Below are 126,491 nucleotides of genomic sequence, written 5' to 3'. Positions count from 1 at the left end.
GTATCCAGGGGAGGAGGTGCAGGCAGCAGTATGTTAATGTGCCGGTGAGCCAGTGTCGCTGCAGGGCAGGAGGGGGGGGGGTGGCTGATGATGAGACGTGAGGGGGTCGGAGAACGGAAGGGAGTGTGTGTGTGTGTGTGTGTGTGTGTGTGTGTGTGTGTGTGTGTGTGTGTGTGTGTGTGTGTGTGTGAGACTATTCTCCAGACTCCAGGAAGTAGCCAAATTTATCTAACTGTTTTCCATTTCAGTCCGGCTGGAAGAGTGTCTGCATTTTAGTCTGCGCCAACGTGCAAGACAGGATTTTATTCAATATTTAGCAGCATGATGTTTGAGCCACAACGCTTGTGTCTTTACTAATTTCAAACTCCAACTTGCATTAAGTAAAACTGACTAATATTAAATGGTGCAAGCAGCTGCATGGGCCAATAATATGGCCTGGTGTTGAGGCCTATGGCTGAATCCCAGGGACTGTGGGATGTGAACATTATTGTTGCAGTGAGGGGAGCTGCACTTAATGGGCTACTCTGTAAAACAGGAAAGTCCTCAGCATGGTTATTAATGTTTTCTTTCAACCCACCTCTTGACTTTGACAAAAGCTGCAACACCCTCTATCCAGCAAGTAACACTTCAATTTTTATATCTTGTTTAATTATATGCCCCAGTTTAAACTGCAATGTCTTAATCGAACTTCTAATGTCACCAATGTATGTATTAATAAAACACGGGCATAGAGACAGAACTGTTGTCCTCTGCATATGGTGGGACGAAAGGAACAAATAAAATACACTCCCCCACTCTCCCAAAACAGTCAGACTACCCTACCTTCATCCAAAAGAAAAATTAAAATAGTCTCCCCCCCGCCCTACAAATAATTTTTGTATATAGTCCCAGCTGGGTGATATGACATTACATCCCTTAGGATAATATAAATTAGTCAATGGTTAGAGATTTTGTCTGAGTTTATATCGAGGTATCTCTACCTTTGATATATCTAGCTTTAGGACATTATGGACAATTGGCTTAATTGGCTTTTTGGCATTTTTGCATTGATGTGATGTAGTACCTTGATTTGTCAGATATTGTTTTGTTTGCTGGATTTGCAAAACAAATGTAATTCCTACCTGGTTATTTGATCCATTCGCTGTTTCACCATTTATCTTTCCAGAAAATGTACTATATCACGATCTATATCAAAATTATAATTCATTTATTTTCATAGACTACAAACTGTAGCCTTAGTATCTGCTTATATTGTGTATTACCAGGACTTTCTTTCCACACATTTTTTTCCCATTAAAAATACATAATCCCACAAGGTTTGATACACTTAAGTTCTATAACACTGAGTGAGAAATCCTCACTTTAGTCTGTCATGTGGTCCACACAGCTGATTCAACAGTGGGCGTGCAATGGGGTAAAACAGCATTATAGATAAAGACGGATGATTAATATTCTAGATAGCAGTCCTGGCCTTTACTATAATTTATTGACACAGTGACTGCTTCCAGACAAGGGGCCATGCATATGCAATTAAAGAGGCTTATTCTATTTGAACCACAGTGCTCAGAACAGGGTGAAGATGGCACACAGGGAGCTTGTCATTGCTAAGATAAGAACAATAAAAATAAGAAAACTTTAATTAAAAAGATAGGAGACTTTTTTCACCACTTGCACATCTGATAGCTTGTCAGGAAAGAGCAAAAACACCCACACTGGTAAATGTCACTGCATAATTAAAATATAAAAATTCCTGGGGGGGAAAGTGAGAAGCCTTACAATATTAGCCGTGGATTTACCTGTCTCACACTCGTTTTAGCCGGCTGGCCTTTCAGTGAATTATGACTAGAGGTCAGAGGTTTTCACTTTCACTTTTCTCTATTCTTTCTAAAAAGGAAATTAATGAGTTTTATTCCCGAGTCAGAATATTTACTCAAGATTTGTCTTGATAGTTTCCCCTGAAGGTGAAAGTGAGTATAATATAATCTGACCTGACAGCAAAAAGCTGCCACTGGCAGCTGGGGATGAAGCCCACAAAGGTCTAAAAGCTCATTTTGTGAGTTCACAAAGTTAAACAATACTGTAAGGTAGAACAGAGAAGCTCCAGAAAAGCAGTAGGGCTAACAAATACTTTCATCATCAATTGTTTGGACTGTAAAATCTCAGAAATCCCAGAAAATAGTAAAAAGCCCAACAATGTGGCTTTTTGCCTGACGTACACTTCAAACTCAAAAATATCCAGTTTATTATCACATAAGACAATAAAAGCAACAAATACCCCCAAGTGAGCTGCTGGAACTAAGGAATATTTGCCATTTACTTTTCTGTCCGTTGACCAGTTCACCATTCGACTGTTTTATCTTAAAAAAAGCAATAAAATGTGGTATCAAAATGAAATATATAGTAATATCCCCAGACTATAAAAACATTTCCATTTAAAAGCAAGGCCACATCTCATAGGAGCTCAGTGATTTTGTGACATGCTAAATTTAAAATGTACACTTGCTGAGCAGCTAATACCGCTTATGAATTATTAATCAAAAAAGAGCAAAACACACGATCAAAAAGTAATTCTAGAAGGTGCTGGATGCAAATAAACCCCAAACATTCAGTCAAATAAGCCTACACGCCAGCAGGTCCTGTTGTTAAGTGTTATTTAAACGCTGACAGCCTTAAAAACATGTACAGTCACAATCTCTACATGATTCATAGAAATACACAGCATTGGCAAATTGAATAATAAATCTATTACATGTGTTATCAAGTGTTACCTGTAAATACAATTCAAGTATGCCCTTATCTTCCAATATGACCGGAAACATGAAGCAAATTAGCAACATACTGTCATATGAAATCAAATGAAGGAATGCAAAGGTCTGTGTCCTAAGGCAGTTCCCTCCCAAAGGGTTTGCAAAAATAGATCTGAGATGATTAATAATGTAAAAGAAAAAAATGTTTCTGCTATGCAAATTCACTTTTCCCCAGTCTCCCTTTCTTCATTGTGAAGAAACCCTCTGCAGGCCTCGAAAAAACTTTTCAAATGAAACAACATGAGAGGGCAACATCACTCTCACTGAACCGCTCGCAGCTCATAGATGGCCTGTGACAAGGGCTTGTGGAGAGGCACCGCAAGGCACTGAAAGAAGTAATGGCACATTTATCCTCTTACAAATAAAGAGTTTAGTTCATAAAAAAAAAAAAACCTCACCCGTGCTTAGTTCAGTACATACAGGGTTTAGCTGTATGACCGGTAGCTTATACCTTATGTTGCAAACAGTAGATAGATACTGCTGTGGAACTGACATCAGACAGTAACCTTTGTGACTTTATGACTCTTCTCTGCTTGTGCTCATGTTACACAAAGTTTTGTTATTGCGACACAGCCAAAGTTAGCATTAACAGCTGTTTACTTACCGGTCTAGAAGAAATGTTGCAAGTTCAGCATCAGACTTCAGTCTTTCACTCTCCAAGAGCTGTCTCCAGAGGTGGAAGGCAACTGCGATGCTAATTCTTGTATCACTTCTTTTCTTCTACTGAAGTTAGCATGCTAACCAGCTAGCCCAGGTCCATGTAGTCACTTTTCGATAGCGAAAAACTGTAGCCTCCAGTCTGCCATGAAGATGTAGCGCTGCTCAGAGGGTGAATTATAACTTCTTTTATTATGGAGACACAATGAATCACAAAGTCAAACAAGTAATAAACACTGTAACTCTCCAGTAGACATGTTTGCTGTTTCCTTTTTGGAGCTTCAAACACTCTGGTGAAACGATTTAATCCAACAGCAATTTTTATTAATTTTGATTCTTTCACCAGTTCAGCCTCTTTCAAACAAGTCATTATGATTTACAAATTTTCATACTACAAACCTTACAGGGAACAGTTCAAACTTCAGCATCAACTGACAACAGTTCATTATGTTGTATGAGAGATGGAAGCTGGAATAGAAACATATCCCCAGCCCGCACACAGTAGCCAGTAAATAAAAAGAAACACCTTAATACAATATTAATTACTTCAATCTATCCGAACTTTTCAAATGGATCAAATTGAAACTGGTGTATTGTGATGCATCAATGGATGTTTTATATCCCTATGTACCCCCATCATACATTTACATAGTAGTTAAAAATTAATAGGTAGCCAACCATCACAAGTAATTATAACATACTGGGAAGTGGCTGGTTGAAACAGTCATGAATATACCAAGACTTTTAATTCATATCTTCCTCTCTGCAAGATCATTTCTTTACCGGGTCATCATATTTTGAATGTGTTTTCTCTTATTTAAGAGGTTTTGGTGAAAAGAAACCTTTTCAGTGTGGGATTCATGTCTAAAAGCTGTTGTTTGATAAAACTTTCCCCAGTGGAGGGTACAGAGAAGGTCATTTTACATTCACGTTTCTTTAGCCTGGTTTTGTGCAGGGATTCAATTTGTGACATTTTATCGAAGTAGCTGGAGGACTCAGTGACCCATTTCCCTTTATAGGCCATTAGAGTGAAACAATTTTGAAGATCTGCATACGTGTAAGTGGACTACATACAAGAGAGCCAAGGCCAAATGGTGATAGCAATGTCAGTCAGTCTCTTTGTCCATCCAACACTTTGGTCCAGAAAAAGATATCTCAAACCTAACGGTGAGACAAAAAGCATCACAATGCACTGGGCTTTGAAATGTAATAAGCACATTCATGCTCTCCAGAGGATACACTTTAACAAGCTAGGAGCTTTCTTCTTAGTTCAAATTTGGACAAAAATGTTAACTTTGAACAAAAAACATATTAAACAGCCCCATTACTGTTTAAAGGAGCTATTTCTAAGTTTTCCTATTGCTATATAGCCAGCGTTAGCATTAACAGCTGTTTACTTACCAGTCTAGAGGAAACGTTGCGAGTTCAGCATCAAACTTTATTCTTTTATTCTCCAAGAACTGTCTCCAACGGGGGACCAAGGTTTCATGGCAATCCATCCAATTTTCACTTAAAGCCAAGAACTGTATCCTGCTGATCGCATAAGAGGAAAAGGGGGATCACCAAAATTATCAGGATTCATCTTATGGGGACCATAAACGGCAAAATTCAATCTATCCAATAGTTGTTGAGACATTTCAGTCTGGACCAAAGTGGTGGACCAACAGACAAACCTTGCCATCCCTAGAGCTTACATTTTCTCTGTTTCTTTATTTCTCGTCTTGCACAGCTTCGATCTTGTGATGCGTCAATGTAAAAAGGTCAACAACTGATGACCTAGAAAGAATTTGAGCAAGGCAAAAATATTTCCTAAGGTGATTTGGCCAGAGATTGTTCACTTCCAGTGACCTGTGACTGCTGAACACAGACTTTCTTGCAGACATCAAGATCATGATAAGTCTGTCTGTCTCTTCTTTTATATCCGTCAGTGTGAAAATTTGGTTCTGTTTTTCCATTGATGGATCAGCTCATTGAAAGACTGTTTTCATTCCACTGGAGATTTGTAGGAAGGAATGACAGTGAGACTGAGCGTTATCTGTTTTGTCTGACAGTTTATTTTTATATTTATATCTTACTCTCAGTTCTGTTTTCATGCTGTGAGCTAGCTTCCCCCTTGCTGTGACCTCATCCTAAAACCACTGAGCCTAATGACCTTCCATCGTTACTGTAGTGATCTGTCATATTAATGAGTTTGGTGTCACTAGGGGCAACCAGTACTTAGTACAGAGCCACTTCAGCAAACTGGTCTCCAGCGCCCTACTTTCTACAACACTCAATAGACACTGATCTGGGTGTGACCTCTGCGTCTGGAGTCATGCTGCAATGCAATCTCACCTAGACCTTGAGGAAAACGTACCAGCCTCTAAATAAAATAAATAAACTACCCATCCCAGAATCCCCTGCTTCATCCATCTTCCTGCTGTCACCTGAAACGGGAGCCCATGGTAAGGTGATCCCGCACCATGAAGGAACAAGGAGGGCCATGTCACTTTGTGAAAACCTCCGCTCAACCATCTGGCACTGCTATAATAGAGCTGCAAGCAGGTGAGAGTCGGTGCAGAGAGACAGAGCGCCTCAGTCTCCTCGAGCGTGAAGACTCACTGTAACCTACCAACGACCTCATGTTGAAAATGGGCCATTCTTTACATCAAATTGCATCCATTATATTGTCCTTGAGAATAAGAGAATTTCAGGCATGAAAATCAATACAATAGAGACGAAAGGCATGAAATTCTCCCGGGAAGTGGGAGCTCCAGCGACACAGTGGGTGCCATTGTGCTGTTAAACCCCCCCCCTCCCTCCTAAGTGGTTTCATGCCTCTGTTACTGCTGCCTCTGCAGCTATGACCACAACAGGCAACAATAAGACATGAGATACTTTCAGTGCTAAAGTTTATTAATATTCTGTGATGCAGATATCAACAGTTTGGACAGTTGGGCCGATTTTTCTTTTGTGGTGTTTGCTGTACAGAGGTACACACACATTGTTGAAAGCACTGATGATGTCTAAAAAGAAAAAATTCTCAGCTATTGTATGTAAAAACTGTTGTAGTTATGGTGTCTCAATAAAGTTGACAGATCTCTCTCTGCCAATAGAAACCCATTTAATTTTTTTAACTTAACCTAAAAAAGTAAAATAAAGTCTTGGGTTTGCAAGATAAATCTGACTGGTCTTGAGATGATTAATGAGGTACGATAGAAGAAAAAACATATATTATAATTTAACAGTGAGGAGTTCCACTTCTTCAGACCTCTAAAAACTTTTCAAATCAAACTTATGCAGTGTGAGCCCATAAAAGATATTGCTTTGCTTTAAAGGAATAGTTTGACACTTTGGGAAATATGCTTCTTTGACTTCTTGATTTCTTGAAGAGTGAGACGAGAAGATTCATACCACTCGATATTAAGCTAAAGCTAGTAGCCGGGTAGCTTAGCTTAGCATAAACAGCGGTAACACGGGGAAACAGGTAGCCCGGGTCTATCCAAAAGGCAAAATACACTTACCAGCACCTCTAAAGCCCAGTAATGAATACACATTATATCATGCATCAACAAAGGCTGTGAAGAAAAAGTCTTAAAGCTAGAAGACATGGATGTAAACAATACAGGATTTTAACAGGTTAGAAAACATAAGCTTTGCAAATGTTTTATGAGGCAGGAAATGCACTTGACAAATTTGTTAGACCTGAAGAATGCACATGATGCGTTTTGGTGAGTAATTATGTAAACATCACTTTTGTTTGTTTACGAGAAAACTCCACAGAACACATTTAATCTGTACAAAAAAAAAAAAGAATAAAGAAGCAAGTGCAAAAACTGTGTCATTTTATAGTGCGTTATGTAGTTGGGCGATTTCTTGGCCGTGTTCTGTGAACACTCTGTAAAACCACAAATTGTTGTTTTTAAACTTGAGTTTTTGTGCGGATTAATCAAGTGAGATGTAAAGTGTAATTCAGAGCTTTAGAGTTGTTGGTGGGCAGATTTCTTTGGAACAAGCTAGGATAGCTGTTTTTCATGGCTGTTTCTTTTTCTTTTGCACTAACCTGAGCTGTCAGTGCTGTAATATTTCCATTCACTGACAGCTCCTGTGTTGCCTGCCTGACATAATCCACGAGTTAATGCAACAATTCGTATAAACCTAAAAAGATGACAAATCCAATATACTCCACTTTTAAGTCTACATTTTGCCTGAATGTTGGTGTTTCACTTTGCTTAATAACCATGTGACACTTTGGTTGCTTTGAATTATTATTTTTATTTAAACTCCTATGTTCAAAGTAATATTCGCCACAAAATGACAGCTGTTGTCATATAATATGTAATAATATAAAGCCAGTTTCCCACCTGGGAAGAATCAAAGTATAGTACCACCGTTTCGCTTTCAGAGTAGTAGTCATTTCAGTACTACTACAGTTTATATTTTGAGGGGCTGAATATATAAAAAAAACAATATACATGAAAATAAATAATTTCATACAAAGTCTCTAGTTAAACATGCAAATAAAGTGACAACTGTAATTATGCACAATAGGACAGAAGGGTTTAATGACTTGCCCCAGTTTGAGCACTTGCCTTAGGTTACCGTCAGGAAAAAAAATGAAAACGACAAAGACAGGGTAAAGTCAGATAAATGGGCTTGGAGCAACAATGAAATCACATGAATCAGAGTGACGTGGATTGCTAATATTATCCAGGGACTGAAATTAGGCATTAATTAAACTGCAATTCAGTGTGAGGGTATTGGAGGTGGCCACAGTGGTGGGCTCAAATCTGAAAATCCTGCATGTTGCAACACTACATAAGACCTTCTGCTGGACATCAGTTCTCTTTCTCCGACCAGTTTTGAACTTAATTTCACAAACACAAATCTTTTATACAAACCCACTGTATTCGGAGAACTGTGCATGGTTAAAATAAAACACTAATTTATGCGATAATCATACTTAAAATTCTGTATTTTAGAGGATATTTAATAAAATGAGTGCTGTGTCTTCGAAGACACATTGCCTGTCTTGAATATTAAGTCTGTACTACTTCTTAGCATTCAGTGCAGCAGTAGATGAATGTTCACCAGAGCAGTGTAACTTAGGTGCATATGTTTTAATTGACCTTTTCTTTGTAAGTAAGAAAAAAAATGTGGGATTACCCACCGCCAGTGTCCTGAGCTCCTCACAACAACAGAAGGTTTTACAGAAGAGATGTGACTCGGCATGTGCTATGGAACCGGGTGAAGCTGCTCAAATGTTAAATAGGTATTCACTACAGGACTGACTGTACATGAGTGGGCGCTACCGTGTGAACTGTTAACCAGTGCAGATGAAGCTTCACAGTGTAGAAGCAGAGGAATTATTAGGATATGAGGGGAAAAAAGAGGTGGTGCTGCAGAAAAAGAAAGAAAGAAACACCTTTCTGTACAAGGTCGAGGCACTTTCAAAGCAGCGTGCACATACTTATAAAGGGTAATGCACACACACCCACCCAAACACACACTCATACACTCACACACATGCTGTCAGTCTTCTTTTTTTTTTTTTTTCCTTTACTGAACGGAGATGGAGACACACACAGTCAGCTGCAGAAGGTGTTTCAGCCAGAGTCCATGCTGAACAGCTCGATGCCATGTGGGCTCCAGTTGAGGCCGACTCCAGAGTTAAACACCAGGGACCAGACGTAGGGGATGAAGAAATCCTCCGGCTGGTCTTCCTCCACGTACTTAAATTTGAGCTCCGGAAACTTCTGTTCACACAAAAAGAAAAACAGAGAAAGTTGTTAGGAAAAGACGAATGTTCAAATTCAAAAATGATGCCGTCACAATGTTAAACCTACATGCTGATATTTGCTATGTGAACACACTGACCTTTTTCACAGCAGACATTTTGATGAGTCATAGTAAGAACAACATATTATTAATGAACCGTGCCCTTTTCTGTGTTGCATTTCAGTGTTGTAGATAGCAGTCAAAACGCACCCTGATATCTAGTGGGGTGCACTTGAAAGCGATGTTGATTGACGATGCATTTTAGCCACAAATGTCTAAATGAAAGGCAAATAGCAGTGATTAAAAAACAGCTGGGTAAGTGAGTATGAGTTGCTTCAGATGTTGTCCATCCATAGTTTGAGGGCTTGTCAGATGACTTAACACTTCACAGCAGTTTGTAATACAATGAGGTTTAACAAATCATTTTATCATCTGCTGCAACGATCGCCAAGTAAACGGTAAAGTTAGCCCATTCACATACTTGCACATATTTGATTTGGCAACACAGTATAATGCCTGATGACGCTTCATGGTGCTGTGGAAAAAGGCCCCTGAAGTTAATGAGAGAGCAAAGTTTTTCCCCCAAAGTATTATTGGTCCTATAACGGCATGTGACACCAACACCACTGAGAAATTGCCTCCAACCACATTTGATACTTGTAAAGTGCCATGACCAGTGAAATGACGTCTGTCTTAGATGGATGGAGGTGCGGCTACACAGGTAGGTTAACTTGCTTAGGCCTCTCAGTAATCACTTTTCATCAGGTACAGTATTTTGCCGGCAGATGTAATTCCATCTGTCTGTGAGGTAAATTTGGTTACAGCTGCCTGCAGGACAGGTATCACTCTGTGGTCCAAACACTGACCTTTTAATGGGCTGGCTAATGTAGGAGTGTTGTTTTACAGAGCAGTCTGTCAGCCATTCTGACCTTACTGTTTATAAGTGCTGACGCTACATCCACACTAACAAAATTTAGTTTTAAAGCACATCACTTTTGCTATGTTTTTATGCCTGGCCCTCATTATCACTGTAAAGTAAACGGAAATAAATAAACCAAAAGAGGAATTTGGGAAAAAAAAGTAAAATCCAGGATTAGCAAAAACCTAAACAAAATCCTGCACATAAAATGAATTAATTTTAAGAGCTCAAAAATAATCCTGTTACATATACAGAGAGGAAAACAGCTACAAGTAAATTTTATTGACATTTGTTTCAGCACATTTAATTTTAACTTGAAAATTTAGCAATGAATTAATGTCTGCATTGCAAGTGCAATGTTTGAAACGAATGATTATTTTCATGATGATTCGATCTAAAGATGATTTTCTTGATTAAATTATTTTGTATATAAAATGTCAGAACATAGTGGAAAATGTTGTGTAATTTCAGACAGTCTCGTCAGACTTGTCTGGTTTTGTTCTACCAACAACTCTAAACCCAAGAATTTTCAATTTACAATGATGCAAAAGAGAAAAGCTGGATCCTCACATTTTGAGAAACCATAATCAGAGATTCTTGAAGAGCAACTAAAACATGATTATCATAATTGTTCATTTCCTGGTGATCAACTAGTTGATTAATCACTCATTTTGACACAATCCCCAAGTCTTTTTCCCAATTTGCCTGAAGCATACACGAGCCCACCAACCAGCCTAAACCAGGCTTCTGCCAGACCACCTAACAGCAGGTAGGTAGCAGAAGAAGAGCATCAATAATACAACGGTACCTCATTATATCCTCCTGTCTACACATGCATGTATATGCACACAGGCAGCCAGTAATCAGTCTGCGGTGAAAGACAGACGCTGAGGGCCTTTATGTGATGGTCCGAGTCCTGTCTATTGACTCCTGGCTGGCTCTATTCACAGCCACACTATCGGTATCATAATGACACAGACAGAGGGGCTACGGGGTCACAGGCCATATGCCAGGCTACTGAGGCTAGACCACACACACCACTGCCATTGTGACAGCTAGACACAATACAGGAACTCTATTATCTGGCTGGTATTTGTGTGTAGGTGACTGTCTCGTGGACAAGCTTACCAACTCATCAAATGTTCATATGACACTGATGGTGACAGTTACTCAAGCCTGACTCACTTTCACTTCTTAGCATAGTTTTTAGTCTTTCATTTTAAGATGGAAATTGATTTTCTAGCACAAAACTAAACAAAACAAAACAAAACAGAAGGCAGTTGAGCTGATTAATGTCCTGCCATAATCACCATGATATATGAAACATAACCAGTTATGCTAATTAGGTAATTAAGATAATTAAAGCATTAATCAGCAAATACTGCAATGTCAACATACTTTGCAACACATCTCCATCTTAAGGCAAAGTCAAATTCCCCCCTCATTAATGTAACAGTGCTCCAAAAACTAATCATCAGGAAGTTGGTGGTGTAAGCAGTATGTGTCATGTAATGTTTTGAAGTTATCGTTTTCATAAGAACACATTTATAGGCGACAAAAGCCACTGTGGAAGTGTTGCACATAACAAGTTTCCTAAGAGGCAGGACATTAAAAGAACAATATTGCAGCTCTTTCAAACCATGACTGGATTGTGAATATGAGGAGCACTTCATCGCGACCTCTGAACGCACTCACAGTTTACAGGAACCGGTGAGACAAATCAGAGCTCTTAAAGCACGCAAATGGTCTCTTCTCAGCCACTGCTGCATATATTTGAATGCTTTGTGCCTTTGTAAATGAAGGTATGATTGGCCTAACATCAAAAATGACTGCATAGAATTCCTTTCAACCCTTTACATAATTCAACATTTTCCACTAAGATCAAGTATGTTCCTTTCTTAGGCCTCTGGTTTATTGTGTCATGGAAAGGCTATTGATGGGAGATAAAGAAACTACATATGTACGACAGCTGGACTGGCTCTGTCCAAAGGTTAAAAAAAAATGTACCAACCAGCACCTATAAAGCTACTAATTAACACATTATCATCTTGTTTGTTTCATCTGTACAAAACCAAAGTATAAAAATGACAATTTGTGGTTTTTTTATGATGGTTTTTGTGATGGTCGATTTCTTGGCTCCTAGATTCAGTTTTACACTTCTTTTTTGTACAGACGTGCAGACATTTCCTGCCCTCAAGCTAAGCTAAAATAAGCTAAGCTAACCATCACCTCAAGCTTCATACCTAATATATAAGATAGATGGATAGATACTTTATTTATCCCCTAGCGGAAATTCAGGAATGTATGTACAGATATGAGAGTGGTATTGATCTTCTCATTTAATTCTCTGCAAGACAGCGAACAAGAGTATTCCCCAAAAAATGTAACTACCCCTTTAATGATAAAGGTTGTTAGTGTGGTTTTATATCAGTAAAGCAGGCACTATATAATCTCACAACTTGCCAAGAGACTGAAAAGTAAGTGAAAATGATGCAGCTAGAGCTGCTAAAACAAACATCTTTTATCCAAATGAGTGTTTCTCAAGACCTCAAGTGCCTACTGGAGGAGAAATTATGAACCTAAACAGCAGGAATATAAAGTCCCCTGTGCACCTTCGACCACTTTCACTAGATATTGAACACATAATGAGAAAAAAGAAAAATGATCCCTGAATCAAAATGGCCACCATTTTTCCTCTTACTTTTATATTGAACAAGGGTCGCCAGGGGATCTGGTGCTTTGGGAAGTCTTGGATATCACTACATGTAGTACGGCTCACAGCAAAAGTGTCCCCTTCAGGCTCCAGTGCTTTCTTGGAAAAATCGGAGCATCTAACACCCTAATATTATCCCTGTCCCTTATTCTGTCCATACTGCGGCTTCCTCTCTTTCCTCTGGCACTCTGTTGCCTCCTCCCCTCCTCTGTTTTGTTCTCAGTCTGGCAGCTGTCTGGGCCCAATTGGCCCAGGCTCATATCAGTTAGTTATGGGTCTTGGCGGGTCAGGCCCTCGCCCCTGAACACAGACTGACTGGCTGGTCTCATATCTTCACTCAGGACTCTGTGTTCCCTTCCCTCCTCTGCACGCTGCTGTGCTGTCAAAGCTCAGCCAGACAGAGAAGAATGCGGCTAGGGAGCAAATATGAACTCAATACACACACACAAATACACACACACACACACACACACACACACACACACACACACACACACACACACACACACACACACACACACTTAGATGCAGGTACACAAGCAGTGGAAGGTTATAGGAGTCATAAGTGCAACAAATTACTCTTTGATAAAAACTTGTAGTAAATGTTCAAATACTGGAATTTCATTGTGTATCACTGTAAAAGAAATGGCTTGCAATTAGTCATTCACTTCAATAATAACCACTGGTGATTTCAGGCCATGTTCACAGTGATGTGGACACAAAATATCCTGTGTAAGTATCCATCAGGCCCAATATTTTCAGATAGTTTGGTTGAAGTTCACCGTCTTCACTTCCTATCCATACTCTTTATTAGTGCAACTATTGGATGGATTGCTTTCAAATTTCATGCAGACGTTAATGACCCCCAGAGGCTCAATCCTAATGACTTTGGCTATCCACTGACCTTTCCTCTATTGTCACCATGAGCTAAAATTTTTTACTTTATCTAATAAAATACATCAACATCTTATGATGGATTGGCACAAAACTTTGTACAGACATTCATACGTAGCTCCCACATGAAAAATCTGAATGACTTTGCTGATCTCTTGACTTTTCCTCTGGTGCCACCATGAAGTTCACACTTGTGGTTTTGAGTGACATATCTCAACAACTTTTGGATAGATTGCTATGAAATTTGGTGCTCACATGCACGTTCCCCTCAAGGTGAATTATAACACCTTTGGTAAAATAACTTTTCATCATCTCCATGATCAGGTCAAAATTGTAATTAGTCCAGTACTGGGGATTATGACAGACATACCTGCAAAACTAATGACATTCCCATCAGCCTCAGCAGCATGTGCATACAGTGTAGCCTCATAGAGCTACTAGTGGTTGTAGACATTATATAGAAAAAACAATGTATCATGTTTTGAATGAAAATAGTTGCAATATATTCACTGATTTATTTGGTCAATTTATTAAATGTTAAAGCAACATGGTGAAATAATATTTAGGTATTGAAGATTGATAGGAGCAAAATTTAAGGTTAACTAGCTAAAAGGTATCACTAATTTCTACTACATGGTTACAATAATCTTAAAATAATTTATTTTCACACTCTGGTTTTATTGCACAAGCCTTGTTCACCCCAAATTTGAGTTGTTGTCAGATGTTTATTGAATCCAGGACTAAAGATCATTCGGTAAGACAGGTTGTGTTACACGGCACAATCTCAAACAGGATTTTCATAAGTTACTCCATTTGTCTGAGAGAGGCTTCAGAGTGAGAGACGTGTGGGAAAGTAGTACTGACCAGCCATCAGACTTAAGATCAAGGCCCAGGTACTGAGTAACAGCTGGTAAGCCCCACCCCCACCCAATCACCCCCCTCCGTCCTGTCCTGAGGAGCCAGAGAGTCTGTAGGCTATCGCTGCTCAATAAGGCAGATTTCAGCTGGTCAGGCTAAACAACACATTCCACAGGCACTGCCCATGAGAGCCTCTTAGCCTCACACACCCTGAAACAACACACACACACACATACACAAAGAATGAGAGAGAGACGGTTGAGTGGCGAGGCACTGAGGATCGTCCCTGGGGTATTTACCACCTTCTTTTAACCCTTTCTGTCAGTTGGAACCTAATTTACATGTCTACGTCTTTGTGTAACTGCTTTTAGGTCCTTTAAGTAAACAGGCTTTCTGTAGTCTTGTGTCTACAATTCTCCCTCCCCTAAAACGGCATAGTTGTGTTTTGTCAGTAAAATATAAACAAAATTATTTACTTTACAACTGTCACCTCCGCTCATCAAACAGATTTCCAGACACTAAGGTGCGTGTCCACACTAAGGCGGATCAATATAAAAATGCAGTTTTACATGAGAAAATGAATTGTGTCCACTTTCAGGTAGTTGGTAGGAAAATGGCATCCATTGACATACATTGTACTACTATTAAATGTGAATATTACCACAGGATACAGTGACTTCACCAATGAATGAAAAATGAAGTTGAATTACATGCTTGGACTCGACTTGTGTTTTTTTTTAGAGGATCAAAACATCCTTATGTCTCTTTCTTTTCAGCCCACACTGTGCATGCACAACTGACCGAGACACCAATACTCCTTCTAAGAGCTTTTACTGAGTAATTAACAACTTATCAATGAGTCCACACAACATTAATCCAACCTACGGATTTTCGCGTTGGAGGCTGAATAGCAGAATGAGCTCATAAGATGAAGAGAAGCGAGAGGTAGAGGGACAGCTGTTTGTTTGAGCGATGGTACCATCAAGCGGCGGGGACTTCTCCCAGAGGAGACATTGCCCAGATATTCTCTTCGCTTCACGGCACCCTGTGGAGCTGGAAAGCACTCAGATGTTGGAGAGTCAATGCGAGACTCAACAACACTTCTGCACAGAAACAAAGACTGGCACACATGGCTGCACACACAGTTACACATCTGAACACACCAACGCTCACACACAAATTAAAATGGTCATCTGCAAACGAGCGCGCACACACACACACGGAGAGGATGACAAACACATATGCACATATTCCAGCCACAGCCTAGTGCGCGAGTGTGTGCTACAGGTACAGCAACCTCGCTGAAGGACATGGCAGGGTTATCCACATGGCTCCATGTGTAATTCTACAGCTCTACGGTCGATCGCTACATTAGCGCTTCGAGGTGCTGACTGAGAGCGAGACAGACAGAGCACATGGACTCGTGGCCACGCACCATCCCTCTTCCACACTGGCTAGCGAGACAAATGCCTTGCAGCCAGCCGCCAAGTATAGAACATGAAACACATGATAAAACATGCAATTAAGAGCTTCTGTGCGGGTGTGGAGTGGAGTGGGGAGACCGCCGGTTACATATTTCCTCACTGATTAATGGAGGAGCACTGGGAGGGGCGGGGGTTAGCGAACCCGCCAGGAGTGTTGGGAGTGTTGGGTAACGAGGCGCGGTGGCAGATTTATTTCCCCCCACCACCCTCCTCCCAATCTTATGTGCCCATGACAAAGTGCCCCATAGCCCCCCATCCCATCTCCTTGAAATGTCATTACATGTTCGCATGTAGCAAGCTAGCAAAGATGGAATGAAGATGGGCATTAATGCTAATGAGAATTGGGGTTTGGCCTTTTGTCTCACGTCCCAATGGCTCTTTCCATCTTTCCCTCGCCTCAGTCCATATCCCTGAGCCATACCTCTCCCGCTCTCTCACCTGTCCAGACAAACTAATTCGTTTTTCTTCACCTCCCCAGCACCAATCCACCATAGCTCGCAGCCCTTAACAACACATTGTTCAATTCTACACATGAATCTTGATGTCCAATATGTCCCACTTCTTTTTTCCTCAGCCAGCTATTTTTCATTATTCCTCATCTCCGTGCACTGCGATCCCAATTGTCCTCCTGATGTGTGTGTGTGTGTGTGTGTAAGATTTACCTTCAGTCTGTCATTGGGCAGGGCCTGGGCTCCTTTCATGATGACCTCCTGAACCCTCTCAACTGACAGGTCACTTCCAGCCTGCTCCAGCCGCTGACTGAAGAAGCCAATCACCTAATGGTCACACAAGAGGAAACAGCCAATCATAACACAGAACCCAACTTTACCAAAAATACTTTTGGTCTGATGGAGATGATGATAATTCATTTTGGGAAATTCACGTGCACTAAATATGAAGCTACAGCCGGAAGCTGGTTAGCTTAGCATAAAGAAACTGGGGGAAACAACTAGTCCTAGTCCGTCTGTAGATAATACACCTATCAGCATCTCTAAACTTCCCGAATTAATGTCAATTAATACCTGAAGCAAGTCACTCCTGCCGGTGACGAAACAGCCCCGGACATAGATGCAAATTAAAACCACAACTCGTCATACTCTTTGTTTTTTGAACAACTGATAAAACCAACTAACACTGGGTTATAAAGTTTAAAGATATATCTGTATGAGTGCGTGTTGGCATATGTAAAAAAGAAATTGAAGAACAGTAAACTGCAGTCAACGTGTTTTGGTAGGACTCAAATGCTTATTTGACTTAAATTTCTCACGATTCAAATTTAATATAGTTTTTATGTGTAGTATTTAGATGAATTTCATTTAAAATTCGGTTTTATTGGTGTATCAAAGAAGTAGTCGTGTTTAGGTTTAAAAAAAAGAAAGAAAAGAATATCAGCAATATATTGTTATCATATTGTTGTATTGTTACTGCTCTGAAGTATCAATATCAGTATTGTTCTCAAAAATTCAGTATTGTTTGGTCTCTAAGCTAAATCTTTCACCAATAAATCCTGTTCCTGTTTCTAAATACACAGGATCTCATGTCATCTTGATCTCACTGAGGTTTAACACTCCACTCCCAGTTCTGTCATGAAGCTCTTTGACTCGTCTAATCCTACTGTTTGGAGCTGTCACACTGATATTGCAGCAGCCACACCCTATATGATGACACTGGGTGCAATATGAAAATCTGAGTTAGAACAAAGTGGCATCATGCTACATATAGAGGGTTTCAATCTCAAAATAACAACAGTGCTGTTGATGTTAAACCCTGTTAACAACATCAAGAGTCACATAAATTGCTGTTAAATCTATGCAGCTAGCTTGTTTTGATCGGTTTGAGTTGGAGTCGGCATTTTAATTACTTGCATCAAGAGCCAACAAGATGCATCCAATGGTTGTCATGTTTCCTAGCAGTAGCCCGCTGCTCAAGAAATGTAACTATAGTATGCAAGAATACAGAGTTATGTATATTGTAATTTAAATGGCAATTATATCACAATACTGATTGAGAATATTCGTAACTAAGCGGATAAAAGTTGACGAAATGGATACAACTTTATGAACTCTGCTTTTAGAGAGTGGAAACATGCTGTACAAACTCAAAATGCTACGAACACAGGCTTGGCTAATACAGTATGCCTGTAGGCTACATACTCAGTAAAGACATGCAGTATTTCAGATTACAAATTCACCATAGGGTTTGAGCGTGTTTCTTCCCACTTAAAATAAGCACTTCAGTGGAGCTCAAATTATTTGAGGCCTTCTGGGTTTAAGCCAAACAAGAGATCAAGGAAACTGTATTTTTCATTTCCACTGCTGTGCTAGGTTCTTCCCTGGAGAATTGTTTGATATTTGATCATTAAAAAACTCTAGGTATTACTGATTCTTTTTAATGCTCTTCTTTGTCAAACCAACAGTGAAAAATGCATCTACAGGCAATGTTTTCTCTGCTCATGCTCCGTGGTTGCTTAAGAGAATTCAAACACACCATAGCCCACAAGCACACTGTGTGCGTGTGTCTACATCTATCTAATACTAATCTCTTCATTAACTCTGAAGGCCTCCCATATGGGGTTAATTTAGAGGAGCAAAAAAGCAGCCCCTCATCTTGAATCTCATGCTCACACACATGGATTTGCAAGCACGGGTAAGGCTTCGGAGAATAGCCTTAGGGAGACTGACTTAACTGAGAGATTCTAGCTAGCATGCTTCCCTCATACTTATGGATAACAGCAAAACCCCTGGCAGTGTATGCAGCAACCCCCATCCCTCACACGTACACACCAAAGCTCGCTTTCCCCCTCTACATGACTAATACAGCGATGAAGGACAGCTTTCTCTCGCTCTGTCCCTTCCTCCCCCGTACACCAAACACTCTCAATGAATATTTGACACAGAGCCTCTTGACACAAGGGGGTTGATTAATTCATCAATAGTACTTAAGCTCACAGAGCTCAGCATGCCATACAGTCCAACGGCACACTATGTTAATGATGCAGTTCGCATGTGTTCCAGGGGTTTCTGGCTTTTTGAAACTTTCCCTGCAGATGAAGAGGACATTCAGGGAAAACCTGTATAACCTTGATCTATGGAGTAATTACCACAAATCAGCCAGCACCACGAGGTAAAGCTCTCCCAGGCCAAAGCTTCCCTCATATTACTTCTGCTATTTGCGTAACTACCACAGAAAGAAGAGGACTGACCGTGTCCAGGTTCTGCATGATGTCCTGGAAGGATGGGTGCATCCTGAACTGCTCAAAGAGCTCCCTCTTGTAGAGCAGCGCATACACCAAGTTGGGGTTGTGGTGTAGAGAGTTGCACAGGCAAGAGTTGATGATTTCCAGCATCATGCGGATGACCTCTTCAATCACATTCAGGTCCTGGGCCTGGGGGAGAGGGAGGATGTAAAGGTTAATTGGTTTCCCACTACACTGGTTTCACTTTTAATGGTGTTTTAAAATAATTGCCTCCTGATAGACTGATCAGCAGGGGGTAACAGAGAGGTGGAAGAGATGGGAGGAGGAGAGAGAGAGAATGATGAAAGGAGGGAAGGAGGAATAAACAGTGTTACTAAGTTGTCAGCCAAGGTCTTTGTGAGGGACAGAGAGGTGACCTTGTAAGTCACAGATCGGGACATGTCACAGTTTGTTTCCTCTTGGGGCAAAGACAACTGAAGTGACAAGTGACAGTATGAAGGAGAGATGTGTGGGATGGATGGAGAATGAGACTCAGGAGGTTGAGGTGACATGATGAGTTATTTACACAGTTCTTTTACACAAAGAAGGCTTGTCACAAATCAAAAAAACAAAGCAGAAAGGTTCATAAATCCAGATATCAAGCAGAGAACATGACACATTACAAACGTGTAAAAGGCAGCCTGAGTATGTCTTAGTTATGAGACATCAAGCTTACATCTGAAAGGTAAGTTTAAGGTGAAAGTAACTTTTTCAACATAAGAATTTTCATCTCTAACTCACCAGCATCCAAGCTGAAGTTGAACTAAGTCGCTCAGCAATGCACGTCATGTCTACTTGCATGAAAGGATTTGAAATGAATGACAGATATGGCTCCAGCTTATCAAAGTCACAGAACCTGTCTTCTAACTCTTGCCCAAGTCTATTTATGAGTTGAGAGTACTTTTCTGCAGACCTGTACAATGCCCTAGACGCAGAGGCATTGTCATTCAGCACTGACTGCAAAGAGGGAAAGTGCTGCAATTTCTTTCTTTGTAAACGCACAGAAAATGTTCATCTTGGCTTTAAATGCATTTGCAGCTCTGATCATGTGTGAGACTCTTAAATTTGCCTCGCAGTTCACAGTTCAAATGTTTCAGTTTCCCAGTGATGTCTGCTAGAAATGCAATATCTAGTATCCACTCAGTGTCCTGAAACAGCGAGGTGTCTTCCCCTCTGGATTCCATGAACTCTTTGATTTCACCCAAAAGTGATATTAAAAAAAAGCTGCAAAGCCTTTCCCCTGCTGAGCCGTTGGATTTCAGTGTGTAGTAACAGGTCACTAAATTCAGCTGACAGCTCCTCCAACAAGACCTTGAATGACCTGTGTTGTTTAGCTTTGGAGTGGATGCCGTTTCTATCTTCACTGACTAGAGTCATTATGTTATCGAAGGTCATCTCTTTTGCAGATAACGCCTGCTGGCGAACGATGCAGTGGTTCTGTGAAAATTTGGGGAAATCTGGGTCGCCTTTGCGTTACACGACGAGCCTGTGTAACAACCGGTCATCACAGACAGCAGCTTCTCTAACAGTACCTTTTTCTCCACGAAATACCCTTTCACGGTGTAGTGGATATCAACCCCCCTTGTTGTTATATGAAGGGGGAGTAGTGTCAGGAGTTCCTCTTTCATGGAGAAATCATGAAACAGCAAAAAGATGGCTGTTTGTCTTTAATTCACAGGCGTTTTCTACCCATAATGAGCCACCTGGTGGGTAGCTAGCATTGAGGGTCATGTCATATGTACTGATGTGCCTCTAGACGTGCTGCTTTGCTGTTGCCACAGTTGCCCCACACATGTGACAAACATTCTTTTCTTTCACTGTTGGGAAGAAAAACTCTTCCTCCTACTGCTTGTGAAAGTGGTATGTTTTCTTCTGCTTTTCTGCCATTGTTTACAGCGTAAACCGTTAATGGCCTCGTATGTTCATCACTGTAGCTACGCTAGCTAGCTGAGATCACGCATGAGTGAGAAGAGGGGATCTGACAAACCAAATTTTGACCCCAGTTGGGTCAAAGTTATATATTGTAAATAAACCAGTGATGTTTTTAAAATGTTATACACAATGTTAAACTGGTTATTTTTTACATTCATGCAAGTGTTAAAAAAAAAAAAAAAGGGAGAAAATTTAGGCTATTCTTAGACCGAGCTCTACTGGTGTCTTATGCTATTATTACAACGTTCCCTGCGGGTGACTCATTGCCTCACTGTGGGCGACCAGGTGCTCGTGGGCACCGTGTTGGCTACCCCTGCTCTACTTTGGGATTTTGTGTGTGGGTCTGTATGTGGTGTCCACCCAACCATGCTGCCCATTCTTAATGCATGTAGTAGTGGTAGTTTTAGTCAGTCAAGAGATGAGTAAACCACTCTCACTCCATTCAATAACGCTTCCTGTTATTCACCTCGGTGTGACTAATGTTGTCAGGTGTGGAGGTCTTCACGGACCTGTGGATGTGCAAAAATGAAATTTTAATTAAAGAAGACCCAATCCCAAGGGGACCAGAGGACTGTCAGACCTGGTCTGAAAAGACACGAGGACAATTAAGACTTGATCCAAGGCAGTCAAGCCGAAAAATACATGGGCACCGTCAGCAGCATGATCTTCCCCTACTTAAGAAGCACCCTACGGTCAAAAAGAGTTGTAAAAAATGTAATTTTTCTCTGCATTCCACAGCTCACACTAACTATCTTGTCTCAGAAAACACATTTTTCTCTTGTGACACTTCTGTTGAACCATCACAGCTGATAGTTAGTCTCCTTGGATCCACTTGGGTAATAGACTTATTGAAAATCAGGCATGACTCGGGTCTTGGTTACTGTGACCCAAGTGGACCTGTGAAGAGTGCTAGACAGATGAACGTTCTCTTCTAAGTTATCTGTCTGTTAAGTACACATGTACAATCTAAAGTAATAAAATACAACAGCCAGTCGATAAATCCTACATCTGTAAAACTTAAAATCTTCATTTTTCTAGATGCTGTCAGCTTGTTGGTACTAGGACACCATTAATCTTTGTACCACCAGTTGTAATACCACTTTCAGCCCTAAATTACTAAGAGTTTTGGTATTTCCAAGAAAATCACTCTTGTCATCAATATGGAAATCTAAGCAGCAAGGTATTGCAAAAATGAATCAGCCCATCAGCTCTACATGGGAAACCTGCAGTGAAGGAACAGATATTCTATCCTGCATTGTTCTATAGTTACGTTGTTTACAACAGTGGGTCGAGACAGACGGCCAGATAGACAGACAGACAGACGCCAGCCACCATGACAAGATAACATGTTTAGTGCTAGCACAAAAAGGAAACCGCAGAGTGACGGTGGGAAAATGAATAATCTTTAAAGAGATAAAAAACAGGCGGCAATGAATTGGCGAATACAGCTCAAGAGATGATGTCTGATTTCCTATGGTGTGACAACTGTGGGCAGAGCTCTGCAAAATCTATCATGCACTGATGGTATTATAGATAAGATCAATAGATGATGCAGTCAGTTTCCAAACCAATCTAAAAATACAAAACAATGCTTTGTCTCAACGAAAACAAGCACTGCCAGTAAAATGGGCTTGAGGCACAATGTCATGGTTTTCAGCGTTTTCGTGTTCATTTGCCAAAAGCGAAACAATTTTATGACTACCTTCCTGTCCAATTTAATGCAAGATCATTTGGAAAAGTGTACCGCTTGAAAGCTCATTAACCCTAAGATGTCTATAAAAAGTGTATCTATGTTGGGCTGAAAGGAGCCAAAAGACTTACCGGTCAACAGCTAAGAAGAAACGGAGACAAAAGGATGTAGGCTCGAGTCAACAACATTCAAAGCAACTTAGCTTAATGCAATGGAGTCATAATGGAATTAATCCAGTAGTATGGTATGTGCAGAGTATAGCCCGACTCATACTATTTTTGAGGTGATAACAATATTCTCTCTTTCTTTCTTTCTTTTTTTTGTTTTTTACATTAACAAGACAGAAACGATTTTGTTAAGAATCCTTTAAGTTTTTTTTTTTTTTTTTTTAATGATCTGAGACCAATATATGTTCGATATAAGCGACAGGTTCAATAGTTGAAAAACAAACTTCAAATAATGGCTGTACTGTTTCTAAATTTCCATTTTTGTGTACATACTGAAAAAACAAACCCACATGCAAGTTACTGAACCACTTATGGACATCAGAATACCTTGCAGATGCACTCTGTCACTTATTCTCTTAACATTGTTCTGGCAAACGTAGTGAGTGCTTTCACGAGAATGAATGGACTGACATGTTTGTATTCATCATCCACAGGCCTTTTTCATTTTGACTAGTCATAGCAGGAAAAGCACAGGTGTTACTAATAACATTAATTATAGCTGTGTCCCAGTAAGCCATGCTCAATACCAGGACACCGAAACTGAAGCTGCTAAATGGAATTTGTAAGAGAAATATATTGAAAGATTTAGTCTACAAAGATACTCTGCATAGCTGCCCTGCAGTGTGTGTCTGCATCAACTGGTTCATACAGACCACCACACTTCAGCTACTACTACTACAAAAATGCAAACTTTGACTATTGAATATGCAGTGACAACAGCTCAGAAAGGCACTGAATACCAGTCAAGGACAGTGACATTAACAAGATAGAAGCTGGAATCAAAACACTGTAAGTGCACATCTGCATCATTCTAACAACTGTTGGACTTTTAATTGACCAGTTCAGCCAGTTGGTCCCAAAGCTTTAATCATTATCTTTGCTTTACAGGAAGCCTCGCCTTAGACAGTACTCATCAGCAACTTCCTCTGGGGTTACATCCTGCTTCATCTCAGGCTTGAAATGAGGAAAGTGTATTCCCTGGAAGTATTGTAAGTCCTGTAAAATACATTAGAATAACATGCTGAGCAAGCCAGTTTAATCTTTAATGTGTGGATGTGTAAATCAGTAGATTTATGATTTAGAAAAAAAAAAAAAGCTTGCTTCCTTTGCACCGTGAGCCACATTTCAAACCGCAAAAAGTGAAATAAAGAACATCCAGAAAAATCTGTTTAGCCTCATGTTACCATAGGAAAACAAACATAAAATAACGTTCACAGGAGATAATATAAGTTTCTATGTTCTCCATGACAAAAATGATTGTTCTGACGATGTCCTGTTTTGAAACAAGAATTTGCTAATACCAGCTAACACCAGATTCAAAACAGCAGCCTGGTGAGACTGCAATGGCAAGCTGAGACTCTACCTCCAATCTGGGCGAACCATCTGTAACAGAACTGCACGTGGTAGCATTTTATATTCCATCGTCTGTGCCCTGCTTCAGAAACAAGTGCTTATCTTATAAATAACTATGCTTGCTGTGTGGCCTTTTTTTGTGTGCTGTAGCCACGCAAAAGCATATGCAGAATCTCATGCATGGGAACACACACACACACACACACACACACACACACACAACCAACCAAGGATGATTGTAAATAACTGTATTCTGTTGTATGTTGACCAAGAACCAGGCCTGCCACAGAGATACAATAATGCACTGCATTGATTTCCACAAGCTGGCGGATAAAGGTGTGTGGAGCTTTAACAGGCAGACATGAAGAGGCAAGTGGAAGGCAAGAGAGCCGGCGATAATGAGGATTGATTGTGCGTCTGGAAGCAGAGGTGGCTCTCTGGGCTCAAATCCACTGCCTAGCTAGACCTGCTCTATTCTCCTCTGCTGTGGCAGGCCATAATTAGAAAGGAAGCGGGGACAGATATGGGAGACAACTGAGTAGGAGGAAGAGGACGTAGAGGAAGGAGGACAGGAACAAAAATGGAAGCACGGAAGAAGAGAGTAGGGGGGAGTTGATGGAGAAAGTGAACGTGATGAAGAGGAGACAAAAGAAGGAGAGGAAGGCAGAGTAGGAGTGAGGGATGCCTTGTGTGTTTGTTCTCTAGCTCTGCACCCAGCTTAATGAGATTAGCCTGGCAGGAAAAAAAAATGCCACACTGGGGAATTCAGGTCACATGAAAATAGGCTAGCTAGACGTCTGCCTGGCCCTGTGTGTATGTTTGTCAAGTGGATAACATTAAGAGGTCCATGGTCTACTTGAAACCCAGACAGGATTTAAATATCTTGGCTCCTCCTCTTCTTCCACTTCCCCACTCTGTTCTTTACACTTGTTTTTTCCCCCAGAAATGTATCCACTAGACAACAAGAAAACACCTGACATGTTGTATGACTGCATGAAACCATTATTGCCTTTCTTTTTTTTCTCTCTCTCTCTCCCCTTCCTCATTGTTTCCTCCCCTCATCTCTGCTTTTCTGCTCCTTCTACTCCAGTCATGTGCTATTTTCCAGCCTCCTGCATTGTCATTTAGTCACAACCACTCATGCCGCTGCTTAATGTCCTCTCTCCACCCAAGAAAACATAGGCCTCAGACATGAGCTGTATCATTAGTCTCAATGATCCTGCCCCATTTTACTTGTTTCACCATTGACTCAAACCATGCGGGAAGGCTGTGAGTGTGTATATACCAGTGTGTGTGTTTGTAAGCTTTTCCATCTGTCTGATTCTGCTCCTAATTCTTCAGCATGCTGGGCACAAATGTGTTATGTCTGCAGGTATGTTTGACCTTTGGTATCGGTCTGACAAGGAAAATTATAGAGTTTGCAGATGCGATCTGTGACTGGGAAGGACACTGCACTATCTGTGTGTGTGTTTGTGTGTGTATGTCTAGCCGTCCTATCATACCCAAGCATGTTTTTATGCAAGGGTTTGTGTGTGTGGACAGGGTGTTTAGAGACACAGACATGTAAATCCCTGTAAAGTAGGAGCTGGCATCATTAAACCAATAGCTTAGTGATTCCCTGGCTGGCCCCGCTGCTCACTGCAGGCTGTTGCAGGGCAGACAAACCAGACCTATTAAGACAAGGGCATGGAGATAAACACAGACAGATACACAAAGAGACAAATAGAAAGAGACGAAAGCCACACCTAAACATGTCATCATGGGCAAAAAAAACAAAACAACAGAAGACAGTGAGAAGATAAATATTGAGGAGCAGTTTCTTGTGAAATGTACCAAAGAAAGGCAGTAATTTAAAAAGAGGGAATAAGAAAGACAGAAAAAGAAAAGCACGAGGAGAAGAAAAAACGGCATGCTAACAGACAGAGAGAGGGTCAGACTGGCTGAGTAGCAGCAGCCTGCCCTGTCTTTTGGGAGTTTTTTAAATAGGTCATTGTCTGACCTGCATTATGGTACCACGGCCATGTCATAATCACACCATTTTGTAGAGCATTGTGCCCAGGTCAGCCTCTTATTACCCCATAGCCTCACACATGCACAAAACATCCTTTGTTGTACACGCACGCACGCGCACGCGCACGCACACGCACACACACACACACACACAGAATGAGGCAAAAGACAGTGTTTGCCCCCCAGAACAATAGCACCAACAAATCAACAGTCTGCCAGTCTGAGTCCAGAATCTGTTTAGGAAAGACTGTGTTGGATGATCACTGCATCACTGTCTGTGTGGAGGGGAAGTCCAGCATATTTGCAGACAGACACTTTATTATCAGTTTAAATAAGCACTCTACTTCTCTGAGACCTGGCTAGCACTAACAGCAGGAGGCTAGGGGGCAAAACAGCAGTGATGTCGGTGAGTGATAATGATAAAAAAGATGACGCCAACAGCTGCAACAGCACTCTGGCAGATAGGTGGGCAGTGCTAATTGATCTGCTGTGAGCTGTTCGCTGTTTTGCTGTGCCTCGATCAGGAAAAGACCAGGGCACAGCAGGGCTGCCCCAATTACCATTTGGAAGCAGACAATCATTAGGACCCCAGAGCACCTGCTGCCTGCAGGGGTGGCACTCCTACTGCCCGAGAATAAACACAGAAAGAGACAGAGGAGAGAGGATAAGAGGCTGACAGATATATAGAGAGATGGTGTAACAAGTAAACTAACAACTAGACCTGACACCGTCTTCACTGTGCAGGTGAGGAAAAAAAAATTTGGGAGATGAGTGAATAAAAAAGCAAGGTCAGTGAGTAACCCATCTCTGCGCTCACAGTAGGATACCGCCTTAATGAGAAGAAGGCGAGGAGACAGACTTATGTTGAGACTGATATGATGCCATAACGAGCAAAATAAAAAGTAGCATAAGTCTAAGAGGTTAGTTATAATTTATAAAGCTTGACCTCATTATAGACCATTCTATTCAGTGTTAACTTTTATAAAGCCGACCAAAGACTTAAAACTACTTAAACTTTGAGTTTGGTTTATTTAGTGTAGGTGGAAACCACTGGATTATTAAAACGCATTTATAAAAGGCATGTTACTTTCAAAAGCTTAGTGAAAGATCAAACTGATAACAGCAATGTATGAAAAAGAAAAATCAAGGGGCTGCATTGAAAGTGATGTGCTGAGTGAGTGAGACAACAAAATGTGATTCAGGAAGCCCAGTTTGAGCAGCGGATTACTGAGTTTGAAGGTCTATTAGACACCAAAACCACAAGCAAGTATTTTGCTACTCTGGAAAGTTCTCACGGTTGCCATGTGGTCATTGTGGCATTCGAGAGGTAAACAGTATAAATATGTTTCAAAATAATCTACCACCAATGTTCTCTTACGCATATTTGATCGGTCAACATAGCCAAACAGTATGTGGAGCGCTCACATCCACAAAGATTTCACAGTTGGATGGATCAAAAACCAACTGGAGGCTCTTGCATTGGCACCCCACTGCGTCCATGGTCCGTTCCCATCCAAATGATGTGGAAGCTGCATTTTTTCATGCTGAGCTGATGTCTGACAAAACGTAGAAACTGCAAGGTTTATCTAATTTGCAAATGATAATAATGATAAAAAGAGTAATAATAATAATTTTCTTTTGACATCTCACTCCATAATAAGACAAGATCAGTTAAAAAGTGCCTGTTGTAATAAGCTAGTTAATACCCTCATGTTGCACTGCTTGACTGTGCCAAAATCTTCCACTGTAGGCAAATACATCAAAGGTTTGAAATTGGATGAAATAAAAGGTAAAATGTATAGGTGCCCTTTAACTTCCTCATTTTTCTCTCCATCTCTCCCCTCTGGGTATTTTCACATGGAATGACAGAAGCTTCACATGCAGAGTAACCTCTGATTTCAGGGGAAAGCAGTATGATAATGTACATCAGTCTTGTGGGGAGACTGGCTCTACATCAAACAACCGCATGAAATGTGATAGGATAATTCATTCTTCAATCAATCAATTCCTACTTTTCAGGTAAACCATGAATGAAGGGCACATACTGGCACATGATGTTTTCCCAGACTCTCCATCAGCACCATGGAATTAAATGAAATGGACATGGAAGAAGTCAGCATAAGTAATAATAAGAAAAAGTGTAAGTTGAAAACACATGAGATTCCAGTTTGTGATTGAGCCAAGTGGAGGCTACACTGAACACAGACCTATTCAAGTCATTTCACATGAAATATGCAGAGGGGAGAAAGATCAGGAGAAAAGGATGAGAAAGGAGATTGGAAGCGAGCAACACTATTTGAGATACATCAGTATATTTCCCACATCATTTTCCAGGAAGATACCCAGGTATCTTTTCATTACTTTCACACCGCTGGTGTTGAAAACATGATTATTATAAATCAGTCTTATCCCAGACTATAGCCTGTCTGAAACTGATATTGATGTTTCAGAGTTCAAAAAAATTCTGATGACGATGTATTGGATGATAGTAATACATATATCATAACACATAACATTAACAAAAAATAGTGATATGGATCCCTTAGATTTTTAAAATTATGACTAACATGCACATAAGTGCCAATATATCTCCAATAAGGTAATATCTGGCCAAACCAATTTTTTGGTCCAGCATTACATGTGACCTTGAAAACTACATGAATTTATTAGCACGTATGAGTCATCAACTGACAATTTAAAATATACACAAACTAATGAAAAACTGCAACCAAGCAAATAAAAATATTTGATGCAGGCTACTTCAAATAATCTAAATAATCTATTTCAGCATTTTGTATGCCACATGATTAAAAAAATAAGTGCTGTATGTTGACATTTTGTCTTTACCTACATACACATCAAACAGACTTCAAGAAAGCAATTTCTTGTCATGTATGAGCTATAGCAGCATTAATGGAAAACTGGATTTTACAAAACAATTTTGTAGCCTAATAACAAAGTGGTTAATTCCTGGAAGCCTAGATAATAAACAGAAGGCATAATGTTTATTATCTGTTGATATATCCTCAGGCTGTGCTTTTCCCCTAAACAAGAGGAATGGTGCTACAAAGTTAATGCATGTGTCTACTCTGGCTATTAAAAAGAGATCACAGATTGTGACTCAACCAGCGCACATAAACACATAGACAGGGTGGTCCAACATGCTTCTGGCTGTGTGTGTGTGTGTGTGTGTGTGTGTGTGTGTGTACACTTGTAGTCTCTTCCCAGAAATGTGCAACAGTAAACAGACGAAGAGGCAGAGAAGTAACATTACCACTACCACCGAATGGGAGCATAAACAGTGACACACAACGCAAAGCAATGCAACACTGCACAAACTTCCTCTCTTCTTATGTTTGTTAGTGTGTACGGGCACATACTGCATGTCAGCGCACATCTCAAAGGGCAAGGGGAAAAAAACCCATCTGCAATCAAAGGGGCAGAGGCTGCAGAGAGCAACTGTGAGGCCCCCTGAGAGCTGCCCTGCTTAGACTGGGAGCCTCTGGCAGTCCCCTGGGGGCTCAAGGGGCCCTAACCCTTCAGTCTTTCTTCCCTGACACTAACCAGACACAGCAGCACAGACACATTCAGGGATTGGGGAGTTGGTATATATATGAGAGAGAGAGAGGGAGAGAGACAGAGACCAATAGGCAGACATAAAGCAAGAAAGAGGGAGACATTAGCACATAAGCAAAATGGACCCAGCTTTAACCCACAGCTTAGAGCATTGGACGACAGTTTTTCATATCCTCCTCTCAGTCTCTCCCTTGTAAAGAGAGCAATTACATGTCCAGGACAATCCCACATTAAACAAACATTAGTTCTCTCTCCAGAGCCAGACTCAGCCAAATTACATTGTTTCCAGATGCCCGTCACAAAAACACGCTTACACTCACCCTCTCTCCAAATCCCCTTCATCTCCTCTCCTCCTGCCTGTTTCTCCTCTTTCTATTGTTTCTTTTTTCCCCTGGCATTTGGCTCCTCTTTATCTCTCCCTATAGCTCCCTAAACTTCCTCACTTCCCAAGTTAAGATGAGGGTTTGTGAATAACACCAGAACAGGCTGTTTCCAAGTTCACTGCCACATTCACTACAGATGGAAGAGAGGAGGGCCAGAGGAAACAAAGAAACGATGAGACAGCAGTCCTTCTTATAGATGTTACATCTTTAAAACCAATGACAAACCTTAGTCAGTGTGTGAGGTCATTATAACCGGCCAGATAAGAAATGCTATGCATGAGGTTTTATGTAAATTTCAGTTTAGGATTAATACTGATGGCGAGGGAGGGTAGAAATAAATGGCCGGTCAGCTAATGTTCAGCTTGTAGATAACGTTTGAAACTATTAACTTCTGTACTGAATAAACTTCCTTTCTCATTTGCTGCTGCAATAAATATTTAACTAGCTGTTTATTTTCCATCTACAATCTTACTCCACTGATATGAACAAATGAGGCAGATATTTGCTTAAAATTTTAGTCTATATGCAAAGAGAATTTAAGCACTCATCTCATAGTTGAATAGATTCAGTATTACCATCTATGACAAAACCTGACAGTCTTCTGTAAAAGTCACAGCAGCATGATAACTCGGTTCTGTTGTTTCAGTCGCACCTTTTATGAAATGATCTGATCACTAGAGCAGAAACGATCGTCAGGAAAAATAATGGGCTATTTTTGCAATTAAACAATCATTTAAATAATTTCTAAAACAAGAATACCAAACACTCTCTACTACCAGCTTCTACTACCATGATTTGATTTGAATAAACTTTATATTTTTAGGTTTGTGGACTGTTGCTTGAACAAAACAATGTATATGAAGGTATCACATCAGGCCCTGGGAAACTGTGGAAATAGTTTTCACTATTTTTTGACATTTTGGAAAATAATCAGCAGACTAACTCATGATGAAAATAATTGTTAGTAGAAGTCCTACTAATCATGGCTACATTTTAAACCCTCTATCTATGCCATACTTCCATTCAAATAAAAAACAAAACTTCTGCATCTGAACATGCTCACAATGACCATGCTAACATTTTAGTTAGATGTTAACCTGGTTCAACATCATAGTTTAGCATGTTAAGCATGTTAACATTTGTTAATTAGCACTCAGCAAAGAGTGCAGTTGAGGCTGATGGGAATGTCATTAGTTTTGCAGGTATTAAACAACAAATCTGTCATCACCACATAGTACAATTCATTCTGAAGTGAATGTGAATGCATGTACTAAATGTCCCCTTCTCTCTGAACAGCACAACACAACAGGCCTTATCAGACGCTCAAAAACAAGAACTAAGAACAAGACGTTTACTACCAGACAACTGGAAAAGCTGATTGTGCACTTCTGTGTGAGTGTACTTGAAGCTCAAGTCCTGTTCAAGACACAATTAAAGTGAATTTATATCGGGGGTGGGGATGGAGAGGTGGGGCGGTAAATAAAGCTAACATATGACTCCTAGCTGGATAGTAGACACGGAAACCTTTGTAGACATGGGAACCAATGTCACATTGACTTAGTATAGTCTAAGCTCAAGGATAACTACCAAAAATGTTGACCAGCTCTCTTAAAAGTCTATGACCCAGACTACATGTCAGACACTATTCTAGGAAAAAAAACTCTCAATGTAAAATAGTCATACTGGAAATCTGCCTTGTGCCCTTGAGCAACACATTCAGTCTCTTACAAAAAAGAGGGGGTGCTGCTGTGTAGGCGACCTTACACTTTGACCTCTCATGACATATTTGTTTTATTATGTTTGTCACTACAATTAAATGCACTCTGAATGCACTCTCTTGCAGCTGGCAGAACTGATACCTTTAACAGAGAAGATTTAATCTTGGCAAAGTAATCTCTCTTTCTGTTTTTCTTTTCCATTTTCAGTCATATATACAGTTTGCGTTTATGCATGTGTGTGTAAATAAAACACAGCATTAAAAGAAGCCCTGAAGGTTGGAAGCATCAAAATAAAGCTGGATAATTGCATTATATATGTTTTTATGGATGTGTGTGTTTATGTGTGTGCATAGATGTCTGTTTGTAGGGCCTCATCAGACAGTCGCTGCATGGTTGAAGGAGCACTCAAATACACTCTCGTTTCCCCAACACCTAGGGGCATCTGTGGGGACCTCCTAATACATCTCCAAGCCCCAGACACATGCACACACGCACACACAAATATGTTTACACACAAACAGCCATCTAGGACCATGCAAATCTAATGAGACAGCCAGACTGAGACGTAGACAGACAAACCTGAGGGCAGAGGTGCCTCAACACAAATAGAGACAATTATACATAGTCAATAGTTAACAGAGTGGACTGTATGGTCAGGTGTGGCTGTTACTAAGATCTACATATAGTTAATTGCATTGGGTCAATATCATCATTAATTTATTGGTTTAGGCTCCACCACTTATTTACTGCTGAGATGCTGTTAAGATTTCAATTTCCGATTAAAACTGATGTTTCAGAGAAATTTCAATATTACTCTGGTTCCACTCTGAATGACTGATTTTAACATTCAGTTTTATGAACGCTCAACAGTTTCATCAAATATTAGTCCACCAGTGGAAACTATTTCAATGCAAATGAAATGTTCGTGATACGGACTGGGAAAGTAATGAGAAAAAGACAAAGGACTGGTGTAGACAGAGTTGCAGACTGCTACTTGACAGATGGCCTGCAGCAACAGGCCTTAAATTTGGTGCTCTCCAACATCAAATTATACACCACATCCTCATATGAATCCTGAACTGGTTGATATAACTGGTCCCACCAGCAAAATGTGGAGTTGTTTATTTTACAGCAGACAAAACATTTCAAAATCAACAATGGAAAAAAATGCCTCAAAGTATTTTCTTGTTTACTCTTGTATCCTTGCAATATCAAACAGCATAGAAACAACACCTTATGAAGACACGGCTAATGAGCTGAACATTTTATCATAATTGATATTAATTATAATGTTGACGATCAATTTTTTGAGTGATCTATTCAATACAAATAGAGCATTTTGCTTGTGACGGCTTTAATAAATTCGTTGAATTTTATTATTATTGCTTGTTTAGTTAGGATTAGGGTTACTTTGAGATGTTAAAGGGACAATTCAACATTTTATTAAGTGTACTATTTGCCTTCTTGCTGTGAGTTATATGAGAAGACTGACACAGCTGTCATATCTGCACGCTAAATAAAAAAGCTTCAGCCAGCAGCTGGTTAGCTCGGCTTAGCTTAGCTTAAAGACTGAAAGCTGGGGGAAACAGGTAGCATGGCCCATGCTACTTATTAACATGTAATATCTTGTTTATTTGTACAAAAACTGAGTTTGAAAATGTAAGGTCTTACAGGGCATTATTTATCGAGACTATTTCTTTGTGGGATGCAATAACTTGCCACACAGAAACTAAATTAACCGGTAGCTTCATATTTAATGGACAGACATGAAAGAGGTGTCAATCTTCTTGTGTAACTCACAGCAAGAAAATAAGTGCATTTCTCAAAATATGGAACTATTTCTTGAAGACAGAAATTTTGGGCTATGGTTACTAATGATACATCACTAATTGAAAAAAATATAGTTTAATAAAAATTTAAAAATCACTAAACCCAACAATATAAAAGTTGTAATTCATGCAACTTCATGTGCAAATTCATGTAATCTCACACTCACCAAAATATGACAAACGCCCATGTCAACTACTGCTCCTAACCCAAGCACACATAATTTGCCAACCACTAATAAACTGAATGCAGAAGGAGAGAGCGACAGAGTGAGTGTGTGTGTTACTCACGTAGTCGGGCAAGGCTGTGTTGTCTCCCTGTCTGCCTCGCAGACTCTGTGTTGCCTGCTCCAAAACCTTGTTGTGCTTTTTGGAAAGCAAAGCAAATAAACTGCAGAAGAGACACAGAGAGAGTGAAAGGAGTCAGAGTAGCAATGACAGATGAATGATACACTTCTATGAAAACCAAATAACCCAAAACCCAAATACACAGTCGTCATACTGCACATGTTGACCTATAATTAATGTGCTGTAAATACTCAAACAGTGGCCTTTACTCAGCTTAACTGAAGAGTAAAGCCTCTATTTAAGACTGATTATTATTAGAGACCGGCCTGTTTTGCTTTCTAAATGAGGCCTTTAAAATAATTAATAATAATGAATCTTGGAATAATAAAATAATCATGAAACTGGCAGGAGACTGTTTTAGAAATGATGTTTAAAAATATGCTTAAATTTACCAATATTTTTTAAGCCTTCTTTTTATTTGCACAAACAGGTCACAGCTTTGGTTACTTTTTGAGAATTTCCAGCATTTGAACATGTATTTGTTTGTTCCCAACTGGAGGTGACAGCCTGTCGTTTGACCCATCAGTTAACCGACTTGCTTTACCCTTATTCTATGTGTTTGTGTGTGTACACTTGTCTAGATGGGATTGCATGATTGCATGTGATGGCAGGACACAGACAAACATCAACAGTCACATAGTCTGCTTGGGTGACCTTAGGCAGTAGCAATAGGAAGGGTCAATGCGCTCACACATTAATGGCACAGTGTTAACATCACAGTCAGCTGAATCACTCAACAAGCGTGTTCATGCAAGAAAAATAAAAGAAAAATACATTTTTCCAAGTATTTGCTTTGCTCTGTTCTTATATATTGGTTGACTTAAAAAGTGGCAACATTTGTTTTCTTTTTTGATCGTCCTATTTATCACAAAGTGTTCATTAGTGACCTTCTGTTTTAATTACAACTTTTTTAATACTCTCTCTACACCACCCAAGGGTGTTCAATCTTTAATTTGTGTGTTAATCAAGTTACAAAAAAATTGCAGAATAAATTAAATTCAATGACAGCCAAGGGCTAGGGAACCTCAGCATAAACAGATCTCCCTTAGAGCAACACCTGTCCATCTGTCAACACTGGGAAACTCACACACACAATCTATCAACATTCTCTATCCAGGCTAATTGGCAGAATGATAGCTGAATGGAGGTATCTGAGCAGCTATGTGGAGGTCTACTTGTTATCTATGGACCCAATGTCAAAGGAGCCATTAGCCACATCTACTTAACAGGGCCTGTTGTACTATCTAGTAAGTTTATTCTATTTCAAACGAAAGACCACCAACGCAGTTCCACCTGGGACCCTTGCCCACGATAACATGACTAGTTGCTCTATCATATCCCTCCTTTATGCCGACGCACTGACGGACACGGACAGGAAGCAGCAACACAGCAACACAGAGGGATTTCCACACTGCTGGCTTAATCCCAAAATAAGGCTGAGATAATGACATAGTCTACCCCAACACACTGAAGATGTAAAGGTGCTCTGTCTCTAGCAGGATAAAGAATTTTAACATTTTTTTTTTTATTTGGAAACACAGTTTGTGGTCACACGTTGGTGCTCCAAAATGTGTATTCGTACATTTTGTAAGTATATCTTTAATTCTGAACATTCATTTTACGGCTTGAATGAGTGATCTCTGTTAAAAAAAAAAAAAAAGCATTTCCATTAAAACGCTGCTCAAGTTTTAAGAGAATTTGGCAGGAAAATTTGGAATTGAAGAAGTAAAATGAGGATTAGCACATGACTCCATCGATCACCTTTATCGGAATATATTCAAGAAGACATGACGAGATTGTATAATTAATTAACGAACAGTAGCACCAATACATCGGGACATTTATTTGCTGCAGCCTGCAAAAACTAGTAATTTTGTTATGAAAATTAAACCAGTGACATCCCAGTAACATCCACGTGCATCGAGCCAGCTCTTCTTATTCTTACATTTTTTGGGGGGTTTCTGGTAGAGCACAAGCATGTAATGGTCAGCGGCAGCAGGTAAAAGCCAGTACAGGTATTTTCTCTTTTTTAAAGATTTCTTTTACACACAAGTTAAAAATGTGCATTAAAACTGGTGAATGTAAAGCAGATCGGTGATTTGACTGTGAACTAGAACAGAAATAATAAAACATTAGTAGGAAACTATTTTGATCACTAGTAGAAATTTAGCAATCTAGCAGTTTAAGCAGAAATTCCCATGTCTAAACTTCCCAAATGTCAACAGTTTCTGCTGTGATAGCAAACTGAATATTTTTGGGTTTTGGACTTGTGACTAGCATTTTTTGGAGACATTTTATAGACCAAACTATTAATAGAGAAAGTTATTGGTAGATTTGTTAGTAATAAAAATAACCATTAGTCGCAGCCCTTCTGTGAATAAAACTCTGTCTGTTGAGTTTGCAGGCAGAGTAACCAGTGAATGAAGGGACATGTGAACATGTGTGGTGACAAAGGACACTGGATATGGACGCAGATGCAAAAGAGGGAGGAACAATGCGGCCAAAAGGCAATATAGATAGGGAGAAAGGATGAATAGAAAATAATAAGGAAAGATGGCGGGCAGTAGTTGGGGCGAATCCACCCACTGCTCCCTGTAAATAAACAGCAGCAGCCTTGATTCTTATAGAGTCAATTGAGGAGCAGAGTTCAGCCGTGTCTGGCTGAGATGTGGAAATTCCTGGCAGGAAGTTTCCCTTTATCTAGCAGCCAGCCAACCAGTTTAGCCCAGCCCAGGCCATCATAGTCATCATCATTATCATTATCATCAGACATGGAGTCAGTTGCTCTACATCACTGCAGGACAGACGTGCACGTTCACAGACAGTGTTCCTCTCTGACTCAAAACACCAGAGAGTCACAGATATGGAGAGGGACACAGGCGGTGAGATAAGAGGATCCCGGAGTGCACGTGAATGTGTGCATGTCTTTGGGGAAGGAAACATTCCTTCCCGTGTGCCTGGAGTTAACAAACAGGCATGAATGACTTGATATGTCTGTGTGTGTGCACGTGTGTGTGTGTGTGGTTTGGACCCTGTCCTCTCAAGTCTTCCGTCTCCCTGTAGGCCAAACTGTTTCCCTCAATTCTCTCATGTTACATAATGTTTTTTTTCCAACACAGGCACTGCACCCTCTCAATATTTCATTTCTTAGTCATTTCTTCTGCTGCAGCCACTGTCACGTTACTATAGTGATAAATATTTTCTGCTGATTCAACAAGAATCATTAAAATGAATGAGCATGTTTGTGTGTGAATTAAGACTTTCCATTCCTTGTTTTTTGGCAATTTCTGTGTCTCCACTGGCTTCTCTGTCTCACACAGATGCTTTTATTAAAATCTGGTGCAGATAATTGTTCTGAGGGCCACAGCTTACACGAAGCTGCAATTAAGTTTGAACAGACACCAGCTAAGTGTGATACACAGTACCGATGCTGTTGGTTTCAGTGTATGAAACTTCAAAAATGTCAGATCGTCATCACATTTCCTGTGGTTTGGGCAGACTTTATTCACATTCATGCTCTGAGGAAGAGCCTCTGGCTGAAACATGAAACTCTGACTGCTTTGATGCTGTGGTACCTTTTTCTGCTTTAACTGATATAGATTTTTGAGGTTGAGCATCCAGGTTCTCTCTCTTGAATGCACACTCGTTTTCTTTTATTTAAACTGTCAGCCAGAAAAGAAGCATATTCAGCACAGTTAAGAGCTGGTAGACAATATATACTGAGAGCCAATTCCTCTGCTGTCAGAGGTTTTGCCATGCCATTCAAAAGGTGGTGGCTATTCCCTTTATATCTATGAGTGAATCATTGCAGGAAATGTTGAAAATCAATGCAGGGACTGTTTTGTGGTAATATTGGACTTTTATACATGTTTTGCATTAATGTATTGAAATATTTTCATTTGTCAGGCATTTCATTCACTGGATTAACCAAAAACAGACATTAGTTTCTGGTTATGTTATCAATTAACAGTTTCTCAATTTATTATATCACAATATTTATTGATATCATGATAAATCGTCCATATAAGAGGTTGTCAAAAATATAAAAATCAAGATCCAAATGCTAATTAAAACCACTAAATATAACACATTTTAATGCCAAACCCCAGTATTTGACACCTTGCCTTTTATTTTAAGCTAATTCTAATATTCTCCAAAATAATAAATAAAGATGGGAACTGGAATAGGCTGTATAGAAAATGAATGGATAGAAGAGATGGGGCAACCAGTTAATTTATCATCCTTTGTTCTATTCTCACCTGATAATGCGCTGGGCAGCGTACTGGTGCAGACATCGAAACTGGGCTGACATGTTGGCAAGCGCAGCGAGACAGTTGGTATGGAGGTATTTATCCTGAGGAGGGTGCACACAACAAAGTTACTGTTAAATTGCAAATTACTTTGTGTTTATTTCAATCTTTACAGTTCCATCATGACAAATGCTGTTGGTGAATGTTACTCCTTGATGTAATACATTGCTATTTGCACCGGTACATGCGGTTGCAGCTGATGGATTTCTCATTGCACGTTATGTTTGCAAGTGTGAGAGTGTGTGTGAATGTGTTCATCTTACCCTTGTACGGGTCATGTTAAACTGGATGGTGCGGATGACCACCAGGATGAGCAGACTGCCAAGTGAGATCTCTGTCAATGACCTCTCTGTGTACCATGAGATGTTCTTCAATACCTGAAACAAGAGGGAGAGACACAGAAATGAGTCACAAACGGGAATGAGGAAAAAATGTACGATTATCCCAGCAAGTGCAGGTAGTGGATGGTTTCAGTGGTAATTCCTGTGTGTGTTTAACCGAGTCTACCCACCACCTCATGGATGGAGCGATTGAAGGCATCGTCCTCTGTGAGAATGAGGAGAATAATGAGGGCCATGTAGACGTGATGAGAATTTCTATCCTCTACATGGTAAAGGATCTCAAGGATGGGCAACACCTGAGAGGAAGAGGAGGAGAGAGTAGGACGAAGGGTTGAGCATATGTCTCAGAAATTACATTCACTAAACCTGTTTTTTATATATATAAATAAATAAAATAGGACATTGGATGTAAAATGTAAACATCACTTTTGCACCTGATGCCACTGAACAGCTAAAAACCTGTTCTACATATCATAAGGTAAACACAGTGAAAAATGTATCAAAACATTTATTAAAATGTATAAAATCTAATTATTATCATTACTATGTTAAGTGGTGCTAACATAGCACCTAGTAAAAGAGACGAAAATGCAGTACTGTTAGTTGAGAAGACAAGATTTACATTATTTACTTCTTTTGAAAGTCATGGATTCAATCCTAGATGGTTGCTAAACTATAGAGATAGAAATGAGCAGAAAAGAGAGAAAAAAGTGATCGGCTAACTAAAGAGTGCAAAAAGATTCATACTGTCAGAGTTAAAGCAGTTAGTAGCTTGCATAGTGAGTGTTAGCTCATTATGCTGTTGTGCAGCAGTGCTTTATTGTTCAGCAGAGAAAGTGACTAGACTCATTAGTAGCCCCTCCACACACACACACACACACACACACACACACACACACACACACACACACACACACACACACACACACAGATATAATAGGCTCAAGCTAGATGTGCTAATGATGGCATTTTATCATAGCAGCCATAACTACAGAGTAACACAGAAAGGTCATGCTGATATCAAAAGTAAAGAAATTTAATAGACCTGCAGTTTCAAAATGTGACTGTAAATTAAGGTCATTGTCTGCACATGTTGGGCTATTATCATGGATGTGTGGTTTTCTGTTGCAATTAGTTTAGATGCTGTGACCTCACATCTCTTTTTAAACCGGTTACAAAGGCTTAACAAATACCAGTGAATGGGAAAGTGGTCTCATACTTCTGGACCCCACTGTATACTCTATTTTAACTCCTACTTCCTCTTCCTATCCAATAATACCAAATTATTTTTGGTTGCACTGTGTGAAGGAGCCTCATTTGTGACTGTCCACCAATTTCATACTGTATGTGATACCATCTGACATGCTGAGCTGCAGATTGATTTTCATTCACTAAATACCTCAGTACATTCATTCGGCTGTAAGGAATAACTGGCACAGTCCCACATGGACAGAATAGCACCAGCTGCCACTGCATACATCCTTGCTATTTACTGAGCCATAGCACTGGCCCTAGATGAAACGATTTCTTGGCCATATCCATGTGTGTAAGGAAGAACTGCATAATGTGCTTTGTTAAGGAGCACACTCTGACACATTTTTAAAAGACTTGTTTGAATCCATCTTGTTAAAAAATGACCCAAAAAAGTCAGATTTAGATAGGAATAATGAATGTGCATGGATCTGTGTACAACTTTCTGTAAAGTAACAACATTAAAGTGTCTTCAGTCCCATCCTACTCACCAGATTGTCCATGTCAGTTCTGGAGAGCATGTATGTCCTCATGTTGGCATTCTGGTGAAGCAATGTGTACAGTAGTAGTGTGGCCTGGTCAGAGCGCTGCTGCTCGCACAACGCTGTGTATAGACTGTTGAAATTGATCTGGAAAGTGTGAGGTTGCTCAACGGGCAGCGACGAAGTGTCTGCATGGACAGAGGTAAATATCATTAGGATTGTTATTACATTTCTTTATTAACCTCAGGTACACGTCATAGACAGTATATGAAAAACTGTCTACCGTAAATGTATCTACCTTGTGTGTTTCTGAAACAAGTAATAGCTTGGCGGTAGGGGTTGGGCCAGCCGGGTCCATCTGTCAGATTGGCGAGGACCAGCAGTAACAGAAGGCTCTGATTAGACAAAGGTAAAGGGTTGTGTTCCTGGTCTATCCCGGCTTTGCTGCCAGCTCCACCCAATGTGAAGACACTCCACAGCCCACCTGGAGATCGGAAAGACAGACAGGTCAACCCACACAGATAAAAATATACACTCAACTACACTTTTGTTCCTTTGCATCATTTTTCATTTTGGTCATTTTTCTAGCAATAAATTGGTTATATTAAGCTTTTGTATTTATATTTGTATTAAATTTTTTTAGTTCGCTAGAGGAAAATAATCGTCCTCTAACACACCTCTCCCGGTGTTCCCTAGGTTACACTTCAGCAAAGATAGTTTCAAGACTGGTCTGAGATTTCACCTGCAGCTCTCCATTTCAGTACAACAAAGGGGCAATCTTTGGAAAATCCAGTAGTGTGTAGTTGCAGTAGTGTGCTAAATCCAGTAGTGAAGAGCAGAGAGGTTCTGTATGTCAACCTTTTTATAGAAAGCACTAAAAGGTATTCTCACATCTCGCAGCGCCTCAATCTTAAAACTGATTTACGCTTCATAGGGAAATGAATGCAAAACAGAATGTGCAGTCAGACTGATGTAATCAGGGCCAAAATGCACAATGGAGTCGTGCATGATGGTTTGCAGCACCTGAAATTTGAAACAACATAGACGGCGCCAGAGAACAAAGAGAAACTGGAACTACTGGCCAACTGGAGCGGACTTCGTTTTTCTTGTTGGGGGATGAGAGGGAGAGAGAGCTGAATTTCCTGCGGAGTAACTGAAGTGCTGGTGCTCTCAGGCGTCATGAGAAGCACGAGAAGCACGAACACCAAGGTACACAGATGACAGCCTCTGGCTCCTCCACGTCTAGCCACACAGAATACATGGACACAAGCTCTAGTGGGAGGCAGTGTGAGTGTGTTGTAGGTCCTCACTGATCCAGCCACTGAATTTGAGAAGTAGCCAAGTAGATTTGTTGCCATCTAGTGGCAAAAGTTGGAGGAGCACAACAATTCTTTGGCTGCATTTACACGTTCCCTCCTTCATGTAAGAGTAATGTCATAAAAGTCATACTGATCCACCCAACTACGACGCACTAGCATCATCTGTTTATGTGGTTACTGAACCAGAAAAGATTTTAGTCAAGTGAACAAGGACACATTAGTTTAAAACATTAGAGGGGTGACATGCTTCATGTACAAAGACCTCCTACTCTATAGGAAAATTAACTCAAGGAGAAAATGGGAGGTCACATCCCATCGTCTTCTCCCTTTAGCGATGGGAAAGGAAGGAGACAGAACAAAGGAACAGCCTGTGACTGATGAAGATCCTGTGAGATTAAGAGTGGTTAAACTTTTAAAACAATTATGTATGACAAAATAAAGGCTTTTCATGTACTTTTTCTCCGTTCTCTGCCCTAGAGCTTCTTTTAATCAACTTGTGACTGTTTAAAATCTTAGTAACATTCATGATTTATATGTTGGATCGCCTCTAAATTCACTGATGACTAGTAAAAAGTTACTCCAACGCTGAACGTCAGTATAAATGTGTACACAATTCCTGTAAAGACAAGAAAGAATTTGTTTATATTTGAATGAAAGGACATCAACAAATTGCCTTGACAATAAAAAGAAAACCCCAAGAGAGAAATGACATCATGTGCACTGGTCAGTCTGTCTCTCTTGCTCCAAACATGATACTCTTCTTTCCTCCAATTGGCCAGAAAGAGACGTGAGTGTGAGAGAAAACAAGATCTAGAGAGAGAGAGAGAGGGCCAAGTTGTGACGGAGCCCTGTACATCTCATCACTGGCACCACAGTGACTAGCCCAACAGTGTCAGAGGGCCCGGTCTGGCAGCCACATTTCCTGCACTCTCGTGTATACACGCACACACACACACGCACACACTCTCTCTCTCACACACTCTCTCACACACACATTCACAGAGCTCTGTTTTACCTTAGTGGGTGCTGTTTGTTATCCGTCTGGCTCAGTTCCCTCTGCCTGTCTGCCTGCCCACCACATAAACCCAATAATGCTACACTGCTTAGGCTGCTCCGGCCCTGGCCGGCCGCCGAGTGGAAAAAGAGGAGGAGGACATGAAGAGGAGGAAAGGGAAGGGGAAAGTGAGGAAAAGAGAAGGTCACACACGGACACAGTGGCTGGCACGCTGAAATCAGAATCTGGGTTTCAGGACTCGGGGGCAGTGAAAGCATCCTACTGTGAGACAAGCAACACAACTGCAGCCACAAAGTCTTTACTTGAGTACGAGTCTGTATCCACAACAGCAGCCTGTGAAGATGATCTTTTCTTCTCTGAAAACACTTCATGACCTACGAATCTCTACAGGTCTTCTCAAAATATATACACACACAAACAGATGTTATGAAAATCGATCAAACAGGTACAAAAACAGCCCAAATTAAGAGTTTCTGCAACAGAACATGAGCTTTTGACGACTAACTAAGCCTTGGCTTTCGGATAGAAGGCTGTGTTGTCCAAATTACATTGGTCTTACATAATGACCACCACCATCACAGACATTACTGCTGGCACTAAGTCAATTTCTATATTCAAACCAAAATATAACACAGGCTGAAAATCTGGCTCTTCTAAATCCACATCTGCCCCTTGACATGTACTTCACAAGACCCTGACCCCTCAGCAAATATGAATTCACATCATGGGTATTATCAAACACACATAAGCTCTAGTGATGTACTTAAATACGTCGCTGTTAGTAGACTGCTGATTGCGGGAATATTATTGCTCAACTTTCCTTAAACAATGCTGCAGTAGTTCTTCATTTCAGTCTGAATTAACGTGGTGTCCCTCAATATTTGAGGAATGTAATTCGCTCCATCCAGCTGCTAAATGTAGCAAGACATTCAATGACTATCAGAAAACAGAAAAACTCTGTAACACGAAGATTGATTCCTTTGTGATTATACTATACGTCACTAAAATGTTAAGTATAGGCTAAGTTTAACTGGGCCTACTTCAAAATGACATCCAGAACACATAAAATCATTAATATAGCATAATTCTCTACTAACAGAAGCAGAGACTGCCTTTCTTTACTGGTTAATTTTAAACATCACACCTTGGAAAAAAGTCCATCAAGGGTAAAAAAAAAAACAAGATAAAAAGTCCACAGCAATGCTAACACCTCTGTGACTCTGGAAAGACAGTGCTTTGAGCTAAATGCTCGCAATAACAATGCTAACATGCTAATGCTAACCAAGTAATGCTTACCATGTTCACCATCTAACTTTAGTATTAGCATAGATTTGCTAAGTAGCCCGGGACAATGGAGGCTGATGGGAATGTCAGGGGATCACAAAGTAAGATTCATCCTCTGGGGACGTGAATGTCGGTACAAAATCCAGACAGACCAGGACTGTCAGCAATGCCCTGCGAAAGAGATTAAATCTCTGTGTACTAGTTTAAACATTTGCTTTTCCATTTCAGCTGTGCCACCTCTAACATTCACTTTAACATGTCAGGACCTCAGAGGCTTGTGGACACAATAGAGAAGGGAGCTGAGGTGGGAAATGATTCCAGCTGAGAATATACGCTTCAGTTCAGACAGAGATGTGGACGCCTAGTGAACAGAGACAGACAGAATGTGCTACTTACTTATTTACTTGCATAACAGAATGAAATATGACATCAGGGCTTCAGACCAATGCCTTAGCCAAGCACGCAGATACACACGCACGCGCGCACGCACACACGCGCGCATGCACGCGCGCACGCACGCACGCACACACACACACACACACACACACACACACACAAGTCCAAACTCGTGATGATTATCCAAAAATGCACATGGGGAAACATGCTGTACAGACAATAAATAAACACTCTTCTGATAATCTCACAAAAATCTAAATATATATTCTCAAAGCGCTTTTATCCAAACCCAATCCAAAACCCTTCTAACATAAACATATACAACATATGAGAACATTCCAGACTTAGGATGATTTTGTAACAACTATTATAATCATGATAAAAACGTTTCCCAAAAATCAAACCGCCACCACTAATATCCAAGTTATAGAAGTTCCCTATGCGAATGGGAAATGTGTGTCTGTAAGAGGAAGGCCTGCTCAACTATTACTATGTGCATGAGAGTTAAACATTTTCATTAGAGGCAATTTTGTGGGAAGGGGAGAGGAGAGGAGAGGAGAGGAGAGGAGAGGAGAGGAGAGGAGAGGAGAGGAGTCCAAAGTCCAAAGTTCTGAGTTGCCAGTCTGGGTGATAATCCCCCTGCAGATGCTCACTCAGACTCAGATAGCAGAGTGTGTAAAAACAAGACAGGAAGAGACATCCTATCTCCCCAGACATTAAAATGGCGACAGAAATCAAGCACTGCTTTGCTTTGCCAACAACCGGTGTTTGGTTCCGGGGAAAATCCAGCCCGTCTGTGAATGTGAATGTGTAGACATGAGTGATTTTAAATGCTACTAACATGAGAACCGGGTATTTCTCAACGAAAATGAAGGAATGTAAAGTAGTACCCTGTCTATTCGGAGCACTGTGTGTGATTTAAAGACTTCATAGAGTTAGTTTACAAGTTTAGTTTCCAGATCTACAAATTGTACATTTTTGCTGTTGATTTCTCAACGGAAGAACACTTTAGATTTTATGGTGTATTTTTCCTACAGCTCTGGGAACCCATTGGTTTCATCCATTTCTGTACAGCCTGAAAATAATTTAAAACAGTTAAGGCAGACTTCATGTATCACAGAACTAATTTTCATACTAAAGAGAAAATGGATGGAAACCAATGGATGCATAATAATTTGGGAGTGATTTGTTGTAAATGAGCTAAAACATGTTCCTTTAAAGTGGTATTCCAGTGATTTTGTTGGGAGACTCACAAGAGATAGGCTGTTCAAAATTAAAGCTGAAGTTGGTTGAGATATTCTGACCTTTATTCCCTGGTATGCATCAGGCTCCTTTTTGTTAAGACTTTCAGAGACGGCTAAATGCCCAGTTTGTAACACTGGCTTTTCTGCAAGGCTCTCTGCTGAGATAACCCTGATGAAATCAGGAGGATTATTTTTCAGACTTGACAAAGCTGCTCTTTCGCCACCAAGGACATTTAACAATTGTTTCTACAGGCTGAGTAGTATTAACCATGACAGGTAAACTGACCTTTATGTGAAAAACTGGTGGAATTCCCCTTTAACTACCTTAATATTTGCTCATGCTGCAAAGCTCAAGAAATTCAACTCATATTTACTGTTACTACAAAACAACACCCGTGCATACCCATGAAATGTACTTGTTTGTGTACTCTGTCAATCCCAAATGGCCGTGCACAAATGAGTGCACGAGACAGAGAAAGAAAACAAGTGTTGTTTCTGAGCTCTGAGTATAAGAGAGCTTGTGTCTTTGTTGGTCTGCGTGTGTGTGTATAAGGGAGGCGGCTGCAGACAGACAGGCTCTAGGGGATTACAGAACAGGACAGGGCACCATAACTCATCGGGCCGATCACTGACCACAGACAGACAGGCTGGGTTGAATGCTGATGGCTCACTGATAGGAATCTGCCACCAACAACCGACAAAGAGCATTTATCTGCAGGGGAAACCCAGCCCTATTCTCACACTCAAACAAACATGCATTCAACACACTCACACACTCTCACACACACACACACACACAGAGCATAGTGCCAGTCTAATACACATACACTGTGTTCTTTCTTGACTCATCACTTTCATCTACGCTGCCATTGGCTGTCAGCAGGCTCGCACTTTCATTTCTCAGTTTAAACATATTTCTCACTCTTTGGTTCCAAGGAAAAAGGAAAATAACTCACACTCTCAATTCTTTTTTTACAGCCTGGCTCTTATTTTTGTAATTTGATCTCAATCCTATTATTTATGAGAAACTTTTTTACACGACAGCTTAAAAGCACAATATGTAATTTGATGGTTTGGTAAGTTGTTGTCTTCACCACCATTGCCATCACTGCAATCAGCTTCTCCCAGCTAGTATTCCTTCAGTATCAATTGTTCAAGAAGTTTTTAGCGGGAGCCGAATTATCAACAGTTCTCCTTCTCTCCAAAACAAACGGAACAAGTGTTCAAAATCGGTAATAACCGTGACGTGCTGCCTACATGTGAAAAGTCAGTGAGCCAAGCTGCCACTAACGTTTGCTCAACTTGGTTCTTTGATAACTTAAGATCCAGACTAAAATCATTCATGCGATAAAAATATATAGTTAAAAACAACCAAGATCTAAAACATGTATCCTAAAAATGCAGCTTATAGCTGAATAAAAACACATTTTACATTTCAACCCTTCTGGCAGACACTCACAATACTGACACATGAACAAAGGGGAACTGATGCAGTTGACAGACAACCAGTTACCTTCATTAAAATTACAGATTTTTATAAGTTTGAAAATAGCTAGAAACATACATTTTTAATGCAAGTACACAACCCAACAAAACGTAAAAGGTAGGAGTAGTTATTGTTAGATACTTCAACGTGGAAAACTGGGGTTTTCTGTCTACTTGCATCCCAATAGCTCAGCAATGAAGTCAGTGAGTAAAATGTTCAGAATTGAAACAAATGATTGCCGAAATTATTATTATCATCATTATTGAGATTGTAAAAAAAACAACAACTGTGTTTTCAATTCGCGTCATTGTTGTTGTTTCATTGTGTTTAATTTGTGTGAGGATTTGTGTACTCGTACTTGCCACCCCTGATGCCAGGCCATAAAGCAGGCCCCCCTCTGCTTTCGGCTCAAAGATGTGGGTTGCTGGAGGTGGACACTTCTCCTGCCTGATGAAGTTATAGAGCAGGGTCTTCACCAGTCGACTGGTTAAACACAAACTGGAGAGGCAAAAGGAAAGGCAGGGATGGAATTTTAAAAAACGCCAACTCCAAACAAGTTTCAATATACTGTTATCAAAAAGATCCTTAGTCCACAGTCCACTCTAAGCTGTAATTGGTTGTGAACAACATCAAACATCACTGTTTTTGGACTCACATACAGCTTTTTGCTTACTTGACAGACCAAATGGTAAAATCATTTTAGATAGACTTCTAATCTGTTTTGCCAACATCAGCTACTTGGAAGCCTTTCTTCAGCTCAGTGGCAATTAATCCAAAGTGCTCTCATTTGGCTCTTATGATCTGAGAGCCATACAAGAAAATTACTTCCACCGTCTGCCCACCTCTTTAAACTGCACTACTACACTTCAAAATGCATTCAGTGGTACAGCATTTATCTCCATTTATTCATATTCAAGATAACAGTAAAGGTAAATTGGGTTCAAACTGGCTCAAAGTACAGGTCAGCATCAGAAGTTTAGCAACACTTTGCTTCTCCTTTTATTAGCATTCAGTAAGTTATCTTATCACCGCATTTTACTTTTGCATTCTGGAGTTTTAAGTTATTGTTATCATTTAAAAGCCAGACTCGCCCAGAATCACACACTACAAGGTCACAGTGGAGACAAATGTCTTGGTTGGCTAGACTTGATTCTTTTTCTCCTTTTAGTATCAATTGAATGAAACATGAAGACATTGTTTGGAACATGATGATATTGTCTGGAAGCACAGACCATCTAAAATTATCCGGGCCTGCATCCACAGACAATGGACAATACAGGTACTAGGGCATGGGAGAGTAACTTTCTTATACTTCCATCTTTATACAAACTTGGTTTTTGGGTTAAGGTTAGAGTTAAGATGGGTTGTAGGACTAAGCGAGTCATGTAGTTTCAATAGTTACTGTTACCATTTGGTGCATTATATTATTTCAGTGGTGGTCCTCAGTGGACTATGCACTTGTGTTTTCTTACCATCTCCCCTTCATGATGTGCTGGTAGATTATTCCATCTCGAAGGATGTCTTTATGGAAGAGCTGATAGGAGAAGAATACCAGCAGCGTGGTCACTGCTTCAAACAGGATGCTGTAGGTGATGTCACTGCAGGGACAGATAGATTCAAGTACAGTTACTGAATGAATGAATGAATGAATCATCTCTTATATCACTATTTCAAAGTTATCTATGCTATCAGGGGATAATCATGGATAAAAATGGCTACGGTCTAATATCAGAATATCACCTCTTTATGACTTTATTACATTTTGACAAGCAGATTATATGTAGCTGTGTTATCACCGCTATATCTCACCTTTAATGTTGTGTACACTGACATCATATTATAAAAGGGATACTAAGATAATGTGATTACCAAGTGGAAAGTGCCAGTGCTACGTAAGAATATCATTCCAGTGGGCACCTCAGATGCCCCCCCCCCCAAAATAAAATATATACATCATTCCAGTGATGCATGTTTGTTTAATTTAAAGATCTCCTTCAGATGTATTTTTAAAAAAGGTCTGCTTGGAAAAATGCTTCTACTACTACTCTTTTCTTTCTTTTTGTTCAGAAAAATCTCATTATGAATTCTTCAAATCACATCTGCTCCTCTTCCTTCCATGAGCAAGTACAGAATATATAATTATTCAAATATTTTCATTTAAAAAGTTTTAACAGCTGGACACAAGATGTCTTCCACTTCACTGAAAAATCTATTCTCAGTGTTTATGACCTGGAGGAATCATCGCACTTATATAAGTTACATACTGGACTACAATGAGTTTCCAAAATAGTTATGATGTCAGAAAATCATGCTCTTAAGTATGTATCATACACATATAACATAAAGGTCAGAATATGACTGTGAAAACAACTTGAACTTCTAATATCAAACTCTGTACTAACAGTGAACGCCAAACATCCGAGTGAAGTAACGATGAGAAAAACATATTTTCGAGTGGGGGAGGGGGACTTTAACTGTTACCTGCTTCCTGACACATAAACACGTACGCACACAGCTTTCACTGAGGTGACTGAAAGCGTGGGTCAAGAACAATTTCCTTTCGCCTTTAAACACAGAGTGCCAATTATGTCTTACTGAAGAATGGCGATTTACTATACAGATGAACATAAATTAAACATCAATGGCATCAATGAATAGTGTCAATGTTGCTTAATCTGCTGATTATCTTTGATTAATAATTTAGTTGATAAAATGTCAGATAAAAGTGAAAAATGCCTTTCATAATTTCCCGAAGCCCAGGTTGATCCAAAAACTGTTCAAAAATATTGTGTTTGCTATAACAGAAGCTGACGATAACCTGAAATTACTCCCACTTGAGAGGATGGCGAGTGAGCAGGTGAATCAAGTCAATTCATAAATTATTAGAAATGGTGATTCATTTTTCATTTGACTAATCAGTGAATTGACAAATTGTTTCAGCCCTTTTCTGTATAATTACCTGTGACAAAGATACAGCTAAAAACATAGACATATGTTGACATGGAAAGTAAATGTCTTCTATTAATCTGAACTAGACCGTAACTTAAATTTAACCAGTTAATAAGAGCTGCATGTCAAGGCTTTAAAAAAAACCCTCATACAGTAGCAAAGTCTTGAAAATAGGCTTACATTATATTGGCTAGACTTATGCAAATCTATGGTATTTCATTTATCCTTGCACAATATAAACAATGTTTTTAATTCATTAGAGAAACAGTTTCTCACAGTATGTGTGGAAAAAAAATATGGACCAACTGTGATTTGAGTATCAACATGCCCTGGGAAAAAAAAGTATAAAAAACTACTGACATCTATGTTTCTTGTAAAATTAAATCGCAAAAGGTGCAGAGGCCTGTTAGGGATTTGGGTAATCTATACTAAAAGAATGGTAAGATTCCCATCCAAACCAGGAGCACGTACAGAGGAAATGGGCCGACAGCCACAAAGTGGTGGAGGGAAGAAAAACAGGGAGAGTCTTGAAGCTTGGAACAATGAATAATGTTGGAATGCTGAATGCATTTACACAAGAGCCAGGGTTTGATGTCCGGAGACAACAGAAGAGAAGCAGGGAGGAAACGCGAGAAAGTAGAAGAGATTGGTAGACTAAGAGAGGAGGACGTCAAGAGGGACACAATAAAGACAAGGGAAAAGAGAGGAAAAGTGGAAGATGCTGCGTCAAGGAAATAGCAATTGTCAGTCATGTTTCTGTGAACTTGTCTTGACACTGCAGAGGAGGTTTTCTCCACAGAGACGTACATACTGTGTCTTTGTCTCCGTGTCAGACTGAGTGGCAGGCAGTGGATAATTCTCCCATTGATAAGTAAACACGCTGCAATATTCACTCAGACTGTGTTAGCGTGCACACCGTCCCATGAGAGTTAAGGCTGATACAATTTTTCAGACAGAACTGCATCTTCCCTCTTCTCCCACTCATTGGCAATGCTCCTAATCCAACTTTCACTTCAAGCCTTTTCTCTTCCGCTACACAACCGACACTTTATTTCTTTCTTTTAGTCTTATCCCTTCCTTTGTATTTTGCCCGTTGCTCCCCATATTGCCAGCTCAGAGTTTCAGCATGAGAGTCTGGCATGTTCCATAATGGATTTCATATTCTCTTGGTTAGTGAAGCGAGGAGCGAATGAGTGAGCAGAGCACGCAAAGGGAGAAGCGCATACAAACTTCTCACAAACTGCTTTTCATTAACTGTTCAGTGACTAACATCCTAGATGCATTAACAATGAACAAACATGAGTAAAAACAAGGGACTCAAACAAAAAAGATGGGCTGAGAAACTGCACGAACTTGATGTTTTCAATTATGTATTGTGCTCAGAGAATAATGTCAAACAAGGGAACAAGTAGCACTGAGATGTTATTAAATCACTGTGTGGACAGTGTGAACAGCCTGATCATGTAAATGTCTTGTCAGTGTTGCATCAGACTTGGTCACGACACTCATGCAGCATATATATATATATAAAAACTAAGAAGGATACTTACAGCAGGGGCACTTCAACGATCAGGTGAACAAGGTTGGACAACAGCTCCTCAAGGAGGTCCTCGCTACCTGTTTCTAGACAAGGGGGTGAGGGAGTTATTATATGAGATGTATGTGGCAGCTCCCTGTTTATCTCTATCCTTCCCATCAGCCCCCATTTCATGCTCACTGAACAGATGAAGGGCAATAAGAGAAACTGGCTAACTGGGATTACATGGTTTCTGAAACCGTACTCAGTGCTTGTTAAGATGTTTTGAGACTTGCAGATACCCTGGATTTTCTTCTCCTTACCACTTTCAGCAAGCTGTAACAAGCTTTGTGTCATTTTGCAGGTAAATCACAGAAAGATATGTTTATGTTGCAAAATGAGCGAACAACTTTGTTTCTTTGTGAAAATGTCACACTTCACATGTGCAAGTGAAGACTTGTAACAGGAATAAAACAAAGAAACAGCCATGGCAGAACGATAAACATGAAGAGGCTGAAAATCTTTATAATTTTTTTCCCCCACTTTCTTTTTGATGGTGTTTTCAATGTCTCGGTAAGTGAGCACCAAAAAAAAGAAAAGTTATGTTATTTACATTTGTCAAGGTCATCAAGAGGGCACACATTTGCAGAGGGTTTTATTTAGGGACTCAGCGCAGAAAGGACTAAAGTTTGAGGCCAAAAAATGATGTTCAGTAAGTGGATGCAGATTTAGACTTTTATTAACGGAGTCTCTCTGAGACAGCTGATCCAGGTCAGTAGCCAGGGGTATTTTTGCTCAATTAAAAAGTCAATTTCTTATCTCTCTTTAGGTATGAAGAGAAGTGTTACACATTTGACCCTTGTGAGTACATTTTAATAACTCACACCTTATGAGTCTGATGGGAGTCAAATACTTATTTTTACGTTCACAAGATTTCTCAGCAGATGTTGTGGATTTTGTTCAAAGTGTAGAGACACTCCTTAGAGCACTGCCTTAGAAATACCATGACCTAGATGACTGAGCACCTTCACAGACATGCTCTCCATCTGTTCAAAACAAGAGAAGTTCACCGTGAAACAGATTTCTTTATGCAATGTGTGGCCCCATTACAGTCTCCCTGTGACACACCTTCCTTTTCCAAATCAATCTGTGATGGAGCTCACCTCCACAGGAGCCTGGTGCCCTCTCCTGGTAGGAGAACTGCAGGTGCAGCTCTTCTTCGCTCATCTCCCTGATGAACACCTTGAGCAGGCAGCGAATCATGAACAGTGCGTTGTGGGCCTGCCAGATAAACAGCTGACTGCAGAAGAGAAAAAAAACAATAACATCACATTCAAGGTCAAACATGGAACTGTGACACAAATAAATTCTATGAAAAAGGGGCATTCTGCAAGATGAGCAGAGCTGGCTACATGCTATTCACTTATGCCCTTTCTTTCGAAGGAAAGCTTGGCTGACCATGTATTTTCTTTTGTAATATGTTGGTTCAAATGTAAACTGCTACACATATTCATATTCAAGAGTTGCTCATACTTTGGCAAGAAGAGACTGAAATTATGCCCTTGTGATTTTTACCTAATGAAACAGCAAACTGGCCTGAGGGGAGCAAGGAAATTGTTAATCTTCTCATGCCAATTAGTAAACCATCAGGATATCACACTGTAACCAGTGGAGTGTATTTGAATGAGAATCAAAAACACATTAGTTCAGGGAAGATTGTACTACAGCAAGCAACAATGAACTTCTCCATTATAATAATACACAAGTTGCTGTTTATTCACATAGGACAAAGATAAAATCAGGACAAAGTTGTTGAGAAAGAAATGTAGAGGAAAAAAAAAAGAAATGATTGGAACCATCTAGAGCAAGCTGTAATGTTTCATAACCACTAAACACCAACACAGGGGAGTCTAATCATTTCCACAAATTGACAATTTGCAAAATTTGCACATGGCAATTATGTTGCATTATGTTACACACAGAAAATGTAGGTTTGATTCTGGGACAAAACCTGTTATGAAACATGAGAAAAAAGGAGTGGATGTGGAACAATAACTCCAACCTGTAATGATGTTCACTACAGACTGAAGAGTTCCCTCCAGAAGTATTTGGTAACGTGGACAGGATCAATCCATGGAAATGGAGTTTGGCAGCAAGAGCAGAATAATGCTACATGTGTTGATGGTTATACCTCAGCAGTTTTCTCATGGGAAACTACAACCACTTCAGTGTTTCTCTGCTTTAGAAAAATAGGGATTCCCTGCCTGCCTGTGATCAAACATTAACTGCCATGCACAGGGTCTATCATAACCCACAGTCATCTGAATTCATTCTCTTCTGAAGGTTCCCATACTTACTCTTGGCATTCTGTGGAGATTTTCAGTTCTTTGGTTCTTCCCAGGAAAATTCTCACAAGAGCGCCAAAGTTCCCCGATCTGGGATTGTTTTCAACTTGGAAAAGAAAACAGGAGGAAAGAACTAATCAAGCACATTACGTGAGCTACAGAAACCTCATAATTTGATAGTTTGACATCAAAACAACTACATTTAAACTCCAGAAAAGCTGACATTCACTGGGACAAATCAACTAAGGTATTGATCAGTGAAAAAAAACAAAAACAAACAACACATACAGACACACACACACACATTCATATTATATAAGCAACATACTAAGGATCTTGGCCAAGGGGATGACGGCCTCTTCCAGCAACTTTGAGTCTCCACTGTTGACAAGAAAAACAAAAAGACAGGTAAAAAAAGGAGAACATACTTCCAAAATATGTTGCGCTAGTAAAAATGGATCAGAGGAGCTGGTTGCTTGTATCATCTGCCCTCTGCTGTCATGCTACAAAACTGCAATCTAATCAAACAATAATGGCACCCAAATTGCTGGTTATTTGCAAGTGTCACAGGTCAGCAGGGACAAGTCATGCAAATGCCTCTAAAAGTCAGAATGGGATGTACCGGGACATGTTAGTGTGTACTGCACAACTGTACAGTACTTTTTTTCAAATATTTTTTCTGGAGCATTAGATGTGTTAGAGACATTCATGGCAAACACAAACTAATAACATCTATACATTTTCATTAGGGTTTGATGTGGAATCTGTTTCCTTTCAGGTGGAAAGCTCTGTCAAGTGCAGTAGGCTACAGGGAATGCCTCTCATTTCTGATAGTGAGGCACATTAATCTCTCCCGATCGGCATTACTATTATCACTTTTTTATAAAAACATTAAAAACTTTTTTATAACTTCCGATGAGCTAAAATTAGCAGGACCAGCTGGGTCACATTAAGACCCTTAAATGAATAGTTTGACATTAGGGGAAATATACTTATTCGCTTTCTTGCCAAGAGTTACATGAGAACCTTGATAGCACTCTCATAAATAGCTGGTTAGCTCAGCCTAACACACAGACTGAAAACAGGGAAACAGCTGCCTGGCTCTGGCCAGTGACACAATGTTTGACGGGGGTTATGCACTGGACTATTTCTTGACCAGGAGCAATAACTTGCTGGAGTCAGATAAACTTGTAAGCATTGGAAGTTTGGTTGCCCTTGGATGGAGCCAGGCAAGCCATTCCCCCCATTTCCATTCTTTATGCTAAGCTAAGTTAACCCGCTGCTGGTTCAGCTACATATCTACCATACAGACATTAGAGGGGGTATCTTCTCATTAAATTCTCAGTATGAAAGCAAATAAGTGTATTTCCCAAAATGTTGATAGTATAATGTTACCTCGCCGAGGCACAGGGACAGACAACTACTACAGAATAGCTGGACGGAGATTGGACGGAAACTGTAATTTTTGACTCAGAGTGGTACTCTCTAGTGAATGTATTGTTTAACGTCCATCCCAACGTAAAGGACACATTGGTGTATGTGATCAGTGACGGTTATAATGTTTAAAACGTATGCAACTATTTTCAAACATAACGGAAGCATAAATGAGCCTTGACACTTTATTCAAAAGTTAATGTTTCCATTTAACATGAACAGATTCTGTATTGGAAGAGCTCCTCCACTTCCCTGTAGTTGTAGTGGCTCAGAAGTTGAATCAATCTAATTAATTTCATTCAATGTAATTTAATTGAATTGACTCAATTTAGTTTAATTAATTTCACGCAACCTAGTTAAATTTAAATGTTACATTAATAATAATTCATTAATAATAATACCAATAATTGAATAATTATTAGATTTTAATTTATATTTTATTTTCATTTGATTTCAATTATTGTTATTATTATAACAACAATAATTTAATAATTATTTTATTTTAATTCAATTAGATTTACTCAATTAAATTGTATTAAGTGTATTTTAAAAGGATCAAACAGTGTCAGAGGAACAATGATTTTGAAGGGTGGAACTGCTTTTCAACACCCGATAAAAACCTCCTGAACAAATAACACTGAAGAACAACTCCCATGATCCCTTGATGGGAAGGAGCCAAGGTTTGTTCAAAAAGTCACTAGATGTTTTTTTTCTCTGTTTCATGAAAACAACGTCACCAAAGAGTCAGAAAAATCACTAAATCTAGAGTCAAAGTTGTTTGACACTGGAAAGGCAAAGCAGCAGATCCATCGAATATAGAAATATCATCACTCATTCAGTCAGTCAGTCAGTCAGGGACATTCCAGATTATAGGGCTGGCCTTGCTGTTGCAGTCCAGCCAAACACATGCAGTGTTTAGAAAGTAAATAATTCCTTAATTTGTCACCTTTCTTTAACAGTTGGGTTTTATCATTAATCATCAGCACATAAAGTATAAAGTATATTCCTTACTTCTTCCTCCTAGAGCTGAAACAATTGGTTGATTATTGATTAAGGCATTCACAGAAAATTTATTGGCGACTAGATTGTTGAGTTGTTCAAAAATGCTATAAATTCTCTATGGACTGATGGTCAAAGACATGTAATATGAATACATCAACTGAATAATGAGAAGGTTGGTGTGTAAGTGCAAACAACTTTACAGAGGTGAATGATTTACAATCTCTTTTGAGATGAATATGTAACATTTCCTTCTCAACACTCTTGACAAAGGAACTAAATGTTAACTAGTCGATCCATTCTCAGCCAGTCAAGACAATAACCCTGTTAGATCATTAATCAGATGAGCTCTGAGAACATCCTGTCTAGTGTCCACACATAAATGTTGGATCCAGCTTGGAAATGTTGCAGGACTTTCTAAATGGAAAGGTTGTGTGTCTGTGGCTATAGCATACTATCACTCTTGAGTAGATGTTTGTTTTACACACATCAACTACACAACATTGAAGTGAAGAAACACCTCAAGTGGATATCTTTACCACCACGGCCCCTATGGACCACAATTAAGGAAATTTTCACAGAAAAAAGATTTGCTCATCTGTGAAACTGCAAGCAGAAAATGTTTGGTACTTAAACTTGATAAACTCCTAAAATTAATGATCATTATTTAAAATTGGATTCCACAAAATTAGACAACCAACTAATCAATTATATAGCTAAATTAATAAATCAATTGATTGAAATAAATAGAGGTGCAACAATTGTGACCCCACTAATTGCTAACTGCTCTTCAGCTGGACCCTCTCTGCAGTTCCTTTGCTGTAGACAGAAGGATGGCAAATAGTGGGGCAGTCTGAGAGCATTGTACTGCAACATTCTGGCAAATAATCTGACAAATATCTAACCTAATTTTTCCACATGTGTTTGATTACCTGCAGGTGGGACTGATGAAGGTGAAGGAGATGAGCTGGTTCCAGAAAGGGTCATTCTCCGATATGGACTCTGTGCCCACCAGGGCCTTGAGGCTTGGATTATCAGACAGGTCACTGACCTGGCTGGTGTTGGCTCCCATCTCGACTGGCTCCACTCAGCCAGACTCACCACTCTTCACTGCTTTTTCACCAGGCATATGCCAAATCCTGGAGCAGAGGAAAGGCTTTGATTTTTGGTGCCATCACACATAATGAACATCTATGCGATAAACTATGTATGTCTAATAAATAAGCTATTACGTTTCTCTGTCTGCACTCAAATTCAAATATACGTAGTAGGACATGCCCTGGTAGCCAAGGGATTTCAGGCACTGATGAAATAATCACAGCCTCCTTCGTTCGAGTCTGGTCGGGGAGGGACCTTTATTTGTTGCATGTCATTCCCCCATTTCTCTTCCCTCATTTCCTGTTTGTCTGCACTATCTGCTCTCTGATAAATGCATAAATCATTCCCCCACCAAATAAATGTTGGAATGCTGGGAAGTAATTTACATAACTTAATCTTATTTTTCTTTCATTTCAGATGTCCAGATTAATTATTAAGATATTCACACAAACACATAGCACATCTGCCAGTTGTTGCTTTCACAAACAATGTAAATACATGCACTCAAAATACCCAAGCCAATTTGATAACTATACTTCAACCATTATTGTCTTACATGATTTTTCATTTACCAAGTACACTGAGTTTGACTTCTCGCTTAAATACAGGTACTAAATACAGGTAAACATCACCTCTGAGTTTCTTACAATACAAGAAGCCATGCTACCACTGGACCTTATAACATGGATCTCTCCCTATCCATGTGCACTCAGTTAGGCTGTTTATTCGGTACCCCTAGCAACAACTAATGCAGTCTAATATTATAGCTCTACAATAAATCCTACTTTCATGAAGGTATAATGTTCTTTTTTTTTTTTTTTTTTTGAGGTGTTGTTTCAACATTATGTTCAATTATGAGGAAGTAATTTGCGGTGCTATTGAACTGTATTGCGTAATACTAATGAGTGTTTGAAATATTTTGTCCACCCTACTCATATCAGTATGGGTAGGTGAAATAAAAATAGATAGATAGAAAGATATCTCTGTATTATGCAGTGCAGTTCAACAGCACCTCGAACTACATCCTCCAAACTGACCATGAAGCTGTCTCAACACATCTCTATAACATACTAGCATAAGTTTTAGTTAGGCATAACCAATAAACTGCCATTTGAGTGAATGGTTTCAGCAATTATATGAGAGCAAACAAAGTCTGTCTTCATGAATTTCAATACATTCATTCATGAGAGAGGCCAACCTCACAACAGGATGACACATAAGGAACCAGGACTTGAGTTTTGTTTTCTTATAATGACACACCTTTGGTATACAGGTGTAGCCTGTGAGACAACATTTGCTAAAGTGAACTGGAACACATTAGAAACACGTAGACGTAGAGTTAAACCACAGAGGAGGATAGTTTCTGCCTCTCGTGTATTATATAATTATAACAATATTGATAATGGTTATACATGAAAGGCAGAAACCTGATCTATGAAGGGGTTACACTGTACATGACATATGCAAAAACATGCTATTTTCTTGTTATTTTTTTTATTTTCTTTGGCAAATAGTCCTTGCCAGACCAAACTTAAGTTGCCAGTGTGCTATCTCATTTGTCTTTAGCTGTATTTGCCGCTTCAGTCAACCAACTTGCATGACGTTAGCTAGCTCATCCTGTTCGAGTGCAGGAAATACTCTGTGCCCCGGCTATTTTGACAGTCAACGCGGTATACTCACAGACTGATATCAGCATGAAATAATAGCTACGTAAATGGCAGATTGAGATGCGTTTCCAGACAACCCGTGGTTAATAAGTCACTGTCCAAAAAGCAGCTAACGTTCAATGCTTGTTTGCAATCAGCTGACCGCTCGGCTTACCTGTCATAAATGCTTCTCGCAGTTTCCGTTGCTCTCTCGGCTCTCAGGACTGTTAAGAGGCGACTGTTTTTTTTACATCAATTAGCAGCTTTGTCCAGTTTGTTTATTGAGTGTAACTCACCAAGGCAAATACTTGAAATTGTGTGAAATTTGAGGCTGTTAAGTTAACTCTACATACTCCTTTCCTCCATGTTTTCCACGTTGCCAGCCATTGCGTAATGACGTATTTACGTTCGCGACGTTGCAGATAGAAATAGGGCTAATAGATTCTAAGCGCCTACTCTAGATGATCTAGATCTAAACTTTAATTTTCTATCTATACTTAGAAGTTCTATCTTAAAACTCCTAGAAGTCATTACAAATATTCTGCTACCGCCCTCAGGATGTACTCATTTTATTTTTCACAGACCCTGCTATTTATACTATACATTTATACTGTCTGAATATCATCAATATGAACATATATGCATTTTTAAAATGATCGGTCTGCAAACTAGTTGCGATGGATGCATTCGTCAGAATGGAAGTCAATATATTTTCCTTTATCTATTAATTAAACTCTAACTTAAACTTAGCAAAACGATTCCATAGGGAGTGAATACACTCAAGAATACATGTTCACATTGTATAAATTCGTGATAATAAAAAAGTGAAAACAATAATTAATTTGGGAAGCTTCTGAAACCCATTTAAAGGAGATTGATAAATTAATTTATGCAGGCAAGGTAAGTTTATTTCTACAGTATTTAAACAAGGCAATTCAAATAGATACACATTAAACATAAAGAAACACAAGGTGATATAAAAAAGATTAACATAAATATTTATTTTATATTTATCAAAAATTTTATAAAATTGATAAAAACAGGAGAATAAAAGTAATGGTACAGCTTCGGTATAGTCCAAGATATGAATGAATAATCCCATGTTTAATTCACTAAAGAGCAGTGGCAAACAAAAGTTTAACACCTCTATTCCAAAGAACAGAGACCTTGAGTTTGTCTGTGGTGGATAAAAACTGAATTCTTTCTGACAGTTAGCAGATGTCCCAGATGATTTAAGACGTCTGGACAGTACATAACATAGCAGCAGGTCAGAGATGTATTGTGGCCCTAAGTCATTCAGTGCTTTATAAACCAATTTTAGTGTAAAGATCTGAAAACCTTTTTCTTGGTCTTAGTGAGGACTCTAGTCTTCCAACATTAGCGACAGAGGCTGGGCACTGACTTTTAATCATTTGGTAAAAAATAATTTAATCTCTAGATATAATGTTCAGTAATCATGTGGACATATAAACCAAAACCATTAGTTAAAAGAGAGACCTCCCATATTCCAAATCAATCCTTTCAATATTTTACAAATACAGGTGTAAACAGAGATGTCACCTTTGCAGAAATGGCAGTTGAAGCCTTTTCTTGATGATTTTTCTTAAGATAATAGGTGACTAATGCGAAACCCATTACCCTTTATTGAAGACTTACTAGCATTCATAACTACAGACTTGATGAAGGGCTGGCAAAGCATCGTGCTGGAGGGGCATTTTCCATTACCTGGCAACCTAAAAGTGCTTATTGTCTTCTAACTGACCTGTAACACATTAGTAAACTATCTATTAACCATTAAAAAAGTAATTAATAACGGCTTATAAAAATTCTTTATAAGTGCTGCCTTATCAGAAAGAGCTACCATAAATTCTACACTAATGTCAAATATATTTTAGTAGGAAATGGTTAAAACAGATTTTCAGCAAAGATGTGAGAATCATTTTGTTGTTACAGCAGCAAACGAGCTTTACAGAGACATAATATTTATATCAAATTTATATTGTTCAGAATGTCATTAAATACAAACAAAATTGAGTTGTGAGTGACTACACGATGTGAAAGTGAGCGAGCTGGTTGAGGTGGAAGCACAGCGTGTATGGCAGTAATAAATGAGCATCTTTTTTTATTTGAAGGTTCCGTTTTATTCAGTTATTAAACTGCAAGTTTGACTTAGAAAAACTATTTCAATAAGACTGAATATCCAATAAAGTAAATGCATATATCGACATGATTAACAGGGAAAACGTAACAATAACCAATTCATTAAATTTACTGTAATATAAATGAAAAAATTAAAAATTCACATACAATTTTGGAAGGTTGTAAAAACCACTCCATTCAAAGAGAACTGATAAGTTATTTCATAGTTTATCTATATTATATTAATGGAATATTTACACAGTTTTATAAGCATTATAAACATTTAAAGCTGTCAGTCTGTCTTCTTATCTGCTGCTATAGTAGATCCATTGGCAGTGGCCTCACCATTGCTTTCCGGCTGAAACACATAAGAAAGAAAATTGTAGAAATGTTGATTTTGAAGAATTTATCTGAAATCCATGCACTAGACAAGGGCTGAAATTAATATCACAATATTAATAAGACTATTGGTATGATAGTGATATTCAGTATGCCATGGTATCACAAATGCATGCAAGATCATATATAAAATACTTAAAAGGATTCCAGAGTTATGTATCACATAAGACCACACCACCCATTTGAATAAAACAAAAACTAACGGACAATATAATTCTACAGCTATTCAAAATACAATGGTAAATTATCACCCAGCACTTCACAAATAAGTAAACAAAGTGAAAAAAATTAATTATTAGAATAACATGGTAAAAATAATTATTTTACCTTGTGAGTCCCATTACTCTTTTCACTAACTTTCTGGTCACTTGCGCCAGTCTCCTGGACTGCTTTTTTGGTCCAGAATGTATTAATAATTGGTGAAATGAAGGGATATAGGATAGGCTCCAGGAACCTCTTGTAGACCCACAATAGGACAGGAATCACAATACAGGGAATGCACACCATGACTGTGGCTGAGGTAAGCCGTCCGAAGTGAAGAACCTGTAACAAAGAAAATATACATATATTTTTTTATTTTTTATGAACAAGGTAGCCATTTAATTGATCGGGAATGCAACTCATTATTGTTTTCATTATTGAGTAATCTGCTAATTATTTGCTAGGTTAATAGACTGATTGTTTTGCCCAAAATAATGCTTGTTCTATCCAACTAATATCCCGAACCTGAAAATGATTAAAACAGAGGAGCTGTTGTGTTTTCAGCTCTCCTCGGTAACCGACGTCTGAGAGTATTTCGTAAGCTGTCAACATGTAACTGACTGGAGAAATACACTTTGCCAGCGTCGTCACGCTGCTAGCTAACGCTAGCTTCCTGCTGTCTCTCGATGGTTAACGCAACTACTGTGAAGATTTGTAATAAAGCTCCAGGCTAGACAACATTTTACTACCCAAGGGACTCTAAATGAGTAACAATCCTCACCTCTGTGGATCACAAAACACCAATGCTGTCACTTTGTGTCGGTGTAGACAGGATTTCTCTCATGTGTTTTGGACTCCGCTGAGAAATCTCTCGAATGTGATCACACATGCGCAAAGCCTATTTCCGTAAAAGAGGAGAGAGGCGGAAGTAACAGAGGCGCCTTTCTTCAAAACACAACTGTGTGGGTCGCTGAACTACAACTTTGTAAGTGACTCGCACATAAGCACAGCTGGACACTAGCATTGTTTTTTTAATCTTTTATTCACCGAAGACGCTAGATAGTACAGATCATCAACACTGAAGTTAGCAGCAGTTGGCTAATTGCATTCTTTTTAACTGTACGTGATCTGCTGTAGCATGTAGCCCAGCTAGAAATAGATCGCAGACAGTAAAATGACAGTTTAGTGCATTTGTTGTACAATTTACATTAATCCTTTTTCTGTGAATCGTTTAATCTTCAGTTAAATAATATTATATGTAATATTAATATATGAATATATGCTGCCCGAGAGGCTGAAGTCAGCTAAAAGTTTTAAAGCCACTTTCAGGTTTCACAAATCTCAGATTTGACAAGTCTAACTACAGTGGTTTGTTGAGTGAGACCATGGGGACGAAACAGTGAAATCGCAATTCTTTGTTTTCAGAACTACATTATAAGCAGTATCCAAATTTGACAGGCTCAGATTAAGTGGTTATTGACCTGATATGGTCTAGATGGGAAACCTTAAATTTTCTACTACATAGGTATGATGCTTAAATATCAAAATGGTATCCAAGTTAGTCTGTTAACTATCTGCTCTCGTTTTTACCCTCCTGAACTTGTGCTATCCAAACCATTCTTGCTGTGTGTTTCCATTTCAGTGCTACAATGCCTCTGTCCACCCAGTCTCAGGCTGACGATGAACAATACGTTTTAGTTGCCAGTTTGGACCATGCTCGCAACCTCTCCAATATACTGAAAGCAATCGCCTTCAAAGACCATGCCATCTTCAGCGCCACACCCAATGGCCTGAAGGTCACTGTGGAGGACTCTAAGTGTCTGCAAGCCAATGCATTCATCCAGGTGTGTTTGATTTGCATTTATAATAAACTTTAATCATGTTCATGGTGCGCAGACAGAGTTCTGGTTGGTCGAAACTGCACCGTTGTGTTAGAGGTATCTTGTTGTGATATTATAAATAGCAAACTTTGTTTATTACAGGCTGAGATCTTCCAAGAGTTCACCATAAGGGAAGATTTGGTTGGTTTTCAGGTCAACCTCACTGTTCTGTTGGACTGCCTAAATATTTTTGGAGGAAGCACGGTACCAGGTAAAGATAAAGGAAACCTGACTGTAAAGTGGGCAAAAAATGAGAGACATAATTCTATTTTAACTGTTGACTAAATTTTAATTTTCTTTATCCATAGTCGGATTAATACCCTTCTCAGACCTGACTCAACATTTTCATTATCTTCCTGATCTGACGTTGCAGGGGTGTCAACGGCCTTGCGCATGTGCTACAAGGGGTACGGTTACCCTCTGACCTTGTTCCTGGAGGAGGGTGGCGTTGTGACTGTTTGCAAGATCAACACACAAGAACCTGAAGAGCCAGTTGACTTTGAATTCTGCAGCACCAACGTCACAAACAAGGTGAACTTTAACTGTTTCATATAATGAAACTGGAATACTATATATCTACATAAATGTGCTTAGATTTACAAAAACAAGCCAATATTAACCCATTCCTTTAGATGCTATATATGAACAACAATACGCATTTCTGTTTATTGCAATAATTGACTTAACTTTACAGATCCATTAGGAATATATTAGACAGTATCAGCAGGTGAAAACAGTCATTGGATACATGGAATTGATGACTACTCATGAATCTCTGGGTCTTTTTCAAAGGTGATCCTGCAGTCAGAGAGTCTGAAAGAACCCTTCTCTGAACTGGATATGACCAGCGAGGTGCTACAGATCACCATGTCCCCTAGCCAGCCATACTTTAGGTGTGTTGTCAAAAGTATACAAACAGAGAAAAAAATATTTAGTCCACATAAGCTATGCTCTTTTACATCAAGTAAATATTTCAAGAGGGATACAACTACTACACCTAGTTCTACAGTTATAAGATTGCTAGTCTATTATTGGTCTGATTAATCTATACAGTGTGTGAGGTTCACATATTTCTACACTGATACTACCACTGCTGATTAATCCATTTCTTTCTGAAGCATCGTTACATATTGTTTAACCTTTTGTCAGTAATTAAAGTAACTACTTAGTGTTATAAGGAAGAAAAACTTGCATAAAGCCTTTTTCATTTGATCATGTTGACTCTGAAATGAATTTTCAACTAACTTTTTCTTTGATTTTATTCTTCTCTCCAGGTTATCCACGTTTGGGAACTCTGGAAATGCTCATTATGATTATCCCAAAGACTCAGACATGATGGAACTGTTTCGGTGCACCAAGACACAAACCAACAGGTAAGCACAGTCACAAACAGCACAGTAAAACTACAGAGAAATACATTACACTGTTATGACCCCAAAGTGGACTTCAGTCTTGGGATGGGATTGGGATGACTGCTGAGACCATGCTATTCATAAATAATTATATATAAATTGGATTAAATTAAACATACGTTAGCCCTGTGGGTTACCTTCAACTTTTGATTTCTCTCTTTAGCTTTCAAATCACTGCACACAACAGTTCAACCCCACAGGTGCTTTCACTTAATTTGCCTGATTAGACCTCTCCTCAGGACTGTGTGGGTGTGTGTACACTGTAATACCATAGCATAGCTCCACCCAGCCTAAGCAGAGGTCTAATCAACCAGAATGAGTGACACCTGTGTCGGTGTGTAGGGCCTTGTTAAAATATCTATAAAAAATGCCTGTTTAGTTGCTTTAGTGTTACAGTTGCATTACATGTATTATCACTCACTGAGAACTATCCCCTATGATTATACCTCCATATTCTGTGCCGTCCCCTCTGTTGACTGCTGACAGGTACAAGATGTCCCTGCTGAAGCCATCCACCAAAGCCCTGGCATTGTCCTGTAAAGTCTCTGTGAGGACGGACAGCAGGGGCTTCCTCTCTCTGCAGTACCTGGTCAGGAACGACGATGGACAGATCTGCTTTGTAGAATATTATTGTTGTCCTGACGAGGAGGTGGAGTGATTACAGTGCATTCATTAAATTCCCCTTTACATACGTACCTTAACTTCAGGAGTGGCCAGTGGCTTTGACTGAGTGCAAGGATAAGAGGACAAAGTCTGCCAGAGGAGGCAGTACAGTCAGTGCAGTGCACACAGGAAAACAATACAGGACTTATAGTGGGCATAATGGATAATGGACACAGCGATAAAAGTTGTTTTAACAAAACTAACTGGTTCCTCATTTTCCAAATACTCACATTTGAGTGGGCCATTGCCTCTGGACTTATGGAAAGATAATGTCACCTACCTGGTCTTGTTGTATACCTGTGTGTAGTCTGACCACTATCACAATGAGTTCATGATTTCATAGATTTGGAAAATGATTTGTATGTAGTTACTGTATGTTGTTTGTTACTATGGAGACCCAGCTATTTTGAGTCCAAAGCCCCTCAACATAAGAACACTGCCTGTAACTTCATGAGTCTGCATGGCTTGTAGTCCAGGATTTGTCTGCATACAGAATATCTCATCTTTCTGGAGCAGATATGGCACACTGGCACCGTTTTCTCCTGGTGACGTGTGTGTGTGTGTGTGTGTGCGTGTGTGTGCGTGTACAATAGGTGTACTCTACACAAACCATACATTCCTCTTCAGCTCTGCACATGTATCGCCACTTGGTTTTATGCGTCCCTGATGATGTTGTGTACGTTTACAGCTTTCATGACATTTGTGTGGAGTATACATCAGATGATGCTGAGAGTAAGTTTGAATCGTTTTATTTCCATGACATAGAAAACTGTGGTCAATCAAAATCAATAAACAAGTTTTTGTTTTGTTTTTTACACTGATGGAAAATGTTATTTTATCAAAAAGAATAGGCAACTTTTATGGTCAGCTACCACCTACACAATTCTTGATGAGGGAGCAACATATATATTGTATGAATTCAAAAATTATGGCAACAGACATTGAACACAACATGAGCATAATTAAGATTTATGTCTAAGACTGTCAAATCTGATACTTCAATGAGGAAGTTTTATTATAACCTTAAAAAAAAAAAAAAAAAAAAAACTGACTCATGGCAGCAGTAAGTCATTCAGTCAGCTTCATCCAGTCCATCCAGCTACCTGCGTGCCATCTGCATCCTTTGCCTTTTGAAAGGTTTTTGTTTTTTCTTTGACACTTTTGGCTCAGGTGCTTCTGTTTCAATGTGAACAGGCTTCTCCTCAGCTGGTGTCAGGAAGACGTCAGCTGTAACATCTCTGACCGAATCCACCTTCGTATCAGTCCTCTTCATTTTCTGCATCTCCTTCACCATCTGCTTCTCACGCACTTTGGCTGCTGCTGCAAGTCGGATCTCTCGCCGGTGCTGTAGGTGTGTGAAGAGAGAGGTGATTAAACCAATCAAAAAGTGTATAACTCTACACAGTAATGTCCCCATTCTGTAGCAACTGTGCCCATTATACATGTTAAAAAGACATTCAACATGGGTATGCAACCCAACACTATGTAGCATATTAATGTGTTAGGCATATTACACTCCCAAGATAAGCAAAGACAGAGAGAGTATGTCTACAGTTTCAACTGGCATGAACTGGGATTTACCATGTTAGGAGACTGGAACCCTGGGTTTTCATACAGCGTAGGCCCACCAAAGCTCCCCTGAAAGATCTTGATTAGGTTGAGAACAAATCGAGGACCAATCTCCACTAGAGAGGCATCTTCCTCGATGATCTGAACATGGAATGAAGGGACAGAGAAATTATTGCAAAAGGAAAGAAAATAAAAATTAACTTTCAGAACCTCCATATTGGAACATGCATTTTTCTTCTCAAGGCGATAAAGTATAAATTAATGCATTTTTATTACCCATTATCAAGTGTGATGAAAAATTACCTGGTAGTTTCTAAACCATATCCTGTTGTCTGCAATGGTGAATGTGAAGACGTGGTCCACAAAAGGCTGACTCTTAGGGTGGTAGCGTGGAGTGGAAAATGTCTATGACAAGAAAACATCATGAAAACTTCCTTGCATGTAAAAAGGTAGATCTACAACCTGCTCAGCTTTCAGGATTAATATATATATCTTCTGATATGCAGCTTGTATACAGACCTGGATGAAAAGCTCCTTCAGTAAAGCATACTGGGGCTCCTTGTCAAATTTCTGTGGGTGAAAAAACAATTAGTAGAGATGGGAACGATGGGAAATCATTTACCAAGAGTGGAGTGTGCAGGTTTTTGTTCAAATACCAAAAAGACATCAGTAAAAATGTCTTCTTAAGTTTTACATGCACTGAATGCTGAAAACAAGTGTTTATTATTTTAATGAGGCAATCAACAGGAAAATAATCAGCAACCATTTTGAATGTAGCAAACACCAAACATTTTCTTCTTCCAGCATTTCAAATATGAGGATTTCCCACTTTATTCCGATTTGTATCATTGCATACTGAATATATTTAGGTTTTGTGTTGACATCACATTTTTTCAGTTTTCTGACATGTTATAAATCAAACACTAAATCCAAATCAATAATTAAATTATAATTAGTTGCAACTCCAGTTGTGCTAATCAGTGAAATCATTTGGTGTCATTTTTGGTTGGAATTGTAAGACACAGCACACAGCTGCCCATTACCAACATACTGTATGTTTCCAATAAAAATAATACAAGTGGTAAATAACTGACGGCAGGTGTTACTCACCGGATCGAATGACAGCAGCGGCCTGGATCCTTTGAGGCAGTTTCCTGTCATTTTGAGTTCAGCCAGTGTATGAACTGTAGAAGAGACAACAATGTAACTCTGTTTTTCCTGTGGCACAAGGTAGATGTTGTCTACTGGACTTCAGGACTGTAAGAGAGATAACTCACTGTTCTGAACCAGGAACTTTGCAGAAGGTCCATGAGGGCTGTTTGAAACCCTGTAAAAACAAGAACATTATTGCATTTACTTTAAATTTGTTCTGCAACAAGTTAGAGGTTAATGTTTAAAGAATGTAACAAAGAAAAAATAACCTACCACATATAGAGGTCCTGCTTCTTCTTGGCCTCAAAAAAGAGGCATTTGTTGCAGTTTTTGATTTCACACACCTGCAAAACAATGCTGATCTTTAACTATGCTGTAATGCGTGCGATACTGTATGAGTGGGCACAGTTTAAACAGCAGACTCACCTCATTAACTACAAACAACTTGTCCTTTCTGTCCATTTTTGTATCTATCAGACAGAAAAAAACCATTGTTATTATGACAGTATATTCCCATATCTCTGGTAGAAATAATATTTTATATGAATGACCTATGATACTAACCTGCTTTTGAATGAGGCATCATGGTCCTCAGGTCTTGCATCAAGTGTCTTGTTCTGAAGTTGATGCCTCTTGAGGAGAAAATGAGAACTCTTTCCTTGTTGGTCCATTTGCCCTGTTTATGAGAGTTTATTTCAAAACTTAAGAACAAATTAAAATAATGTTATAAGTGAAAAGGATTTTACCCAGTACCCCGGCGACTTCTTCAGGTTTAATATCGTGTAGGAAATATCAGATTTTGTTTTGGCTTTCTGAGTTTTTTGGTGGTAAACTCACATACTCCTGGTCAAATTGTGTATTACCGACATACTCTCTGCCAATGTGTACACCAACGTTATATTTCACTTTTAGTAACAGTGTCTTTACTATATCTACAGGTTTGGTAGCCATTTTTGTGTAATGTTTTGTAACTTAAATACAACATACCCAGGTAGAGTGGTGAAATAAGCTAAGGAGCTAACCAACTTCAGTGGCTAATAACAAGTCTGAGCACTTACCGACGAAACCGGTGCTGGAACTGTGATTTCATTTTTCTCCTCCCGTTCGGTTTCCCTTGGTGCTTCACCTCTGTCTGCAACAATTTTTGCTTTCTTTGCCTTTTTATCGACGGGACCTCGTCCTCCACGTTTTCTCTTGAAAGCCGACATGTTTGGTTTCTGCACTGACACAAATCTCGCGTTGCTAGAGGCTACGTGTAGCACCGCACGTGTGGACTGAGGAGGAGGGAGGGCCCCCTGGTGGCGCGGAGGTGGTACTGCGGGTTATTCGTCTTCCTGTTCTTCTTTTTCTTCTTCTTTTTAATGGAAGTTGGCAACCAGCGTAATAGCTGTATTACCGCCACCTTCTGCCCCGGATTGCTCAGCCCCTGATACAGAGTCAAAAAAAAAATGTACGTATGTATGTGTTTGAGTGTCTTCAACGGCAGCTACAGCCACGAATGCAAGTCTTCCTGTCTTCACTAGAGAGCACTGTGGGATAATCAATCCCACTTTCTGTACTTGAGACCCACTTGTGCACTTGTCTATCAAACTACATCGGGAACAACACTGAAAACTGGGAAATAAAATAGAGAGTAGTAGTCAAAGTGCACTTATCGATATTTCATTAACGATTGTTAATTTACATTCTTATAGTTTAGGCTGGCTGTTGACACGAATAATAACAAGAATTATCGTATTATTCTTGACCATCAGTCAATCATTGACAATGTTGCAAAACAAATGCTAACAACATCAACAAAAGCTAACTGGAGTCAGGAGTTATCGAACATGGAGTCGAGTCAATGAAACCAGATTGGAAGTATGGGTTAGAGCTAGTGACTCGTAAAAACAACGCATTTTGAATTTGCTATTCACAACGGTAGAGGGCAGCAATCCGCGGTTATGGCGTCAAATCTGCCAAAATTATGAAAAGAAGAATTCTCGCGAGATTTAGCGATAGCAGCAAAGACTCTCCTGTTCGTGGTATATATATATATACATAGTCCCAACAAGTAACTTATAAGAAGCTGTTAAGTCAGTATAAAGAACGTCGCACAGATTTGAATATGTAATACCCAAAAATTACAATATTGTCGCTATTACCTGAGAAGTCTGGATTGTTTTAAAGATGAAGTAGAGATGCTGCCCGGTCGCTAATATGCTGCAGTTAGCTACATGCTAAAGTTAGCCTCGTCTGGGACAACAATTTTCCGAGTATTTATTGTAGTGTCAGGTTTCTATTCACAGTTATCTAACAATGAAGTGTCACTATGAAGTATTAGGTGTGAAACGAGACGCAGGAGATGATGATTTGAAGAAAGCCTATCGTAAACTAGCATTGAAATGGCATCCAGGTAAGTTGTGGTAGAAACAAGGAGTGTCTATGATGTTCAAGCGTCATTACTGCACTTGAATGAAGTCCTGAATTCACCCTTATACTAAAAGGTGTTATAATAATATTTCCAGAAAGTGAAGTTGCTTAAGGAAAATACCATCCACTGCAATTGTAGTTGTCTGTATAGGTGCAACGATCAGTTGATTGACAGAAAATTAACTGTTATGTTCAGAAGTTGGACAGGCAAAATTAGACATTTGAAGACATCAACATGGGCTGTGGAAAATTATAATGGGCATTTTTACTCTCTTCTGACAGACAAAACGATTAATCAACAGATTTATCTGTAATGAATGTAGCCCTACTCTGCAACAATTCTTCACATATCGATTGCATTGTGTGTCTTTAGTTATCCAATTTGGCTCCGCTGGGTCACTGAATGTACCTTTTGAAAACTTGCCCTGTCTCTAAAAGAAACTGCCTTGCATAAACATTAGGATGCTGTTAACACAAACCTTACAAAGTTATCAATACAACTTTAAGAAAGGTTATTAACTAACAATAGCTGTGGTTTCCTTCTAAATATTTCCAGATAAAAACTTGGACAATGCTGAGGATGCGGCGGAGCAGTTCAAGTTGATTCAGGCAGCTTATGAGGTCCTGAGTGATCCACAGGAGAGAGCTTGGTGCGTTCAAATTCATCTCAGTAATAGTTGTGAAAATAATCTCTCAACTTTAGCAGGACTTTGACTGCAAAGCTCTTTATGACTCATTAGAGCCTTACTGTTTTATGTGCAGACTGTGGCAGTGTGGGTTATGTGTGTCTCTGCAGGTATGACAATCATAGAGAGGCTCTGCTGAAAGGAGGACTGAGTGGAGACTACGAAGATGACAGCATTGACCTGCTGCAGTACTTCACAGTCACCTGTTATTCTGGCTATGGAGATGATGAGAAGGTTAGTGTTTGTGCTTGTATGTGAGGATCATGTTACAAAGTACAAACAAACGGTTGCATCAGACCTTCAACAAGGTCTTTAGGATGTTTTCAGACCTCTTCTTCATACCAGGAAAGTGACAACACAAGGAGGATTTCAATCTGCCAAAAATAAAACTTCTTTCAAACTCCCCGTGGAGGATACATCAGATATTTTACCATGTAATATTTGGTAAGGGAAAGTCCCATAAAACATCAAAGCTAGTGAATTTAATAATGTTTCCACCAAAAGGTTTCTTTTGATAAATACCCCTGTAATCCCTGAAATGTTAAGATGCAGAGAGATGAGATAAGTGTGACTGACCTATGAATGACCTAGAAATAGAATCTTAAATTCAAAACATATACAACACAACTTGATGGGATGTCTCCTGAATCCAAAAGCTCCAAGTGCCCCAGGACTCATGGCACCACACAACAAAATGATAGACATAGTCTGTCCTTGTCTGACGAGTGTACAAGTTCAGTGGCAAGAAAAAGCAAGTGAAGCCTTTGGAATTACCTCCTAGAGCCCAGACCTTAATCCAGTAGAGATGCTGTGGAATGACTCAGAGAGCCGGTCACACCAGACATCCTGAGTATATGTCTGAGCTGAAGCAGTTCTATAAGGAAGAATGGTTCATAATTCCTCCTGAACATTGTGCAGGTGTAATCAGCAGCTGCTTGAAGTGCTTGTTTGAGGTTATTGGTGCCAAAGGAGGTTTGAACAGTTATTAAATCCAAGGGGTTCACTTACTTTTTCCACTAGATCTGTGAATGTTTAATGGTTGTGTTCAATAAAGACAAAGTTTATAATTGTTAGTCTGACATTAGCTGAAGCACATTGTTTGTCTACACTTGTGACTCATATCACATTTTATGATCAATTAATGCAGAAATCCCGGTTGTTCCAAAGGGTTCACACACTTTTTCTTCTCACTGATGAGCGAGGAATGAGATTATCAAAAGACTGATAAAAAGCAATAACATTTATGTCAGCTGCAGGACTGTGGGGAATCTAGAAGTTATGCCTCACTTAAAAAAAGACATCCAGTCTTTTCAGTGTGCATGAACACACAGCCAGTTTACCTAAAGCACACAAGGAATAGTCCCAAGATTTCATGAAACCCAGGTAGAACTTTTTGGTCTAAATTCCATAAACCAAGTTTAGCACAGAACCTCTGGAGGCCACCGCATCAACGACAGCAATTGGTGTTCAGGTTGGTGGAGGCCGCTTCATTCTTCGGGATGACAGAAATTATCAGCATCTCAACATTATTTAATATTCTCTCTTTTTTTTTTTTTTAATCCACTTTCTCTCCTCAGGGTTTCTACACAGTTTACAGGAATCTTTTCGAGTCCATTGTTAAAGAGGAGATGGAGCAAGGCAGGGTGGAGGACGAGGAAGACGAGGAGGAGTTTCCTCCCTTTGGAGACTCTCAGAGTGATTATGATACCGTAAGCCAGCTCCACACTTAAGACACTTGTCTCCAGGTTGTTCCTTTATTTGATGATGTAAGAGTTCTTTATACAATTCAATTACATGACTAAATTAGTAAGCAAGTTTTTGTAAAAACAAAAACTAAAAAGTATCAACACTAAAATATTAATAGTGAACCAGTAAAAAAGGAACATAACTATCTACTTAAACAGCCTCTGTTTCCATATCACAGGTCGTACATGTGTTTTACGGCTACTGGCAGAGCTTCTGCACTCGTAAAAACTTTGCCTGGAAGGAGGAGTATGATACGAGACAGGCCTCCAACCGCTGGGAAAAAAGGGCCATGGAGAAGGAGAACAAGAAGACCAGAGACAAGGCTCGAAAGGAGCGCAACGAACTGGTGCGACAACTAGTGGCTTTTGTTCGCAAGCGTGACCGACGTGTGCAGGCCCACAGGAAGCTGGTGGAGGAGCAGAACGCTGAGAAGATCAAGAAGGTGGAGGAGCTGAGGCGGAAGCAGAAGCTCAGCCAGGCAAAGTGAGTAATGGATAGATACTTGCGTAAATGTGACATTTATTTCCCTCTATTGTTACTTCATACTCACAACACAGTTTTTTTTTATGTCCATCTAAGACTGGCAGAGGAATACAAAGAGCAGAGCTGGGCGGCCATGTCTGAACTCGAGAAGGAGCTGCAGCAGATAGAGGCTCAGTACGGAGAAGAGTTTGGAGATGCATCAGAGAGTGAGGAAGAAGAGCAGGATATGGACACACGGGAGAAGAACAGTGAAGAGGGAGGAGGTAAGTGAGACAGCGTGTAAGAGACGTGAGCTTCATTTATACTTCTGTGTTAAGGGGTTATGTTGTACTATCTTGTGGTTTTTCTTCCGGTCTGTTTCACTAAATAAAAAACCATTGAAGACACAGCAAAACAGGTGTAGTTTATGTGTGAGGTTACATTTTATTTTTTAATTTTTATTTATCTCAAGCAGGTAGTATTTGGCATACACCATTAGGCAAGACATTGATGTTTATAGCAGTCTCCACAGATTTGAATTGAAAAGTGATGTTTATGTGAAGTTGTTGTGTGAAGTTTTTGTGAGCCTTTTTTCCCCACTGTAAATATAAATATCCTTTCACAGATGCAGACCAGCCTGATGGAGATGAACTGACAATCGACTACTATGATGACCTGTACTGCCCAGCCTGTGACAAATCCTTCAAATCAGATAAAGCGTGAGTATCCTCCCACGCTACACGCTAATTCACCTCGCTAAGCTACGAATGATTTTAGTGACATTTAATCAGCACAGGGGCCAAAGTTTAAAGACTCCAAATGCAGTGATTAAGGGTTCACAACCTCAAATGTATTCACTTTGATTGATTTCAGCACCGCATTAGAAAATCACACTGTTTGGCACTGTTTGATGTAAATTATAGGAAAGATTTGAAGTAGTAAACAGACTGCCTAAAACCTTTTGGTAATTTTCACCACTCCATGATTGCCGCTGGTGTGGACGTTGCTGACTCTGTTTGCCTTTTTGCTGTGGGTGGGGAAGGGATTTTTGCTCCTTACAATGCATCTGAAAAAAGGAGAAGAGCCTGAATGACAAGACCTGCCTTTGCCGTTGTTTACACGTGTTGATGGAATTTTCAGATAGATTTGAGATTTCTTACTCATTACTAAGTGGCATGAATGGCATGTCAGTTTGAAATGATTCATTGCCATGGGTATAATTCCTTTAGCTAATTTAGCTTTTCCTTGAAGGACCATCAGTAATTATTTTTAATGATTCTGTTAATATTACAAATCTGTAAAGGGCTTTAATACAATTCACACACTTAAATCTGTGTTCCTAATGCATTTACACCGTCAGCATTGTTTTCCTTTCTTCTCCATAGTATGAAAAACCATGAAAAATCCAAAAAGCACCGGGAGATGGTGGCATTGCTGCGGCAACAGCTGAAGGAGGAAGAGGATTCGCTTGGTTTGAACCTCAACGAAAAGCAGGGAAGAAATGAGGAAGATGAGCAGGAAGAGGAGGAGGAGGAGGAGGAGGAAGTTGAAGAGGAGCAGGAAAAGCCAAGGCAAAAGTATGTAACTTACTTTTCACCTGGTTGTCAGGGTGGTCAGAATTGAGTCATTTTTTTAATGTAACTTTTTTTCTGTTCCCCCCTACACAGGCTGTCCAAAAAACAAAAGAGGAAAAAGAAACAGAAGGAAGCAGTAAATGTGAGTAATATCTTAATCTTTTTTTTTTTCTTTCAACAACTGCTTGGTTTGGTTTACTCTAAATGCCTGTCAAGTTAACCTTTCTTAAAAGCCTTCTCTGTTTTCTATTCATGCTCTCCTCTTCTGTAGCGGACTGCTCCAGAGGAAGAGGAGGAGAAACCAACACCAACACCCACCACCTGCGAGGAAGATGCCCCTGAGAAGTCAGCAGACCCTACAGAGCCTGAGAAGCAGGATGATCTCCCTCCCACAGAGGTCAAGAGGTAAGTCCAGGTTTTTGAGATGTCCACCTCTTTCTGACCAAGTGTTCTTCATGCTACCAGGTACAGTCACTCTGTATGTCACTCAGTTGGTTCTCTGGTTTTGCTCAGAAGTGACCATTTTGCTAGTGAACCTTAAGTGATGCTGCAAATTAAGTCTTATTCGACCAACCTACCAGCTATTAATGCTATCGGACAACAGTGGGACAACGGTATCTAATTACACACCATTATGCTCAGAGACAGAAAAAATGTCAGTTGGGTACAATTGTACATTGAGTCCTTATTTTGGCCACTTTGGGGCAGCAGAAGAAGCTGAAAACAAAATATCTGACATAATCACCTTGAATACCTAGCAGATATTGGCATTCATTAGGAGTTGTCTGGCCAGCCAATGAATCTGAGTCCTCTCTTTTTTATGAGGAAAGTGTCTAGCTGTCTAACTTGCTAGATTTTCCACTACACTATGTTCCCTAAGTTTGTGGGTCGTAAAACCAAAACAATGAGCTGAGAGACATTAAAATGCTCCATTGAGAATGTAGAGAACTGCACACTCGGTAATAATTCCCTGTGGATTCATCACAACACCTTTCGATTCCCATTGGTTCATATTTTGATCTATTGTTAATGTAAAAATTTGAACTAATGCAGCTTTACAAACTAAAAGAACTTAAAATTATGCCCCGTCATTAAACCTGTGAATACCAGTTAGCTTCTTGTTCCCGGAGTCCCTGCTTGCTTCAGATTAGGTTCCTGTTTTCAGATAAACAAAGAAAGATTTAAAAACAATTTTAGCCACTCTACATTTAAATAAACTTCAAACATTCTTATTTAGTTCTTGACATAACATTCAAAACAACGGAAACAAGCTTTTTGGAAAAACAGGAACGTCCATCAGATCAAAGATTTTAGAAACTTCTCATGAGCATGGAGCATGACAGAAATGCCAATCAGTCAGTGACAGTTTTGAGCAGGAGCACAGACAAGTGACTCCACTGTTTGAGAGTTAAAAAAAAAAGTGATAGTTTTTGCCTCGTAAAATCTTATTTTTATTTAATCGTCACCTAAATGTTGCCTGAGCAGCTCCGGGAAGACGAAGGGAAAGAAGGGAGGAGGAAAAGACAAACCGAAGAACGTCAAGTCAAACACAGGAGGAGAGCAGTTTCCTGAGGTTTGTATTTATCTTTTTCAGTGTCAATTTAATCATTTTTATTATTAAAAATCTCTTCTGCCTATACATGTCTCCACACTTGTCAGTTTAACATTTTTTTTTTTTGTGTTGGGTTTTTTTCCCCCCCACACATTTTTTTTTACATTACTTAATCACACATCTTCATTTCCACCCCCAGAAGGAAGTAAACCTCTGCTGTGTGACCTGTAACAACGAGTTCCCGACGAGAAACAAGTTGTTTGACCATCTGAAGACCAGCGGCCATGCCATTGCTGTCTCCTCAAATGCTTCTCACAGCTCCATGAGCAAGAGTAAAAAGGACAAGAAGAAAAACAGATAACACATCATTATCTGGGCAGATGATGAACCTGAGAGTTTATTTCAGTAAGGACACAAGAAACAGCACTCTGAGAAGTCTCTCAGGAGGGAGATGAACTATAAAAATAAAAAAATAAAAAAAAGCCTTTGAAGTGGACCTTAATGGACTGGATTGGCTGACCAGAGAGCAGATAGTTTTTTTCAATTACTCATTAAACATGTTCAGTGTGACAGCTGTGTATGCGAGAGATTGAATCTTCCACATTGGACTGACTAAAATGTTCTGAGCAGTTTTCCAGTATCTTTCACAGTAACTTATGAATGATAAAACAGATACACATTCATCCCCATTATCAAATACTTTACTGTTTTAAGACCCATCTCTCTTTGTTTGTCATGAAGAGCTCTGTAGTGGTATTACTGCATCGTAAAAAATAAAGGTGATACTGCACGTTGGTATTTATACAACAACACTTGAATGATTCTCATTAATGCCTCTGATCATTATGTTTAACAATAAACTATGTTGGATTTGTCTGTTCAAAACATGCAACTGTACATGTTATATGCTGTTTTTATTGAGAAACAAATTAGAAAACAAATTTTACATTTAAGCAAATATTTAAAAGCACAAATATTTTTTTCTTTTCAAACAAAAGATAATTATTACTTTTATTTATATATTTATATATAAATATATAGTTGGTAACAGTGTTCAGCTGCAGACTGACTATAAAATCATCCATTTGTGTTCATCACAATAGTGTTTGTTCAGTGTATTGAAGGATTGAGTCCTCACTAAAGGGGAAAAAAGCAATAAAGCAGGACCGACTGCTTCACGTGTGTCTTGATAATTATAACTTGCAGATTATTAAGTGTTAAAAGTTCCTTTTTTACAGAAGGAAATAGTTTTCCACAACAGCAAAGTCATTATCAATTACATTTTCTCAGTTGCAGTCACAGATTTAAACAAATGCAGGATTCATTGCTGAGCGGGTGTCCAGGTTTGGTCCTTGGCATTGAGTTACTCCACTGACCTTATTTTCTTGCCATGTAGCTGTGGATGGCTTTGTTAAAAACTGCCACAAAGAAATCTACATCCTCCTTTGTGATGCACATGGGGGGTTGGACGCGGAAGGTCTGAAGTGGTGAGAAAACAGAGGATAAGAGGGGAGATAATGTAGCACCACACAGACTGGTTACTAGGAAATGTGCGTAATCGGCCCAGCTGCTTTATTCTGTGTTACATACTTAGGGCACAGCACTCACTTCAGACATTTCTAGCACATGTTTCAAGGTTATATATAAGGTCAATATTTATTAGACCGATAAATGGTAAAGTAAATCACTGTAAAGAATAATAATGATGATGGTAATGATGAATAAGGGAGTTTAAGTTCAGGTTCTACACTTCCCTCATTAAACCTGAAATCTAACTGTACTGAAATAATAATCTAACACAAACTGATTCATGAAATATTGCAACTTTTTTCTGACTTTTTCTCATAAAATTACAACTTTATTCTGAAATTAATTGAAATCAACACATTTGTATTTATATAGCCAAAGATCACCTTCTATCCTTAAAGCCCAGGTTTTGAGGAGGAAAAATGCTATATTGTGACTTTTTTCTCAACAATTCAAATGTATTATTATAAGAATTTTTCCTAAATACTATGTTGTCTTATTCTTAAACCCTGCGAAACATAAACTGACAGAGGGACAGGCTACTTCAAGGTGAGTGCTGTTACCTGTCCGTATACTCCTCCTTTCCCTATCAGGACCCCCATGTCCTTTATGTCTTCAAAGAGTTCACTCATTACCTCCGGAGGCAGTGGGTCTCTGCTGGCCTGTGGATGATAGACAAGAGGTGAAAGTTTGGATGAGGCTAACTATCAATATGAACACTGTTCATCTGCCGGTGTCCAAGACATTAAGCACTTGCTGCCAATTGACCTGAGAGGCATTAAATCTGGATGTTGGCAGGACCAAATTCTGCACAAGCTCCAAGTACGGACCAACATTGGCACAGTCAAGTGTTTGTAGATGTTTGCAGGAAAAAGATTTCCACTATTAGTGAACTACATTTAAAATTTCCAGGCTAATAATAGCAGATTGGTAAAAAGCAGGTAGTTGAAGAGAGTAAGCAAAGTCAAGTCAAAATAAAGCAATTTAAACAGTTAGAGAGGCCAGAATGCTGCTGCCAAAATCACTGGTAATATGTAAGAATCTCACAAACCACAAGAAAAGCTGCAGCATCAAAGAGGAAGAGAGGGAAAAATTAGACCCTAACCAACACTGACTGAAAAGCACAGCATGATATTTACCTAATGGCACTGCTACACTCAGAAGAAAATTGTAACAAAATTGAACATTTCAAGCTTCACCGCATTATGTGCTGCAGACACACACAGCATGTGAAACGTGAGGAAAGGTGAGTGTAACTGCTGCTACAAACACAATACCTTGTCTTTGACCATCTCCACACCGATCTGCAGGCCTTTTCCACGGACATCACCGATGATCTCATACTTGTCTCTGAGTTTGGCCAGCTCTGTCATCAGATAGGTGCCCACATGCAGACTGTTCTGCTGTGTTCCATCCTCTTTGATAGTCTGTCAAGTAAAAGAGTCATATTCTAGTTTTTATTCAGTGTGCTGCAGAAATTACAAAGCTTCAGTTTTCCAATGTAGTTGCATTAATAATAGGCAGAAATAAGTTGGATTTGAACAAACTGAGCTCTCGTGCTAAAGAACAGCACTGATGTAGAAAGAGAAGATGGATTCTTACATCGAGCACTGATGAACCAACTGCACAAGCCATGGCATTTCCTCCAAAGGTGTTGAAGTGGAACGCCTTTACAAAGGAAGACGCAATTTCTGGAGAACACATGAATAAACACATTCATACCTCCACTCACTGCTGCCTCAAATTAAAACTATATTTACAAATGATTTGTGTAAATATCCAACTGTTTTCATGTTGGTTTATGAACCTTTGAATAAATGTCACTCAGTGACAGTGAAATAGAAAACAGTGGGATCTCTGAGTGAAGTAATTGTTAGTAGCCCACATCTAAAGGCTGATTATTAAGTGCTATGGCAACTAGCTACCTCAATAAATCACACAAAGAGGAACCTGTGATCACACACCCACTCACAGAAATAACACATTCAGCTGTATTTGTTTAAGGATCAAATGACAGAACTTGAAATCAGGTGTGACGGGATTACTGAAGCTCAATGCATCGAAGAGAGAGCAGATGTATGTATGTATGTAATGTCACCCAAATCTGAAGATCATCTTCGTTGCAGCGAGTATTTAAACCCATAAAAAACTCATACAAAACTTACTATATGTCCAAACAATTTTTCTTCATGGGACCATATCACCTATTGATCAATGAATTACATTCACCTGAGTCACATTGTGTATTTCATGCAATACTTTCCCCAGGGAAGACTGAAGAAGTCTGTCACGGAGTTGAAGGGCACCAGTGTTATGACATTGACTGATCATTATCTTTATCTTTTGGTTGCTGGGCAACTGATACTGGGGACTGGGCCATCTAGACTATAAGTATATTCACAGCTGTCTTTGAGACAATTAATTATTTCTTTTTGGAATAACTTTTAAGTAACCTGTGGAAACACTGTCTAATACTAAGAACTAAAGAAGGAAAAATTCTTTCACATCAGGTCGGTGCAAACGTGAAAAAAGAGGTGGAGAGCCAGTGCACTGTACAGTCAACTGAAGCGATCAACCCTATGATTATTCTGGTACATGTATTACAAAATGTACCACAGGTATTGGTGAGTGGCTTCCAGCTGTAAATGAACTATCAGTACATACAGAAAACATTTTACCAGACCAGATGGTGGAAATAATAAGGAAAAGATTGACCGCTCAGCCTCTTTTTTTAAGCGCATTTGATGTTTGAAGGAGACATTTGCAGGTTCTAAAAAAGGCTTTTTCTCTTTTACCTCTTACAGCAGTATCTCACCTGGTGTTGTAACAACAGCTCCTATTGGGAATCCATTACCAATCCCTTTCGCCATTGTAACCATATCAGGAACGATGCCATGACCTTGGAAACCCCAGAAGTGGCTTCCTGTTCGCCCAAATCCAGTCTGCACCTGTTAGGCACAAAATAGCTGATTATGTTTCTTTACATTATTAAATTCAAATTTCAAACCAGGCGCTGCTCAGTTACTCGCCAAAAGCATCACACATTTCAATCACATTCTTGCATTGTCTTTTACGTTTATGGCTAAACAATAGAAGCCAGTAGTTCTTATTATTGTTACATGGTGTTTGCTTCATGTCCTTTATTTTTGAACATAACATAATAACTTTCTGTGCATCTAACCTCATCAGCAATGCAGAGTCCTCCTCTCTCTCTCACAAGTTTATAAGCCTCCTTGAGGTAGTTCTTGGGGTACTGCACAGCTCCCCCCATTCCCTGTATAAAGCAAACACATTCACATCCTCATGGTCCTAAATAACACAAGCAGACACACTGAAGATGAGAACATGAGAAAACATTGAAGATGGATGGCATGATAAAAATGTACAGTTAAAGTACTCAATAAATAAAGTTCTTACTTGCAAATATCACATCGATGACGTACAGTAACTCAAGTCAATTTAATATTCCACAGCAGAATATGGTACCTGAATAGGCTCTGCAAAGAATGCAGCAATTCGACTCGGGACACTGGTAGCAAATGTCTCCTTGAGCTGTCTGAGGTATTGTTCATTTGCCATGCAATGACCTGTGAAATCAGAGAAAAAGTATTTTGGTGAAACTAATAATACACAAATTAGCAGTATTCCCAAAATAATGCCCATTATTCTCCAACAGCTAAGAGCTGAGCAGTTATTCAGTATATTGTTTAATGTCTTTCCATACAACAGTATGATGGAAAACGTCTCACATCATAAAACTGTTGTTTACAGTTTGATGTCTAAATGAATTACACATTCAATTTTAGGAAAATCAGCTACAGCATGAGACTTTAAATACACGAGAGCAGGCATTTTTCTAAATATGTAAATATGTAGGATTTTGTTCTTATAAAACCATTTCAAGCGATGAGGATGAATTTATGTGAATGTGAGTTTGGATATTTCTATTTCTATTTTCTATTTTGTCTTTTCCTAAACCAAGATAATGCTGCGATCATTACCATGATAGAAATTTTGGACATATGGCCTAACACTGAAACAGTCTAATTTTATTAAACCTGGTATGCCTTATATGATAATATATACTGATATTATATAACAGTCATGCTAACATACTGACCATTTCCATGCAGACAACATGTAATTTCACTAAAGTACACTATCCTTTCAGCTTATACAGAGGTCAATATAAAATTCTGTATACACTTTAAATGTCCTTTCACCTCAGACCAAGAACTTGTGTTTTCAAAGGTCAAATATTCTTGCTAACAGCACAGGCAGTTTCTTGTGGAAGTTGAACTTGTATGAATGTTGCAAAAGGGATTGTAGTGCTTACTCTCACAGATAATGGTGGTGTATTTCCTGTTTGTGAGAAACAAGAGAGCTAACCTGAGTCTGTTGAGCCATGGATGCATGTGTTTGTGTACCTTGGGAACAGCTACACTCTCTGGTGGTCTGCACAGGAGAGTCCCTGCAGTGGCTGCCTCCCCACGGACCTCTGAACACATCAGGACACATGGTCTGTTTGTTGGGCAGAAACATAATTAGCTGGGTCAATCACATTATTCCCCGTCACCAATCCATGCAAAATGATGAAAAGTCAGAAAGCTGTTATACTCATGTAGGACTCATGAAGGACAAACAGGTGGAAGGTCAGGAATATAAAATTCAATACAAAATTCCTGTAGTAAGCTAGCACATATCAAATAGTGCTTTTAAATGTTAAATTATGTTAAGCAATTGTGTGTAGTGTTAGTTAGCAAACATCTGGATGGCTGGAGTTTCATATGTATTTTACTCTTAGATTGTATGGCTTTCTTATAGTATGAAACTGCAATGCTTTCATATATACATACATTTGTGCAGCCTGAACCAGTGGGGACGGGATATTTATATGGTGAGTTGGAGGTCAGGCCCATGGTCTGTGAGCTGCCACCGTGGTATGATCCACTAGAAGAGACGGAGAAAAAAAAGCAGCACTTAGATGAGAGAGTTTGCATATCAATCAAGCTATCAAGCTTTGGTATGTTGAATGAATCAGGAGAATAATACAAAATCTATGACAATGACATCCATAGAGATTTTTTAGGATGGTCTCAGGGGCCTTCTTCTGTTTACTGAAGCTGTTTGCCTCCCCTGTCTATGGCCCATGAAAGGATCTATTTTTTTCTAAGTAGAATCTAGAATTAACATGAAGGACAAGCTATTGCAAAGCCAATGAAAACAAGTCATGTTATTAAAATCTTATGTAATGTCAAGAATTTCTATTAAATCTTACTTTTTCATATATTTTTTACATAATTACAAAGCACATTAGGATGTCTCTCCCCACTGACGGTTTATAAAAAGACTTGTACTTGAAAGTGATGATATCAAAGTTGCCTGTGTGGAGTCGAGCCATCAACATAGCCAGGTCGTTGGCCTCTGAGCCGCTGTTGGTCAGATATACCACCTGGACAGGGAAACACAGAGCAGCAAACATTTTGATTTTAACCTACATATTGATTCAGGCCCCAGCCCTCAGGTGATCATAATAAAAATCCACCACAGTACCTTAAGAGGATCCGGTAAGTAGGAAGCTAGTTTTTCACAATACTCATGGAGAGGAGGATAGACGTAGATGTTAGTAGTATGCCACAGTCTCTTCATCTGCTGCTCTGCGGCTGCTGTCACTTTCCTGTGCACACACACATGGGGATAGGAACAACAATGAGCAGTCATTTTTGACTGAAAACAGATCACAGTAAAACATACTATCACCACGTGACACAGGAAAGAAAAAGAAAAGATCTTACGGGTGGCAGTGGCCCACACCAACAGTAGCCACACCAGCAAACAGATCCAGATATCGCCTCCCATCCACATCCCACAGCCACTGCATGTGTCCCTGGTGGATGAACACTGGTTTCTTATAGTAGGTAATCTTCATGGTCATGGGGTTGCAGTTCTGCCTGCGAATCTCCATCATGCGCTCTTTGGACATACCCTGGATAGACATACAGTAAAGGTAGAAGTTTCAGTACAGGAAGAGATGTGTGTGTTTTTGGTTCTGGGTGAAATGTCTAACTACTGGATGGATTGCCATGAAGTGTAATCCAGCCAAGTTCTTTCTGCTTCTTCAGGTCAAAAGTTTTCTTAATGCTAGGTCACACCAGCATTTAAAATGGAAAACATCTTTTGCTGGCACTTAGGTGAATTTGACATTCAAATTGACCCATAGCAAACTGTCTGGCAGTGCTGAACTTTAAGCAAGTCCAAAATTGAGGAAGGTCCCTGCAGGGGGTACAAGCTGCTCCAAAGAACAGGCATAGAAAGTTATGAGTCAGGAGAACTTGGTACAACTGTCTCTTGAATAAACGATGTGGATTTACTGTCCCATTAAAAACCAAGCTAATAAGCTCGCTCCCTGAAAGTAGCAAGGTAGCTAAGATTTAAATTTGTCTTCAAGATGCCAGAACACAGCACAAATAATACAGGACCTGAAAACATTGCTCTGCCACTAGTGGCCAAAAGCTACACGGGGTACCTTTAATTACCTGCCACATATTGTGGTATGTGTACTGTAGACTACTGCTGATAATTCAATTTTTAGTGTAATGTCACATATGCATCACCTTTCTATGACATAACAACATTTTAGATTTACTATAGCCTCACAGAAAATAGTCTGAACAGTGCAGAATGGACTTTGTCTGGATGCTATAATACTCTCACCTTGTATTCCTCTGGCTTGAAATTGCATGGTGGCAACTCTGGGAGGTCTGTGGGACGGTATTTGAGGGCCGATTTCTGACATACTGCACCTGTGAAATGGTTATGATTGAAATTCAGAGAGAGGCCAAGGAAATTGTTATTTATTTAAAGATAGATGTGGCAGCAAGTCAATGATGGTTAATTATGGTTGTACCTGCTCTTGTTTTCATGACATTCTGAATTATCTGGTCAATATTTAATCAGATTAGAACCTGGTTGATGGTTTAACCACATTAACTTTACATTGTGCAACACAGGAAAAACTATGCTTCCTGTTTTTCCCAGTCTAACCATGGTTGGAAAATGTCAGTTACAACTGGTATGACTGGCAAATATACAATTTATCAAATAGCTGTTACCCCCTGGAGAAACATGTAATGTGATCACAGAAAACAGTTATGTACAGGTCTAAACAACATGTTCTTAATCCTCACCATTTTGCACTTCAATTTGATATTATCTGTTTTATAATCTGTGTTTTATAGTTTTATTTTGCTTTTTACTTCTATTTTTATGCTTCTTTTATTTGTGTTAAGCACATTTAATATATATGTATGATAATATGCTATACAAATAAATTTGCCTTGCCATGCACTTCCTATATAATAACTCACATTTCAAAATAAATATGACTAAAAGTATTTTACAATGTGTGCAGGATTATATCTTTCTCTGAAGTCATTTTATTTGATGTAATTGCCTTAATTTTGATGTCACTATATCAGGTCTTGTTTCCATAATGTACCTGAGACAATTTGTTTATGAACAGCAGTGAATACATTAAGCAGTGATTTATACTGTAGTCTGTATTAACACATACAAACTAATGTTTATTTCTGGTTCCTGGGTTTCACTCAGACATAAATTGTAAACTTTGTGGATTATCTGATAAAATTCACCTGAATTTCTACACTCAGTGACAAACAATAAGGCTAAATAAAATACTTCCTACACAGGATGTGTATCAACAAATTATGTTTTTTGATCATCTCCATGGTAACTTACCATTTCCCACGTGAAATTTGGCCAAACCAGGTGAACTGCAAATCTGTCCCGTGAGACCTGCAGAGCGGACACTTAGACAGGATACTACTTTGTACATGTTGAGTAGGTAAAGCGGGGACACTATCCTTCTCCCTTCGCTGTTTGACACTCAGCAGCAGATTTGTCTGCGGCTTTTTCTAAAAGGCCACAATGATGGGTGGACATAGCACAGCCAATGGTACCTTGACCTTACCAAACTACAATGATTTCTCTGCAACGTCACATAGATAAATATATAACTAGTGGCACCTGGTCATGAGATTTCCACTACATTCACAGAGTTTAGAGAAAAGACCAAATATGTTGGATGGTGCCGGTTCTTTCCTGGCTGCAGAAGACGCTTGCCTCACTCTGAAGTGAGTGGGAGTTTGATATGCCTTAAGTGTGACAACCCACCCTCCTCAATACTCATACTATGCCTGCTTTCCCTCTTACAGAAAGGAAAATAGGCAAGTGCTTTGATGACCAGAGCAGCTGGTTGTCAGAGCACCTGAGAGGTGGGGGTGGCAGTGGCTGTACATAAAAACCTGCACTCATCTATACATAACTTAACACACCGATTCCTTCCACATCTCCACCCTTTACCATATTCAATCCAAACTAGTGCCCACCAGTGTGAAGAACCACGCACTACTGAGGCAGTCATAAGGCTAACGGCAGTAAAAATTTGGACATGAAATCAGTTATGTAGTTGGTAAATATGATGAGGGGGATGTTGACTTGGGTTGGGTGTGTGTCACGTTTGTTAGATAAATTAGTTTCTTTAGGAAATTTTAACCCTGACAAACTCTGAATGGTCTACTTGGTTACACTGACTTGGATTTCAGGGTGATGTATATGTATGTATATATATGTATATATATATATATATATATATATATGTGCGTGTGTGTGTGTATTTGTGTTTGTGTGTTTGTATTATATATATCATCATGTTGTGGGGTTGTGTTCCCAAAACAGCTGTGTAGGCTGTAGCAAATTGAATTATTGATTGAATCCCTGAAGTCTAATGAGGGTTGCCTCTGTGTCACTCTCATTAATACAAGAAGAAAGATGGAGGGTTTATGTTATTTGTCATAAAGCCTGCAAAAGTACACTGACTAGATGACTGAAAAGATGAGAAAAGATCCCTTTCCTTTCCCAAGAATTGAGTCCTTATACTGTATCTGTGCAAGCTGACTACAAGCTACAGCCACACTAAGGCTCTGTGAAGCAGTCCTCAGACACAGCAGTACTTTGAGCTAAATGTTAATGTCAGCAGGCTAATATACATACAATGAGATGTTAACATACTGATGTTTAGCGGGCATGTTTACAATGTTTACCATCTTAGTTTAGCATGCTAGCATGCTAACCAATTAGTAATTAAATACACAGTACTGAGGCTGATGGGAAGGTCATTAGTTGTGCAGGCATTTGGTCATAGAAAAATATTTGGTAACAAAAAAATAGATCATATGGTGGCGCTTTATGAAAAGTTACAGTATCACCAAAGTTATAATTCATTCTGTGTGTTCCTTATCACAAGATAATGAAGTAATTAACATGTTATTTATGGGACATCTGGATTAAAAAGATCATTAAAGTCACTCTCAGCTTCCATACCACAAATAGCTATTACTATAGAAAAAATAATTGCAGGAGACAGTTGTTCCTCAAGCTCACAGATTCATTATTATTATATTCATCAAGAAAGCATGATTCAGTAGATCCAAAAAAGGCAACATGAACTTCAAGTGAGTTGTTAGAAATGCACTGTACAATATCTTTTCTTCATTAATGAGTTAATAAATTAGTCTCTGTAATTACAACATGATTAAATAGTTTAAAAAGTTCCCTTTTACAATGGCTATGCAAAGGTAATAACATAAGTACTCTTAATCAAAAGGTCAAAATGACTTTCATCTTCTTTCCATGTAGCTGTGGATGGCCTTGTTAAAAACTGCCAGGAAGAAATCTGCATCTTCCATTGTGATGCACATGGGGGGTTTAATACGGAAGGTCTGAAATGGTGAGAAAAACAGAAAATAAAAGGGGCGATCATGGCGTACCAGAGATACTGATTACTGATCAAGTGCCATGTACTTCAGTCTGGAACATATGATTCACAGTACAAATAGATAAAGATGGTAAAGGCAAAGTAATTTAAAAAAAAACAACCAGTGATTATAATTTGGAGTGATTGAAGTTAGGCTTTTTTGTGAAAACTGAAGCTCATGTCAGGTGTCTGAACTAGTCTTAATTCCAGGTACTGCAATTTAGAAAAAAAAAAACATATTGCTATCAATAACATAATGAAAATTGTGCTATAATTACAGCTGAAATTACAGAACATGCTCTCAACGCAAGACTGAGGTGATGATGAATCTTTAAATCTGAGAAACCTAAATTTAAAAGAGGAACCCAAAGAAACAGTTTTATATACAATTTTTTTGATTTTCATGTTCTGAAGATTTCTTCTTTTTCATTTAACAAGATAATGAGTAAATATTTGTGGCGATGCATTCTAACTGTAGCAGTTGATGTGTCTTTTCCTAGGAGTAATAATTACGATGCAGCTACAACTTGAAATACCTACAGTCATTTGTGTGTATTATCATACATTTATTATCAGAGTGAATCAAGCCTGTATCACTACAAAAAACAACGGACATGGATCTTTATTGATAAAGGGTGAAAAAGCTGTATTTGAAATGCTGTGCTTGTTTATTTATTTATTTATTTTTTTGTATTATTTATTTTGTTTTCAGCAAAACAAGAAGCTTACTGATGTAGGTGTGTGTTACCTGTCCGTATACTCCTCCTTTCCCTATCAGGACTCCCATGTCCTTGATGTTCTCAAAGATCTCATTCATTGCCTCTGGAGGCAGCAGGTCTCTGCTGGCCTGGGGATGATAGAGAAAAGGTGAAATGATGAATGAAGAAGGATGTGTTACAGTTACCACAGTAATTTAAGTAAATAGCTACACCAAGGAGCCAAAACATTATGACCACTCACAGATGATGCAAATAATCTTGAATTTCTCATAACAACGGCACATGTCATGGTCTGTGATACATTAACATTAGGTGAATGGTCGGTTCTCGTGGTCAACATGTTGGATGCAGGAGAAATGGGCAGGTATAAAGACCTGAACAACTTCGACAAGGGCCAAATTGTTAAAGCCAGACGATGGACGGATTTTACAGTGGTGAGTTCCTGCCGATAGTGGTCTAGGGAGGGACAAACCACGAACTGGCAACCTGGTGTTGGGGGATGTGCTGGAACTAGTCTGATCTGTGGCATCTTCACCTTGAAACTTAAAGGACATAAATGATCTGCTGGTAACATCTTGGCAGGAGATACCACAGGGCTACTTCCAATATCCTGCCAATCTGCCTTGGCAGGTCAGAAATGTTTTGGCTAATCGGTGTATATGAATGCTGTCCAACAGCTTGTGTCCAATAATTATTGTGACACAAGCACCTAACCTCTAATTGCTGACTGGCTTGAGAGGCTATACATTTGCATACTGGTAAGGATAACTTGTGTATAAGATTTCCAATATTAATCAGACACATATCTACAATTTTCAGGCTAATTACAACTGTTGGGTAAAAAGCAGGCAGTTCAAACACGGCAGTAGGGATAATACATTTCTAGTCATGTCCAACCAGTTACTAACTTTTTTGTTTTGTTAAATTTAGATTTTTGAGATTGTATAAATTGTTAGGTCAATCTGAAAGTTATTTTAGAGCCTGTAGTTTGTGTTAGGTTTACTTCCTTTCAGTGAGTCTTTGAGAAATTGCCCTGTTTTTCCTAAATATCATACATTTTGTGTTTCTTCTGCTTGCTACATTTTCTGACGGTGACTCCTGATACATGCAGGACGTCTAGCAGAGAATACTCCAGTGTTTTCAGGCTAAAATAGAACCAATTATGACGTTAAAGAGTCCAGAATCCTGCTACCTAAAATGCTGGCACAACTGTCACAGACACTGAAAAACTATGCAATGTAGCAAAGTTTGCCTCACAAATCATGTGATATCTAAAACTCAGGAAAACTGGATTAGCAAAGAGGAACAATGGTCAAAATAACATCCTTAGCAACGCTGATACAGCAAGATATTTGCTAAACAGTACTGCAGTCGACTCAAAAATAACATTTCACAAAATTTGCATTTACTTCCAGGAAACTGTGATCAGAAGGTTCTGTACTGTCTCTTCCCTTTACTGACTCTTTTCAAATACAATTTCTGCCAGTATTAATAGAATAGAAAAGAAGCATCATTACTTCAGTCAGTAGCACATGCAGTGCAGCTGAGATTGTTCTGTTCACAATTAGAGATGGTCACTGCTGCTCAGGCTAATGGTTAACTGGAGCGCCGCTGAACCATGCCCCTCGGGAGAAACAGCACAGACACACGTTGTACAAGCATGTGAGGAAAGGTGAGTGTCACGGCTGTTACAAAGACAATACCTTGTCTTTGACCATCTCCACACCGATCTGCAGGCCTTTTCCACGAACATCACCGATAATGTCATACTTGTCTCTGAGTTTGGCCAGCTCTGTCATCAGATAGGTGCCCACATCAAGACTGATCTGCTGCGTACCGTCCTCTTTGATAGTCTGTCAAGTAAAAGAGTTTGTTATGTTTTAGCTATAATTCAGTGTGCTTCCCTAATTATGGAGTTTTCCATTGCAGTTGCATCAATAATAAGCAGAAATGAATTGGATTGTGCTGATGAACAGGACTGATGTAGAAAGAGAAGATGAATTCTTACATCGAGCACTGAAGAAGCAACTGCACAAGCCACAGGATTTCCACCAAAGGTGTTGAAGTGAACCCCCTTGGCAAATGAGGCGGCAATTTCTGAAAGGAACAACATTTACCACCAGAAATAGATATACTTCTTTCAAGGGGGTTTCAAAGGCTTTATAGCAATTAACACATAAGGTTGGCTCTGACGTAGAAAAGATGCTGGAGAGCAACAGCAGCGAGCAATAGAGGTGAGGGTCAAGAGAGCGCATCCTGTCAGCATTGTGGTATTCTCTTTATTATTATACATTTTTAAAAGTACAATTCTAACAGGTCTCCAGTATTGATGCACACCTTCTGGCTATAAGTAGTCATCAATGTAACTAACATGCCCTCTCCATCCTCCCACCTCAGCAGAAAGCCTAGCTCCCTTGAGGGTGAAGTTTTGAGTCATAGACAGAGAATCTATAATTTAGTTCCCAAGTGATCAACCCTATAATTACTCTGTTGCAGTTCAATGTATAAAATGCAGATAAGATTGTGATGAATCACCTAAAACTAATGATTGAGGTGCTGAATGTGTAACTGTTACATTTTATTATATTTTTTAAAATGAAGCATCATTTCGGGTCTGGGCTAACACTGTGATTTGCTTAAAATAGTTCAAATATAGTTTGTTTGTTTTTTTAAATAAGAAGCTGCTACAGTAAATCATTCTTCATTATTCATAAATCTGCCCAGCTGTATACCAATTGTTGTTGTTTTGAGCTTGTTAATCGGTGTGGGCTCCAAATCTCAACTCACAAAGTAAAAGCTCAATGATTCATCACTACACGGGAAACCAAACTGAGGCTGTTCATCTCTTCCCATGCATCTTGTCAGTTTACACTACCAGTACACTATACACACTATAACTATTTAATCTTTAGAAGCAGAAGCAGATTTTTATGCCTCACAGTATTATCCCACCTGGTGTTGTAACAACAGCTCCCATTGGGAATCCATTACCAATGCCTTTTGCCATTGTAACCATATCGGGAATGACATCATGACCTTGGAAACCCCAGAAGTGGCTTCCTGTTCGCCCAAATCCAGTCTGCACCTGTCAGTCGCAGAGTAGACGATGAAATTTAGTTACATTTATGTATAGAAGTGCTTAACAGATGGAAACATACTTTAAGCCACCGAGGCAGTCATTTAGTACTTAACCTTTGAAAGCAATTCAATAGTGTTTGCTTTATATGGCTTTCTCTTGGGCATAACTTAGCAACTTTGTCATGGAACTGTAAGCTCAAATATGTAGAAATCCTTATCTTTCAAGATAAGTCATCCTGTCAAGATAAGTAATAACCCAACTCAACTAAATCATTGACTTGTTGTCCCATGAGCAATAAGTGTTTTGCTTTTCTTAAAGTTGCAGTGATCAATATTTTTATATTAACAATAGTTCAAATGATTGAAAAAAATGCAGAGAATTATCATCTTTGATGTTTAAGCATCTTCCAGCTCATTGTTTTTTTTGGTTTTTTTTGTTGGTGATAATATGTCAATGTTGTGTTTATAGCTCCAACATGTAGAAAAGACGATAGGGAGCCATAGCAACAAGCAATAGAGGTGACTGTCACTGTATTATCTATAATCGGATGCTACAATACCCTTGTGTGATAGGTATTCATAAATGCAAATTTTCATATTGTTCATATAAATACAGGCTCCAGTTTTTTTTTTAAATGTATGTAGCATTTCTTCTGTAGAGTTTAAGTTGTAAATAGAAAATTATGTATCTAACCTCATCAGCAATGCAGAGTCCTCCTCTCTCTCTCACAAGCTGATAAGCCTCCTTGAGGTAGTTCTTAGGGTACTGCACAGCTCCTCCAACTCCCTGTATAAACCAAACACATTCACAGTCCATAGTCCCAAGCACTTGGAGAAAACAATAAATATTGATGGTTTGATTACAGAGCGTCCTGTCCTGACATTATAATTTACAGTATCTATGACATACAGTAAATAATTATAATATTCAATGTGGCAACAGCTCAGCAATAGACATGGCTCTGAGCAACATTCACAATTTTAAGACTACGTTTCTTGAAATGCTCCACAACAGAATATGGTACCTGAATGGGCTCCCCAAAGAAAGCAGCAATTCGACTCGGGACACTAGTAGCAAATGTCTCTTTGAGCTGTCCGATGTATTGTTCATTTGCCATGCAATGACCTTAGGGATACACAAAGACAAGTCCTTTATATCAAACTACTACAGACATCAACATGTGTATGCTGTTCAGGTCAATAGAGGCAGCTTTCCTGCCACTATTGACCAGGTGAGCTTTCCTCCATTTTCTTTCAGCTGCCTGACAGATTCTCTTAATCTCATTAACACGGTTATTGTTTAACCACAGGGAGATTCTGTCAGTTGACCTCTTTTTAACCTTTAGTGGAGCAGCAGTATTTACTGTATTGTTAAAATTTTCAACCATGTCATTTAAAAAGCAGTCATAGCTGTGGCTCAAATTATCTCATAATAGTATAGAACTATGTTTCTGCCTCATCATCTATGAATCGCTTTTGAACCCAGAATCCCCTTTTGGGTTTTGTTAACATTAGGTCGGCATCTAAAACATTATCAATGTTTAACCCTGTTGTTATCACTAAGTCCAGGGTGTTATCATGCTGATGAGTGGCTTTATAAATGTTGAATGAGTTCAAAGCTGTCCGTTAAATTTACAAGCTCCATAGTTTTGGAGTCATTCTTTTTTATCAATAAAATATTCAAGTCTCCATTCAGTGTTGAATATCTGGGTAGCTGATAGAATGTAATGATGAGCCCTGATCAATCTGCTTTGCGCTCAACAGCAAGATATTCAAATTATGTGAATTCACCCAGCTCAATGCCATTACACACAAACTGTGTAGAGAAAATACTGTAATCCCTTCTCTTTTCCCGTTTTGTCTCACTGACTGATAAAATTAACAGTTTAGAGGAAAAGCCTCTATCAGTGTTGCTTCACCAGTAGTGCTGTTTAGCCAGGTCTTAACCAAAAACATACAATGTAAATTCTTTTCAATTATCAGATCATTAACCAAAAAGGAATTGTTAGCCAATGATCTAACAATAAAAAGAGCTCATTTTAGCTGTTGGGAGACTGGTTGAAGCTGAACATTGACACATTTTACAGAGACAGGTACCAGATGGTCTGTGATTACTATGATATGTTTGAGCATGCCACCGGCTGTTTCAGAGTAATAGTTTATCAATTTAAGTGACCTTCAGTGTGGCAGCTTTAACTAACTCCTTTATTGTTGAGAGTGGTAGAGCAGACGGTCAGGTGAGAGGGGAAAGAGATATAAGCTGTCTGCCTGTGTGTGCTCTCCTTCATGCTTATCCACACATTCATTATTTGGGTATGGCATCCCAAGAGCATGACACAGAATGGCACAGAGTGATCTGGATCCAGTGATGTTTGGATGAACCCTGTCAGGTTGAAAGCGGTCTTTCCTGAAAATAGTGAAATTGTCAATATACCATGGGTAAGGCATGTCGAGGTCAGTCATGCATTAAGGCCAAGGACCTAAAAGATATGATTCCTTCCCCCAGGGTCAGTTTCTCCAGCAGCAGGAAAAGGTTTTTTTCCAGAATCTCAGAGCAAGTTTTCCTTCACAGAATTTAAAAAGACCCAGTGCAGATAATAGTCCTCCTATTACTTGGATGTGTAGAGAGGATAACTAGCAACAGCTTTGTCATATGCAGCACCAGTAAGTACCGTCATAAGGGAAGGCTGTTTTGGGAGCATCCACAGCTAATTCAGTGGTGTTAGGACACATCCAGGGAAGTGTGTCAGCCAAGTCCGTGATGGGAGGAAGTAGCTGCTACAGAGTCAATTAATTGCTCATTCTCATGTATTTGATACAGCATTTGGATATGATGCAAAACTAGTCGCAATATGACATCCTAAACACTTGAGAACATAATTAGTTTAAAAAGAAATTTGATTCTTTTCATGTGCTCTCAAATGTTTTTATAATTATACTGTATTTTGTGAATTGAGATAAGTCTGTGATAAATATATAGATATTATTTTTTCCATATTGCCCACCACATTAATAACATTACTGTGTGTTAAATTATTATTAAATATATTATTATATTATAAAAGACACAGCAGCAGGGTTGTTATTGACTGATATTGATATATTGCAGCATAACAGCTGTTTGCTTTGCTTAAACAGATATTTAGATATGCTTACATACTGACCATTTTCAGGTAAACTTTCTAACTGACAGGCACATTATATGGCTAAAATTCCTGAAAATGGTAAAAGGTTAAAGTTAAAAAAGGTAAATGATCAACAGAAGGAGACTTTGAACTAAGAGTTACACTGACCTGTTTTACCCTCACGACTTCTGGGAATATTTTATAGAATAAAAAGAATATATTTTGGTTATTGCAGCTCCTGTAAAAACAGCAGATAACTTAAAACCTAAAATACACATTCCTTTAAGCAGTTATGGAGGTCCAAAATATAAAACTGGTCAAACACTTACACATAAACACATTTGGCTGAAGGGATTGAAATGCTTAAACTCACTGACAACTGTGGTATTTAACAGTGTGAGTGTGTTGAGCCATGTATGCCAGTGTTTGTGTACCTTGGGCACAGCTACATTCTCTGATGGTCTGAACAGGAGAGTCTCTGCAGTGGCTTCCTCCCCACGGACCTCTGAACACATCAGGACACATGGTCTGTTTATTGGGCAGAGACGTAATCAGCTGGGTCAACCTGGCAGCAACAGTCACTCATAATTAACACAGCACAAATAAATGATAATGAAATTTATTCAGCTGTAAATTTCAGATTAATCTATGTATTCAAATCAGAAATGTTTACAGCACTAAGTTTACTTAATTGAATTAGTTTTTAGTTTTTGTCTGTCTGTGTGTGTTCATTCTTTCTGCTTCTACGTGCAGGTATACACTCATTGTCTTCAGTGAAATGTTTATCATATGTTAGTTTATATGGCTCTATTATATATTCACCTTCACTAAAAACAAAATCATAATGTGCATTGTATGCTTTTCTGATAATATTGCTACAATATGTAATATATTAATGTATACATACATTAGTGCAGCCTAAACCATTGGCGATGGGATATTTATATGCTGCATTGGAAGTAAGACCCATGGTCTGTGGGCTGCCACCGTGGTATGATCCTCTGGAAGACAAAAATCATTTCAAAGACTGATATTCACAAATTCAAATTCACTGTTTACTCATACTTTGTGCTTCTCCTGCCTGTGCCATATAAAACTGTCTATTTTTGTCATGCTGGATCTAGAATTAATGGGTGGAAGGGAAAAACGGATCAAAAATGATTAACAGGCTGAGAAAAAAATTTAAAAACTGCCTTTGAATTTTAGTCTTTAGCCTAAAAAAGTCATTTAAATCTTATGTAATGAGAGGAATTACAATCAAATTTTACATTTTCATATGTACATATGTACATATTTCTTATGTATAAAAATACATAATTACAAAGCACACTAGGATGTCTCTCTCCACTGACGGTTTATAAAAAGACTTGTACCTGAAAGTGATGATATCAAAGTTGCCTGTGTGGAGTCGAGCCATCAACATAGCCAGGTCGTTGGCCTCTGAGCCGCTGTTGGTCAGATATACCACCTGGACAGGGAAACACAGAGCAGCAAACATTTCGATTTTAACCTACATATTGATTCAGGCCCCAGCCCTCAGGTGATCATAATAAAAATCCACCACAGTACCTTAAGAGGATCCGGTAAGTAGGAAGCTAGTTTCTCACAATACTCATGGAGAGGAGGATAGACGTAGATATTAGTAGTATGCCACAGTCTCTTCATCTGCTGCTCTGCGGCTGCTGTTACTTTCCTGTACACACAGATATAAGACAACAGATGCAATTAACACCAAATGTCACTTGTAGTGCAAACTGTATATTAGAAACGCACTATTACTGTGTGCCACAGCAGAGATAAAAAGATCTTACGGGTGGCAATGACCGACACTGACAGTAGCTACGCCGGCAAATAGATCCAGATATCGCCTCCCATCCACATCCCACAGCCACTGCATGTATCCCTGGTGGATGAACACTGGTTTCTTATAGTAGGTAACCTTCATGGTCATAGGGTTGCAGTTCAGTTTGCGGATCTCCATCATCCGCTCTTTGGACATACCCTGGACAGCAAATACACAGAATAGCAGTTACAGTATACAATGTTTATCTTTTTGTTTTTATTAAGGCTGAGCTTGTCAAAGACCTAAAGACACTGCACTGGAGAATGCTGCTTTTACCTTGTATTCCTCTGGTTTGAAATTGCATGGGGGCATCTCTGGGATGTCTGTTGGAGGGTATCTGATGGCTGATTTCTGACATAACGCACCTGTGAAACAATTGAAGTTCAGATAGTGAGGTAAAAGAGACAGTCATTCTCTGAGGAACTGACTGTGTTACTTGCGTGAGATGATCGAAGTTCTACTATGACATTTCTGTGGCATTTGGAAATCATTTGTGAAAGCACCGCTAAGTGACATTTTACCCAAAAGGTCTTACAACCTTCACCTTTCTTTCTGTACCATTATTATCTACAGATACATTCACATTAGAAGTATACGTTTTAATTTGTTTTGATGCTTTTGTTGTTTTCTTGCAAGCAGGTAATTAGATTAAAAGCTGGCTGACACTCTAACCACATTAACTTCACCTTAGACCTCACATTGTGCAACACAGGATAAAATGCTGCCTGTTTACTCTTGGTGAGGGAATGCGAGGGACAGTGAACTCTGGTTTGGCCGGCATTCATATTAACATGGCAAAACTGCATACTGTATTTCATCCCTGGATGTGCTTAACCATTCCCTTTTGCTTTGCTGCTTGGATTTAACCAGTCCCATTTTAAATGAGGTTTCATACTATGACTTAAAGTCTTGTATTGCAATTTCTATCTTTTTACTGCGCTGCAGTTTAATCTGATGTAGTCACTCCTACTTTAACCTCACCACCTTGTTTGAATCATGTTTTACATTGCAGTGGATGGTGCATTGCACAGATTTCTCCTGGCTACGCTCAGTTGCCAGTTTATTAGGTACACCTAACTAAAACTAATGCATTCTAATACAACAGCACTGCAGTAAATGCTATCTTCATGAATCATGTTTTTAACAAACTGTTTTAGAGAGGTGTTGCTTTAAGTATATGATAGTTTTGGAGGGTCTAGTTTTTGGTGCTGTTGGACTGTCTTGTTTTACTGAAAGATGTTTCTGTCATTTACCCTACACTCACTGATATAAAACGAGAGGGCAAAACAACATAAACACCTGATAATAAGACGCGATATAATTCCACAACACCTCAGACAAAACAGACATTAATTGTAGCTAAGTGTACCTAATAAACTGTCAACTGAGCGTAACGTTATGTTTAGCTAAACACGTTAACGTTAGATTTGTGGATTTATTCACGTTAATTTGGGCCACAATTGAGCAATATTACGTAACCACTTAAATCTTATAAACAACTTTGCCCTTTCTACATTACCATACAATCTTAAATAACATATACCTCCAGTACAGGTCATTTAAGCTGCACCAGAATGTATCATAACCAAACAAACAAGCTCGATACTGATTTGGTTCGTCTCCATGGTAACTCACCACTTGCCAAGTGGAATTTGGCCAAACCGAGGAGAAAGGGCTGTCCTGTTAAAACTGCGCAACGGCCACTTACACAGGACACAACTTTATACATGTTGTGCAGATACAGAGGGCACACAGTTGTCCTACTTCCTCAGAATAGCGGCAGCAGACTTACTTCAAGCTTTTGTCGCTGTAAAAAGTTTGTAGAATGGGCGGTCAGCAAGCAGCCAATGACCCCCGATCAATCACCGAAGCGCCCCGTGCAACGTCACAGGATGCGTGCGCACACACATATATATAAACATATCTATTTGAGAAATTCACAGGTCCTACACATTACCCCTGTAAAACGAATACTTTTCAAATTCACTGACATAGATAATAAATGCACGCTTCTTAAGACTGTACCACAGATATTCATGCATTTGCTTTGTTGTTCCCCTCTATTGTGCATGGATGCATGAACCCTCTATGGAACCCCAGGGAAAAAAAATTTCCTATATGGGTTCCCATATTCTCCCACTATACACCACAGTATTCTAAACCTGAAGTGATTAGTTAACTGATTTGTCTGCTACAACAAGCACGTACATATCAATACAGTACTTGTAATCATATAGAAACGGAATCAAAATCAAAATCCCATTACTGTATATTGTAAATTTATTACAAGCATGATTCTTACAGCAATCTGTCCAAAAAGATTTGAGTGCTGTTTCAAATTGCATTTTGTGTGTGGCTGGTTGACTGTTTACAAAACTATACATAGATACATATACACACACACAGCAATTTATCACTGTTCAACAACAGAGACGGAGTCACTTAAGGTTAGTGCTGTACATGGCTAACCAAGTATCATACTATTTTCCCATCCAAAAAAACCAAAACCTAAAAATTTTTGTAGAAATAACTTTTTTTTTTCAAATTTACCACTTAACCGATTAAAGTAGTAATAAATGTATACACAAAATAGTCTCTGAATGAAAAATTAAGCAATACATTCCAGTTCGGTTTTCTTCTTCTTGAAACAAAATCTCAAAATATATACATTTATATATATATATCTCTGTGTTGGATCCAGAAGCAGCTTTAAGACGTAGTGTTCCACAGGGAGCAGAGGAAATTTGCACATACAAAAACGGAAACAAAAATAAAAACATCTGTTTGAGCTTCCTGCAATTTTGATTTTACACAAATAATTTGAATAGATATGGACATTACACCAGTATACATCAGTAAATCTCATGAAATATATTAAAAAAGTTCATGACATGAGAAAAAGTGCCTGTGATTGAGTAAAAGATTTGTGACAAACATATAATTACTCATAATGACAGCATGTAGTACCACATAATTTTTTACAATCAATCATATTCTTTATAAAGTTGAATGACGATTATTATTCACATACTTTGGGATTCTCAAAAATAAGAGAGTCTCTAAACAAGTCATCTCTTACATGAGAGGAAAAATAAATAACAGTAATTCTGTGACAGTAAAATTTTGTGTTTGCAGCCATTTTTTGCAGGAGTCATTCATTGCCAGTGTTAGTGTTTTTGTTTTTGGTCTAAGTCCCTGCTTAAAACAGGTCCTGTAATGTCCTAGACCTGCCCGCTGGGCTTATGGAGCATCTAGTAAGTACGCAGTGTGAACACGGTGGCAGTGTCAACATAACCACTCGCTGCCAGGGCCATTTCGTCCTGGATCGGCGTGGCAGTGTGAAAGAGAGCTGTAGGCTTGTGGGTAGTGGTACTGATGGACGATGTGTAGCAGGTGTCTGTTGTTCCATTAGTCTCCCCGTCCTCACAAGGGCACCTGCACACCTCCTCTTTCATCACCTCTCTCTGGAGCAGCAGCATGTTGCCACTGTCCACCCCCTTCACCCTGCTGTAGTCCTCCTGCTGGCGCATCTGGCGGTAGCCTTCCCCATAGCCATGGTCCGACACAACGGGCTGGAGAAGCACCATGTCCTCCTCGTTGACCCTCTGGACTTCGACATAGCCAGTGGGCCGGAGAGCAGGCGATTCCAGACCAGCAGGTGCCTGTTTGCGGCCGATGCTGGAGATGTTGACATCACTGTGGGCCTGGAGCTGCCAGCAGGGTTGCATTTCGGGAAGTACTGAATGAGGTTGCTTGTTGCTAAAGGAGAACTCCCAGTAGCTCGGTCCGAGAGCCTCCTTGGTGCTCTGGCCAGGTTGGGTGAGGTAGGAGGAAGTGGAGCCTGGGGAGAACAGGCTGTCGGAGTGGCAGTGCTGTTTGGCAATCTCAAGTGAGCTCATTTGGTCTGGAAGGCTTGAGCTGTACTGAGGCAGTGGAGAAAACACAGAAGGCCAGGTCTTCACTCGTCCACTGGACTTGTCAGGGCTAACCATGTCTTCATGAGCATAGGTCAACGCGTCCTCGTCCCAGTCTCTCCGGTGCCTTTGTGACTTTGTTTCTGACGTACTGTCTTCCTGATCTGTTTGCCTCTCTTCTTCTTTTGCTTCGCCACATTTATCCATCAGCAGAGTGTGGCTGTCGCAGCTGACCCGGCCGGAGTCATTGTCAGATGTGGAGCCCTCAGATTTGAGACAACTATCGAGTAGGTCCTTGCTTTCTGCCAGCATCAGCTCCTGCTCTTGGGGTACATACACCTCTAAGTACTCCACCAGCAAGTCCTCATAATTGGATGACGTAGTTGGGGGGAAATCAGACACCATCAGTGCACTGAAGATCTCCTCAGACTTGCCATTCTACACACAGAGGAAATCCATCAGAAATAGTTTGTCTTTGTAAATATGGTTATTTGATTTAGATACTTAGTGTATGCATCAAAACATTTTTCAACATGTTGCTGCTTTACCTTGAGAAGCTGCTTATCAAATCCTTTGATTTTAGGACCAGGGACCGGTGGCAGAATACAGTGCTTCAGACTTATCACATGAAAAAAAAGGGTTTCAAAGTCAGGGCTTGTGAGCAGCAAATGAAAATCAATAAATAACAATAACATTTCACTTGTTGTATACCCTGAAAGCCCATAGTGGCAGCAGTTACATAAGGCCTTTTATTTTATGATGACTATTGAAATTATCTTAAGATATTAAACTGTTTCAGTGTAGGTTTTACTTCATCTTGCAATGACAAATTGACAATTCTTGAAAAATCTTGAAATAAAATACTTTATTTAAGTAAACACTTAAGTATCCCACCATCTCTAGACAGTAAGTTCACAATTTGCCCTGTGAACTTGCCCACAAAGTTGTAAACATATTGTTTTCCTTACAAACTAATGAAAATTCATGAATGTGAATGATGTCTTTCTGTGCTAAGAAAGAAATGACTGTTCTGAGCCTCTGTAGCATATAATATGACAACATCCCAGTATGCTACATTGGACCAAAAGAATTGCATAAGGAATTCATGATCCCTCTTTTACCTGTGGCTGTTCATGTGTAGCAACCATGTGAGGATGAGGAAGATGAAGGCAGAAAAGACTGCAATGAGGATCCACACTGATTTCTCTCGATGGAAATCTGTAAGACAGCATAACAACATAAGTGCTACAACACAGCATACAACCTCATTCCTATGGTGATTACTGTTATAGGATATTAAAGAAGTTTAATGCATAGTAACATAGTCATCCTGCTTATGTTCCTTCAACTTTTAGTTAAAGGAATAGTCCCCATTCGGGAAATATGATGGATGAGAAGATTAATATGACCCTCATATCTCTCTGTTTAGTGTGGGGCTGGAGTTAGGATATGGTTAGTGACTGGAAACATGGGGAAACAGCAAGCCTGCCTGCATCCTAAGGTCAAAAATACACCTACCAGCATATTTTAGGATTACTTATTAACATTTTATGTTTTGTTTGTTTACCCAGCATCAGTCATGCCACTACCACCTCCATGTTAAGGACAGACTATCAAACTGTGGCTTTACAACAGCCTGGTTCCATCTGTCTTGCTGTACAATTCAGAGACCTGGAAGGACATGTGGACGCCTTTGACGCCAACTGTCTGTGAAGGACAGGAGACCTGAGGTGGTACCTTAGGGGCGTCCAATGCCTGACTCCTGCAGCTCACTGCACAGCCACCAGTTTAAGCAATGACCATGCTGTTTTGACCACATAACCGCCATCTCTCGGAGGATTGCGGGGGGTTGGGACTCAGCTACAATCCAGCCCAGAGACTGGACCAGAACTGTACAGCGTGGCGGAAGCGCAGGTTGGAGCAGGAGTGAACGTGTGAGTGAGTATCTTTACCCACACAAAAAAGCAAATGTGAAAATGACACATTGCGGTTTCAGGGGTGAACTGTGGTATTACTTCTACCACAGTCTGGCACATAACCACAACCTTCGTAAAAACACAATGTGTCATTTTTACATTTTGTGTTCTGCACGGATTAAACATGAATAGTAGGCCTATTGATATTCTCATCTAACTCTTGGCAAGAAAGTGAAAAAGCATATTTCCCAAACTGTTGAACTACCCCTTCAATACATGAATTAATATACCTTATACAAAATACATGTTATAGCATAGGAGTGTAGTGTAGTGTACTGTAGATAATTATTGGTTGAAATCTTACAGTCAGGAACTTTGATTTCGGAGGTGGAACTCCATTCACTCCAAAAGCCATGATCAGGTTTACAGCGCACCTGGATGTGGTATCTACCACCTGACCGCAGACTGAAAACGTTAAACATCTTCTGTTGGCCTGCAAGGTGCATCTGAAAACACAACACGCACAAATGACAACGTCCAGTCAGTCCTTCAAGCTGTCAATATATACAGTGGATTGTAAATGCTGTGTGGTATGCAAATTAAGACTATCTGGTTTAAGAGGAAACTAATCAGACACTTCCCCTGGGCAAAATTTATTAAGTTTCCTGCACACTTCACCAACATGTGGCTTGAACTCAGGTTTCACATTTGAAAGACAAACGTTTTAAACCACCGGGCCACGAGCTGCGTACCTCCCAGTCATCTTCTCCCTCCAACTTGACACGGAGCTCGTAGATGAGAGTGATCCAACCGGAGCGGGTGTCAGCCTTATGTGGTGGTTCCCATGACACCCGGAGGAAGGGCCAGCCCCTGTCCTCCATTACAGTGACAGTCACCATCTCTGGGGGATTAGGTTTGACTGGAGAGACAGAGAGAGAGAGAGAGAGAGAGAGAGAGAGAGAGAGAGAGAGAGAGAGAGAAAATGTGAACGAGAGAGGATGTGTTTTGTGTGACTGAGAGGGAGGAGGGCAAAGAGACTTTTATTGGATGATAATGTTTAACACAGAAACACAAGAGAAGCCGACTTTAACCGCGTAAGGAATCAGGCTAGACTAGTTTTCTTGAGTTTGTTTATGTCTCTCCCTCTGTGTAATAGTAAACCAATGCACACCTCCAGCGACTGAACACTGTCATTGCAGGAGTGGCTGTCCAAATATTTATTGACACATGTGACATCGTGGTTCAGATAAATGTTAACATCATGGCTTTAAGTTATCTTCTTGGAGATACAAAGTTGACAATTGTGAGGACAAGGAAACAGATCATTCTTAGGACGGATAAACAAACCAGGTCAGTGCAACTGCGAGAGACAAAGGGGGAGAGGAACATTTTCAGATAAGCAGCTTCAAGGGCAAAGTGGATAATTTAAGTCTTTTAGTTCTTTAACTTTACATTCCTTTTTGGATATTTCATGAACCAAACAACATGGTTTTGTATTTAGCAGCATGACAGCACTGGACTTATTCCACACCTCATACAATATTCATATATTGTTACATAATGTGAAGTAGATCTGCCCAGTATGTATATTTAATCAGATGTCTCTGATTAAATATACAATTAAATTTACAATTTAATATATACTCCTCAAAGAGGAGAGAATGGTGCAGTTGTTGGGAACTATTTTCAGCTGTGGATTAAGTAAGGTCTAACCTTGGTGAGTATTTCTGGCAGCAGGATGGTATGGATATGTACGACTCAAAATAAACTGCAGTGTCTCTATGTCAGCCAGCGCAACACTCTGGCTTGACACTTTATTAATAGTTTTTGGACAATAACTGAGGTCTACGGCACACAGGAATAAGCTGTATAGAGGGAGGGTTAGTGCACTCAGAGCGCATTAGCTCCAGTGTAACTCAGTGTGCCACTAAGCAGCTGCGTGAGTGTGTTAAAATATATATTTTTTTAAACCTCATGGGGGAAAACTGTGTCTCGAACAGCACGTTAAAAACCATGACAACAAATTAAAAAAAAAAAAAAGAAGGTAGCACACATTCCCTCACCAATGTAGACCACGTCTATGTCCACGGGGTCGGAGAAGTTGCTGCCCAGTGCGTTGGTGGCCACCACAGTGATGTTGTAGTTGACCCAGATGGACGTGTCGTTCTTGTTAAAGAAGCAGGAGTTCTCCCCGGCTGTGTGGTAGTCGGGACACTCGTACACTGCCTCAGAGCTGCAACAGAGACAGGGGAACGGTATGAAACTTTATGTATGCATGTACTAAACTGTATTATTTCTAAAGAACAGCGTGTATTCTTCATGCCAGAGCTCCTGGTACTTTGTGCTTATGTGTGAGTGTGTGTGTGTGTATCTGTGTGTGTGTGTGTGTGTGTGTGTGTAGGAAAAGATGAGACACACAGAAAGAGAGATGAATGGCTATGTTTTTCTGAATTGCAGACAGGAATGGAAGGAAAAGTTCTGAGTCACAAACTACAACAAAAGAGTTGAGTGGGTAACTGCTATGTTTAAAGGATAATGATAATTTTTTTCCCCACTTTGTACACTCTCAAATAGCCTTTTTGTTAGCTGTACTCATTTTACACAGTCCTATTACATCTGCATCTTGTGTAATGTTGGGTTTGTATCTTCTTTTTCAGGTCAAATTTAGAAGCTCCCACACAACTGTGTCTCCGACTGCAGGTTTGCCTCGTCTCTAAGATGTTTTTTGACTCATGTAATGTATCATATCGAACAGCCCTTGTGCACAGTAAATTTACTGTATGGCTGCACATAGTAACGTTCTTCTTATGGGAATATAAAAGTAAACTAAAATCGAATGCAGAATGGAAAGCAGAAAAGGGAGCATGATGTAAAAGCAGATGTAAAAGTAGGAAAAAGAAGCAAGGATACTAATATCCAAGCAGGGTATCAAAGAAACAAAGAGTCAGACTGAGGAAAAAAAAAAAAAACATGATCAGGATCAAAACAGACAAGCAAAGAACAGAGCACTGTGAAGCTAAGGCACGTACCACAGAGACAATGTGGCAGAGAACAAGTGCAAATGGACCAGTATATATATACTGGGGAGCTAATAATGGGAAACAGGATGAGGCACAACTGCACTGAATGAATGAAAGGATGGATGGACGGATGGATGAGCAACTCAAGAAACTCAAACCCATGACACAATGAAGTGTTTATTTGATCTTTATTTTACTTCTTTCTTTATTTTTTAAGGATGTTTTTCTACACCTCACCTTTCAAGAGAATCTATAATAAAAACTAAGAATGTTTTCCGAGCCGTGGGCTCTGCTATCATCGTCTCCATTTACTATGACTCTGGAGAAGAACACACATTCCTTACAAATACTGAATAAAAAAAAAATGATATCGCTCTTCCAAATCATCTCTTTTGTAAACCTCCAATATATTTAAATAACCACTGCATGGTGATTTAATTACCTCTGTGCCTTTGCTACAGATGTTGGATATTAAGAGCCAAAGATTTATCTATACTGACATTTCAGACAAAGTTTCAGATCTTTCTGGTTTGGTCTGAGCAGTAATGGGATATTGATCATACTAGAATCAACTGAAGAGCTTCAAGATATTAGCTATATTTTAAAATTCACAGCCACGAACACAACTATGCTCTATTCTTCTTCCTCCGACATGTATATTGATGTGATGATGATACATGCAGAGCGCCTCATTCTTGACTGAGATCAAACCAGCTCCTCCACCCTAGACCTCTATCATGATGATGAAAGATTCATCCATGTCACTTATCGGTAAAGTAATACAAAATCCAGAATTAAACGAAATGAAGTGAATGAGTGAATTCTGCATGATACTGGGAGCCGCTCACTTTTCTTTGCGATAGTACAGGGCGTAAGTGGTGGACAGTCCCCCATCGGAGCCTGGCTTCCACCAGCAGGTGAAGGTCTCTTTTTCAGGTGAACGACATCTGGTCAGCTCGGGCTTCCCTGGCGGGCTGAAGCCTATAGAAAGACAGGAACGTGTAAAAAAAAAAAAGGAAGAGAAAGTAATTACTAGATTACACACTAAAGGGGGTGTGTTGTAACAACATATAACAAAATTTTGATTTGAATTGTGCAAATACCACAAAAACATCCACAAATAAATAACACTGTTACTTATCATCTGTTAATTGAGCAGCCAACCAACCACCACACACCTCTCAGATGTCTTAACTCAATGCCAGAAACTAGAAAGAAGACACTGAGGCTGTGTGTCAAGCCTCACTATGTGCAAACACTTACGCGTTCCCTTTGCATGTGGCGCGAAGAAAAGCAGCAACAACAACAGGATAGCTTCCACGACTTCCATCATCATGGCACCACAAAGCCTTGGCTGTTAGATTGAAGACAAAACAAACAACGAAAGGTGAAGGTAGGGAAACTGCCTGATCTGTTCTCTTCACATGGCCCACAGTGTTTGATGCTGTCCACCGCAACAGCAGAGCTGCACACCATGTATTGACTCACAACATGTTTGCCTACTGCAGCTGAGACATTGACACTGAAGTCAAAGCCCCTGAAGACAATATTAGGAAGAGACAATATAAAAGGAGGTCATCCAAAGGTGAACAGTTACAATTAGAAGAGAAACTAGAATTACTGCCTTGCGGTTGTATACCTCTCCCAACCAGTCAAGTTGCAGGAAATATAGTCACAATCCCCACTTCTGTTCCTGAGTTACAGCGTTGAATAATCACCAAACGCGTTTTTGCTTTCAACATTATAATGTCACAGTGACCTTTGACCTTTTTGATATAAAATATCCTCATTTCATCATTTTTTCCTATTAGTCCTATTTATCCTATTTTATCCTAAATAGTGTCACAATTAGTGTATGAATTCTTGATTTATGGCCAAAAACATGTTTTGAGAGATCACAATGACCTTTCACCTTTGACCTTTGACTACCAAAATCTAAGTTCATCAGTTCATCTCTGACTCCAAGTGAATGGTTGCGCAAAATCTGAAGAAATTCCCTCAAGGTGTTACTGAGGTTTACGTGACGGAAGAAATAGTGGATACCCCACTGCAGAGCTAAAGACTAATTGATGCTTAGAAAACATTTCAGCAGTGATACAGAATCAGTCTGAGGACATTACTGAATGAATCCTGTCATTCAACTTCAACAGAACACCCATGTCCTTAACAGACATGATGAGTACTAAAATGACACAAAGTCTGAATACAGGGCATAAATGTGATGAGCTGAAAGGAAAACAATCTTCTACAGAGAATGTATGCTATTTCACTAAGGATTAAAAAAACATCCTCTCCATTTCTGACTACCTCAACCAGCTGGCACATGCAGCATAACTGATTGCATAACCTGAGTTGGGGCTTTTGCCTCAACAACAGAGACACACACAGCAGGAAGCTGGTTTGCTGCCGGCCAGCCAGACTCCTGTTCGCATGACTTGGAAATCTGCTTTTCCCTAGCCATGTGCAGATGTTTAGAATTATTACTCGGCATGACCCTTCATCTCTAAACCCAGGGAAAAGACAAGCAGGGATGGAGAATATAGGAGGAGGGGGGATGTGATATAGAGGGTAAATAAAAGGGAGAATTGATGTTGCATCAGTGAAAACTGAAAGCTGGCAGGAAGCTCATGCTCCCTCACTTTTTCTGACATATTGAACAAAGAGAGACATCTTGACCTGCTGTAGTCCATCACTGCCAGGAAACAGGTGTATATTTGCGTTCAGGAATGTTTTTGAATGAAATACAGCTGAGTCTAAATTTATCTTATAATATGAAAAAGAAAAAGAATGTTTTGCAGAAAAAAGTCTGATAACACAGGAGCCAGGAAATGGAATATCAAATGCTTTTATGAACAGAAATATGAAGCCAGAGAATATGTGGAGGCTGCTTCTTATTTAAGCCAGTAAGCCATTCTTCCCTCGGAAAAAAAACAAAGCTTTTATAGTGCTCTTCTCCACCAGCATGATATTCTGTGACACAAGAGGGCCCGTGCTGTGTAAAACATAAGCCATGGACTTTGGTGGAAACATAGGTCCACTACAATGAAATCGAGGACAGGATGTGGTGTATTTCTAAGAATGTCAGTACAACACAACATGTCATTAAAGACATGTTCCAGCATACACAAACTACTGACTGCTTTTGAATTGCAGCTAAGTGTTTTTGTTTGTGAGCATTTCACAATATGAAATAAGCCCTCAGGTAATTTCCACATCAATAACATGCTGCAAGGCTGTTGAGGGGTGTGGCTGCCTGTGTGCGGTTATATCATGTCTACTGCTAAGCTAACTTAAACCGCATCCATGTCATACTCGTGTTGTGCCACCTGATGAAGGATCTGTGATGGCAGCTTGTTTTAAGGCTGTTACACTTCCTTAATATCACAAAGATTTTAAGCAAGTTCATTATGGTGCCTTAATTTCAATAACGTCACCATGATCTGATAATTGGCATTAAGGTCATTGCACTGGATTAGCTTCCTGCTGCATATAGCCTTCTTACGTAACCAGTAGCCCAAACTGAATAAGCTGCTAAGCTGGGAAAGTGCTGGCCAATAGTGCGAAGCTCTTCCCTCAAAGATAATAATTGTCTGAATGTTAAATTTAAACGATGTTATATGGATCCGCAGCAGGAGCACATACTCTACTTAAATAACAAACAAACAAATAAAAAAAAAAAAACTCAGTTTTACCTCTGTAGCACTCAGCCCGTGTCTTATTTGTTAATTATACCATTATCTCCCTTCACGTTTGTTTTCATCATAGAAATCAAATGTACTTTTAACTGCCTGTTTTCCGACCTACTGCTTCACAGGTGTACATAACATGGTGGCCTTATGTACTACGGATAAAATTACACATATGTGGTTTAAAAAAAATTATATACAGATTTCATGTCTCGAAATTGAGCACAAGCTTTTACAGCAGGTGAACGATGCCAAGAAGTGTACCTGCCTGATCTGTAAATAAATAGGTACATTTAATGGCCTATTTCCTCAGCTCTGAAAAATAAAGAGAGGATGTTTGGTTTTGAGGCGAATAAAAACCAGATGAATACAGTATATTGGTTGTGGCATTATTTCCAAGCGCAATGTACAGAGTGTGATGTATGTAAAAAAATGGGGTTAAGACCTAATTTCAGCATAGTGAAAATGAATCATTTATGGTTTGTGTTCATCAGTGGCCTCTCAATTTCAAAAGATGAGGAGAGAGGACGTGTCAAATGACCTTTGAGGTAAAATGTGTGCAGCGAAGCGAGATTATCCCCTCGAGCATGGTTGTACGGAACAGCCCACCTTTGCAAACGTGGTTAATAATGTTTCTTTCTCATTCCGGGTCACCGCATTCTTAAGAGAGCCGGCCGACAGAGATGAACACAGTGGCAGTGGAGCTACAGAGGACCAATTTTTAAGAGTTCTACCTTCTGGAAGGGTACAGAACAAAACAAAGGCACAAAGTTAACAATATATCCTTAATGATTTACTGCACAGTCATGAATTTCAGTTTTAAATTAACTTGCTCTTTATATGCAGCACACATAAAATGAGTTAATGGGACTGTTTACATGTTAGCTGTTGCTTCATTTAAAGGCAGAGCATAAAAACTCCCATCCATAAGGGTTTTACCACTCTGCTGTAGCCACTGCCATAACTCAAAGCCCACAAGCAGAATAGCAGGTTGTCATGGCATGACAGAAATGTGGTTCATTGACGTAACATTTACTAAACTGTCCTCTTATCAGAAAATATAGATACTGTATATTGCACTTTGTAAATTTGACCATGAGCTGTTGCACAGTTTGGGTGAACAATGTGTACAACAGATGCCAGGGATCACTTAAACTGCTTTCATATAAAAACCTTGACCTGTACTCCTGCTCAGACTGGAACAGTCTAAACACTTCCCAACAATGTAAAAAACCGGTTTGATCACCAGCACCAGCGCCTTTCTAAGAATTAATTTTCTGATAGGGGTAGACAAGGTAAGAGAGCAACAGTAAACAAGATCCAGAACTTCAAGTTAATGAGTAAATTTCATGGCAATGAAACTGCTCCAAAGGTGATAAACTCTTTTGTCTTTTCTCTATTGTCACCCTCAGGACAAACATTTTGTCACACTACTGTTATATTTCTCTATCTGTTGCACTTTAAGTTGTTTCTTTCTGTTTTATACATTTATATAGTGGGAGTAATGAACAGTACAGATTCTAGTGGCTTCTAGTGTGGATTTATACTAGATTTTACTTCATCATTAGTAAATACAACCCTAATATCAGAACATAAAGAATCAGTAGGATTAATATTTGTGCACTTAAAAACTGTAGTAGAATGATAACAATATAAGTATGAGTTTAACAGCAGTTGATATGTTCAGGTGTAGTTCTCTGATCTACTTAATTCTCCATCTTTTGCTCCATTAAATAAATTTTCTCCTTATAGGCAAGACTCAAAATCTAATTAACTCCACACACAGGGTTCAAAATGCACAGAAAGTAACCCATACAACAATGTGCACAGATTCTGCATACAAAACACACACACACACGCACGCACGCACGCACGCACGCACACACACACACACACACACACACACACAGTGTGCGAATATATTGGCGTTTACATGCATACATGATCAAACAGCATCCTGTTCCAGCTACAGTAAGCACATCACTTTCATTGTTGCCTGTGATTGTGTTGCCCATGAAATTGTACTTCCTCTGTTTTATTGGCCAACCTATATCCTGTGCCCTACTGTGTTTTTGAAACACTTGCGCAGTGGGGGAAAAAAAGGTGTCAAGGACAGAAAACGACACAACCTTAGCCACCTGCAATAATGAGCCCCCTGATCTTCGGCTGTATTGAAGTCAAGAAATAAGTTAGTCAGATAAGGGTCTCCACAGGAGGCCATTGCTCCTACTGTAATTCCTGTGTTTAGAAGAGAGAAGTAACAGTACAGATGTGATTTTGAGAGCAGCTTCCAGTAGTTTAAGTGACGCATTAGCCTGGTGAAGCAATAACTGTACATTTCTAAAGGTGCACTTGAACATCTGATTTCACCTGACACAACTCCGATGTATGAGATAGTTTTTATGTAGGTGGCTCTGTTGGTGGGTGTAATGACATCCCAACTCACCCCCACCTGCTTTGTCCTTATCAAGTGGAAATAGTGGGTTTAATAGTTGAACTGTGCATGTACGCATGAACAGGTAAGAGGGAAGAAAGAATACATCCTCTGTTGTTTTGTTGAAAAAACTGAGAAGAGTGCATTAGTAATTGATTTACAGAACAACAGTAGTCATAGTGTTTGATAAGAGAAATCATTACCATGAATCACAACTTATTTCGATGCCAATTAGCTCACTGTGTGCCTCGCTGCACCAAAGCACCAACCACTTAATTATAAATGTTAGCTTGCAGGTTCATTTCCAGCCAGTATTAACACAAATATGATACATCTGTCATGGGATATGGGCTGGAGTTTACGTGTAAATCTGTATAGAGAAATACCCATATTGAAGTGCACCTTCTGTTCTATTATGTCACATGAACCTTTGTTGTCTGCATTTTCAATAGGTTTAACAAAAGGCTAAAACCACCGCTGCCTTTCCGATCCGGAGATCTAATCAAACTTATCACTGATACACTTTTTAGAACTGTCCCCTTTAAATGTGAATAATCCATTATTATTCATAAACAAGCATTACTAAATATAAACACAAGAAATGTATTGCTCTAAATGACCTTTTAAATACTTCAAAATAGATTTAATGCTTGAATCAAGCTGTTTGACCTAATAATTACATCTGTAAGTCATGTGCAATGCCCAACCCTGTCTTGCCTATATAAAGCCCTGGTGCTGGACTAACAGTGGAAAGAGTCAGTAAGCTGCAGGCACCTAACAATTAATCCAGTATTGAGTTGATCAGCTTGGTGCTATAATGGCCAGTGGCTCCTTTCACCTCGTCCTGGCCGGGGTAAAGGTCAATAAGCATGCAGAGGAGGAGAAGATCACCATCATGAAAATCCCATTAAACTGCTGACACCCTAGCATCATCATCCTCCTAGGCCGAAGGAAATAACCCGCCAATCAGTCAGTGGTCAACAAGGGAATAGGTTATGTCTTAATCCCAGAGGAAAGCAAAGAGAAAATGATCATAGGAGTGGTCTCTCCCGGACCCCACTTTTGTTCCCGATTTTACATTATAGCCTTTCAAATTGTGGGAGTCATTAAAAGACCCTTCTTCTCTGTCACTGACCATGGAAGACATCACATTTAGGCTGTGTAAACAGTTGTTGTTGTTGTTGTTGCTGCAGTAAGTTGCGACCAAATCATCACAGCTGATATTTATTGGTATTTCCCTTTACAGTAATTGTATATGTTGTCAGTGAGACACAACAAGTATCAATATGTGCAAGTTTGATATAGATTTTAATACGGCTCTGTGCAAAATCACTCACATAACCTGGAATCTCTACGTCAAAGTTCATTAGCCGACTGCTTGGGCCTATAACAACAAGCATAAAGAGAGTGTTTTGGTCTCCTGTCATTCAAACTGGTCCTGACGGCAGGATACTATCTAGATGTAGAAAGTGAGTCTGTGACTTACCGGCAGCTGACAGGAGTTTCTAGTCTCTCCCTCCGTGCCTCAGCCGTTGTGACTCCGCTCCCGGCTACCAGAAGAGCGGACTTACCGACTTGTGTAACTGGTTTACTAGGATGATGACAGGAGACAAGGGCACATGCATTACCGACAGAGCCGTGCAGCTTAGCTTAGCCGTCCCGTCAGTGAAGAAATCGCAACATCCCACTCTGAGCGTCTATGAACCCGTGGAGGGCGGGGCAGAGGAGCCCAGCCTCAGAGTAAACCCCGCCCACGGTGTAGGTTGCCAGAGGCCTGGGTTTCTAGGAGAGACAGAGATGCTGGAGGAGGTAAACATCCAAATGAAATTCCTCAAAAGCGTAACAATTGAAAACAAATTGGGAGCTTAAAAGTTGCCTAATGTAAAGTCATGCAAATGGTTTTGTTTTGTTTCTGCTCTGTTTGCTTTAAATTACATAATACTCTATGTTTAGGGAGAGAGAGAGAGAAAGAGAGAGAGGGAGCAAATCAATCAAAAAATGTGCACACAAATATACACACACTGTGGTGGTTTTCTCTGTCAACTCTCACACATGGTGCTTGTTTGCTGCTACCTAAGCGATTGCTCCTCACTCTACATATTAACAAATATTGTGAAACACGATGTGACAATCAGAACACCGTGCCCTGCCAAATCAGTGTTTATTCTTTCACTGGTTCCTCTTACTGGGAGTTGTAAACATAGTAAGGTCTCCTAATATTTGACATCCCCTCTCTCCCTCCACTGCCCTCTCTGCACAGCCTGTTCCTTATTCACTGTTTTATTCATGCATGAATGTGAGTTTATCTCTACAACTGTTTGATATGAATATGTAAATGATTATTATGTGTGTATGTTTTAATTCTATAAAAGACAAAAGATATCACATCATACATACAGAGACACACAAATCCTGTGAAAGAAGGGTACACCCTGAGTTGCAGCATTTACAACAGGATGTAACTGTGAACATGATGTTCCCACTGGCTAAACTGTATGTATCTCCATGCGTATCTCTGTCTAAATGGCAAAATGGAGAAAGATCCCCATTTGCTGACGAAACCTGTGATAAAACATGAGGTGTACATTTTCTTTGTAAGATTCTAACACCAACTGTAGGTGTATGAAAAGCATGAGCTCACATTGACAATGTGTAGGCTGCAAGCTGTGGGAAATTCACAAAGGTGAATGAATTTCAAAGTGCACATAATTTCAAAGGAAACTCTGGGAGACAGCTGGGCGGGTACAGAAGGAGACAGAAACAGATTCCTTTAGGAATCTTTAGGGATCTGTCTCTGACCCGATCATTGTCTCCTAAACCGAACTTCCTTTTTGCTCATTGTGTTCACTTTCTGTGAGGCCACACCTGCAGAGATCTTACAGGGATGGACGTAAAAACACAAATATGCATTCATGTGAAAGATGAGGCCTGGAACTCCTGGAAATAGAAAATGAGATAGCAGTGTGTGATTGGCATTAAAATAGCCTATCATCATATTAAATCATGTGGGGAAATTTTGAAAATGAAGAAAAAATCTGATATTCAATAGACTATAACACTGTATAGGTATTATAGCCTACTGTATTATTTGTTAAAGTCACAATAGAAGCATGTATATGAAGAACAGGCAGGTACGAAGTCCTTTGTGTGTGAATAGTAAAAAAAAAATCTAATATATTTTATTAATGAAAAGCACCCATAATCGTATTTATGGTGGCTGGTTCCTTTATAAAGCTTGATGCATGCTGTCATCAATGTCTGTAATAAATGCAGCTATTTGTGGGGAAGCATAGAAAAATTAAAACAAGCTTTGGGGCGGAGTAAATGATGGCCTCGTATCAAGGGTGGCTTGGGAAATCTCTGGCCCTCCCCTTTTCAGCTCTACTTAGGAGCAATAATGTTATATAATATGGCCATCTGCTCTTCACATTGATTTAAAAGTCCCATTATGCGACATGGCCATGATGAATGCCAGTGAACATTTGAACAAGGACGTGCTAGATAGTTGAACTCAGTAATTATGCTCGAAACATTTATTACCGTTTTTCAAAAAATAAAAATAGAATAAAAAAAATAAAATAAAATCATCTTCTCTTCGATGCGTTGATGGATGGGTTTGAGACTTTTGGTATGTCAGCATACATGCCTGTGCCTGCTCGTTGATTCTGGCGTTGTTGCGTAAGAGGAGGACTGACTGGGGCACGACCAGGAGTCAGAGGTGAAGGACTGAGGCCCACCTCTTCCTCAACAAAACACAGCGTGCAACTTGGGTTTGTGTCCGTGTGACATCTGCTCGCTCTCTTTCTCTCTCTCTCTCTCTCTCTCTCTCTCTCTCTCTCTGTCTCTCTCTCTGTCTCTCTCTAAATAATCACTGGACATGTGGAATCAGCTGTGCAGGGACAAACCGGGACAAACGATGAGGTGATCATGACTGTGTATGTTGTGACATCTAGCGGCGCTTTTGGGAACTACTTTGACTAAGCAAGCAATCCACCAAACAAACCCAAAGCAGAACACACACAACCCAGCATCATCCCAAAGCCTACGTGCAGACAGGGGTAAGGTCTTGTAGCTGTGTGTTCGATTTTATGTTTACATGACACTGATTGGAAAGAAAGACCACTCTACACGACCACTGGTGGGACACAACAACACAACAACAGCAATCACTCAGCCATCACTGAAGATACTGAATTCATGTTCTCAAGGAGATAGACATCTCTATGCATTCATAGCATTTCACATTTACTGTACTGTTGTCTCTACATTTTTCTATTTTTTAGTTTTGCAAGGAGATGAAGATATTAATGAATTGTTCTGCATAGTAAATCTACAGCTGTAAATGTTAATGAGCAGTTCATAAATGGATTCCTGGATTCCAGATGCCTTGCAGCCCTTTTCCTGAAGGTGAGTGGTCAAAGACAAGCAAAGTGTCATGCAGGAGGAGAATCTTCCACGACCTTGGAACCCAAAAGGTTGTTCTTATTTATGGCTTATAAATGATCTATACAGCATTAGTAAATGATTTATTATGCAGTTATAAAGCCATTCATTTATTAACCATTGCAAATGATGCCTTATCATACCAAAAATCCGAACTAAATAAATAAAAACGTATAAAGATTTTAGTTTAACAGCAAAATCAATAATAATAATAATAATAATAATAACAGTAATAATAATAAACATTTATTGTGTAACATAATATTTACGTATCACTCATATTCATTCATTTGTATTGCTTATTCTTATAACTGTCATTGTACCTTTGTCATTAATTTATGTTTGTGTATTTTTACGTAGCTACAACCTCACACAATATAGGCCTATTTTAGTCCAGTGTGCTTATTTTTCACATAACAACTTTCTCGCTCGTTTTTATATTGTAGCATTAGGTGTAAATGCTGTGTTGAAAAAAACAAAGTTAATTAAATTTCCCTCGGTTAATCCACTAACTTTTGCCGCTACATCGACCGAAATTCGTGATACGGATCAGTTGGATCTTATCTGTTTCATTCTGTGTATCCTGTGATTGGCTGTCTGTCACAGGCCCCACCCCTTATATGAACTGGCTGAATGGTAATGACCAGAGCCAGAAATCACCTTCACGAGACTAGTAAGCTGGAAATGGTGATGTTACATATTGAATAGATACCTAAAAAATACTGACGTTGTTAAACTTAGTTGCTTTCCGAAATACAGCCTCTCACATCCTAAAAAAAAAGCAAACACACACATACACACACATTTCAGCTCCACGCCCTCTGCATATTTTATTGGCCCGTGAAGAGCTTCGGGGAATTCTCGACATACTTGATTGGTTTATACTGACATCAATCTCGTCTAACCGGCACACGATTGGCTGAGCTACTAGGAGGAAGTCAAATCTCGCAACGTTTCGGGGGATAAGCTCGGAGTTGACAAAAGCGATCTGTCTCAGTCGAAACATTTTGGATACAGTTTTTTTTTTTAATTTTCCCAGTTGTGTCCTGGACCGACCACGCTGGCGAGCTTTTACGTTATCCGGCTGAGAACCCACCCGCGAGGACTTGGTCTCACTGTGGACTTGACCACCACCGCACGGCTGAGATAAGAAAGTGGGACTTTATTGTTCAAGGCTAGCTAGCTAGCTTTGCTAAGCGGCTTGTTTTTGTGTGTGCAGCTTGGACCGCAGGCTATATGGCTACGAATTACGAGCCAATATATGGACTTTCAGAAGATGAGGTAAGCTTTAATCTCAACAAAGCTTTGGTATGTTGACTATAGTCATGAATAAGTGTCTCTCACACAGTAGGTTCAGTCGAAGATAGCTAACGCAACCGTTAGCCGACGCTAACAAGCCCTCACCCACGGTTACATTCCGTAGTAAGTGACTGGCGGCTGCCAATATCTTGGTCCGGTAGTTTACTTACCTTAGTTTAAGAAACGACTGCATCACGCTGTCAAGCAAGCGTGACAGCTCCACTACATCCTCTATTGGCGTCAAAGCATGAACGACTTGTACTCGACTAGTATCCCAGAGTGCTATTTCGGAGACCCGGAGATATTGGTTAATTTCTTGGGTGGGTTGGTGGGCTGGACTGCATTTCCACTCTATCAAACTTGAAAACACCAGCTCTTGTCAGTTTGATGGTACACTGACCACTAAACGAGTTTGAAGACCGAAGTAGAGGCATGTGCATCTTTCCCTGAGATCGATATCTACTTGTGTGGTGAACTCCGTGTCGCCTTTGACATCCAGACTTCAGTCACTACTGTGGCATGAAGTAATGCTGTAATGAAAATGTTGTTTTACATGGCAACACGATAGTCACGAATCAAACATGAGCATCACTGAATGACAAGCAAAATGATTTGCCAACCGAGCAGTCATACAAGCCACCTACCTAATTGCAGTCAGAAATAGTAAGTCTGCAGATTTTGTGGATGATCCGGATTGATGTCTAAAAATACATTTCATGTGTTCATTCAAGGAGGTAAATAGGGGCGTTCCCATGACTTTTGAGTTTGTCTCAGCTAACATCAGTAGGCTAAAATCGCTATTTCACCGGGATGCAGAGGAGACTTGCAAGTGGCCTTTTTATGTCAGTTTAGTGGGCATACTCTAAGCCTAAGACTAGGTCTTGTCAGATACACTCAACATTGAACTGGCCAATATCTTGATAGGTATTCATTTAAATGTGTATTTCTGCCATTTAACGTTTTACATTATTAAGACAAGAACAGGTCATGATAAAATCTAATGAGCAGTTCAACTAAAGCTGCAACAAATGAATCAATTAGTGGATCACCAAAATGAATCAGCATTTATTTGTAATTTGTTAATGTTTAAGTCCTTTTCAGCCAAAAATTCCCCAAAATATCTGATTAAAGCCTCTTAGATGTAACAATTTGCTGCTTTTCTGTCATATTTGATTGTAAATTTAATATCTGGAGATTTGAGATAGTTGGTCAAATGAAACAAGTAATCTGAATAGTGCTTTGGGAAATTGTGGAAGGGATCTTTCAGTATTTGCTCACGTTACAGAAATTTTTTTTTAATAGATTGTGAAATTAAGTGGCAGATTAATCCATGATGAAAATAATTAGTTGCAGCCTTAAATGTAACCCGGCCAGAGCTAGTGTTTTTCTACTGTCTTGTCTAGGTAACTGTTCACTTTCATAGCTTTGTGGTACCCTATCTCTCTCCTAGCCATTACTGGAGGGGACGCATGCATATAATAACATTACACTCAATGCAACATGTAAGACTTTAAAAAGGGTTGTCTCGATTTTTTATTAACATTCACCATATTACAGACATGACATTTGAGCATGTAATCTCCACAAGTAAAGATTTTAAGTCAGTTGTGGGTCTACATTCCATGAGACAATGCACTTCCTGTGACTATGAGGTAAACATTCAGTAACACTACACCCTTTTAACAAGGCCATGGCCTAAAGTAACAGCTGGGTTGGCCTGGGATCCGACCCCCACTACCTGCTTTGTTAAATTCTCTAGCACTTGTCATAACAAAAATTGTGACAGAATTTGATGTCAGGCTTGATGTAATTGTAAAACACAACCCACCAAGAAGCAGTGTGTCAGGGATTTTACTTTAGGCCCCATTTCATGTTGCAGTGAAGTAGAGAAGAGTGTGTACAGCCATAAACCAATTATGTTTTTGAGGTGGTTTAATTCGTCCTACAGCAAGCTTTTTTATGCAGGATGTGCATGAAGATGAATACATGCACACATTAACATAATGGTCAACACATGAATTGCCAAGACTGATGAGGGAATGCTCATCATTGCTGTGTTTTTCTCTGCAGTATTTCAGTATAGCTTATGTCATCTGTCAGGTTCTAAATATTGGAGTCAGACAGGACTGAAAACTTTCTGATACAACTCATTTCATTTCTAGGTCAGGGTTACTGACTAAAAAAAGACAGGTTAGAGCAGGAAGCAGCTTCAAATATTTGAATTAATAATTCTTAATTTTTTTCTTCTACAGCATGAAACAAGAGTGCTGCGGGTTAAGGTTATTGCAGGAATCGATCTGGCGAAGAAAGACATCATTGGAGCCAGGTGAGCATCAAAATGCTGTTTTCATCAGAGGTTTCTTAGTAGTTGTCCCGTTATACCACTTTCATGTCATCATTGTGAGAAGTGTGTTCTGGTCGGTGCATCTGCTTTGGACACTTGACTGCTTGAGTTCAGGTGCACTGGCCCTGCCTCCAACATTGCACATCTTCTTGCCAAACCAGGCTCATATTTTCTGCTTGTGTTTGGCACTCTAAAGGTGACATTTTTGTAATCTTATAACAACAATCAGGTCAGTCAACAATGTGGATTCGTCAGGGATATCTATATATTTAGCATCCTTCTTTTTAATTTAGAGGGTCTCCTGTAGCCTGTTCTTTCAACCTTGGAGCATACAGTGTTATGCAGTTTCATTACATTCCTTCTACTTACAAAGACCTTGAACTGCAAGTGTTAATCAATGATTACCTACCTGCCTCTGCTATCCTTTTCATAACCAACTTCTATTAGTTTTTCTAGATAAAGTGTTTGACTAAATATTATACATATTTTCTCATGTGGGAAGAGATAATAAACTTTTGATGGTTTTTGCATTACGTTTATCAAGTGGCCTTTGTCTCGTGCTGTCGGACCTCTCCTCTTGTGCGATTCAGTGTAACCCACTGTTATTACAGCTTTTATGTGACTTTGTATAATAGCCCTCATGGAGGTGTACTTGAAGTATCTGTTTAGTTATTTTTTGACTTCTGCTCTCCTAATTATAATTACCTACTTCTCTGATAAATTAATAACACAATGAGTGACCATCAGCCATTGCTGAGTCAGGCAGCATTTTGTTCATGTTTTAAAATGGAAAATGAAATAATTTTGATGACTAAACCCATTCATGTACATGCCAACAGTCAGAACCTCCTTTCTGCCGCAGATTCAGGAAGTCATAGGCAGCCATTGTTTTCAAAGACATAGCTTACAATGACACTGAGGCTTTAGGGTAGCTAATCAGGTGTACAGGACAAGAGTACAATAAATTTTTAGGCTTGTCAAAAAATACACAAAAGAATCCACATATGATTCAGTGCCAGAAGTTACCTTGCTCCCCCCCTTTGAAAAGCGAATTCTTAGAAGGCTGAATTGAGAGGTGAAGTGAAATACCTGAATAAGTCTGTACACAACAATGTAAATCAAACAAATGTTGAGGTATTTCAGTAATAACATCATAGGGACTGCTCAGAACAGGCTGGCAAGTTGTAGCAGGTTAGATGTTGGAAGATGGTGAGGGAGATGATGGTGGAGACCAGGCTTGGGGGAAGACTGATGAGATGGTGGAGGCTTGAGCTGCAGAGCAGGGAGAAGGAAACACAAGGGCGATGAGGGGAACCAGGGAGATAAAAATGAGGACCCAGGGGCTGGAGACAGAACTGCAGAGGAGAGGAGACGAGGGTCAGGATATAGGCAAAAGGTGACGGGCTTAAGCAGAATAGCAACTTGCAAAGTAACAGAAAAACTCAAAGCATAGGCTGACTGAAGCAGAGGCAATGATCTGGCAGGGTGGCAGTATTAGCAGAGCTGGGTACTTGTGGAGGGTTTGATTATGGCAATGAGGTGCAGCTGGTGCGGCTCTGCTCTGACTCCAGCACACCTGCTTCCACTCAGACACATAGACAGGGAGGTAGAGGGACACTGGGGAAGTGACAACAGGTTTAGGAGACACAATGAGATGTGGAGGAGGTGTCAAGGAAGGTTGCTGAGACGGATGTGACAATCACACAATTATTATCATTTTTTAACTGTATGCTCATCAGTAAGTTCTGCTGGTAAACAGCAAGCAAGGGCAGCTTCAAGGATAGATGTAGATGTTACTCCAACAATTTGGAGAAAAGCTTTACTGATACAATCAGAATTTAATTATTTTAATGCAGTTATGGAAAAACTGCATTTACAGGAATTTTTTTTTTGTTCTTTTCTGGCATGAAATGTTTCAAAATTGATTAAATCTCATCTAAATTTGAACACTGCTCCTACTGTTGCTTATGGTAATGCATTGTATCTGGGCAATGAAGAAGTAGACATTGTCAAAGAAAGAGCCTGGCATGTTTGTGCTGTGTGAGAGCTACTCACATGCCAGAGTGCATGTGTTAGCATCCTGATACCCTGCTGGCAGGACAGCTCAGCCTGGCTCAGGCGAAAACTGAACTGTAATGAAGAATCACTGAATGAGGTCTCGATGTGTGGCTACAGGAGACAGTGCTGACTTGGCAGTCTGTCCCCTCATAAGATGCTCAAACAGTGCTGGCTTGTTCTTTTCTGCTTTTTGCTCCAAAGCTGTTCCTGTTGCTGCTGTATTCTGTAATACAACAGCTTTGTTCTGTTGTGTTCTGCTCTATTATTTTGGACTAATTGAAACACCCTGAGGTTTTGTTTTTGTTGTGTTTGTGAGGTGTTGATGGAAGCCCAAGGAACGCTCATGCAAGCAAACAACAAGTGGATCGAGCCACCATTTAAATCTGACGTCCTATGCTAGCTTTCATCTCCCACTGTTGACCTGAAGTAGCCTGTCTGCCTCCCTGAGTAGGTTTTTTGTTGATAGAGGGAAGGAGACAAGAAGAAGTCTCGATGCGGCCGAGAAACAGTAGGCCCATTGTTTTTGTTTAGTCACAGCACATCACAGAACCATACAAACACACAATTAGAGGCTGTGGGGTTTCTGCAGATGTTAATTAGCAATCAAGCAACAGCAGTTTTTTTGGGGGGGTGTTTGCAGCTCATTTTTTGATATTTCCCAATTCTTCTGCCCCTTTCCTCCCTCTCAGCTGTCTCCTTAGAATTAATGTAAGGCTGCGCTCCAACTGGCAGGCCAAATCTAATTTTTGCTATATCCGTACTGGAATTAGATTACTGCTTATATCAAGTCTGGATGGCAAAAAAAATCCCATGGAAAATTGATTATGGCAAGTCAGATTTAAAACACATTCATAGTTTTTAGTTTGAAATGCGATTCAAATTGAATTTCTAGCCTTGTGTGTTAAGTCTAGCCACTGCAATCAAAATGTCATTTATGAAACACACAACACTGCTGTCTCACCAAGAGCATAGGGAAAAATTTCACTGCCTTGGTGTCATCTGGGAATATTGAAAGATGTGTTGGTGTGAAGAATTGGTGGATGTGTCTCTATTCTTCTTTTAGCGTGCAGCTTGCTGTTTTACATCCACAATGGAGAAACACCATGTGTTACATTATGTTTATACAGTACACTGATTAAAGTTATCTCAGGGCACAATGTAGATGAGCAGAAAAGGACAGAGAAATTAAGCTTTATGGGTAACCTTTGTCATTTCTGAAGAAGACAGTTGATTAGTCAGTTAATCAATTTGTTGATTGGCATATAATCATTTAAAGTCAAAATGCCAAATATTTGATGACTCAGGTTATCAATTGTGAGAATTTTGTGATTTTTCCTGGTCTATCATTATTGGGGGGAAAAAACGCAAGACTTTTCTGATAGACCAAATGATTAAAAATAATTCTTCCAGCAGTGAAAATTGTACATGATATGCACTGTGATACAGTGTGGTCAGATCAGACCAAACACGTTGTGTTTAGCTCTCAGCAGGAGTCGGGCAGATTAAACACCATGACTTCCCTTGGAGTTTGCTATCCACTTAGGCCTTAATTAGACTCCCATGCAGACACGCACATGGACACCTGTGGACACCGCAGATGTATAGCTGTTCTTATTATACTTGTCTCTAGCCTATTTTTAGGAGCACATGTGTAGTTGGTGCTCTTGTTGTCTAGTGGCCTTGTGGACCACCGATGACGGACATCTTCCTCAGAGCCTGATGTACACCCTCTGATGATGAAATTTACATCATGTGGACCAGAGTGGACCCTCATGTACTTGCAGATGTGTACAATATCACATTAGCTGTAGCTTTATTGAAGTACTTGAGCACAACCTGCTCTCTGTCGTCATCTCCCTTCCATTATTCATTCAGAGCATTCACTGTAATCATTTATTTTTCTGTGAAAAGTCTAAAAAATGTCCACTTCTCCTTGACTTCGATGGAAAACATCATGAGGTCAAGGAAAATTGTGAAGGAGAATTCATAAGGGCTCAGGAAAAGACAACCACAGTCCTAAGAGAATCCAACTGCACTTACACTGGGCTATGTAATTATGCAGCTATTGCAGTTATTGACCTGGAATTGGCATTGCTTTAAATGTTAATAAAGGATGGTCCAGTGTACCCTAAGATGAGATAAGAAAGGAAGCATTTAGAAATTTAGACTTGGATTCTTCTGAGTCATTTGAGTCAGTAAGGAACCCTCCTAAACAAATAAGTCTTTTTGACTTAATCTGGTATACTATGATGAACAAAAATGGCATTATTGAGCTCAGAATACAGACAATATAGATATACATATATATGATGTGTAACTGTAAAAATTATGAACAGAACAAGTAACATCACATTTGTAGAAGTGATAACTTTGATAACCAGGTTTGGTTTAATTGCAGAAGGTATTATGTTAGAATGTACCAAGTCAATGTTTTTCTTCAAAGGGAGTTTTTGGAAAGGCAATAACCTGACACTGTACCTCGTGTGGCCTGTTGGGACTGGGATCAGTGGGGTAATTGCTCAGCCTGGTGAATAGTGCAGCTCTGCGTCTCTATCCAGAACTTGCTGGTGATTTCTACCCTGTCAGCACCTTCAAATAAACCAATTGGCCATTTTAAAATAGCACAGTCACAAACACTCTGCTTACTATTTGCACGGTCACCTCAAAATGTTTTTCAGTTTCTATTTTTAGCACTTCACTTTGTCAATAAGACATTACAGCCTTATCTCACAATACCCAAATGCGAGCTTTTTTTTATCTGCTGGGGTGTTCGTCAGACTCAGATTTCAGGTCTGAAAACAAGCGGTGTGGTAAAGTGTAACCTGGCAATATGTGCTCTGGAACCTGTGGCCACAGTTAATATGATGTTAGACTAAATATAGGACTAAGTAAGGTTTGGCACACTAGGCTGTTTTGTTGTACAAAATGGGCATAAAGTGTGTCTTAATACAAAGTATTGAAAAAAAGAATGTGTGTGTGTGTGTGTGTGTGTATATATATATATACACACACACACACACACGAGAGAGAGAGAGAGAGAGAGAGAGAGAGAGAGAGAGAGAGAGAGAGACAGAGAGACAGAGAGACAGAGAGACAGAGAGACAGAGAGAGAGAGAGAATATAATAACCTTGTAACTGTTTTGGTATCAGTGCTGAAATATAGTACTGTCCACACCAAGGAAAATACCACCTGTATATATTTTGAAATGCACTTAGCTTGTGAGGAGCAGATTTGTAGCTTTACATTTTAAATTTTCACCACTGACTTTTGTTTTTTTATTCCTCTGTTTTGTTTCTACAGCGATCCTTATGTCAAACTTTCCCTCTATGTTGCGGATGAAAACAGAGAGCTTGCCTTAGTCCAAACAAAAACCATTAAAAAGGTAAGTCCTGAGGTAAATGGTCGCTTTGATCTAAGTTGCATATTGCTGCTCCCTCCTGTGTTCTGCACGGATCTTGTTGTTTCAAACATAACTCTATTGCGTTTGCACTGTATCATACTGGCCACTACTGCCACTGTAATCTCCTACCACACGTGCACCTCACATTTAGTGTACAGCCACCTAAATGGTGACTTTGTTCGCTCTCTGGTTTGAGATCACCAGATCATTCTAATCCCACCCCCATCACTACCACCACCTTTCCTTCAAATTAAGGCAATCATATCTTCTTGAAAGAGGGAAACCAAAGGAAGGCACCAGAAGGCAGTGCTTCCTGTTCCTGTTCCTGTTTAGGAGAATCTAGAAGGAGACATTGGGCAAGCTCTTTTCCCCCAGTGGCCTATTTTAGGGTGGAAAGCTGTTCACAGCAGGGGGAGCTATTACTTGCTATTACTGTGAACACTATGTGATTTTGAACAAAATGTCCATATTCATCGCCAACATTGTGGAATGCAAGAGGA

The 126,491-nt window shown here is 39.4% G+C and overlaps 9 protein-coding genes across 11 annotated transcripts in view; 3 read left to right on the top strand and 6 right to left on the bottom strand.

Annotated features, from left to right (window-relative positions):
* Window positions 1-6,338: 6,338 nt before the first annotated feature.
* Window positions 6,339-59,879, bottom strand: dym (dymeclin). 2 transcript variants are annotated; one of them, XM_023419580.2, is made up of 17 exons: window positions 59,678-59,879; window positions 57,691-57,897; window positions 54,654-54,706; window positions 54,338-54,431; window positions 53,144-53,280; window positions 52,015-52,087; window positions 48,988-49,113; window positions 47,874-48,013; window positions 41,070-41,255; window positions 40,781-40,959; window positions 39,209-39,334; window positions 38,961-39,074; window positions 38,647-38,741; window positions 34,331-34,430; window positions 19,292-19,474; window positions 16,752-16,865; window positions 6,339-9,199 (listed from the first exon to the last, which is right to left on the bottom strand). In XM_023419580.2, exons 2-17 carry the CDS (start codon window positions 57,828-57,830, stop codon window positions 9,050-9,052), a joined length of 2,010 nt encoding a protein of 669 aa, XP_023275348.1. In that variant the 5' UTR covers window positions 57,831-57,897; window positions 59,678-59,879; the 3' UTR covers window positions 6,339-9,049. The 2 variants fall into 2 exon arrangements, with proteins under 2 accessions (XP_023275348.1, XP_023275349.1); XM_023419581.2 differs by having other exon boundaries at window positions 52,015-52,081.
* A 600-nt stretch (window positions 59,880-60,479) lies between these two features.
* Window positions 60,480-63,148, bottom strand: c21h18orf32 (chromosome 21 C18orf32 homolog). Its single transcript, XM_023419608.2, has 3 exons — window positions 63,023-63,148; window positions 62,368-62,583; window positions 60,480-61,999 (listed from the first exon to the last, which is right to left on the bottom strand). Exons 2-3 carry the CDS (start codon window positions 62,545-62,547, stop codon window positions 61,934-61,936), a joined length of 246 nt encoding a protein of 81 aa, XP_023275376.1. The 5' UTR covers window positions 62,548-62,583; window positions 63,023-63,148; the 3' UTR covers window positions 60,480-61,933.
* On the top strand, window positions 63,139-67,011 carry rad1 (RAD1 homolog (S. pombe)). The gene is made up of 7 exons (XM_023419607.2): window positions 63,139-63,226; window positions 63,884-64,085; window positions 64,224-64,332; window positions 64,495-64,652; window positions 64,914-65,014; window positions 65,396-65,494; window positions 66,020-67,011. The coding sequence occupies exons 2-7, from the start codon at window positions 63,891-63,893 to the stop codon at window positions 66,189-66,191; spliced, it is 834 nt and encodes a 277-aa protein (XP_023275375.1). The 5' UTR covers window positions 63,139-63,226; window positions 63,884-63,890; the 3' UTR covers window positions 66,192-67,011.
* On the bottom strand, window positions 66,930-70,158 carry brix1 (biogenesis of ribosomes BRX1). The gene is made up of 10 exons (XM_023419606.1): window positions 69,976-70,158; window positions 69,482-69,593; window positions 69,344-69,387; window positions 69,191-69,261; window positions 69,043-69,092; window positions 68,876-68,949; window positions 68,285-68,335; window positions 68,069-68,170; window positions 67,778-67,906; window positions 66,930-67,541 (listed from the first exon to the last, which is right to left on the bottom strand). The coding sequence occupies exons 1-10, from the start codon at window positions 70,123-70,125 to the stop codon at window positions 67,296-67,298; spliced, it is 1,029 nt and encodes a 342-aa protein (XP_023275374.1). The 5' UTR covers window positions 70,126-70,158; the 3' UTR covers window positions 66,930-67,295.
* Window positions 70,159-70,900: 742 nt separating this feature from the next.
* dnajc21 (DnaJ heat shock protein family (Hsp40) member C21) lies at window positions 70,901-78,159 on the top strand. The gene is made up of 12 exons (XM_087177435.1): window positions 70,901-71,312; window positions 71,886-71,979; window positions 72,126-72,249; window positions 73,593-73,724; window positions 73,940-74,244; window positions 74,341-74,507; window positions 74,849-74,942; window positions 75,609-75,800; window positions 75,891-75,939; window positions 76,069-76,202; window positions 77,283-77,370; window positions 77,549-78,159. Exons 1-12 carry the CDS (start codon window positions 71,216-71,218, stop codon window positions 77,708-77,710), a joined length of 1,638 nt encoding a protein of 545 aa, XP_087033561.1. The 5' UTR covers window positions 70,901-71,215; the 3' UTR covers window positions 77,711-78,159.
* Window positions 78,160-78,246: 87 nt separating this feature from the next.
* Window positions 78,247-88,174, bottom strand: LOC111664750 (alanine--glyoxylate aminotransferase 2, mitochondrial-like). The gene is made up of 14 exons (XM_023419473.2): window positions 86,635-88,174; window positions 85,591-85,679; window positions 84,672-84,862; window positions 84,430-84,553; window positions 84,234-84,328; window positions 83,733-83,826; window positions 83,304-83,397; window positions 82,363-82,463; window positions 82,058-82,150; window positions 81,692-81,824; window positions 80,479-80,567; window positions 80,154-80,303; window positions 79,440-79,538; window positions 78,247-78,828 (listed from the first exon to the last, which is right to left on the bottom strand). Exons 1-14 carry the CDS (start codon window positions 86,729-86,731, stop codon window positions 78,727-78,729), a joined length of 1,551 nt encoding a protein of 516 aa, XP_023275241.1. The 5' UTR covers window positions 86,732-88,174; the 3' UTR covers window positions 78,247-78,726.
* Window positions 88,175-88,321: 147 nt separating this feature from the next.
* LOC111664751 (alanine--glyoxylate aminotransferase 2, mitochondrial) lies at window positions 88,322-99,302 on the bottom strand. Its single transcript, XM_023419474.2, has 14 exons — window positions 99,112-99,302; window positions 97,753-97,841; window positions 97,445-97,635; window positions 97,203-97,326; window positions 97,007-97,101; window positions 96,541-96,634; window positions 96,068-96,161; window positions 93,534-93,634; window positions 93,203-93,295; window positions 92,383-92,515; window positions 91,439-91,527; window positions 91,134-91,283; window positions 89,460-89,558; window positions 88,322-88,676 (listed from the first exon to the last, which is right to left on the bottom strand). The coding sequence occupies exons 1-14, from the start codon at window positions 99,203-99,205 to the stop codon at window positions 88,575-88,577; spliced, it is 1,548 nt and encodes a 515-aa protein (XP_023275242.1). The 5' UTR covers window positions 99,206-99,302; the 3' UTR covers window positions 88,322-88,574.
* A 436-nt stretch (window positions 99,303-99,738) lies between these two features.
* Window positions 99,739-114,138, bottom strand: prlra (prolactin receptor a). The gene is made up of 9 exons (XM_023419451.2): window positions 113,933-114,138; window positions 107,590-107,680; window positions 107,175-107,307; window positions 105,370-105,539; window positions 104,059-104,225; window positions 103,671-103,812; window positions 102,512-102,608; window positions 101,939-102,008; window positions 99,739-101,828 (listed from the first exon to the last, which is right to left on the bottom strand). Exons 2-9 carry the CDS (start codon window positions 107,660-107,662, stop codon window positions 100,728-100,730), a joined length of 1,953 nt encoding a protein of 650 aa, XP_023275219.1. The 5' UTR covers window positions 107,663-107,680; window positions 113,933-114,138; the 3' UTR covers window positions 99,739-100,727.
* A 6,317-nt stretch (window positions 114,139-120,455) lies between these two features.
* Window positions 120,456-126,491, top strand: part of nedd4l (NEDD4 like E3 ubiquitin protein ligase) — a 42,061-nt gene continuing 36,025 nt past the window's right edge. The window contains exons 1-2 of one of the 2 annotated variants that reach the window (XM_023419467.2): window positions 120,456-120,514; window positions 125,892-125,973. The gene's annotated coding sequence lies outside the window, so the exon portion shown is untranslated. The remainder of the gene's footprint in view (window positions 120,515-125,891; window positions 125,974-126,491) is intronic. The other variant, XM_087177429.1, reaches the window with a different exon arrangement.

Source organism: Seriola lalandi, unplaced genomic scaffold (assembly GCF_002814215.2).
Source record: "Seriola lalandi dorsalis isolate HSWRI2012SDOR001 ecotype SW California unplaced genomic scaffold, Sedor1 jcf7180002054606, whole genome shotgun sequence".
Lineage (NCBI taxonomy): Eukaryota > Metazoa > Chordata > Actinopteri > Carangiformes > Carangidae > Seriola > Seriola lalandi.
Note: the sequence above shows the minus strand (reverse complement) of the source record. Positions and strands in the feature narration are given on the sequence as shown.

Coding starts and splice junctions, on each gene's coding strand:
- c21h18orf32 (XM_023419608.2), bottom strand. CDS start 62,547: ATGGTGTGCATTCCCTGTATTGTGATTCCTGTCCTATTGTGGGTCTAC. Junction 62,000..62,367: donor AGAGTAATGGGACTCACAAG/GTAAAATAATTA, acceptor TATGTGTTTCAG/CCGGAAAGCAATGGTGAGGC.
- dnajc21 (XM_087177435.1), top strand. CDS start 71,216: ATGAAGTGTCACTATGAAGTATTAGGTGTGAAACGAGACGCAGGAGAT. Junction 71,313..71,885: donor AGCATTGAAATGGCATCCAG/GTAAGTTGTGGT, acceptor AAATATTTCCAG/ATAAAAACTTGGACAATGCT. Junction 74,245..74,340: donor CAGAAGCTCAGCCAGGCAAA/GTGAGTAATGGA, acceptor TGTCCATCTAAG/ACTGGCAGAGGAATACAAAG.
- LOC111664750 (XM_023419473.2), bottom strand. CDS start 86,731: ATGTACAAAGTAGTATCCTGTCTAAGTGTCCGCTCTGCAGGTCTCACG. Junction 84,554..84,671: donor GGTGTGGGCCACTGCCACCC/GTAAGATCTTTT, acceptor GTGTGTGCACAG/GAAAGTGACAGCAGCCGCAG. Junction 80,304..80,478: donor TTGGTTCATCAGTGCTCGAT/GTAAGAATCCAT, acceptor TTTACTTGACAG/ACTATCAAAGAGGATGGAAC.
- rad1 (XM_023419607.2), top strand. CDS start 63,891: ATGCCTCTGTCCACCCAGTCTCAGGCTGACGATGAACAATACGTTTTA. Junction 64,086..64,223: donor AAGCCAATGCATTCATCCAG/GTGTGTTTGATT, acceptor TGTTTATTACAG/GCTGAGATCTTCCAAGAGTT. Junction 64,653..64,913: donor GCACCAACGTCACAAACAAG/GTGAACTTTAAC, acceptor TCTTTTTCAAAG/GTGATCCTGCAGTCAGAGAG.
- LOC111664751 (XM_023419474.2), bottom strand. CDS start 99,205: ATGTATAAAGTTGTGTCCTGTGTAAGTGGCCGTTGCGCAGTTTTAACA. Junction 96,162..96,540: donor ATGGTTTAGGCTGCACTAAT/GTATGTATACAT, acceptor CCCAATAAACAG/ACCATGTGTCCTGATGTGTT. Junction 93,296..93,533: donor TCTTTGGGGAGCCCATTCAG/GTACCATATTCT, acceptor TGGTTTATACAG/GGAGTTGGAGGAGCTGTGCA.
- dym (XM_023419580.2), bottom strand. CDS start 57,830: ATGGGAGCCAACACCAGCCAGGTCAGTGACCTGTCTGATAATCCAAGC. Junction 19,475..34,330: donor ACACAGCCTTGCCCGACTAC/GTGAGTAACACA, acceptor CCTCTCCCCCAG/GCCCAGGACCTGAATGTGAT. Junction 9,200..16,751: donor TGCCCAATGACAGACTGAAG/GTAAATCTTACA, acceptor TTGTGTGAACAG/AAGTTTCCGGAGCTCAAATT.
- brix1 (XM_023419606.1), bottom strand. CDS start 70,125: ATGTCGGCTTTCAAGAGAAAACGTGGAGGACGAGGTCCCGTCGATAAA. Junction 69,262..69,343: donor AGTTGTTTGTAGTTAATGAG/GTGAGTCTGCTG, acceptor ATTGTTTTGCAG/GTGTGTGAAATCAAAAACTG. Junction 68,336..68,875: donor CGCTGCTGTCATTCGATCCG/GTGAGTAACACC, acceptor TTTCACCCACAG/AAATTTGACAAGGAGCCCCA.
- prlra (XM_023419451.2), bottom strand. CDS start 107,662: ATGATGATGGAAGTCGTGGAAGCTATCCTGTTGTTGTTGCTGCTTTTC. Junction 104,226..105,369: donor CATAGACGTGGTCTACATTG/GTGAGGGAATGT, acceptor CTGTCTCTCCAG/TCAAACCTAATCCCCCAGAG. Junction 102,609..103,670: donor CGAAATCAAAGTTCCTGACT/GTAAGATTTCAA, acceptor GCTGTCTTACAG/ATTTCCATCGAGAGAAATCA.